Raw genomic sequence first — 133711 nt, 5'->3', positions numbered from 1 at the left:
GACCGAGAACGTTCTCGTCACATCTTGGAACTGGCTGTATCTTGCAGACTTCTCATCATCATACAAGCCAGCACATCTACCCGAAGACAACCCTGCCGACTTTTCCTTCTATTTCGACCTTTCCGGTCGTCGCACTTGCTACCTCGCACCAGAGAGATTCCTAGCTGCTGGACAGCAACCCGAAGGCGAGGGTGATGTCAACTGGGCCATGGATATCTTCAGTGTCGGCTGCGTCATCGCTGAACTATTTCTGGAAGCCCCCATTTTCTCTCTCAGTCAGCTGTTCAAATACCGACAAGGCGAATACAATCCTGAGCATTCTCATCTCAGCAAGATCCAGGATAGCAGCATACGCGAGTTGATACTACACATGATACAAGTGGATCCTAATTCTCGGATGACTGCCGAAGATTACTTGACACATTGGAAAGGCAAAGTTTTCCCAACTTACTTTTACGGCTTTCTGCAACAGTACATGTACTCCATTACCGACCCATCGTCAGGGCGCAAGCCAGTAACCACCGGATCTGAACACCTTGGCGAGCCCGATGAGCGCATCGACCAGATCTATAGCGACTACGACAAGATTTCTCACTTGCTGTCCAACGAGGAAGGAAAAGAACTCACCAAACCTGAATTCACCCCTCCAAAACCTCATGCCAAGCTCTTTCCGCTCTTCGTCAACATACCGAATTATCAACACCAAGCCTCTCCAGCGCGGAGCCTGGCTATCGACGATGGTAACTTAGTCTTCCTAACCATCGTTGTATCCTGTCTGCGAGGTACAGCTAGATCTTCCGCTCGCGTTCGAGGCCTGGAGTTACTCCTGGCATTCTCCGAACGTTTAACGGATGAAGCAAAGCTGGACCGTGTGATTCCCTACGTCGCTCAATTACTAGTCGATAAGTCTGAACAGGTCAAGATCGCTGCGTTGCGCACCTTGACACAGATACTCGCCATGGTTCAAGTTGTCTCTCCAATCAACGCCTACATCTTCCCGGAATATGTCCTACCCCGTCTAGAGGCATACCTCCCTGACTCTTCTACAAACGTTGGTCCCCTTGTTCGAATGCAGTATGCGTTTTGTATCGGTACTCTAGCAACTACTGCAGCTAGGTATCTGGACATGATCCAGGCTTTACGCGCAGAAGGATCGTTGCCGAATGCGGATCCTGAAACCGAAGATGACATGTCTTCATCCGCCCACCGGAACCAGTTCGATTCGGATCGTCGCATCCTCGTAGAGGCCTTCGAGAAACACACGAAAGCCCTCCTTACCGATAGTGACGCCTCTGTCCGTCGAGCCATGCTACGTTCTGTCTCTGACTTGTGTGTCTTTTTTGGAAGCCCGCGGGCCAACGACGTCGTTCTTAGTCATCTCAATACGTACCTGAACGACCCAGACTGGATGCTCAAGTGTGCCTTCTTTGAAGGCATTGTCGGCGTTGCCGTCTTCGTTGGCGGTGCTAGCTTGGAAGGTTACATTCTACCGCTCATGGTCCAGGCCCTAACAGATCCAGAAGAGTTTGTAGTGGAAAAGACCATTAGAGCGCTTTCATCCATGGCAGAGCTTGGTCTATTTCAGCGGTCCAAGACATGGGAACTGGTGGATATACTTGCACGCCTCACAATGCATCCTAATTTATGGATTCGAGAGGCAGCTGCACAGTTTATCTCAGCTGCTTCTCGATACCTTTCAGTCGCCGATACCCACAGCATTCTGGTCAACCTTATCCGACCTTACCTTAAAGTCATCCCCTCTGAGTTCTCTGAAGTACGGATTTTGGAATCGTTAAAGCCACCAATGTCACGGTTGCTCTTAGATATGACCTCAAACTGGGCGCTGCAGGCTCAGAAGGGTCAATTCTGGGTTGCAGCCAGGCAGCAGCAAACCTTCACCTTTGGGTCATCAGAAGATAGTCTACCCACAATCTCTGGGCGCGAACTAGACCAGAAGATACTACAGCGGCTACCAAAGAACGAAGAGGACGACCTGTGGCTACGAAAACTCCGCAACGCCGGTATGACGGCAGAAGACGAATTCAAGCTTGTTGCTCTGCGGGAGTTCATTTGGAGAGTGAGCAATCGCCGACGCTCGGATGGTCTCGCCGCTCCGACCACAAAGTTCAACAGCGTTGTCGTACTGAATGACCTTGGTATCAAGGCTCAGACGGTGCTCTTTGATGAAGACGTCCGTCAGGTCATGGAACAGACTAGGAAACCCAGCGCTCCAGAGGAGCACATTCAACCTCGAACGATCAAGGACGCTCTGCTGGATGCATCAACTACGGAGGCTAATGGGCTAGCCGAGCATTTTGAAAGTCAAGCTGGGCGACTGATACGCGAAGAGAGGGGTATCACGATCCCATTGCGATCGAAAATGTCTTCTTCCAACGAGGTACATTCCAATATTGGCTCACCACCTTCCGAGGCAGACATGCGGAGAAGGTCATTGCAGATCACGCGACCATCTCTTTCCCCATCAAACTCCGTCGGTTCAACAGATTTATCGAGCAGCCTTCGTCATCGTAGCAGCGCGTTGGGACTACTTGGCAAAGGAGAAAACAAAGCCTTGGCTGAGATCGGCACTACATCCGCCAACGCGTTCGGAAAGGTCGACGGTACTCATGTTCGAGATTCCTCTCGATCCCGCCCTCCCAATTCCCCTCTCGCGACAGAACGATACGACCGGAGTCCAATGAGAGTTCGGTTCAGGAACGCACATAACTATACAGGTAACGATCCGGCAATTCTCAAGCTTCTAGATTCCATGCTCCTGGAGCGTTTTCCTACGGATGAGATCGAGTTTGGCCCTCGCATACAATCGCCGATTAGGCGACAGCCCATCAGGTATAAAGACGCTCATCAGTCGCCAGCCGGCATACCGTGGAGACCGGAAGGCACCTTGGTGGCGAGCTTTGGCGAGCATACCGCTGCAGTAACGCGCATCCTAGTCTCGCCTGACCAAGCTTTCTTCATCAGTGGGTCAGATGACGGGACTGTGAAGATTTGGGATACGTCACGTCTCGAGCGGAACATTACCCGGAGATCACGACAGACTTACAGACTGGGTGAGGATGTCAAGGTCACGAGCTTAGTTTTTGTGGAACAGACTTACTCGTTTGTCGCAACGGGTGACGATGGTAGCGTACATGTGGTCCGCGTAGACTACATCCAGAGTCATGATGGGACTGCTAAGTTCGGGCGACCTCGACTTCTTCGCGAGTATCAACTCCCCAAGGGCGACTGTGCAGTATGGTCGGAGCACTACAATGGAGACAACAGATCGGTGCTCTTGTTAGCTACTGACACCTCAAAGGTCATTGCGCTGGATTTGAGGACCATGGAGCTGCTTTACACTCTCAACAATCCTTTGGATCACGGCACCCCTACGTGCTTCTGCGTTGATAAGAGAGCGCATTGGCTGCTGCTAGGAACTTCACATGGTGTCCTCGATCTCTGGGATCTTCGGTTCAAGCTTCGTCTCAAGGCTTGGGTATTCCACGGTGCTTCGCCGATACACCGCCTCCGTCAGATCTTCTTCCCCAAGTTGAAAAAGACCCGATTGTATATCAGCGGTGGCAGCGATCAGGGCGAGGTCACTGTGTGGGACTTTGAGAAGCACATCTGCAAAGAAGTCTATCGTACGGGACTGTGCAAAGATACTGGAACCAAGAGCACCACCCTCATCGACCTGGACGAGGAGAAAGCTGGTGGTATGCTTGGCCGCTTCTCAACCAGCGTCGAACCGACGGCTAGCTCGACGGCGGACCGCGGCGTTCGTGCATTAGCCATATGTACACAGGCAACGGACGAGAAAGGCGAATCGAAACACACATTCCTTCTCACAGCAGGCCCTGACTGGAAAGTTCGGTACTGGGACACCAATCGGCCAGAATCATCGACAGTGGTGAGCGGCCTAGAGCCCGACGAAGGTAAACCAGCATATACCGCATCGCAGCCGAGTCCGGATACCATCGTCATTACGGAGAGGTTACAGCAGCCGGCCGGTCAGGTGGGTAATGCAAGGGACAGTCGGGCAAGTACCTCAGCAAAGAAAGCACCAGCGAAATCATCAAGATCAGGGGCCATCGCGTTGCAGCAGCAGTACTTGCTGAAGGGTCATGTCGATCGTATAATGGACGTGGCCTTGATTGAGCAGCCATACGGCATGGTTATTTCAGCTGACCGATCGGGCGTCATCAACCTATTCATGTAGAGGCTTTCTTCCCTGAATGCAACAGTGCGAAATGGCACCGCCAACTTTACAGTGTCTGAGTGGTGTCTAAAAGTGATAGTAGACGTCGCAAGTTAGTTATGCAAAGTATCGCTTCCGAAGTTGGTTGTGGTGACGCGTTAGTGCACAAACCTCGGTTCCGCCTCCGCCCAGACAGCATCGCTGATCATCTCCCTTCCAGCACTGGGGAAGCCTTGCGAAGTATTTCCCCAACATTGCTTCGCCATGGCTATACGAAGCGTACTTCGCGATCGCCGTACTCCGATGCATCCTGGTATCTTATCCCGACACGTGCATACCTCCTTCCCAACGCGTCCTAGCCACCTGTGAGGCGTTCCGCGTATCTTTATCAACACCGAATCAGAGCGTGCGCCCAACTCAGGTGAGAATTCGACACGATATCGGAGATTCCGCGCTCATGGATTCGGTTCCTGTTCCTGCAGCGACTATCATCATGGTGCCCAGATGTAGGCCAGATTCGGTACAGTTTCTGGGTATGCGGCGTAACCGGATTTTGGTATCGGTTCAACCGGGTCAGTTCTGAAAGGGTGTATATAAGCTGTGGTTTCTCAATAGTTGAGGAGACGCTAGGAAGCTTGTTACGCTGCTTCTACGTCCTTCACAACCTGCACATCAATTCTATAGCCAATCGTCGACATGCGCTTTTCTCTGAATACCGCCCTTGCGGTAGCACTGGGCCTCGCCTCATCCTCGGATGCGCTCAAGATCCTCATGGGCAATGATGACGGATTTGGCAGTGGAAATCTGAGAGAACTATACAAGTTGCTTGTTGATGCCGGCCATGAGGGTAATTATTTCCATATTCTCTGACATGAAGTACTCAATGCTAATCCATCATCAAGTGCTCGTCGTCGCGCCGGCGCAGCAACAGTCCGGCAAGGGCAGCACCGTCATCTGGGCAGAGTCAGCAAACCTCACGATTGCGTCCCAGTACGACATTATCCCTGCAGGCGCACCAGCAGTCGGCAGAGATCCAAGTGACGAGAACATCTGGTATTATGATGGCACACCCGCGGCGTGTACCTTCGTGGCGCTCGACTACGTGCTTCCGCGTTACTACCCCGACTGGCATCAGACAGCCGATCTCTTCGTTGCCGGACCGAACTACGGCACAAACCTCGGTCCCTTCGTAATGGGTCTGAGTGGAACCGTAGGCGCAACTTTCGCTGCTGTATCGCGGTCGATACCCGGGATCGCTACCAGCGCAAGTAACAAGGCGGTGCCTTACTTTAATGTAACAAGCGCCTCGGACCCCGCCGTATTGGCTGCCAAGGTCTCCTTCGAGGTAGTGAACGAGTTCATCAAGAACACACCAGAAGGACAGAAAGTGCTGCCTCTAGGTTATGGCGTCAACGTCAACATTCCCGATCTCGTCAACAGCACCATGCCCCCAGTGGTTAAGACCAGGCTCACAGGCGAGGCCAACACAGACGTGGCAGTCTACAACGAGACAAGCGGTCTCTTCACGTGGGACAACGTGGACCCCTTGGCTGCTGGAATCAATGCCGCGTACAATGGCGATACAAGCCTTCCGGGCGAGACTTGGGTCGTGGCTGGCGGCGGTGTTAGTGTGAGTGTGTTCACCATGGACTTCTCAGCGCCGAGCATTGAGTACACGGAGGCGGTTTACGGCAAGGCTGAGAGCCTGTTCAGTGCTGGTTCAAGTGTAAACGAGACGGGATACAGCAAGAGAATGATCGAGGAGCGTATGCGCAAGAGGGGAGCCATGCTCAGCGGACGTGATGGCGGAGCATGAAGCTCGCGTTCCTTTGGCTGTTGTTAAGTAATCAATAAATCACTCCGAGGGCGGAAGCCATGGAGTTCGGAGCAATGCCCCACACCAACCGTTCCTGCCTCAAACACGGACCATGCTCAAACACCAACATAAGTAATCATCGCTTCTCTGCGCGCCGTTCTTTGCTGTCAAACCGCGGACGCCAAACTCCCTCTGGCAATGTGACAGGTACTGTACATGCTAAGCTTTCGCCAAGCTCATGCGCGGCGGTGCCTCAGTCGCAGGTTCTGACGTCCAGAGGGTTTCACAGCCTCGCCTTTCAGGAACGACATTTCGCTCAGGCCTTGCAGGGTTGCGCGATCCATTGTTTGGCGACGCGCAACGTTTGTAACTTCAGGCCGATTTCTCCTACTCGTGGGAAGATTCCACCAGGCGCTGAGTCGATGTGTTTTGGTCGTCGGCGCATAGAGCCCCACGCCCGAGATCGTGTACCAGATGGCGCCTGGAGAGGCGCTCAGGCGGAACAGCTCGGCATGAACGAAACCTCAGGATCGGACATGCTGCTTTGGGTGTGTCTGGAGTACAGCTGCGCTTCGTCGAGCACTTGTATAAGAACGCATTGCAAACCCGCCGTCTTAAGTTTCCTACTATCATCAAGCGTTTTCAATCATCTTCGAGTACTTTAAACATATCCAGCTTGACGCTGTAGATTCGATTCTCATACCCTCTTTTTTACTACCGTAACAGCTGCGCTGTACCTACCATCACTTTTACTCTCTCGAATAATCTATACATACATATTCACCATGTACTTCCAATCTTTCGCCATCCTTTCGCTCGCTGCGTTCTCTGTCGCCGCACCTACTGCCAACAAGCGCGCAGTGGTTGCCCGCCAGGCCGGCCCAGTGCTCGCCGATACGACTTACAACGACATCTCGATCTCTGGCGGACAGGCTGGAAACGCGCAGGCGGAAGCTATGGCAGCCTTCTCGGCACTCGACTTGCAGAACCCAGGAAACATTGACCCAGCGGACCTCACTTTCCTCAATGAAGTCAACCAAGTCGCCAACGATGCGGAGGACCAGGCCTTCAACCCAGCAGTCGAGGCTGCTACCGGTGATGAAGCCGATCAGATCCAGGTATGTGTTCTTTTACATAGACTGCGCTACAAAACTAACACTACTACAGAACGGAAAGATCAAGAACAAGGTTTTGAAGCTTATGGCTACTGTCATTAAGCTTCAGGCTCAGCAAGCTCAGGGAGATGACACGGTTGCCGACAAGCTCGCAGAGGAAATGACGAAGCTTCAAAACAACATCGATCAGGACACTGCGGCTGCTGGTCAGGTCTCTATTGCTGAGCCGTTCGATGCTACCATCTCTGGCGGAGGCAACTAAAGTGGAGGAGAGTGTTTGATTGCTGGACTGTCAATATCTAGAGCGTTTACCCTCACTCCTTGAAACATTCTTCTGCGCTGCGCCAATAAACCCCTGTAGTTATTTGTTTAACTATATGCAATTGCAATTGCAAAAATTACATACCTTCACAACACTTCTGTGCAGTCGCCACTCCTTTGAAGTATTCTCACCCGTCTCTCATCTCTTCTAATGTTTGATTTCATTATATGCAAATGACCCTAGGCACGGCGTTAGTTTGCTCGTTGGTGGCGTGAGTTCTGGAGCATGGCTTGGCGGGCAACACCTGATGGCCGGGACTTGAAGAAGTGCCGAACGTGGAGCCTCGGAACGGCGTCGGCTTCGCGTCATGGCATGTTCGTCGACGTTAAATACTCTGGCCTAGACAACGGCGCACTGCACCTTGATACCCATTGATGTTCGCGTAGCATTCATTCTTCGTCTCGTGATCTTTGCGCATTATCTTTTGTCCTTGTGCCATTGGCCATCTGCACACCATGTCGAAGCTGTCGCCGACGCTCAAGTCGCTCATCAACGCCGCGCACTCGCGCCCAGGCCCCGTACCCGCGCCGCCGAGGATCCAGGCTGTATACAAACGGATAGAGGAAGAGGCAACAGAGCGGAAACTCGGCCGACCGTCATGGCTGGGCATTTCCACGGCCGCGACCATGACGATGAACTCGCCCGAGTCCATGGTCGCCCTATACAACAGCTCGACTGCATCCAGACCCGAGAGTGAGGGCGTTGCGACAGCGGAATTCATGCGCGAAATTGGCCTCAAGTGCATAGGCTTCAATGGCGTGAGTAGCTAGTCTTACCAGGCAAACAGCTTCGTTTACTAAGACACCATATAGATCCCACGCACAATCAACATGCTCAACGCCTTCCGCGCCGAACTTCCTTCGTCGATCGCTTCCAAGCTAAACACCAAACCTACGCGGTTCCCAGACCCCTCCAACGTCGAGCACATCAACAACCGCGGCCGCGCTCTCTGGAATGCCATCTACCGCCCATTAGAAACCAAACTCGAACACAAACTCGGCGAGGCACACCCCGATCTGCCCGTCTTCATCATCAACAGCGAATACGGCGGTCTTTTCACCGACCCTCCCCGCAAGGAAGGAGCGACCGTGGGCCGCATAACAACCAGCCTGATTGCTATCACATGTTTAAGGGCGCAACAAGGAGTCGGACCACAGGTGCTCAGTCATGTCTTTGGGCTGAGGAAGGCTTGGGAAGACGGCACCTGGAAACAAGAGCCCGAAGCGGGAGAAGAGGAGGGAATTAAGTGGCTAGTCAGTGATGAAGGATGCACATGGGTGCTGGAGAAGGTCGATGAGCTTGTTGAAGCTCTCGGCGGAGGACAGGGAAGCACATTTGCGCCCGTCAAATCCAAGCTATAAGCTTGTGTCGGGTACATTGAGAGATGATGGGATATATTATGGACATGGCCCATGAGATTAAGCCGTCGCAATGCCCTCGTCTTGGTGGCGTATCAACCAACGAAAGGCCTCAATACATGCTACACGCTGCCACATTTAAATATCCGTCGCCCGTCCGCGCGACCCGGTCGTTCGATGATACCGAGTTCCTGGTAGAAGTCGACCGGCTAATATCTCCATGCTTTCATAGTTCAGCCGATCCGCGCTTATCTCCAAGTCTTTCCCCACTAACCATCCCGCAAAGCTTGAATTCAGCCCCACCTTCTCCGACATGTTGGTCTAGCGCATCGTCTTATTCGAAGGCTTACGTCCGAGACCCGGGGGATTCTCACGTCACTCCGCAATATTGACGGGCTGGAGACTACCATGTCCCTAGTGAGTTTACCCTAGCTCATACCGGCTGGGTAAATGAGAGGTGTGTTGCGATCATTGCGTCGTCATCAATAGGAATGCATTCACTGTTGTCTTGTTCTGTATTAGTAGCTTCAATTAGCAGATTGGGTACGATGTATAAAAGAAGCTGCCTGAGAGGCTTTGATCAGGCGTTTATTGGCTTAGCCATTCGAACATAGCGACGATGGCAACAACACTACTACTACCACTGCTTTATGCTGGTGGAGCTTGTGCTCAGTATGTCCCCGTGCCGTGGGCATACACACAAAATGAGCCTCCCGTTAAGGTCACCGTTGACGCTACGGTTCGACATCAAACGATGATCGGAGGTGGTTGCTCAGGAGCCTTTGGTGTCGCCTGCGATCAAACCGGATCTCGAGGCCTCTCGCCTTCAAACCAACAGCTCGTCAGCGACTATTTATTCAACGAGAACCTTGGAGGTCTCTCTGTCTTGCGCAACCGCGTTGGCTCGAGCCCTACGGACGGCATTCTTGGCAGCTGTCCTACATCCCCATCAGCACCGGCCAATTACTCAGGCTTGGGAGCGAACGATTCCACCGCCGACAGCTGCCAGCTCAAGCTCACACAACAAGCCTTGACAGCCAACCCGGATCTGTTCATTTATGCAGATGCTTGGTCTGCTCCAGGTTGCTTCAAGACCGATGCCACGGACATCAACGGCGGACTGATCTGCGGCGTGCGCGGAACCAACTGCACGCACGACTGGCGACAAGCATACGCTGACTATCTTGTGGAGTACGTAAGATTGTATGAAGAGAAGGGTATCAACGTCAACTTGATCGGTGCTTACAACGAGCCCGACTTCAATCCCGTCACCTACGCTAGCATGGACTCCGACGGATACCAGGCTGCCGACTTCCTCAAAGTTCTTTATCCTACCGTCAAGAAGTACCGCGAGGACTTGAAGGTGTCCTGCTGCGACGCTACTGGTGCTCGTCAGGAACGCAATCTGCTTTACGAACTGGATCACGCTGGTGGCGGCAAGATGTATGATGTCGCGACATGGCACAACTATCAGAGCATGCCTGAGCGACCTTTCAATACGCAAGGCCAGCCAAACATGGAGACCGAGTGGTCAGACGGTAGCGGTCCATTCAATACTACCTGGGACACAACTGGCCAGCTGGCGGAGGGTCTACAATGGGCGATCTACATGTAAGTCATACATACAAAGCACTTGCTGCTGACACAACTAACTGACTCCGCAAAAAGGCACCAAGCCTTCGTCTACAGCGACACATCCGGCTACCTCCACTGGTGGTGCGCACAAGACAACCCCGGAAACACCACCGGCAGCGACGCCATCCTCGTACGTCTTAGAGGTAACACCTTCGAAGTATCCCGCCGTCTCTGGGCCTTCGCCGGCTACTTCCGTTTCGCACGTCCAGGATCCGTTCGTATTGATGCTATCAGTCCTGCCGAGAATCTCAAGGTTACGGCGTTTGAGAACACGAATGGTACGCTGGCTATCCCGGTTATCAATGAGGCGCACTATGAAAGACGGGTCGAGGTTAGTATCAAGGGCTCTAATTTCACGATGGGTGTTGCGAATGCGTACTTGGCGGATAATGATCACAATAACACGATGGTTGGGACGTATGGGGTTAACGGGTCAGTGTTTGTAGCTAGTGTTCCGCCCAGGAGTATGACTACTTTCTTCTTGGAGTAGGGAATGATACTGCATACCTTGATCTTAGCCTAGTCCAATGATATTGTCCTCCTTCCAAACATGACTGGTCATGTCCTACAAAGTTATGAAAAGATCATTTGCCTGATGTAGCGCCGTGGCAACCGTCTGGAAGGCAGTGAGCATACCATGCGTTTGCCGTGCTCCGCAAACACTATAGCCGACTGTCAGCGCACTTTTCATCGCTCACTGCGGTACTTCACCGCCGCTAGGCCCTTTTGGTGTATTTGCGATAAATCGTTTGCTTGACCCATCGCTAGTTGCGCGCAAACGCAAAGCTCCGTAAAATTTTCGTTGCTCAGCTCGCCTGTCTTTTGTCTGATCCGTCTACTCTAACGTGCCGCGCAGCAGCAAGGAACTACTCCAGACACGAAAGCTACGATGGGCGACTGTCAGAATACCACTAGCGCGTGCACTGGGAACCCTCCTCCAACGATGACGACCCCAGATTTCCCTCCGCAACCTGCCCGGGAATCTGCGCAAACTCCAAGCCATGGGTGTGCTCAGATGATCGTGCCTTTGGGCTTTGCAGCGCAGCTCCGAGCCGTACAAGAAGCACAGCAGGAACAAGCAGAGCGCATCGTCAAGTTGGAGCAAGAGAACGCAGATCTCAAGGACTTCCAAGAGAGGATTATCAACATTGCCGACCGCGTTCAAGCACTGGAGCAGCGTGAAGCTTATCGTGCCGCAAGACGCAGGGAAGCAGTCGGTCTACTCAGTAACATGCGTACCTTGCATCAAGAAGCCGACAATGGATTCCAGCAACGCACGGTGGACATGCAACCGGATGACCTCGAAGGAATGTTGGGTGCGTATGGCATCATGTTGACTACTGCAATGAACAACCACCAGCGCATGCTTGGCCAGATGCGTGCGAACGGCCAGTTTCCAGCGTACACAACGCCAGTTCCGCAGGCTCGACAAGTACTTGCGCCAGTGCAGCGGCTCCACGTTTATCCGCCGGCGTACTCAGAGCCTGAATTGTGCTATGCGCACAGATTACCTTACTGCCGAGTGTGCGGTAAGTAGACGCCTGGCGCTCTCGTTGTATCGACGTTGAGGTCCATTCCTGAATTCATCAGGTACTCGACACACCAACCCCGGACCTCCGTGTGTCTACCAAAACCCGGGATCAAGGAGCCACTCTTCTTGAGAACAGATCGCGATGCAAAGTCTAGCTGATGAGGAAAATGGGGAGCTTGGCGTTGGCGGAGTTTGCTTCAGTCCATTTGACTTGTGTTGAGGCCCAACGATCGTTGGATTCTCAGACTTGATTTTGAATGACCGAGGATACCGACTGGGCCGTTCATATATCCTCGCGTTTCCGAACGTTTAATGTTTTGGGCATTGAATGCTGCGATGAAGGAAACAGCGAGGTACTTGCTATGAGGGAAGGTACACTGTTTCTGCACACCTGTTTAGCTATAACTACGTTTAACATGATTGAAGGGAATCACGCAGTCAATTGAATCGCCAGACATCGTATTGTGATATAGCTAGATTTGCGTGCATGAATCAGGCACGAAAGACTGCGGCTGGATGATGAGGGTGAAACAATGATGAGGTTTGGAAGCCTCTAGGGCTCATGACGACACGCGACGCGTTCCGCTATTCCTGATTGGGGTAGGCCTCGGCTTCCCAGCCTCCAGGGCTCTCAGCACCGCGTCACCGAGCACGTTTCTCAGCGGTACTTCGTCGCCATCATCTCTGCAGCTCTCTCTGCGATGCCATAAATGGCTGTCTGGATATGCGCTGAAATGATCATCGGGATGACGCTCGCGTCCACCACCCTGAGATTTTCTACGCCGTAAACCCTCAGTTGGGGGTCGACCACGCCACCGTCCTTCTTCGGCAACATCGCACAAGTTCCTAGTGGATGGTAGAAAGTGAAGACGTTGTTCCTGATGTACGTTTCCCACTCTGCGTCTGTCTCGGTGCTCATGCCAGGATCGAACTCGGATACCCACACGTCCCTGAAGGGCGCGGTCATGGCCATCTTTCGTGTGTACCTTGCGGCCTGAATTAAAGCCTCGAGATCGTACGGCGTACCAAGATACCTCGGATCAATGAGGGGCTTGTTGGTTGGATCGGATCCGTTGATGTGGACTGATCCCCTAGAAAGCGGGTGTTGTACACCAGCCAGCAGCGTTGCATACTGCTTGCCGTAGCCAGCTGTGCCATTCTTCGGGTATCCGGTTGTTCCTATATAACCATCACTGAAGACGACCTCCAGATCTGGGGCTTCGGAGTCCGGTCCAGTGAGCAGTTCAAGCTTCTTTCGGTCGACAGGATTCGACTTGTTCGCGGATTGCGTTGCCAGCTGGATGAGCTTGCTGTCGTCACCAAGAGCCTGCTTCCACTTCACGAAGCCGTAGCAGCTTCCGGCATACTGGTAGAGCGAAGTACGGCCGCGCTTCCAAAGGTCCAATTCACTGGCCGCCAACGTCGTGTTATACTTTAGGATGTCTACTCCGAGAATGTCGGGCTTGAGCTCATACGTCGTCTGGATGCGGAGATGGTCCTGTAGGTTCTCTCCGACGCCGGGAAGATCAACGATGTGCTCGACACCAGCGTTTTCTAACACGGACTTCTGGCCTATCCCAGAAAGCTCCAGAATCTTTGGAGAAAGCAGGCTCCCGGCGGAAACAACTACCTCGCTCCTGGCTTGGATCAATGTGCCGTCCATGAGAATGACGCCAGTCGCCTTCGACCCATCCTCGTCGAGCTGTATTTTTTGGACAGTAGTGTTGAACATGAACACTAGATTGTCGCCAGCTTCTGGAAGATAGTCCACGGAATAGGAGCGCGTGTGATTGGATATGCGATAGGTAGCCGGCTGATACATGACGCCAAGATTCGTTCCATTCAATGATTCGAGATTCTCTTGTACACCAAGATTGGTCAGCGTTGGAATACAAGCCTGGAGCTGGGGCGGCGGATTCTCAGTGAGAGCGACTTGGATCGGCCCTCCATATCCAACACCATCGACGCCGTACTGTGGAGAGCCATTCTGGCGTTGGAAGTTTTCTGCTTTCAGCATGCTTGGATACATGTTTTGCCAGTTCCAACCTGGGTTCCCGAGCTCTTCCCAAGCATCGTATTCCTTGACAGTAGCACGATTCCAAACAAGCAGGTTCAGGGCTGAAGTACCACCGAGGACCTTACCACGGTTATGGCCTATAGTCCGGTTGTTTGCTTCAGCTTGTGGCACAGTTGGAAGACTCCAATCATACGAGGAACCAAAAGTCGAACCTCTCAGTCCAGGGGTATATATTCGTTGCTCGTCGCGTCCATCTGGTCCAGCTTCGATGACTAGAATACAATGGCTTGGAAGAGCATCGCTGAGTCTCGTGGCAAGTGCAAGGCCGGCTGTTCCGCCTCCAATAATGACCTAGACAAAAGGTCAGCTCCGTCATGTATTCAATATTGCAGCCTGGAAAATACATACAAAGTCGAAGCTGCCATCGGGTACCTGACATGTTTTCGCACTCGCTGCAGGTACGACACCCAGCACGGCCGCGGAGAACAGAGCTGAGATGAGCCACATCGGTGCTCAGCGTCTTGTACACAACAGAAGACGACACGATGGTACTCCTGCGTAGTGGACGCCTTAGACGGGAAACCTGGAGGAATAGAGAAAGCGGGAGGCCTGCTGCATAAGATTCGGAAATACCGCACGACTGTCTAGAGCAGGCCCGCATTGCCAACGGTTCAGTCAGGCCCATTTTTATCCATCATTGGCCAACAAGGAAGGCTCAAAATGTGCCTTCCAGCTACGGCAATTGAGCTCAGATTGATCCTTCGGAGAACCGCTGCCGTGTCACGGAGATAGTCCACACAACATGTCGAGATTGTAAGGCGTCTTATCCAGTCAGGGAAGGATTGTCTGACGAGATCTGTTTGGCCCTTCAATTGGTCAACGCCTCGCATGAATACAGCCGGTATGCATGCGCCTGCATATCGCTCGCATGGATACGAATCCTTCCCTGCGCCAAGGCGGGAAAACCGTTTGGTTCGATCCCCGGTAACGCTCTCCATACCAGATACCTTGCATGCCCAAATCAGCAGCGTTACCGGGCTCGCCTCGCGAGCGCGATTGCTACACTCTCCGTGTTTGTAGCCATGTCTTCCCATTGGCTATGCCACCTGCTGATTGACCTCAAAACACCATAACACCGCCATTGCCATGTGTCGAAATGGTCATGCTGAGCCGTCGTGCAATAGTACATCGAGATCCGTGAGCTCTCAAGCACAGGTAAACCGCCGGCGTCGCGGCTATGAACGGTACGAAGCGAGCCAACAAGAACGATTATTCCCAGTCGACCCCTGCAGCTGAGCGATTCTTCGGCCGCGCGGTGCGTTCCCAGCGTTGACCCAATCCTTTGAAAGCGAAGCTATTCGCCATACGAGGTTTCGCAATAGATCGGGGCGTAACTTTGGTGCAAAGTCTAAGCTCGTGCTTTGTTGGTAGTTTTTGCGGAAAGCACTGTGGATCATGCGTCTAAAGTTGCTGTCCAGAAGGATTCTATGCTGGTCTGGTCGTGCCACAAATAGGTTGCAAGTATCCCCATGACAGTGACTATCTTGGATCCATTTCGTTACTTGAGCCTCAAGGGCTATTCCCGATGATCGCAGACAGAGGTCCGGCGTTGATCACCGTCTCGGTGCTATTTACAACAATTGCCTTCTTCACCACCGTTCTACGGCTCTGGGTTCGCAGGAAACGCAGAGCCCTCGGCTGGGATGACCACACCATCGCAGTCGCGATGATGCTCACGGTCATTGAGGCCGCAGTTACTATCAAGGCAGTGACGAGAGGCAAGGGAAGACCCAGTGCGTCACTTTCCAAGGGCGACAAGGAATTCATCAACATGTACAGCTGGTACGCCCAGCTTGTTCTCTTTGCCGCTATGGCTTCGGTCAAGATCTCGGTCTGCCTGCTCATGACTCGAATCAAACACTCCAGCCAGATGAAATGGCTTGCTGGCTTCGTCATCACCGTTCTGGTCATTGCTGCCCTTGAGGTCATCATCGTCCTGTTGGCCCAATGTCAGCCTATTAGCCTTTACTGGCGCCCGGGACCAGGCACGTGCTGGCCTACAGAAGTACGAATCTACTCAATTTATGCACAAGCTGGTAAGGCATAAGAAAGCCATTTCCTGATCGAAAAGCTTACTTCGCACCTAGGCATATCGATCATCACCGATCTCATATGCTCCTTGCTTCCTATCATCATTACGCGGGACATCCAGTTGCCCACAAGAAGGAAGGTATCGATTTGGGTGCTGATGGCTCTCGGACTGATCTGCACAGCATGTTCTGCTGTCAGGGCGAAAACACTTAATTCGAAAGCAAAGGATATTGCCTGTACGTGAAGATTCTCGCGCTGCAATAAAGCCGTACTGATTAAGATTGAATAGACGAGTACTCTGCTGTAGCCATTTGGGCCATGACTGAGTTATGCCTTGGTATCATAGCCACTAATCTCGCGCTCTCTCGATCTGTTTATCGTTATTATATTGGAAACAAACCTCTATCTCCTAACGACAGCGGACCCAGCCATTTATACTGGCGGCCTGCGGAAGGAGAAAGCAGGAGCTCAAGGATGACCAACAACGGGGCGAGTGACATACCACTCAAACCAGCCGCTGGTGTTGAAGAAACATATGAGGTCGAGATGCATGCGTCTTGAACAGATACCTAATATGATTTGTTCAGATTTGGTCCACTCCCGCAACATACACGAGATACACGATGACTAAATCTGCCCATTAAATAATGGAAGGGATGAGAAAGAAGTCAAATTTGGTTCGTTTTTTTCTAGTTCGCCAGCGAGTCCGACTCGGATACAGAAGCCTCAACGTCTCACGTACTACTACCAGCAGCTTGAGCAATAACCCTAGCCTCTTCTTTCGACAACCCAACAGTTTCCCCCGTTGGCCTTCTCAACCAAAGGCTCACCCTCGCATCCGTCTCACGCCGTAAATCCTCCTCCGTCCATTCCCTCAAGCGCTCAGCATATTCACCGGCCTCCTCATCATCCCGTGGTACAGGACGTGGGCCGTGCGGATCACTCCCAGCACCGTCTTTTCGCTGTCGTTTCCGGTATGCGTCGATTAATTCAGCCGTGATTTCGCGCTTTAATCTCATCTTACTTCTCGCGAGCCCCGTCCTGATGTACTTTTGCAAGAGGTCGTTGCGAATGCCCTCATCAAAGTATGCCATGACTGTACCTCCGATGTGCTTAGCATATGTGCCTTCTTTGAGCTCCATGAGCTCAGCTGTTAGATCCGCGTCTTCGCAGACTAGGCCGATTATGAAAAGGAAGAGGAGGATGAAGAGGACGAGGAAACCGGTGTCGGTCCAACGCCATGCGTTTCCGTGTACGAAGGTGTGCTTTTCGGTGACCCAGAGGTCGCTGAGGGTTGGTGGAGCGGGTTCTGACGGTACTGATGGTGGTATGTATGACATGGCTGCTTTAAACTGGGAACGAGATGTGTATGTAGGTTTGCTGATGTGATTGCTATGTTTGGCTGCATAATTCGAAGATCAGGCCCCGATAGCGCACACGGAGTAGGCGTCTTATGTGAAGGTAAGTAGACAAAGGTATGATGCATGCGCGAACAGTCTTTGATAAGGAGAACAAAAGGACAAAGGTCTACCGAGAAAGCGTTGTACACACCGATTATCCCTTCCAACGTTAGTGCAAAACATGCTTCAAATGCGCGATAGTACATGAGAACGGCAACGTCAGAATGAGAAGGCGGTTGACTATCGCATATAACCCAGATCACTAGCCTAATAAACATACCAACGCAGAACAAGTCGACCTTTTGCATTTCATACATACAACGCGATCCTCTAACTCCTACCCACCCCCATAGAGAACCGTACATCTCCACCCTCGCCCGATCCTCCACTAATAAGTTGCCGACAAATCCCTCCCCGCCGATGTGACCATGCTGTTGCCGGATCCAACCTCCCCTGTCTCATCCCCGTCACGGGTATCGTCTACCTTCAGGTCCGTCGGCGAGAGGGAGCCCAGGACAGCCTCACCAAGTCTAGCATCCTTCTGAATTGCGCTGGTGCTTATGGCCGGCAGTTTCATTTTGCGACGGCCTTGGGAATACCCTGCTGTCGGTGATGGAAGTCCGCGCTCTCCCTCAGATGAAGGCGACACGCCACTTCCGACGAGCGATGGCGTGGGGTCGCCGTTTTCGTAGCTGGCGGTGTCGAGTGCGTTGCGTAGGTCATGAGAGGGTTCGAGTGAAGAGACACTTCTGGAATGGATTGACGCGACAGATGGTGGAAGCTTGGAAGGTTCGCTGTGTTGGCGGCCTCGATCACTAGCCCTGTTGTGTTCAGTGTGATTCGTACGCTTCTTGGTGGGCTTGTGACCACGAAGGACGTAGAACCATTCATCGGCGTTTAATGTGTTTCGGATCCCTTGTTTGTCATCCTTCAGACTCAGCCTTTCCTCAGCAGCTGCCACATCCTTCTCGTTGAAGGAAACACCTGCGTGTTCACTCGATCGAAGGTGGCTAAGCTGTCTATCGGAAGACCCTTCTGTACTACACTGTTGCTCTGCCAGATAGTCCAAGTGTTCTTGATGTGGCCTCCAACGCGGTCCCTTCAGTGCCTCTTTTCGGATAACCTCGGTAGGACTGGGGCTTGCTTCTTGATCATCGACGGTTTTGTGCGCTCCTCCGTTTAGAATCCATTCGTTGTAACGTTGTGTTACGCTCTGGAGTAGGAAGTCGACATCCTCCCTCTCACTCTTCAGTAGACCTCTTTGCTGACGTGGCATACCCTTGAAATAGACGTCTGACAAATCCATGTTCGCAGCAGACCTGAAGTGGCTCACAGCAGCATCCCATTCGCGCAAACCACCGCAGCCACGGCCACACCAGTATTCGGAACGTGCGAGTAGGCTGCGGCTAGATCTAGCTTCGGCAAGTTGGTATGCTTCGACAGCAAACCTATGAATTCTCTTGTAGTAGGACCGTACGATTGCCTCGGCCTCAGCCTCAGACTGTTGTGCCCGGGGTGTGCGCTCCATCGAGTTGATGATTGACTGCAAAACTACGCAACGATTGAGGTATGTTTGGCATTGGATCAGACCCATGGCTATCCTAAATTCGTTGCTGGTTTTTTCTTCAATGGGGATGCCATTTGCGATAGACTCAGGCGTGATATTCGAAGGGGTTTCATTGCTGATGTGTTGATCTCTTTCTCGCAAGAGTTGACTTAATGGTGATGCGCAGTCGGAAGATTTGTCGTGTGTGGGGGGAGTTGGGAGATTGTTGATGTATGCAGATACATCGTTAGTACGATTCGCGACGCCGTTGAGGGACTCATGGCCGAGGGCAGCGACCTCTAAGGGCTGCTGAACGTTTGCGAACATCGCGATGAAATAATTAGAAGAGCAAAGCTCCTAGTAAGCTCAGGTAAATGGTTCTTGCGATGGCATAGAACTATCAACTTTCCGACTAAAGATGTTCGTGCTTTGGGATGTCTCAAGCCGCGCCGCATTTGACGTAACGCTCTCTACAGTAACTCTTTGTTCAATTCCTGCAGCCTTGCGAGAAAGCGGAAAACTTCAACACAAAGAATGACACGGCCCCTCAAATGGTGGCTGAACCGCCATGTCTGTGCGAACAAAGAAGCGGGGTACCAAAAGTTCATCCCCTGAACGGCGGAGTGCTGCCATGGCTTCCCATGATTACAGACCAGTGTGACATGGTAGTATTACTCTCGGTGATGTTCGTCGCTCTTTGATTTGACCCAGCGGTAGGGCAACGACATTCGTCTCGCTTTCGCGGCGGCGCGCTGCCTAAGTTGCGCACTGGTTCGACGGCGCTTGTTCTAAGAGGGGTCAGTATGTTGTAGGGTGTTGGAGTCGACGCCGAATTACCTCTGTGCCCTTATCCTCCAGTTGGGCGAGCAAGCCTTCCATAGTGCGGTTCTCATCAAAGCCCGACCGACGCTTGGTACAGCGCAGCAGATCCAGCTCATCATCGTAAGACTTGCGAAACTCCCTGGCTTTAGCGGAGAGGTCGTCGTCGCAAACTGTGCTGAAGGCTTCTCGGGCTTGGTGGAGTTGACGCAGCTCATAGTACAACAGGCCACGCTGGTATTGTATGCGTGGCAAGAAGTTCTGAAGCTCAGAAAGACGGTCGCAGAGCTCTACGGCTTCGCTGCACGTAGCTAGCGCGTCAAGGAGCTCATCGGGGCCAGAGGCTCTAAGAATATTGCTCTTCAAGAGTAAGCCTTCGGCGCGAGCCTTATGGCTGAGCGGACCTTTCAGGAGTCGCTCAACCTCGACCAGGGCAGTGCCGTAGTTACGCTGAGCGGTACACTCTTGTGCGCGCTTGAACAAGGGGTGGGTGCAATCTTCGGAGGGCCGTCGCAAGTGAGTTGGCTCGATCTCTTTCGGTAAGCATAAAGTAGCGGTACCAAAAGTGAAATTGACGTGAAGGTCCTCAGTACCGTCGAAGGTAGCAGGACGGTGGTTCTCGCGCTCGCCAGAGACTGTCTGGAGACGTTGTTGTTGAGCTCGCTCGTTTTCCAGCTCGGCTTGCGTAGCAAAGCACACGTTTTGCAGCTCGTGTAGGCGGGATGTCTGAGCTTCGAAGGCCGCTTTGTATTGGAGCGCCACAGCCTGCCAGGTATCTCGGTCGACCTTGAGGTCATGGACGATGCGTTCGATCTCGGAGATTTGTTCCATGCTGATCGGCGGCATCGTAGTAATGCACGAATCAATATGTTTGTGGTGGTGTCCAAGATGACGGGGTGGATGTGACTGTTGGCTCGGCTACAGACGAGTTGGTGCCTAGGTGATGTTTAGAGCAAGCGCAACCTACGAAGAGCAGGCGCGGTGGATGTGTCCTGGTCACGCCTTCTCCGGAACCCGCATATTGTAAGTTGCACCAGGCGTCGTCAGATGTTAAAGCCGCCATGTCTTGATGCTTCGACGAACCTCCACAAGCCAGCTTCTTGGGCTGCTTTTTTGACTGATGCGACTTCATCCAGGTCTACCGCGCGATTAATCTCACTATATCGCACGTCTTTCTTAGTCGAAGGTGAGGCTTCAACACCGCCTGGCTCAACAACGCCCTGGCTTGCACGGCCGCGCCGCTCCTTGCCTACATGAGCTCTTGGAAAATACTGCTCCATAATGTGCACCATGATGTCTTTGCTCACGTTCTCGGCAAGCCACTTCACAATTTCTCGTCCCTCGTCCTCCATGCCGGGCATCACCAGGTGTCGCACCAGCACTCCCTTCTTGGCGATGCCGTCAGGAGTGAAGCAGAGGTCGCCCACCTGCTCGTGCATGGCCTTGATACTCTCCATAGCCACCTTTGTGTATCCGTCTGCCTTCAGTAACCGACGGCTCGTCGCGTCACGCCACACCTTGAAGTCCGGCAGGTAAATGTCCACCAAGCCATCCATCAAGTGTATGCTCTCGAGCGAATCGAACGACGACGTGTTGTAAATGATGGGTATGTGGAGACCGAGATCGCGCGCGTGCAGAATCGATAGGCAGACCTGGGGTACGACATGTTCGGGTGTAACGAGGTTGATGTTGTGGACGCGGCCCACGTCCTGCAGCTTCATGAACCACTCTGCGAGTTGCTCTGGTGTCAGGTCGAACCCGTTGCGCTGGTGGGCTATATCGTGGTTCTGAACACGGCGTTAGTGTGTATGCTACGACGAAGGACAGGGCAGCATACCTGGCAAAACACGCATCTCAGGTTGCACCCAGAGAAGAAGACTGATCCGCTACCATTGTGTCCCTGAAAACAGGGCTCCTCTGATCGGCGTCAGCACGAGCACGCCTACGGTTTGTCTATTTCAACCCACCACCAAAGTGAGGAGCGATAGTGTTGACTTTGACAGTCTCGGCTCCTATTAGACACGTGCCTGTCGTCTCGTAACGATTGACACCGCACAGTCGGGGGCAGAGATTGCATTCACGCAGGTGCGCATAGGCCAGGGATCGCTTCTTGGCGGCTTCCACTGAGGAGAGCAGCTGATAGCGCGGTATATAGTCGTCCAGTAGGTATGGCGGCGCGAGGTAGAGGTTTCGTCTGGAGGGTATGCCTCGGGCGCGGAACGAAGGGCGTCCAGCAGCACCAAGTCTCAAGGCGGGTCGCGTTCGCCAGCTGAAAGCCATTCTAGCAGGCCCGAAGAGGACATCGAGTTGGTAAGACCACGACGCGTAGGGTACACGTGTGATGCGAGGCCGAGGTTTAGGTGCTGCAGCCATAGCGATGACGACAACCCGACTCGCCGAGGCTCTAAAGCCGCGCTATTCCCGAATTGTCACCTCCCCAATTACTGTGAAGAGCATCAGGAGGCTTTCCAGGAGCAACTACCTGCCTCCGTGTACTGTCGCCTTCATCCCCGCCTTCGTCCCACGTTACCGCACTACCACATCTCACGCGTTTAGAGTACTTCATCTTTCCGATAGCTCCGCGCCGAAAGCTTAGTCTGCGAATGGCTGTGGGTTCCTACACCACCAATGCTAGGCCGGTGGTTTGCTTTGGCACTATATCCAGGAACGATCGAATGGGTTTCAGACGAACCTACCAGCTGGAACCATCATGGTCTCGTGATACCTTCCCCGCCCGGAGCCTGGGAACACCGGCAATAATTGACCACATGAATGCAATACTCTAGTATGATCTATTCAAACCACAAGCCAATACACTTCAAAGAGCATCGTGCGCCGTGACAGAGCGGTGTGAACAGACTAAAGAGCTGCATTACCACCACTCACACCCACATCACACGCTTCTGCGTCATCTTTATCCTCTATTACTATTAGAATGCGGATCCAGGTAGGACAGCTTAATATGATATTCAGAGGAAGTGGTGTGAGAATACAGATCTGCAAAGCCACCTCAACATGGAGCTTGTCGGGCCTAGTCGCTGACAACCCTCAAGAGCTAATGGACGTCTTCACCGTTAGCAGAAACAAGCTTGCGCATCTGGAGAAGCAGAGAAATCCGCCCAAGACAGTATCTTTAGCAACCCACCAAATGCGATCGATCAATTGCTGTAGCTACCCGTCTGGTGCCCCGACAATACCTACATCTCGGTCGCCAATACCAGCGTGCCTTGCCGACACGCGAATGACAGCTTCGTCGTACTTTGTACTGTTTCCGAAAGTGGACTCATCGCTGCCTTGTTGAGCAAAACGACCACGTAATCGTGCTACTTGGTCTTGGAGTCGCTCTTGCCTTCTTGGGTGGATCTTGTCTTGGTATTGCTCGGTGTGTTGCAAACCGCGACTGCCCCAGGCACAGCCAATGCGACTTCCCAACTGATGTTAGGCAGTCACTTGCCTCGCACAAGAAAGTCTGCAAGGACGGCACAGCCATCATGTTAGCTTGTTCTCAAACATCACCCAAGCGTCCCAACACTACCGCTGCACTTCTTCCCCAAGTATAAGAGCATCACTGCGAAGCATCACTACTTCAGCATCGACAGCTTCAGCTTCCACACATCAACATCTTCCACCCAATCATCGACCCCTCAAACATCAAAATGCGCATTTTCGCTCTCCTTCCCGTTCTCTTCGGCCTTCCAGCCTTTGCTGACCTGGTCGAAACCAAGTTTCCGACATTGCTCCTGCCCATGAAAAGCTCCCAGCCGGACACCGCTTTCTATACCCAGGATGACGCGACCGTCAGCCGCAATGTAAGTGTCTACAAGACCCACAACATGACCGTGCCAGCTACTAACCCGTCGGTCAGAACAAGACAGACACCGAACAATGGACAGCAATCAACTTCGACGTCCCCCAGATCGACAACGTCAAGATCTGCCGCCTGCGGTTCCTCATCAATGTCGACCCCTTCAAGAACGCCCCACTTACCCTCAAGGGCGAAGCTCCTATGGCTATCAGCATCTCTCGCATCGAAGCCAAGCTCGTCAACGGTCGCAGTACCTGGAACAACAAGCCCGCCATCACCGAACATTACGACGCCTACACTCTGACGGCGAACGGCGCATCCGAGGTAGTCAGCAAATGGTTCGAGTGTCCCATGAAGAAGGCCGCGCAATTTGTCATTCATCCCGCTAGCAAGAGAGACTTGGAGCTCTACTGGTTTGAGCTGAACTACGGTGCCAACGACGGAGGTCCACACGGAGTTGTGCTGGAGATGCACGATTAGGTGCGTAGGCTTCGGATCACATCAGGGTGAATGGACACAGACGGTGGGCAGGAGAATGAGCGGACGAGTTCTCATTGGTGGAATTGTCTCTAGAGACCCTACTATTATCCTAAAAGCAGCACAATAAACGCGTTTTCGATATCATGCTTCACCTATCCACCACATCATCAATTATCCCTCGCCAGTGCATCGGCTATCCTCTCCCAGGCCCTCTCCATTAACCCCACTCTTTTAGTGCTTTGCACTACACCAGTTTGATCGACCACTACAGTTACTGTAGATTTCAGATTGGTGAACGGTGTAATCTGATGCGTCAGATCCGTCAACTCGACTACTTCGTTGCCTTGTTCGTCAAGTCTTTTGATGACCACGATGCCGGGTGGGTAGCGACTCGAATGCGTGGGCATGAAGGTGTGTAGTTCGATGATGTTGTCGCTTCGTTTGCACGACTTCAATGAATTCACTCGGCTGTATGGCGCAGTCGAGTCTGACTTTTTGGTTTTATAAGGCGTGCCGTGTTCGACATGGGTGGTGTTTAAGGAGGTTGCGACAGTGGATGGCGATGTTGAGTAAGTTGACGGCGTGAATGTTGAACAGATGTGTGATGACTTCGAATAAGACAGAGGCGTTTGTGTCGCTCGATCAGCGTAAACGTGTTTTCGCGCCGCCCTTCTTCTTTGTTGTGATGACTTGTGTGCGATGCGGAAATGGCTGGGCACTTCACTGCGAGCGGACATCTCGTCGCTGCGCGACGATACAACAGCACCGTCGCTACCAAACTCTTCTTCTCCGCCGAAACCATGGTAGATAGATCCATGACTGCCGTAAAGGTGCTCATATGGCGAGCCCATACCCAAGCAATTGGGCCCTGGAACGCGAAAATAGCAACACACGAAAGTCGAGCGCGAATCCAAAATGCAAACAGGAACCAGAGGGGCTCTCCGGTTCATGATCAATATATCCCTCAAAGACGGCATCCATCAATTCCTTTCCAGTTGCGTTATGGCTGTAGAGAAATACCGCACGCTAAGCCCGAATGGTTGTGTCTCCAGGAACGAACAACGCGTGGTAGCGTGTGGCGTTCGGTAACGAACGATGCTGCAAGCGTAGGACGTGATCGGAATTGGAGTCTAACAGAAAATGTATGGCATGGAGTATTCGCCGTATGCCGGGGCACTCTGCTTTGGCTTCTTTGCTGGTTTCGCGCTGGTTGCCTCCTTTTGGAGACTGTGCAATGTCTTCTTTGCTACTTTCTTGAGGCGTTTCCAGATCGCTTGTTCAAGGCAGTCGCGCTTGTGGTTTGTTTCGGTGGGGAGATGTTGCGCAAAGTACTTCATGATTGTTGTTCTAGCGGCGGTAGTTGGTATGGCGGTGGTGGTTCCTGGGGTTGAATATCTTTGGTCTGGTAAATTGGGTTGGGAAGTATGAAAGAACTGTAGTAGAGGAGATGTTCCGGTTTATATACTTGGACTCAATGAAGTGCTGCCCACGCAGATGGATTCCATGTTGCGGAAGCGAGGTCTATACCATGGTTGCTGAACATACCCAACAACGCCGCGTACCAATGAACTGGAACTATGGACCAGAACAAGTGACATGATCAATTTCCATCCACCAGAACTTCAGATTACAGCATCACTTGTTCCTATTGTGATTCGCATCTTCCTCCTTTATCGTGATTGGTGCGATCTCGCCGAACAATGGGAACTAACCCCAATTTGGAAATATTTGCTAGCGTCTGTAGATGCGACAAGCATTTGTAATACTCAAGATGCGCAGGAGAACTTCGAGAGAGTATAAGTAGGGGTAGAGACTGCAGAATTGCATTGAGCAGAACAGTCGTTCCTATCCTCTGATCTTCCCTAACAACCTTCTACGTTCAGTTAAAAGCCAAGTCTTGTTATCAGCTCACCATGTCTACACACTCCGCCGTTGCAACAGTGGCCAAGAAGGCGCCTCTTGAGATCATCCAAGTTCCCACTACAACTCCGGAAGCGCAGCAGGTCCGCCTTCGTGTTGAGTGGACTGCTTCTACGCCCTTGGATCTGCACCAAAACGACGGGGCTTTACTCGTAAAGCACCCTCAGGTCCTTGGTGACAGTGTCGCCGGTACCGTAGTTGAAGTAGGAGCGGGAACCAAGCGACTGGGGGTTGGAGACAAAGTGTTCGGCTTTACCTGGAAGACCCAAGCTCAAAAGGCCTATCAGGAATTCTGTACTACAGACGAATGGCTTCTGGCCAAGGTAAGCTACACCCCATCTTGTCGATTTGTTAGGCGAATGCTGAAGTGCTGTAGTTACCTGAAGGCTTCACTCCGATGGAGGCTGTAACGCTTCCTAACAACTTCGTAACTGTGTTCCACTCTCTTACGACAGATCTGGGCCTCGAAACACCCTGGCCGAAACCCGAGAATTGTGTACCTGACGATGCCGATTCTGCGATATTGGTCTGGGGTGGCTCCTCGTCAGTGGGTCAATTCGCCATCCAGATTCTGCGCTACTACGGATACAAGAACATTCTGGCGACAGCGTCTCAGAGACACCACGAGAAGCTACGCATCCTTGGCGCGCATAAGGTGTTCGACTACAACAATCCAGATGTCGTCGAGTCTATCCTGAAGTCTGGTGGTGACCGCGGAGTTCCACTGGTCTATGACTGCATCGGCAGCCTGAAGGGTAGCATCACACCGATCGCCAAACTTGCGAAGCAGGGTTCCAAAGTCGCCATACTACTACCCGTGGTTGTGCGCGACTCAACCGACACCGAGGATCCAGAGTATGAGATGGATGTGGGCAAGGTGGCTGAGTGGAATGACGGGGTCGATGTAAGAGGCGTGCGAACACATTTCTACCAAGAGGTGAGTTTTACCGGTTTGTTGTCAAAGAAGCGCAGCTAACACTCCATAGAATGAATTCTTCAAATACCATCTTCAGCCCGACATCATGCCCACCTTGTTGAAGGATAGAGTCGTGACGCCGCAAAAGCAAAGGATTGTTGAGGGCGCGATGTTGCTGGAGAGGGCGCAGAAGGCGATGGACATGCTGAGACGCAAAGAAGCGAGTATGGAGCGTCTTGTCTGGCGGGTCAGCGACGCATAGTTAACACAGTAATGAACAGTCTGCCATCATCTCCTGTGTATCTGCAAGTCGGGTGGAGGGCGTGAAGAGACAGCTGAGCAGTCGGCCTGGCCGAATGGCTGCCCAAGTGGGCATGACGCGCTTACCGAAACGAGCCGCTAGCGCGCTCTGAACATTCGACTGTGGGCATCTCTGACCCCAACACCAGTCAAGAACACATGAACGAGTGAAAATTTCAAACAATGCGCTTTGCGACCAGGTGCCACAGGCTTTCTCTTTCACGCTGCCTGTCTCTCTCTCCGCGTTGATCGTATGCCTCGGCATCGCTACGATCACCAGTCGTTGTCCAGGTCTGTACAAGTGCACGCGGAAGCTAATCGAACCCGCATGATGATCGCTACACTACTCACATTTAGATGGAAGTTGAGGGTATATTCGAATGTCCAAGGCTATAATGAGATATGGCTAAGCTTTCTCGGCAACGGTATCCCCCATGTCTTTGAAAAATCTACGAGCAGACGAGCTATTCGAGGATCGCAGAGCTTGTGTGGCCTTCATGAAGAGGGGTAGCTTGTGGCCGACTGCGTACGAGACCTTCGCATTAGGAGCCACTCTGTATCAAACACTAGATCAAGCGACCTTCTTTACGGCATCCGGTCCACCCGTAGCAGTACTCCTACACAGCCATACTGTCCGATAACGCCATTTCCAAAGTAATATGGCGCCTTTAATCACCGCAGAGTAATTCGGTCTCCGGCGCCGCAAAGGTGCAAGAAGGATGCATGGGAAGGACTCAGGTCCGCTGTGCAAGACATGCGAGCACTTCGCATCGACCAGACACACACAGCACTGACACCTGGACCGGACACCGATCTCCACTCACTGAGCTTTTCATAACCTCGGAGATAAGACTCGTGGTGTTGAAGAAGGATCGAGGCGACTCAGCATCGTCGCACGCGAGATTGAGCGGCTCCACCAATTTCCGAAGGCTAGCGCACACCGAAGCCGCCTTCCGATCAAGCCACTGCCACCGGTTCAGTCTGATTTCATCCAACGCAACGCAGGACAAAAGCTCTTCGAACTCTTCATATGGCGTTCAATGCATCGCAGAAAAGGTAGCGCGCGGTATCGATACACATGACGCAGTTGAAGATCCTGCAATATGGCCGACCAGGTCGGTGGGGAGCGCCACAATCGCATGCATTAAGCCTCGGAGCACCTGAAACCCACCGTACGCTCGCGACCGTTTCAACCCAGGATCATGGGCGCTTCTACCAGGTAGGACGGTTCGTCTATACTGCCTTCTAGGGTTAGACACTTACGAGAACCGGTTGGTCTCCTGTCAACAGGCATGGTGGCCGCTGTCGCGGGAACATGTTTGCTTGGCCTGCAGTATCGAACGGCACCCTGCGATCTTAGTCACAACATCGCTCCCTGTGACTGGTGGATGAACCGGTTCAAGCATGACAAGAGGACCCACGCCACGTCTGACATCTCAGGAACAGGCAGGGCGTGGGAGTCGTTTGAATCGGGGGCACAGTAAGCGCTGTTCGAGGCTGCAATCCAGCGGTCACTTGTTTCGCATGTTTAATGACACGGCCCACAGATTGAGTGGTGAACAGGAATAGTGCCATGCCGCCGTATCGTATATAGGTATCTTGGTACTCTTGGGTTTCCTCCATCAAACAACAGTTTCTTCACTTCCAACCACAGCTTCTTTGTGCATCTAAGGTCCGAGACCTCACGTTCTTTTCAACACCACATTCATTCATCACACTCGTTCACGAAGCTAGTCTTCCGTCGATCTCTACAGCAACTCTCGCTCTTCTCAAACAACCCAACAACAATCACAATGAAGTCCTACACTGTCGCCGCCGCCATTGCCGGCTTTGCCTCTTCCGTCGCCGCCCACGGCTTCATCAGCGAGCCCGCTCCTCGTATGCCCGGTGATGGCCTCAAGGCTGCCTGTGGTGACCAGTTCTACAACACCCAGTCGTCCGACCACTATGGAAATGTCCAGGGTGCTCTCCAGAACCTCGGACAGGGTGACCATCCCGACTGCCGCCCGTGGCAGTGCAAGGGTGTGCCATTCACCGATGCTGGCGAGATCTTCGAGTACACCGCCGGACAAGTCATTCCCATGAAGGTTGAGATCCGCGCTCCTCACGACGGTGTTGCCAACGTTTCCATCGTCAACATCGCTACCGACAAGGTCATCGGCGAGCCTCTCATCAGCTGGGACGAGTACGCTCTCACCTCCTCTCCCATGTCTGCTCACCCTGACTGGACCTCGTTCGATATCACTATGCCCGATGTCAGCAAGGAGTGTGCCAACAAGGGTGACTGTGTGATTCAGTGGTTCTGGGACGCCCCCAAGATCGACCAGACCTACGAGTCCTGCATTGACTTCACCATGGGTGGTGGCTCCGGCTCCGGCAACGGCTCTGCCCCCGCGCCTTCAGCTTCTCCCAAGCCCAGCGCTCCTGCCGCTTCCGCCCCGGCTGCCAGCTCTGCTGCTCCCTCCAGCACCGTCCCTGAGGCCACTGCCACCCCCACTCCTACCGCCGCTGAGGAGGCTGCTACCCCTGTCGCCACCGGTGGCTCCGACTCCAGCCTCCCCGAGTCCTTCACCATGGACACCTTCATCACCTGGCTCCGCGCCAACGCTGGCACCGGTGTCGCTGACAAGGTCCGCCGCATGGTAGCTGCCCAGCGCGCTCACCCCCGTGCTTTCCGCGTCTAAATTGCTTAGACGGATGCTTGTACGATAGGTACGACATACAAAACTTCTTGTGTAGAAAGGGGGAGATGGCTAGAGTTACTGTTCGATTCTGTTGTAAATATACAATTCAATGATGCACATATTTGCTCGCCTTGCGCGGCGCTATAAACCTTGTCGAAACGTGTTGCTTGTGATGTATTTGCCCTCTACTTCATCTCTTGCTCGACTTTTAAGATTTGTTAGTATCGGTGAAAAGTTGGAGCTTTGCAGCTTCGCGAATGGTGATCAGACCTGGCTGCTTTGTCCTTGGGTAGGATGGGGAGGCAGGGCAAGAGAGCTATCGGCTTCGCGGTTCCGTTGATGACGTCACCATCGCGAAACCCACGCGACGCGTCTCCGGCGTGTCGGCCACCTAGGTACTTGTCAAATCCACCACCCTTCTCGCATGCGCATCCACTATCCGAATGTATCATTGTATGGCTGCGGAATGAATGATATGGTGTTTACGATTGATTAAACTACGAGCTAATAATAGATTACAACATAAGAATAGAGCTTCCACAGCTCCGCGAATGACGTCTCCAAGACCGAAGTCCATACTCTAACCACAACGTCGCCAAAGCTCTCCATCTTCATTACCCAACGACTCTCCATACAAAAGACAATGTATAAAACAACAATTACAAACAGTACCACAAATTCGTACAGCGCCAACGTATACTGGGAAACAAATAATGGGGTCCAGTTGCCACACTACCCAGGTGGTCAACAAGTGGAGGAAAGAAGATCGAGAAGAACCACTGCAAGTTCAAAGTACGACTCCTAGCGCTTGCGAATGTAAAGGTACGTCGCCCCGCCATCTGAGATAGTACATACCCACCTTAGACAAGAAAAAGCTGAACAAGTCTGCAGCCTACATTAACATGGAAACATGCAGAGTAGGTAACCTAATGTCGATGTAGGCTCCAGATCGGTCAGGCCTTTCCTAGGTTGAAGTGTGTCCATGGTATCGTCGCTGGTTCTGACGGCTGCTGGGGGTACCTGACATTCAGTGCCCGCTGCCCTGGTGCTGCCAGGGGTCGAAGACGTTCCCACCTACAACATCGTTCACGGTGAACGAGGGCAAGAGCTCCATATCTGCAAGGCAGACACCCATCTCGGGATGTTGCGCGAAGAGGTTGGCATTGCTCGACGCGTCGTCTGGCGGGAACGGTTCCACACCATGCTGCCAGTCCTCAACTCCTGGGAAATCTGAGCTGCCAGCTGGATCCAAGTGTGCGAACACGTTATGAGAGGATGCGTCTGACCGAATTGCATGTCCCCATGGACTGAAGAACGGGTCTGCGTTCCTGGTCGGTGGCTTAACGTCGTCGGGGCTAGCTGAAGCTGAGAACCTGCTCCGTGGCAGCGGCGGAGGTGGGAAAGGCGAATGCTGAGTAGGTGAGATTGGGGTGATCGGTGAGAGAGGCTGACCCTGTGGAGTCTGCGCTTGTGTGAATGATGACTGCATAGGAGGCGACGATGCGGAGACAAGACGTTGGTCGAACGAGGTGTGATACGATCGAGGTGGAGGACGCATGGCCGGGGCCTGAGGTGCTAGAAACCTAGATGGAGGGCTGAAGGCCGTCATTCGCTGGGCCACTGGCGTAGTGAAGTACGGTGAGCCTGTCGGTCCTGAAGACTCTTGCGGTGTGTTTCCACGCGACAATGGCATCTCAGAAGCTGGTGAAGAGTGACCACGCGCCTGTCCGGTCCGTGGAGCAGCGCTGGTACGAGCCCTCTTCGATGCGCGCGGATTATCATCAGGTACACTGTGACCTTTTGCATTCGGCCTCTTACTATTTCCCACCCGGTTCTGATCCTTACGCTTGGAGTACGCCTTGGGTGCGTTGACGAACATGCGGATCTGCCACGCCGAGCACATGACGTTCTCGCAAATGCACTTCTCCTGTGCGAGGGCGGTGACGATGTTATCTAGCCGGCCGGCACAGTCGGTATCCTTGTCCTCGTCCTCGCCCTTGCGCTCGTCGTTGACATAGTCGTTCTGCTGCCAGCCGCGGAACCCTTTCCTGACCTGCTCGAGCAAGCAGTCAAACACCTTGTGCGCGTATGCTTCCACCAAGTCGGACTGGTAATGTGGCTCTTCGATCCACCTCTTCCGCGCGGTTGATTTGGGATTGTCTCTAGCATGATCGCCGCTGACCATCGCGTTGTAGATGCGTTCTACGTTGCGGTCGCGATCACGTTCAACCATCTCGATAGTCGGATCAGTGACAGGATCCCTCCATGGCTCACGGTTGAAGCGCATCTTGTTCTGTCGGTACTCCTTCGCGTGTCCGGAGTCATTGAAAAGACCCCGGAACGGTTCGTAAAGCTGATGTGCCGCCTGCGGTGCCATGCTAGAACGTTCTGTCGACGGCATAGGCGCGAGCGAAGGGCCTTCCCTGGAGATAGACCGCTGATGTATCGAGTATGCATGCGCGGGACCTTTGCTCATGAGTTCGCTGTCCCGACAGCTCGGGCTGGTCAGATCAACGTAGCTATGGACGCCACGCAGATGGTTGTTGTCGCTGTGGGGAACGAATCGCGATGTCTGCATGGCAATACGTGGATCGCGCGATACGGTAGCGGCCGCTTCGAATCCGGTATCCGACATATAAGATTGGCTGAAGTCGTTTGCATGACCGTAGCGTTGGCCGGAAGGCCCGCGGGAACCATGCGAGGATCCCGGGTTCTGGGGACTGTGTGTGGCCTCTCTCAAGTAGCTGCGATTGCCTTCGACGTCAAGCGGGGTATAGACATGCCGTTCGGCAAAGGTATCGCCAGGTTCGTGTTCGCTCTGGCGGAGTGACTTCTCCGCCTGGCGCGGAGATTCCTTCATGTAAGTGCTGATGCTTCTCGCAGGTACAGAGTGTTAAGTGTGATGTAGGGTTTGAAGAGAGAGAAATCAGAGGGGGTATTGGTGCTGATATGTAGGAATATGTGATCGGGGATAATGTGAAGAAGGACTGGGAATGTAAAGCTCCAGTATCAATGTGCCTTCATATATCGTGAAGAGCCGGGCTTTATACAATGAACGAACGCTCACCGCAACCGCTGTGTCGGTCCGTCGCCCAGAATACCCGTTGATACTCATGGCCTTTCGCGATGCCTTGTGATCAGGCAGTGCGTTGGAAGCTCGTGGGGTTGCTGAGGCTGTGGAATGCGTTCGTGACGGGGGCTTCAAACCCCCACACGTTTGTTGCATGTGCCATGTGCAGCTCAGGTACGTGTTTGAACTTCAGCTCGTTCCGGTGCCGCGCTGCTCACGTGGAGCGGGCCGCGCATCTGAGCGGTGATGCCATTGTCCAGACTTAGCAACGAGGCTCTTGTGATTCGCTGCGATCATCTCCGGTCGTCTTCTCCGTCTCTTTGACTCTTCGTCAGTTGCGTGGGACTATTCAGCTATAGCATTCACCTTTGCATAGCCTTGATGTGACATGGACTTCTCTCTGGGGCTGTACAAGCCTGGAATCGACTTAGTGTGACTTCTCATCCTTAGGTTCCATGTCGCCATAGTCGCTGCGCTGGCAAGCACATGATGCACCCCCGCAGAAGACGACGCGGAAGGGCACATATCATTTGAACTCTTCATGTATCCAGCCACGACCTGGACAATGAATGGGAGTAAATGTTCAAGATGGTGTTTAATGGGTGATGGAGCAGATCATAAGGTTGCGCAAAGAGCAACTATCGTGTGCGCTCTTGTATGTACTGCAATGTATTGAAACCCTACACGGTTTATGATTGAGCTGAGTTCAAGCCTATGCAAAGGAGCTACTTACTTTATGAGAGCAGCGTCAACATTCCTTTTGCAAGGTTGTTTTCCACTACAAGAATGTGATGAAGTTGACAAAAGATGGCTGCATTTTCGATATTCTCCTACATCAATGAAGATTTGAGTTTAAAGAGAGTGTGTTTTTCAATGGGTAGACAAATGCTCGTATCCGAGATAGCATCCAATGACTGGAGCTTCCTAGATGGGCTCTCCAATTCGCCATGCTTCCTTCTTCTCAACAACCTGGTTGTGTTTGTCCCTGACTATCATGTCGTCGACCCACTCGTTACTTTCGATTTCGTGCATTACTGCTTCCGAGTTAGCACATTGTCCTATCGATACATACGCAACTTACCATTCTCGCTTCGGACTACCCATGAATGAGCAGCGAGTGGATATTCAGGCGCGTGATAGCAATGACCTACCCCAAAAGGGGTCGTGAATCTATCCATTGCGATCACAAAGACCTTGAGTTCTTGATCGTTCTTCAATCTCAGCCCATTGACCTCAAAGTCTCTTCCCATAGATTCAGCGATCTTCAGGACGAGACCTCTGTCATTCGTATATCCCCAGCCCGAAATCTCATGATACCCGTATCTGGTTGGTGCTCTTCTGCATTTGAAGATCCAGGTGTTGCTTTGGGGAGGTAAAGTCTCCCCTGCCACAGGCTCCACGAGGTATGGTTTGACATTATCTCCATGTATTACGTGGGAAATGTGTAGATTATGCTCGAATATTGTATTCAGAGCCCTGTAACGTGCAAGAATCACTGTGGTTTGATCAGTCGCCGCTATCATATCGGGAATGCGCCCTGAAAAGGTCCACCACCCCAAACTTTCGGCAACATACAGTTTTTGCTCATTCCCCACCAATGTAGGTTGTGACCTAATTGATCGGGTTTGTTTTGGATGAATTCCCCGAATTTCAATACGTCTGCATTTGCAACGCATCTGTTGACGACCCCATGGTGATCCTCATTTGGGATGTAGTAACTTTGGACTGGCCAACCTTGGCCGTCGCACCAAGTCGATATATCCTTTTGAGAAGTTGCTCCACACCGATGGGTATTGTCAACGATCTGGTCCCGCTCCCACGGACCGAGCAGAATTATATGAAAAGATGCGCTGGAGTCGAAACCTGCGGCGGGAGTCATGTCCTTGATTTGAAGGATAGCCATATAGCTGTTAGGCTCTTCGACCCTCGTCAGCCTTCGGAATGATCCGTATGGAGCCGTAAGCGCGTCAGGATTGGTAATTTCAGGCATGATTGTTGCAGTAACTGATTTTTGTTGATTGCTTGGAAGTGCCGTGGTGTACATCTACGGCCAGCACTTCTTATATACTCTGCACTCCATCTCTGACTCAAAATAATGAGCCATAGATGAGTAGATGGTGAATCAACACGGTGTGAGGACTCATTGCGATACCCACATGTCCACGGGTATCACCCGTTTGTGAGTCGCATTGTGGGCACCAGAGCTGAGGTTCCCGCGGTGTTTCTATCCATGTATTTACAAATTTTCGAGTCAGAAGTTTTGGTTATGTTGGATCAGCATGTTGGTGCGTCCGTGAAGCCCTTGCGAGAACCATATCGAGTAATAGATAGCAGGGGCACTGTCGCGCACTGACCTTGAGGCGTGTGTGCCGTCAAAGCGACCCGGCCAGGTCAAACAATGAGTCGAGTAATTCATGACGGCGGCTTGCTTTGAAACAGGTGCTCGAGCATGACTATGAGGATCTCATGAGTGTGATGCACCCGCGAGAGGCGGAGATGTGGGAAGTGGTACTTGGGCGAAGAGTGAGTGGAAACGGCGGTGACGTAGACCAACACGAGCTTGTAGGATGGTCGAAAACATGACCTCCGTTCTGAATTGCGAAAGCGACAACTTCATCCTGTCCTCGAAAATGTTGAGAGCAACCGACAATGGCGTAGTGCTCTCTGCGCGCACTAGTTCCGCACTCCCCATCGCCTAATTCCGCGGCCCCAACAGCGGACCTTCTTCCCCGCAATAGCCGGCCTCACCCACATCAAGCCCGGGGAATCCGCCATGGTCGAGAAACGGTAGATATATAGAATGTCCGGCTCTTGCTAGTAAAAGGGCACTATCGCGTCGTGGTCCATCATCAACCTTTGTTCACCTTGTTGTTTTCGGCAAGCGCTCCAAGGAGCCACTAGCGAACACCATGATCTCCACTATCCTCCCGCTGCTATCATCGCAGTTTGCAGATCATCCAGTTCGCACGCTGTTCGTCTTGTTGATACTTGTTCCTATCTCTTACCTTGTCGGAAACGAATATGTGCGATATTCGCGGCGGATCAAGGGTTTTACGGGGCCGACGAACTGGCCTTTGGTTGGGAATATCCCGGATATCAAGTACAATGCGGCGGAGAAATACCAGGAATGGAGTAAGACGTTTGGCGCTGTGTACCAAATACAGCTTGGGAACGAGCCGGTGATTGTAGTGAACAGCGCCGAGGCTGCGAGGAAGATCTTCGGTGGGAATAGCCAGGCGCTGAGTTCGAGACCAGTTTTCTGGACGTTTCATAAGGCAAGCGGAGAGAGATGGGTGTGTTAACATGTCTGACTGATGGCAGGTACTTTCAAACACTGCGGGGACGACCATCGGAACTTCACCCTTCAACGATTCGCTCAAGCGGAGAAGAAAGGGCGCTGCTGCCGCACTGAACAAGCCTTCGATTGCGACATACATCGACCATCTAGATCTTGAAACGAAGGAGTTTGTAAAGGACGGATTCGAGTCAGGACAAGCCGGTACCGTTGGGGTAAACCCAATGCCCATGATCGAGCGCCTCTCTCTTTCTCTTGCGCTGACTCTCAACTGGGGAACGCGGATGAGCAGTCGTCACGACCCCATGTTCCATGAGATATGCGAGGTCGAAGCAGCCATCTCGAAGTTCCGTAGTACGACTGGAAACCTGCAAGATTACATTCCGCTGCTGAGACTCAACCCGTTCAGCTCTGGCACAAAGTCTGCGAAAGAGCACCGGCGCCGAAGGGATGTGTATTTGACCAAGTTGAACCGCGAACTGGACGAACGGATGGAGAAAGGCACCCACAAGACATGTATCCAGGCGAATATCATCCAGGACAAGGAAGCCGCGTTGAACAAGGAGGAGTTGACGTCCATCAGTCTGACAATGTTGTCTGGCGGTCTAGACACAATTACGACCCTTGTGCAGTGGAGTGTCGCGTTGCTGGCTCAGAGACCTGACATTCAAGAAAAGGCCATCAGGGAGATCCGGAAGTTCTACTCGGCGGACGAGCCGCTGGCGGATGCGTATGACGACCAGAAGTGCGGATATATTGTCGCACTGGTCAGAGAGTGTCTGCGCTACTATACCGTACTACGTCTTGCGCTGCCCCGTGCGACAATCAAGGATGTAATGTACGAGGGCAAGCTCATCCCAGCTGGTAGTACGATATATCTGAACGCATGGGCGTGCAACATGGGTAAGCCATTCTCAGTCTTTATCATTCACACCAGCAACAGCGATACTGACCACACACAGATCCCGAAGTCTGGAGCGACCCAGACGAGTTCCGCCCAGAGCGCTGGCTCGAGCAGCCGGATGCACCTTTGCACACATACGGGCTGGGTTACAGGATGTGCGCAGGCTCATTGTTGGCCAATCGCGAGCTGTATCTCGTTTTCCTGCGCATGCTGAACAGCTTTGAGCTTGTATCGGAGTCGGAGGTGGACGTGCACCCTGTCCGGGGCAGCTCAGACCCTACCAGTCTGGTGACTATGTGCCGGCCTTATCAGATTCTTTTCAAGCCGCGGAATGAGCAGGTACTGCGTGAGGCTCTGAAGGCGGCAGATGAGCGATTGGCTGAGCATGAGAAGATTTGAATAGTAGATGGATAGATTGGTCCGGCGTGGGCGTATTGATTAATTGAAATGGCTTTTGGCGTCCGCAAAGCTCCACAGCTGTGTTGCGAACCGGCGTGACGATCGTATGCAGCACGTGAATACGGACAGTCGAAGAAGCGATGATGTGGCAGCTCACGCGTGACTTTGGGACGAGATGGCAGTTGCGAGGGAAGCAGGAGAGGGTTCGCAGTAGCGTAGACGGCACGTGGCGGCAGCTGCAAGCGAGCGGGATGATGCGTTGCAGGGATGTGCTTTCCGAGAGGACAATGAATCGAGGTTATCGCAACTCCAGCATGTCCTCTTCCATTGCCTCCGACACGCCTTTGAAGGGGCCTTACTCAACCCGTTATGTTGTTTTCATGATTTCAGGATTCGCGCATCCGTTTCTCTCGACTTTGGACCCTCCGTATTGCCCCCATAGCTGAGGTCAGCAACCCGTCGCATGCTCCCACAGCTTCCGCCGCCCGCACGTATAATCGCACGCGACATTTACTCCGACATCGCCATGGATGAATGCTAGCGGAGAGACAAGCTTTGTGAAACGCGTGATTACAGCGAAGCTCCATTGGCGGCGCCATGTATCGAAAGACGACGCTCCCAGGCGATGAAGAGCTGGGCAAGAAAGACGATGACCACCGATACAAACCCGCGCGACAGTCTAGCTGGTCAATGTGGAATCACACATTCCGCTGGCGACGGAGAAGAATACTACTCGCGATAGTAGCCTTATGCCTCTTGTACTACACCTTCCACGGCAGCTCGGACGACCTCGAAGAACCGGTCGAACAGCGATATCGCGGACGGCCCATCTCATCGACGTATCAGAAGCCGGGCGCGAGCGGCAACGACGACGAACCCACGGGTGCGCCCCCGGGCATACAAAAACCTCGACGCGGGGATCCAATCCCGCATACATACGATGGGCAGATACGCTTCTTCCGTCTCGCTAGCTCGCTGCGCTCGTCTGCTTCGGCAACGGGTGGCTACGAAAAGAAGAATAGGAATATACTGTTTGCCATGTCGAATCTGAAGAGCGTTTCGACGCTTTTGCCGATGGTGTGCGACATGTCGCAATGGAACAGGAACCACGTACACGCGACTTTCATGGGGAGGGAGGATATACCAATAGAGGATTTGCTAGAGATAAATGGGATAGACAAGGTTAAGTGTCCTGCCGTGTGGCATGATGCGCGGCCGGATTATACAGAGTATGTACACTCGCCCAAGCACCAAAGGAATGTCGTAGTGGCAAGCACATGTCTAGACCAAGTATATTATTTGAAAATAGCCAGGGCTAATCAAATTCTGGGTATAGGTACAGCACCGATGTACGCGCTGAGACGGCGGTGACAGGAGCCATGTCGCACATCAACAGCTTCTTGCATCCACAAGCAGTCGTTATCGACGACTCCATATCTGAAGATGCATTCTTCGTGCGAGGCATGCGAAGTAAAACTGGTGCGCTAAAAATGCCTCTTGTCGAAGTACCAAAGGATAGATTAGAGGACTTTGCCTGGGTCTCGCGACTTGACGCCGGCTCGCTCAAGCACTGGCACGATCCCACTGTAGACATTCTGATACAGGTCCCGTCGGGCTCATCCAGTGTTCTTCGGCTGCTAGAGTCGATCAAAGATGCTGATTACAGCGGTCTGACACTGCCCCGCATCACGATCGAGCTACCAGCCGAGCTCGATGTATCCGTTAAGGAGCACATTGAAAGCTTCAAATGGCCTCCAAAGAGTGACAACCCAACGACAGGAAGCGGTCTCAGCATCAGACGCCGCATCTCAACTCACCGCCATGATCAAGAGGAATCGGCGACACGTTTCTTGGAATTGTTCTACCCTGCAAGCATAGCCAATTCGCACGTGCTACTGCTCTCACCGCAGGCTCAGCTCTCGCCACAGTACTTCCACTTCGTCAAGTATGCGTTGTTGGAATACAAGTACTCTACTTACGGCGCAGAGGATAACGAAAAGCTCATGGGCATGAGCCTGGAGTTACCACCAATGCTCTTAGATGGCAAGACAAAGCTGGAGGCTCCTTCGACTAGCGACATGCACACGGATCGGTACAAGAAGTTATATCCTGATGCTAAAAGCGTGCCTTACATGTGGCAGGCTCCGAACAGCCATGCGGTGTTGTTGTTGGGGGACAAATGGGCAGAATTGCATTCATTCCTCAGCAACCGTGTTGTGAAACACCAGCAGTCGGCCAAGTCAGCATCTCGGGGAAAGTTGGTGTCCGAGACTCTTCCGGCATGGACAGAGTACATGCTCGAGTTCATGCGCGCGCGGGGTTATTCGCTGCTGTATCCCGCAACAATGGAAAATGCACTGGTCACCATCCATAACGAGTTGTATCACATCCCCGAGGAATTCTCCGCGACGCCATCCGAGGACGGGAAAGAAAGTCCAGCCGTACCAAAGGAGACAGATGCACCGTTTCTGCGCGCCGATGCACCACCCAAGCCACCTCAAAACCCCGAACCGCCAGTCATCCCAGGCTCAGTGCCCCTCCACCAAGCGCTGCCTTTCAAAGGCGACCTGCCCGAGATACCTCACCTACCCCACCTTCTCTATGACGGGAAACAGATTGCTCCTGCAAACATATCTAGCGTGGCGAAAAAATATGCCGACTTGTTCCGCACGGAAGTTGGAGGCTGTAAGATACCCAAAGGCAAGCATAAGAAGGTTGTTGCGGGTGAAGCTAGCGATTTGTTCTGCTTTGGAGACGAGGACGGTAGTGACTGGGTGGATGATGAGACTAGAGAAGTGGAGATGTTTGATGCGCCCATTGATGATGAGTTGGAGAAGTTGATTGAGGATGCGCTACCTATTGCGACGTCGACGAGGGAGAGGACGATCACGAGACCTACAGGGCAAAGTGTAGAAGGATGATATGTTCATCCCAAATGTATCAATGTATTGTGTATAATGTCACTTTCATTCGACAGACTCAGAGGTGTTATGTAATCATCTCGTGCTAGAGGCGCAGGGCCGTGGCTAGTGGCTCGGGTGGCGAGGAAGGCGCCAAGGTGGGGCGATGCCGTTTCGGTGATGACGCGGGCATGGATCTGATGGTCGGCCAAAATTTCCATGAGAGAGAAACTTCAACTGCGAGGCAACTCGACGGCCAGTTGATACCCCCGATTCACTGCATCGTCCCTTCCACTTGTCTTCTGGCGTTGAGCAGTCTGGTCTTTCTTTCTTTTTTATCTGTTTAATACCCCGTAGACTTGCACGCGCCACGCTCCTTCCCACGACATGCTCTCACGAGCGTTAGGGCGGAACATCCGCAGAAATGCCTACACGACGCCCTCGACGCTGTCGCAGCAATTGACGCTGCCATGGCTCTGCCCAGCGCTCTCCCGCAAGACCTCACACACACCACATGATGCGAGCCAACGGCAACGGCAGCGGCAACGGCCGACTTCACTGTCGTCACGGCACGAGACACGCTCCCTCGCCACGTCTGCGCAGATGCAACCCCCACCGCCCTCGGCCCTCCCCTTCGACCCGTTTGCGCTGTCGCTGGGTCGCCAGTTCCAATCGCCTGAGCTGTCGCGGCTCCAGCCATGGGACGCTACGAACCCTCTTGTCGTGCGTGACACGTTAGCGGCATCCCCACCGATGCGTTCTGTCTACGGCCTCGGTGCCGACCCCATCGAGCTACACCAGAACCTCTACGCCTGTCTGCGGGTTGGCCGTCTGGACCGGGCTGCCAGCATCATCGCCCGCCTCGCCTCCGTCTTCAATCCCGAAGCTGCAGAGCTCTTGGATGCCAACAATGTCTATCTGCAGACGCTGCTCGAGAGCAACCAGATGGACCCAAGTGCCGAGGGCATGCAGAAAGTCCAAGACTGGTACAAGAACAACATGGTCGCAAAGGGCATCCAGCCCAATGCGCAGACTTTTGTTACCCTAATCCGGGCGGCTATGAGCTTCCTAGAAGAGGGCGCGCAGGAAAACGCAGTACGGGAATACATTGCAACCGCACGCAGACACGGCGACCATGTTCTCGACCAGATCAACGCCTCCCCCGAATTCTCAGACGAGGAGTGGGACTTATTGATCCGCCTGCAACCGGAGTCCTTCAATGAACCCCCCTCGGTCGAAGAGGTCCAGGATCTCCACGTCGCCACTCCCTCCGGTCGCAAGAACCTCATAGACCACGGCCTGGTGTCCAATCCAGCACAGCCCATCAAGCCCGTGAGGCAGAAGGGCATGGGTCTCGACTCGCTGAAGCAAGCCCTCACCATGTTCGACGACGGGTCAAGCGTTCCCTACCCCCATGATATGCCTGGGACCCAAGAAGACAAGGACAGGGCCTACGCATACGCACGACAACTGAAGATAGAACAGGATGGAGTAGAAGCTGCTGTTGAGAGATGGAAACAAGAAGATGAGAAGATGCAAGAAATTGGTATCTATGGCGTTATGAACTCCAAGCCCATACAGGCCATCATGTACGGCTGGTACTTGGCCCTCGTACCGCTGTTCAAGCAGCGCATTGCAAACGTCAAGGACACCTTGTCCGATCCCGAAAAGGTCAAGACGCGTGATGAAGCCCTTTCCTACGGTGTTTGGCTGGAGAGATGCAGGCCTGAAAAGTTGGCCGCAATCACGGTTGCTCGCGCTACTCAGGCTGCAGTAAAGGGCAAAGACGAAGACAACTCCGCCTACAAAGTCGCCGCTCTGTCTGTTTCCATCGGTACTGACGTCCAAGACTACCTCAACGCCGAGTCACAAACGAGACGTGATGCTTTCCTCCGCAAGCAGCGCAAGCAGACCAGGATGAATTTGGTTGAGAAACTTTCCAAAGAGACTAAAGATACCGAAGGGGCTTCTTCTACACCAGCACCTCCGAAAATGAGCTATCAAATCGAAAAGGCCGACATACCACTATCCGTACGAACCCGGATTGGGGCTCTCTGTCTAGAGCTTTTGCTTCAAAGCGCAACCCTCACTGTGACCGCAAACGACCCCAGAACTGGCAAGACGCTGTCCCGTAATATGGCCGCCTTCCATCATGCAGTCGGATATCATCAAGGCAAAAAGCTCGGCTTACTCGTGCCTCACCATGAGCTTGTTACCAAGTTACGAACCGATTCTGTGCATGCCATCCATTCAGTCAGGCTACCAATGGTAGTAGAACCCAAACCATGGTCCAGTTTTGAAGATGGGGGGTACTACACCATCCCGCAGAAGGTCGTGCGCCAAAAGGCGGGTGATAGCGCACAGCGTGCTTATGCCAAGTCAGCCATCGAAAACGGTGACATGAACAAAGTCATGGCTGGTCTGGACGTGCTCGGTCGTGTACCTTGGCAGATCAATACTCCTGTCTTCGAGGTCATGGCTCAGGCGTGGAACTCTGGCGAGAGTATTGGGTCTCTTGTAGGAGAAGACTCTGTTACTAACCTCAAACGTCCCAAAGAACCTTCTGGAGATGCCACATTACAGGAACGGGCAAAGTGGGGCAGGGCTCTGAAGGAATATGAGAACAGCGTGGGTGGTCTGCATTCCCAGCGGTGTTTCCAAAACTTCCAGCTAGAGACGGCACGAGCATACGTGAACGAAAAGCAGATATTCTTCCCGCACAGCGTCGACTTCCGAGGTCGTGCCTATCCAATCCCGCCTATCCTCAATCACATCGGATCCGATATCTCGAGAGGACTCCTGAAGTTTGCGAATGGCAAAGAGCTCGGTACTGTCGGCTTACAGTGGCTCAAGATCCATCTTGCCAACCTTTACGGTTACGATAAGGCTAGTCTGCGAGAACGTGAACAGTTCACCATGGATAACCTGGAAGAGATCTACGACTCTGCGACAAATCCTCTGGGCGGCAGACGGTGGTGGACTCAGGCGGAAGACCCATGGCAATGCTTGTCTTGCTGCATGGAGCTGAAGAACGCTCATGATCTGCCTGATCCGACTCGTTTTGTTTCACAGTTACCTGTTCATCAAGATGGAACATGTAACGGACTCCAACATTACGCAGCGCTCGGTGGTGACTACGCCGGTGCTCGTCAGGTCAATCTTGAGCCTTCCGACAGACCACAGGATATTTACACTGGTGTTGCTGAACTTGTCAAAGAGATGGTCGCAAAAGACGCCGAGAAAGGTCTAGCACAAGCTTGTTTCATCAACGGTCACATCACACGCAAAGTTGTGAAGCGAACAGTCATGACCAATGTTTATGGAGTTACCTTCATGGGTGCGAAGCAGCAGGTGCAAGACGAGCTACGCAACTTGTTCCCTAACTTCGAGCCTACAAAACAGGTTTCTTCGCTCGGAAGCGTCGCGTTGTACATTGCCTACAAGATCTTTGACGCCTTGGGCAAAATCTTCAACGGTGCTCAAGAAATTCAATACTGGCTTGGCGAATGTGGCGAGCGCATAACGACATCAATCACTGCTGAGCAGATCAAACGGATCAAAGACCGCTTCGATGGCGCAGACCCTTCTGGAGCACTATACGATCCGAAATTTAAGGCGCCACAAAAGGTCTCTGCAGGTCAACTAAAGCAACTCAACAAGGCTATGGAGAGTTTTACGACTAGCATCATATGGACTACCCCGCTGAAGATGCCCATTGTGCAGCCCTACAGGAAAGATGGATTTCAAAAGATCAAGACCAAGATCCAAGACATCACAGTCGCCAAGAAGTCTCAGCAGGATGAAGTCGACAAACGCAAACAGCTTCAAGCGTTTCCGCCCAACTTCATCCACTCTCTCGATGCGAGCCACATGCTGCTCTCGGCATTGAAGGCCAGCGAGATGGGTCTTGACTTCGCCGCCGTACACGACAGTTTCTGGACACACGCTTCCGACATCCCCAATCTCAATGTTATCCTCCGCGATGCCTTTGTGCGAATGCACACCGAAGACATCGTCGACCGTCTCGCTGCAGAGTTTACTGCGCGTTATGCAGGTGCTATGTACCGTGCTACCCTTCATATCGGCGCGGACGTTAGTCGGAAGATTACCTTGTGGAGACATGAGCGCCGTCAAGCCAAGGGCATTCTTTCGAAAGCTAATGGCTCACGGCACGGAGATGCTTCATTCGAGGAAGTTGCGCTCGAGGCTAAGCGGCAAGAGCTTCTAAATAGCCAAGATCCCGAGAAGAGGAAGCAAGGTGAAGAGATGGTCACGCCCACCAGCATCTGGCTTGAGAACCAGGATCCTAAGGCGCTTCACTCGTACAGGCTCAGTCTTCTTGGGGAGACCAAAGATAAGAAGTCAGCCGACAGGGAAACACAGGTCAAGGACGAGGCCTTGGGCGAAGAAGAGGACGCCGTCACCACCACCGAATCCACTATGGACATTGTGGAAGAAGACGCCGAAGATCTTGCAAAAGACCCCCAAGGCGGTCGCTACGCGACAAAGAAGAAGTCCGCATCCCGTGTCGCATACGATCAGGGCACCATTCAAGTCTGGATCCCACTCAGCTTCCCACCTGTTCCGCAAAAGGGCGGCTGGGACGTATCTCGTCTCCGCGAATCGAAGTACTTCTTCTCATGACTAAGTCCAGCGCTTCGGGGCGACGCCGAACGTGACTTCTTCGCACCAGGACATTACATGCCCCTCGCTGCAACGGAACAGATCCGCAACATTGTTTCCAAACAGAGGATCGAATCGGTGGAGGAATGCGGTTGGCATGTCAAGATCAAACCCCTGACGTGGTGGAGGGCGAGCCAGCCTGGTAGCGGGACCAGGTTGGGCCGCATGAGGAAGGAGGGTGAGAAGAGAGGGAGGAAGAAGGCGCATGTCTGAACTGATGTTTCCGATCTCGCCTTGGATCTTTTTGTATGGAATATTTGCATCGCATGGTGTTTTTGGCATTTTTGGACATGGGGAAAATCTTTGTTGTATATACCTGCTGTACCAAGGGAAACGATACCCTATTTATGTATTATGAGCATGATGAGCACCACGCTTACGAAGCCCATCTTATCAAATACCTACGTCATTGATATACACTTCTACATCTGCGCGGTGCCAACGTGTCTCAGAAGTTAGAAGCAGCTGAAGCCATCCGTTTCTTAGGACCTAGGAAGGCTCATAATCGGCACGTGATGTGTGGTGGTGTGCAGGCGCGCTCTGCCGAGCGCGGTTGCCGCCGCGAAATGACGAACGCGTTGTTGCGAGGGTAAACCGCCCCCACACCCGATAACTTCATCTTGTATCCGTCTCAGCCTTATCTCTTCTGCCTGTATGCCTTTTTTGCGCCAACCCCAGTACGTATGGCCACTCGCCTGAAGTAGCTACCACGTCACGTCTTTCATGCGTGGCTGACACGGGTTGCCCGAAGTCAAGCCACTTGATGGGTAGGTGGGGTGGTACAAGAGCTGACTTCTGTACTCATACGCTCACCGGTTTACAATGAGGCTCGTTATCCGTACCATCCTACTGGATATCTTGTTATTGACAGGCAATCACTTTCAGAGTTATAGGGTGGCGTTGCCGCCTAGCAACCGTACTGGGTAATCAATGCGATACGCTCCCGCCATGTCGTCTCTACGGTGAGTCTCGTCACCAGGAACAAACCGCAGTCTGGGTCAAAGGCGCACTGTGTCGTTTCGATAAAGACGACATGCACCCGCCATGTGAACCTCACATCGATCCCGGCCTTGCGTGCCTTCCAGTCGATATGACCAACTTCACGGAATGTGAAGCGCGCTTCACAGCCGACAACGACGCCGGAAAGTTACTACGCAGCTTATGGGGATGGAACGGCACCATCGTTGGAATTGTATACAATAACATGACCCAGATATCAAGAGAAGGATGTATACAAGTGTGCGGCTCAGAACCGGATATATACGCGTGGAGAGATATCTCCGGAGTAATAACCACCTGGGTACTGCCAACGATTGGTATACTTCTGCAAGCGCCCTTCGAGAGCAACGCAGCTCGTCGAACATTGCTGGCCATTACGCGATGGGTGGGCTCGCCTATCGCATCGCTGTCCTACGTACTTTGGAACATCAAGGTGTCCGCCAAAGCTGCGTTGATGGTCGACATGGCTGTTAAGTACGACGACAAGACGCCCGAATACAAGGAGCTCGATTGTACGCCCGATTGTAAGATCAACTGTACAAGAGACTGCACGGCCAATTGTACGGCTCATTGTGCGAACCATCGCACGACCGACTTTGCCAGCATGCGAGACTCAATGTACCTCTTGCTGGTCCTGAACCAGTACACACTGAACTCAACAACCATGTCGAAGGATAATCATAAAGAGGCGGAGTGTTTGTTGCGCATTACGCTCTTCAGCAAAGATTTGATTTTAACAGAGACCAACAAGACGCTCCATCAAATGAGACGTGAACTGGCCCAAGAGGTGCGTGAAACGAGACGAAGAGGCACTGTACCAGGTAATCGCTCTTATCCGATAGAGTTACACGCGCTTACTAGTGTCATAGTCTTCATTTCCATCTTGTGGTTCTTGTTTGCATTCGCACTTTCCATACAAGATGCTTTTAGCGAACTAGGAGCCAACACCACTGCTCACGACCTGGCGTTGGGCTGTCTGCTGGCCTGGTTTCCGGTTCTCATCTTGGGCTCTATCGTAGACCGCAACCCAATTGCAGCAGAAGCAATTCGCAAGAAACTGAATACCTTGGTCGACCACGTTCGCCATTCTTTAGACAATGAGCCAAATCGCAGCGAGTACCTTAAACTCTTTCAAGGCGAGCCAAACTACCATGACTTGGAAGTCAAGATCGGGAGTGTAGCAAAGAAAGCACAGGTCATGGACGACTTTTTCGAAAACTTTGCAGGTCAAGCGCGCGTGAGGTGGCATTACGGTGCCGCGCATGCCATTTTGTGTGACATCGAGGATTGCTATATTCAAAAGAAGGGCCGTGACTGGCTGGCAAACGAACACGAAGCAAGAGCCTATCTGGTATTGGGTACCGTCAACGACGAGGGTTTGGTTTGGTTCGATTTCCGAGAGTTCTGGCAAATCTTCAGTGCTGTCATCATCGTCGGTGGAAGTTGCGGAGGCGCATTTATCTTGAGCTACTTCACGCCCACTATCGGCCTCGGTTGTCGTAGCGGAGGGTACACCATATTCTTCACCGTCGCAACGGGCCTGCTTATCGTCGAAATGGCCGTCTGGATGTACTTTTCGCCGTATGAGATTACTCCGCGTTGGCTAAAGCGCCTTAAAAGACACCTGCATAGACATGGCATTTTCAATCATTGGGCGAAGTACGGACAGCCGATATGGGAGAGACTAGGACGAGGCTTCTCCAATGTGTGTGAAACCATGGGAGACTTGCTAGTTCGTTGTATAGTCTTTATTTGTCTCAAATGGCCATGGGGACGCAGGGAAGGTAGGAGAGCGAGAGTCGAAAAATCCCTAGAGAAGACGCAGGCAAAGTGGGACCTCGTCTTCTTCCGGCCCATAGAGTTATTCAACACCATATGGCTAGTAAGTTACCCCTGCATTCTCTGAGGACGAACCACATTACTGACTACTTGCTCACAGATGTATATCGTTATGGCGCAAGTTACTGGGCTGTACAGAACCTGTGACTGCATAACCAGTAATTGGGCGGGCGGTGGCGGCTACCTTGATTTCAGTCAACAATTCACGTCGAACAGCTATGGGATCGCCTTGACCTGGAAATCGGGTACCTCATTAACCGCATTAGTCATGGGTCTGTCTATGTTCTACATCACGGTAGAATGGTGTCAGCAGTCTCATCTCTCAACCGAAGACTACCAAGACGCCATGCAAGGTTTACGAATGACCCGCGAATATCGATTGTGGACAATGCACGCTCGCCGCATATCCCGTGCCACATTGACTCAGCTAGGGAAACTCGCTTTCGCTATCGGTAAAATGATCAACATGATCGGTCCAGATGAAAAGCCACGAAAAACGCTTATGTGGACAGGTAATTCCACAAGCGATCCAGTCCTCAATCGCGCAGATTCTGCGCGTGTAAGAAACGATAGCCACTCTACGCCTACGTTCGAGATGAGGGACTACAACGCTGGAACGCATAATGCTGTTCTCGGTACGACGGCCATTCCAAACTCCTCATCCCCGCCGGCAATCACAATCCGTGGAACACGCAGTGAAGGCGACGCCTCGGTCGATCCACTCGGCGCGCATAGTGGTCCGCGCATAAGTGACGACTCTTCGACACCTCTTGTCCCGAGAGCATCGCAAGAGCATCAGCAACATGATGTCGAAGACCAAATGAGCAGCGAGGAGCATAGCAACGAGGAGACTCCCTTCTTCGTGCAAGGAAGGATGCGCACCAGTACACAGACATGGCCAAATGCGCCAAATCCGGTGCAGAACCGACAAGGGTACCATCGCGCAAACTCAGATCCGGGGCTTTTGCACGAATGAAGAGATGTTGGAGACATTCGATTGGGAATCTAACCAGAGTCACCAAATCAGGAATATATGTAGACGAGACTGTCTTTACCCGAAGCCCTGGTGTCATACTGCAGGAAACATGTAGCGCGCCCGATGATGTATCTTTATCGCAAACAGGCATGAATTCGACCTACCGAATCAACGCACATCCTCTTGCTCTTCACCCCGCAGCGGGTATTTCTCAATCAATTCCTTCATAATCCCATAAGATCTGTAAGCCATCAAGTCAGCAACAAGCCCCTTAATCACACGTTCGGCACCAACTTACTTCTCCCTGAATCTGCCTCCCCCATGACAAGCACTCGCATGCAAGTTCATATAAGCACAGTAAAGCCTGCCTCTATCCTCAAAGTCCTTCACCGGCTCACTCTTCCCCATGAGCTGTACATAGGTATTTGTGTATTCTTCCCGACCCAAAACGTTACTGGGATCTCCGCGCCATATGGCAATCTCCATCTCGTGGTGCGCGTAATATGCGCAGGCGTCAAAGGCGTAGATTTCTCCCGTCGCGGTGTCAGTACCGATATTGCCATCCCAGAGGTCGCCGTGTATCAACGAAGGCTTGATAACGCGGCCGTCCTCTGTGAGGGGATCTAGGAGGGCTGGTACGACGTGCGAGATCAGGCGATCAGTACATTCCTGTAGATCTTTCCACGGCCCATTGATATCGCGGTTGAGTTCCATAGCGCCGTTAAGCAGCTGGATGAAGAAGTCTTTCCAACTGTCTTTCCAACTGTCTTTCCAGGCTGTTTGCTGGGGCAGGTTGCCTTGACAGGTGTTCATGTGGAACCCGAATTGGCCAGTCGGTGACTCGCTGGTGAGGTGGAGTGTTATGAGTTTTCTGCATAGTTGTTCTGGGTCGGGGGGTTGGCTGGTACCTACCTTCATGTCTAGGAAGGAGCAGAGGAAGAAGTAGGAGGCGGGGTTTGATACGTTGAGTTGGCCGTATGCGTGGGGCTCAGGGACGAAGGTGGGTGCGGCTTTGTAGAGGGCACACATTGAGTTGTATTCGCCTTTGAGCATGGCTTTGCCTTGGTCGCCATCTGCGCACTTTATGAGCGTTAGCTGGATTGCTACCAGAGTACCTTGTTGTCGACAGGAGGCTGTAAGTACCTTCAGGAAATACGACTCTGGTTCACCGTCTACGCGTATGGTGTCTATCTTTGCGGTGACTGTCCATTCTGATGCGCCGTGTCGGTTGCAGCTGTGGACTTGAGTACCAAGAGGCAGTTCTGCTCTACAATTAATAGCTACCTGAGTATATTACGCAGTGAGATGTATGATACATACTGTCTATGACGACCTGATCGAGTGGGAAATCGCTTTGGATGGGTCTACTACAGCTTGTTTCCGGAGTCACCAAAGGAACTTTGCCTAGTGACTCCGTGGGCGGCTGCCACTGCTCTACTACTTCTGGTGTGGTAGACATGATCAATCCAAGTAGTTTTGCCTGCTAATCCTTTGAGAATACCGAGTTGTGCTTGGGAATTCCTACATGTTTCTATGCTACAACGGTCCGTGAAGGCTGACACTGAGTGTTCGCGCCTATGACCCATGACTACGTCGTCGTGATTGGAATTCATTCACAACAACAGGGGCGCCCTTGAAGGTTTCAGGTATGTATCTTGTGGTTGAATGAGTCATGTGCATAGACTTGTTGTCGGCTCGCGCTTTGTTCAGCATGGGCTGTACTACATTGAATACTGCAGTCACCGAGCTAGCGATAGTTTACATAGTCAAATAACGACCTGGGTATCTCCCATACGAATAGAAACAACGCGTATACCCTGTCCCAGAAAATGCTTTTGGAGATGCAAACCGTCCATCACGCCCAAATACGCCATGCTATGCCATCTGCTACGAAGCGAAAACACTTCACTAGAAAGTGTAGTTGTTATTACCACCATACTCCATCCCAGCATCATCGCCCAGATGATCAACATGCATAAATTCGTCGATGGAAAAAGGGTCTGCCATATTACCGCCACCCATATTAATATCCATCCCATCGTGCGCCTGCTGTTGTTGACCCATAGGCTGGCTCGGAGGTTCCAGACCCTCGACAACGCGTGTCCCCTTGGGTACGGAGGCTCCAAAGGCACCGATACGGTCAGGTTGCGCCACACTGGCTCCTTTGCCCTTGCCTGTTGCATCGCCACGCGAGTTCATCCAGATACCGTTTCCGCCCTCGCCGTTCTTGACTGCTTTGGCAAAGGGCTCTTGGAAGACGAGACTGGTCTCGTACCAACGGCCTTTGATGTCGTCGATGTCGATCTTGTAGGCTGGCTGGATGAGCTTCCACCAGGCTGCGGTGCGTGTGAGGGGGACAAGCATGCGGTTTCGCCATACCATGTCGTGAACCATGCGCGAGGGAATGTTGTTGTTCTGTTGAGGTGGCTTGGGGGGAAGGTTTGCGTCTGGAGCATCCAACGTGGCGTAGCTATAGACATCGCCTATAGCAATGACTTTGGTGGTGGGCGGGTTGACAAGGACTTGCTCGATGATGTCGGTTACGACCATGAGATCGGTCCCCGTGGCGCCTATGCGCAGACGGACAGCCTCGCCTCTCCAGATCTTCTCGGCGCCCAGATACATGCCGTTATACTGTCGCACTTCGTTTCCCTTGTCGTCCTTGTTCGTCTTGAGGCACTGGAAGAGTGTATACGTGGTATCGATGGCTTTTGCAGCTAATATAGACGCGTCGACAGACGCTATGCCCTCACCTCCCTGTCCGCTAATGAGTGCTCTCCAATCCGTGTTGTGATATTCGAATTGAGGGTTCTGCTGTAGGAAGGGAAACGTGCAGCTGGGTGCAGACCAGGCGAGCCAAGGCTTGACGTGGTCATCGGTCTGCACGAGTTCTTGTGGAGGCGATTCAAAAGGATGCGATAGAGGCTGAATCAGGTATGCCCTGCTCATAGGCACCTCTTTGGTAGCCCATCTTCGCACCACCAGCCCGAGACCCCAGGCTGATGTCTTGGGGCGGAAGAACCACACCACCTCGCCGCTCCGGCAGAGGAATTTGTTGTATGACAAGTCGGCTTGTTGTTCGATGGATCGTGGCTGGGGGAGAGGTGTTGACTGCAATGTCGGGGGAGCTCTGATCTGTGCAGCGGCGGGTGTGGGGGCAGGCCTGGGACCGGCAACGGGCGTCGAGGGCTTGACGATGGGACTCGGGATAGGCGCACCGGTCGATGATCTTCGGGCAGGGATTTGCACTATGGGGTTGCGCCCTGTGACGTTTGTGTTTGGTATAGCGCCACTGGAGCTGTTTTCGCGCTTGATGGGTGCAGGCTGTTCTTGCTTGACTTCGACCTTGGCCTGGGGCTTCTCGACGTCTCCGGCGGGCGAACACATCTTGCACGTGCAGTTGGCCATGTCGCTGTTTTCGTCGGTGCACAGCCACAGGAGATGGGGGAAGAACTCGACGGGGCTCCTGAAGCGCTTCTTGGGGCCTTTGGGGTATCCATAGAGATAGGCGTCTTGTCTGTCGTGGCCGCCGCCCGAGTGGTTCTTGACTGTCTTCAGCTGGCCGTCTGCCTTGGTCTTGATGTGCTCGTATAGGACGTAGTTCTCGGGCAGCTCCCACAGAATGCATTGCTGCCACCGATCTGTCACATGTCAGTGCGCTGCAGCGCATGCGCCTCGCATAGCCATACCTTCGAACTGCTTCCCTCCGATCTCGCGCAGGAGCATGCCGCCCAGTTTCTTGCGCCAGTCCTGGTGCTTGGGGTCTTCCTTCTCGATGAGGCGGTAGAAGTCGCGCTGGCCCTGGTCGTTGGGCGACGTGTTGAGCTGTTCCTCGGTCGGCCCATTTCTGAGCGGCCGGCCTTTGAGGTTGACGATGTGCTGCCCATCCGACTTGGAGGCGAAGATGGGGAAGAAGGGCGTCATGGGCTGTTGCGCCATGGTGGTCGAGGGTGTTGCGCCAGATGCGCGGGCGTGGGGACTTGATTCGCGAAATGTCGACGTGTGGAGGTCGCGGCGTTGGATAGACTTGATAGCTCGGAACGGTTCCGGAAGGAACGCCTGCAAGTCGCGCTAGGACGCGTCGGCCGCAATCGACGTATCGCCGCCGCGCCTGGCGATGCGGCGACGCTTCACTTCACTTCACCGTGAAGACGCCCAGTCGTCTTATCACGCTCCTTTGGGCACGCTGCGTCGTTTCATTTCATCCTCACCGTCACCGGCCTTGTCTAAGACTTTTCTTGCTGTGCTTTGTCTTTCTTTGCCCTGCGACAACAACCCTCTGTCAATTCCGTTGTACTATACACCCCTTGCCAATTTACAATCACTGCGCAAGACCTGCCTACAAGATACCCCACAGTTCTCGTCATGGCGGGACATTCGATCATCACCCTGGGTTCGCCCCAGCCGATCACCCCCAAGAAACGAGGTGGCATCTACGAAGACCTCCTGGCGCAGTTCGGATCCGAGAGCTCAGCCCAGTCGGCCACCAAGAGACGACGCATCTCTTCGCAGCAGGCGACCAAGCAAGACGAGACTAGCGACAACAAACGCAGCCTGCGCGCGCAACCAACGCCAAACTACGTCGCCTCCGACTCATCCGCAAACGAAGCCTCGCCATCCACGCCTGACCACAAGCCCAGGACCGTCGCCGACAAGTACCCTCGCGCCTCCACAAGACGAGCTGGCGCCAACGCGGGAACCAGCGAAGACGAGCTTGCCCCCTCAGCCCGCCCGAACCGCAAGACAAGCGCCAGAATCTCAGCTTACACTGAGGAACTGAAGATGGAGAAACGCAAGAAGGAGCGCCAACAATCTGGCGGGCTTCGTCGGAGCACCCGCGATAGGAAGAGCACTATCCTGGAGTCCGACACCATGCCTACCCCGTCACCACCCCGTCGGAAGTCAGCCCGGCCGCCGCCCAACCTCGACACCGCTCGTGCCCGTCTCCGCGACGACATCGCTAAGAAGACCAAGGCGAGAGCGAACAGCTTCCTCGTCGCCAACAAAGACCTCTTCCTCCCACTTCTGCCCAAGAACAACCAGGTCGCGAAGCTTGTCGCCCAGGGCGATGCTCAGCCCATCATCGAGTACGAAGAGCTCTCGGAGCAACCCAAAGGCGTCACCGCTGTCATGAAGCCATACCAACTGTCTGGTCTGTCGTACTTGGTTCATCTCTACAACAACGGGTTCTCCGGTATACTTGGCGACGAGATGGGTCTCGGAAAGACGCTACAGACATTATCGCTGTTCCAGTATCTTGAAGAGCTGGACGAGAAGAATGGTGTCACATCAGAAGAGCTTCGACCTTATCTCGTCATATGCCCCCTCAGTGTACTCAACTCGTGGGTCACCGAGGCCCAGAGATGGGTACCACAACTCAAGGTCATGCGCTTCCACGGCGCCGTCACCGAGCGAACCCGCTTGAAGCGCGTCATAGCTGGCATGGAGGACATGAAGGGCAACGAAACCTCGCGCGCCAAAGATCGGAAAGCCTCGCGCAAGGCTGGCCGAAAGGCGGCCAAGCTCACCTCCAACGACCGACAATCTGACACCTTCAAGATTGTTGTTACGACATACGAGACTTTCCAGGCTGAGCAATCATGGTTCAAGCACAGTTTCGCCTGGCGCTACGTCGTCTTGGATGAAGGGCACAAGATCAAGAGCAGTGTCACCCAGATCTCCACAGCCCTCAAGAGCATCAGTGCCGAGTATCGTCTCATCTTGACTGGAACACCACTTCAGAACAACTTGGTCGAGATGTGGTCGCTTCTGACATGGCTGTACCCCAACGTCTTCGACGACAAGACCGAGACACTTTTTAAGGAGTCTTTCGATCTGAGTAAGGGCAAAGCGAACAAGCAAACCATGACAGACGCCCGCCGCTTGCTCGAACTCATCATGTTGCGACGTATGAAGGACTCTCCCTCTGTCAACCTCGGCCTACCGCCCAAGGAGGAAATCCTGCTCTATGTACCCTTGACTCCTATGCAGAAGTTCTGGTACACCCGTCTTTTGACACGTATGGACGATGGAATGCTCGACGAGCTCTTTGCTGATGGCAAATCCAAGGAGAAGGCCGCCATCGAGCAGGACATCGAAGAGAACAAACTACTGGCGAAGATGGAGAAAGTAGACAAGGTGGTCAACTCCGGCGGTGCCGAGGCTGATTGGGAAGAAACCACCAAAATTCTGCAAGAAGCCGTTGCAAAGGAGCAGACCGACACCGACACCAACAAGGGAGCCTGGAAGAAGCTTATGAACCTCGTCATGCAGCTACGAAAGTGCTGCTCGCATCCGTACTTACTCCCCGGTGTCTCGCCCGATCCCTATTACCTCAGCGACCACATCATTCGCGCATCCGGAAAGTTCATCCTCTTGGAGAAGCTTCTCAAGCACACGGTATTCAACGAAGGCAAGAAGGTCCTTATCTTCTCTGGCTTCACTCGCACGCTCGACTATTGTGAAGATCTCCTGTCTCTCATTAGCAACCATGGAGAGCGCTTCAAGTCCCTTCGTCTGGACGGTAGCACAGCTCGGGCTCGCCGTAATCTGGATATCCGCCTCTTCAACCAGAAGGATTCCGACTACAAGGTCATGCTTCTCTCGACACGCGCCGGTGGCTTGGGTATCAACCTCACGAGCGCCCAGGATGTCATCTTCCTCGACGAAGACTGGAATCCGCAGATCACACTCCAGGCTGAGGCCCGAGCTCATCGCATTGGGCAGACCAAGAAGGTGACTATCTACAAGCTCTGTACTCAGGGTACTGTCGAAGAGCAAATGATGGGTCGTATTCGCAAGAAGCTTTACCTCTCGGCAAAGATCACCGAGTCGATGCAGAGCGTGCATGGCAAGCAGATGGCCGACACCAAGAAGGCAGGACGTCCGTCTCTGAGTGAAGACTTGCCACAGATGGATGCCACGCAGCTCAAGACGCTTGTACGGCGAGGCGCCCAGGCATTGTCGCATCCAGAAATTGATGTCAAAGAGATGGTGTCTTGGGATCTAGAGACTATGATGGCCAAGTGCCGCGATGCCCCTGCCGATTTGACCGATTCAGCGACGCACTCTGAGGTTGATGAGGACAAATGGCTCTCTACCATGGAGCGAGTGGAATGCGCCGTGTTCGAAGGCAAGCGTCATCAACGCCAGCTTGACACCAGCTGGAAGGCCAATACCTCGGCGGCGAACATTCTTCCAGACACCATCACTCGCGAAGATCGCCGCAAGGGAAAGAACACTACCGTCATGGTAGATGGCTTTGCTATTAATAAAGAATCCATGAATTGTGGTGATTGGGAAGCGGTGCCGACATTCGCAGGCAAAGATCCTCGCCTCGCTGAACCAGTCCGCGAGAAGCGCCGCGAAATCACCCATGAAGACCACTGTCTCGGCTGCTTCGAAGACGCAGATGCCGGACACCTGGTTGAATGCAAGAGTTGCCCCCGTGCTTATCATTACGACTGTCTCGATTCCCAGTACAAGGCAAAAGTGAAGGGCTTCGCCGGCTTCTACTGTTCCCAGCATAACTGCACTGATTGCGGCAAAACCACCAACGATGCCGGCGGTCTCATCTTCCGTTGCCGCTGGTGTCCCCAAGGCTTCTGCGAGGACTGTCTCGACTGGGACGAGACCGAGTTAATCGGCGACACCCTTCCGGAATTCGAGCTGATGGGCGAGCAGCACACAACCGGTGGCTTCTACATCAAATGTCCCACGTGCGTTGAGTCGGGCGAGGAGAGCGCGGAGCAGAAAAAGTGGGTCGCGAACATGGAGAAGCAGTACAAAGATCAGCATGACATCTGGTCGCAGGAGCGCGAAGAGGCGCAGCGTCAGCTGAACGAGATGGACGCTGATGATGAGGTTACGTCTCCGCCTGCTCTTACTGATACTTCGCTGCCTACGCCTGCGGTTGGCGGCTCTCGCGTCGGCACTCCCATGTCCATGGAGCCTGTTCAGAGTACCAAGAAGGGTGGCAAGAGAGCTGAGGCATTCGGTGAGTCGCGCGAAGAGAAGCGGGCGAGACTTGATGCTCAGACTTGGACTGTTGATGAGGACCCGCTGATGCAGGGTGTTAAGATGGCAAAGGGACGGAAGGTTTAGGCGACGCAGACTTTGGCTTGTTCAAAAGAGCGAATCCCTGAAAAAGACGGATCCCTTGAATTCGAAGATGGGAGCGATGGTTCTGGTTGTATCCCAGAGATGTGTTCTGGGCGTTTAGGAGCTTGTCCTGGCATGCATGGATATACCCCCCTTGATGTTCAACGCTTTCATGGTAGTCGTTGAGAACCAGTTGATACGTTTAGTCGTACTAGCGATGGTTGAAACGATTGAGCGAAGAGCGAATGAGCATAGTAGCGCACTAGCGCGGCATACAGCGATAATAATGAAGTCTTTGATCAATAGTCTTCTTGAGGTGGTGAATCAGTGCTCGACTCTCGGTATCGATATTGCTGAGAAAGACGTCCCGAAGGCTGAGATACGGGCAAAACTTTGCAGAAACACAAGAGTTATGAGCAAAAATTGTGATCAAGGAGTGCTACTACTCACACTCCAGCATACTCTTTGCCATATGGATATATTGATACATCAGTTGAAAAGAAAAGAACTATGAGGCGTACACCCGCCTCACCCAAAACGCCTTTGCTGCATCATAGAAGGCCGATGAAGCTTGAGTAAACCCTCTGACCCTTCAATCTGATCAAGCTTTTCCCCGCTTCCTGTACCACATAGCTGCGCCATGTCGAAACGTCGCCTAACGGTCTCGTATCCAGTCCTTCAAGCTAGCAATACTCGATCTCCGCCTCCTCCTCGACCCACCTCCCTCCATCCCAATATCCATACTCCTCCTCCCGCTATCTATACTCCTCCGTCCCTTGCTCTCTGTATCCAGTACAACAACGAGGACGGTGCAGTTGTCCGCGCCCTTCATCTGGCCTTCTCTTGACGTCAACTCCTCCGCAATCTCCTTGGCTTCTTTTCCAGATTGCCACGCATCCACCGCCAGCCTTGTACATTCCTCCGCCTCCTTCGCCGAACCGACGCCGTCCGACGCGAGGAGAATGAGCGACTGGCCGTGCAGAGTGCGGGTGGTGAAATGCGCTTTATTGGAGACGAGGTCGTGGACTGCGGTTTTTCCTGGTGCGAGACCGGTTTCTACGCCGATGAGGTCGGAGAGGTCGTGGCCTGCTAGACGGTTCACGCGCGGTTTCTTGTAGTCCAAATCGCCCAGTGCGCGCGACATGCTCACGCCGCCGATGCGTGCGATGCCGGAGCGGTAGTTGATCTCGCCGCCGGCATTTTCTACTCGCCGTTTCTCCAGTGGGCTGTCGGGTGCGTGCTCCTCGCTGAGCGCTTCGACGTTCCAGCCGCTGGAGCTGACGCCGGAGTCTACCCGCGTGGGCGACTGTGGCGATAGCGATTGCGGGGATTGGGGCTCGTGGTCTGCGAAGAAGACGTGGCTGTCTCCCAAGTTCGCTTGTATAAGCAAGCTCTGCTTTGCGTCGATGAGAACGAGAGAAACAGTTGAGCCTCCATCAAGGTTGGCGTGGTCTAGATCGCGGTCTACAGCCAGCAGAGCTCCTTGTATCGCGTGCTTATACTCGGCTACATTGGACGGCTTCTGTATGGCGATATGCTGTTCCAGGTGTGTATGCAGATGCTCTGCAACATGGTTTACTGTTTCTGTACCCCCACTGCAACCCATTCGTTAGCTTACAAGCCACAACATTTGGGATTTTGTGTGACGCTGCTTACTGGCCATCATACACGGCGAAGACAGCGAGTTCTTTCCGAGCCTTGATTGAACCCGGTGTCAAGGTAACATAACGGTCTTCCTGATCTTCTCTCGCACCCAGAATCTGTGGGGAACAACGTTAGTAGGTGTAAAGAGGGATCTCGGTCTCAGCTCGGAAGAACCGGCATCTAGAAGAGCGGGAAGAGCATGCAAGGAACACACGACGCACCCTGCTGACACCAACGTCAATAATGTTAACGCTCATACTTGGTTTTTGCGTAATGAATGGAGTTTTTCGCGTGGGATGTAGTGGCAGCAGCGACAGACGGGGCTCCCTATGTTTGTTTTTCACACGCATTATACATCGTCATAGGCCAAGCCTTGCCCAGCAACAGCTGCTGCGTTGATAAGCGGCGGCACACGCGACCCTCACAAACAAGACGTCATCTACCCTTTCTACCTGCATACGCTGGGGCCAATCAGAATGCCGCCCGCGCCACAGTTTATTGGCTTATGTACTCAGCCTCAATAGCCTAGACCCTGGAGATGCGCAAGTGTGTAGCTGCTTCTGGGTCTAGAGCACGGAGAACGTGGAGAAATCAAGGGTCATTATGTGGGGCACGTGACGTCGTGATCTGTACTGCGCGAACGGCGGGCCCCAGAATTATATATGAACAAACGGACCTCGCGCTGAGGATGCTTGTTGCCGGTGTATGCACATGCACGCCCTTACTTGGTGTTGAACGAGGCTACATTTGACAGACGGGGGCTGTGTGCGCGATATACTTCATCGGCGGGGCAGTTTACCCCTCGTGATGCGTGGTTTTTAACATTTGGTATGTCGATCTATCGTTGCTTGGCTGTTGAGCGAGCTTCCTCGTGAAGCTTGATGTACTACGGAGTATACTCGAGAGAGACTGAAACGGTTGAAAGAAAATGCCTCATCAGCTTGCACTGCCTCGTGAGCCAAGAGCTCCTAGATACGAGCTGCTCGTTCGGCCCTTTCCGATATCCACGAGATCCGCATGCCTTCGTCCGAGCCCACAGTATTATGTTCTTGTTGAGCATGAGTCCGAGAGACTGGACAGTACCAGAGGACTCCCGGCGACATCCAGAGACCTGGCTGTCGTCCTCCTCAAGCCTTCCGGGTAACACCGCTGTTCATCCATTCCTCTCGCAGCCTCTTCCAGATTCCATTTCCTCTAAACCCCCAAGCCCGTTTCTCCTTCTCCAGATTCGCAAGTTTGTCCTTCAGTATCTGGTCGTCTTGCTCTCCACCATTCCGTACAAGCTCAGCCACCATCTCCTCGCAGGCGATCTCTTCGCTCATACACGCGCTGATTGCACTCAGACACTCTTCGAGGTCCATGTCGTACCCGTACAGCAACTCTCTTACTGTCTCCATGGCTCGTCGATCGGTCTTCAAATGATCGAGTAGCCCGCGAGGTTTTGAGGGCGACTTCACACCTTCGATCTTGACGCGGCAGCACGGACATGTGCGATGTGGGTATTTTGCCTCATCGATCTTTGGCGTCCTCATCCACTGCTCTAGACACGACTTCCCAATGATATGACCGCACTGCTTGATTCGCACTGGATAGTCACCCAACAGTTGTAGGACAGAGGAGTCTTGGAATGAGGTGTATGAGAGTTGGCAGATCGGGCAGCAGCCGGCATTGTCATCGACCACAGAAGTGTTGTCTGCTGTGACGGTGAGTAGTGAAAGTGGAATGGCGCACGCGAAATGGTCGACGTTGGTAAATTCAGTCCTGGCGAGTATAACCTCGCGTGTCTCATCTATCCCGGCGTCCATGTCGGATGCACGTTTCAGCCGCTCGTCCAGTTTTTGGGCGACCTCACTAACATCTCGCCGGCGTTGCGGGTAGTCAAAGTGAAGGACTGTCACGAAAGCTGCCTGCAATCGCTCTTGCGGCGATGCGAGATTGCTGTTTGCGAGTGCCATGTATAGTCGTTCCAGATCTGTCCAGTCCTTCTCTTGTTCTTCTATCTGCTTCTCCACAGCGAATCTAAACATCCTTATCTCGTGTTCCCGGGTCATTGTTCTGTCGTGGCAGTCGAGCATACCCAGTAGCCACCGCCGCGCGGCATCGGCTTGTTGTTCAGTCTCTTCATCGCTCATGCCGGTGAGACGACAGATATTTGCTGGACTTGGAAAGTGATGTTGCTCTAGCTTCCGAAGTTCTGCGGGTGTCATGGAAAGTACGTCTTTGGGGTTCTTGTGCCTATAGCCGAACTTGCGCAGGTCTCGTAGGCCACGTAAGTGCGTACGCACACGACGGTATACTGCCATCGTTAGCAGATAATCTCAAGGTGGAGAGGCTCGTTGTAAATGATTCCAGAATCGATGCAGGGCATGCAGGTGAGTTATGTACCTGCAGCGCTCGCCGGCGCAATGTTTATTGGCGGAACCAAATCTTGGGGTTCGGCGGACATGATTGCGCAAGCTTGCAGAGATTGTTCTTGGATTTTCACGGTCGTGGTGACTCGAGAGTGGGATGGAGTGGAGAGATTCGGAAGTGGAAGGTACCAGCTTCACGTGTTTGCTCTACCACGAGGATGGAGCGAGTGGGGCAGCCCGTTCACACCCCGCACGTGATTGGTGCCTGTTGCGCGTTGAAAGAATATACAGGCTTCACCCGCAGATCTGTGAGTACGAAAATTGCCATGCATCATGTTGCCTAGGTAGCCATCATGGTATGCTGAAGTGATCGGTGGCAGCTAGTCACCTGGACAGTCTTGCCGAGCGTGCCTCTCATCCTTCACGTCGCAAAGTCCAAGTACATCCTTTATTTGACAAGGAATAGATTTTATAGTCAAAATACTAATGCTAAACCCGGATACCTAGTTATGCGCCAAGAGTATTACGGGTGAAGCTATCCTTTCCCCAAACTACCCGAAGCAATGAGTGCGCCTATCTTTCGAAGCCACTCTAAGTCCAACTTCTTCGTCTCTGACCTCTCATACCCCCTCTGCATAGTCAGTTCACCCTCAAACCACTCCGCCGACTTCTGTATCCAAGAGTGCCAGTACATTTGGTCCTCAATGTCGTCACGCTCTTCCTCGTAGTTGCGAAAAAGTTCCCGATACTCCGGTTCGGGAAATAACTCTGTGCGACAGTAGGGGCAAAGATGGCTAGCCCCTTGCCCAGCATGAATCCAGAGCTCCAGACACTCCTTGTGATAAGCATGTTGGCAAGGAACAGTCAGTACTCCGGGGAAAGGGCAGATGTCAGACCGACAAACTACGCAGTCCACGCCTTCTGGGTCCTCTATCTCTGTGGACACATCGGTGACAGGAATCATTGGGCCTACCCGTTCCATTTCTGACGCTTCCGACAACCTTTCTTCGATTTCGTAGTGTTGCTGGTCATAGGCCATCTTAATCCGTTGCAGTTCTTCGTTGAGATCGAATTCCACTGGTATACCGAATTTCTCCCGTATTTGACGCATGCTAGCTTCGTAATCGTCTAGCGACTTTCCGTAAAGACGACACTCGTTGAATATAAGTCGCTGGATGAAGGCGTAGTCGTTGCATCGACCGAGGCGGCCATCAAGAGCGTCATCGTATGGGTAATCAGTCCAGACAATTCCCTTGACATTGTGGAAGGCTTCAAGAAGTGCAGTGAAGGCTTCTACTGTGGTTCTAATATCCTCAGACCAATATGACGGAGGAGTGATTGCAGCTGCGTCCAGAAGAGTCAGGGTGTGAGCCTTCCCGATTGAACGCTTAACATGGTCATTCCAGTTGGCGTACACTGGGCTGTCTCTTCCATAAAGCTGGGTAAAAAGCTCCTCCATGCTGTCACGTAGGAAAATCGCGTTCCAATCATCGTCATCTGTCCAGGTAGCGTCTTCCACGTCATCGATTTCCCGAATGGACCATGTGTCAAATACTCCGGTTTGAGATGGTATGGGCTGAGACGGAAAGCCCAGACGTTCCAATGGGGCACGGAACACGGCGGTCAGAAACTCTTGCGCCTCCGTTGGGCCTCGTGGAAAAGCATATAGTTTGGTTGTGAGAATGTGGTTGAAAATACTTGTAATCGGATTGTCGCTCATCTTGTTTCGGTATTTTCGTGTCGCTCGAATGAAGTGGGCTGGAATTTGTTTGCTGTGGGGTTGAACTCGTGAAGATTTTTGTCGCTATTTCATTGCCTGCTCTGACACCCTGTCAGATTACAACGTGCGCCGTAGTGTCGGAGGCCCATTGTGAGAAAGGTCTGCTAGCATGCGCAACGTAAGAAAACATTGACAAACAGGCAACGCAGAGTGAATGACAGTATAGGGGATGTCCATGGGATTTTCCGGTTGGTATCCTCAATGACCCTCCTGGAGTAGTCGGAACTTTGAAGAAGATCGCGCAGCAGCCAGATCGACGAAGCGGTGAAAGCTTTCGCTCATACAATGGTCAAAGTCTCCACACTCTCCGCCTCTTCATCCCAACTGTACAGTGTCCCTTTACCAACCCTTCTAAACACACCGTTCCCGGTCTCGACTGCCGCCAAGACTAAAACCTCAACGTAAGTCATTACTGAGTCTTCCCAAGTACACCCCTTGATGATAGTGAGTTCCTCCGGAACATATGTAAATCTCTCCGGTACCGGGGGTTGTCTAAGACTATTATATATGGAAGCGTGGGATGTGGTAATCTCCATCGGAAATCGGCACGTCAATCTAGAGTCCAACTCTTCATCCAAAGGGGAACGACCAAGAGGCGGGCCAGGTAGAACACCATGCTTTCGGTCGTCGTAGCGCCAGTACCCAGTCGAAGTACCGTCAAGACTATCCAAACAGGAGAAATGTAATTTGGCTTCACCTAGTACATGTCCTGGTGGGGTAGGTTCAAAGCATCCCACCAAACGGAATTTCGCACGTTCAGCATCCCAGAAAGCTTTCACGCAGTGAGCCCTGATAATGAGTTTCGCGTCGCTAACGGATCCAAAGGGATTATCGCCATCGATCCGAGTGCTCACATCGACTATCTGGATAGGTGGAGGAATGGCTCCACCACGAGCTAAGTCATGTGAAGGCGAGTGTATGAGCCCATCAATACTTGCCCAGCTCCAGGAAGGCGCTCGATAATTGGCCGCTCTAGCGGGAGGATCGCAGAGATCATTTGTGAAAGCTTCCCAGAACAGCGAGCGCTCCATTTCTCTGCGCCAATGACCTGCGAGATAGTAATCATGTGTGATTTCCTGTACGCGTGATGCTATGCCTGCGATGGCTGGTAACTTGTCTGACGGGAACGTAAGCTGACGAAAGCTGTACGTATCTACCACGGAGTACCATAGTTCGTGTATGGAAGACTGTATGATGCGTATGAGGAACAAGTAGAAAGCACGGTCGTCGCTTGCTCGGATTAGGGTCGGTGGAGTAGAATTGCGATACACAGGCGCGCGAAGATCGAGGACATGGTGTGTTTTTCCGCCCTGAGTAACATGGGACAGAATATGCAATGGCTCTGATGTTACGAGACGAGTATGCTCTTTCAAAGCATCCGCTTGGCTAACATCACATACGAAGCTGTCTTTCGAACATATTGTTGTCTCCCGATCCTTCTCGTCTCCTGGGTCCTCAAGAAACCAAGGCCTCTGAAAGGCCCTGGCGAGGAACTCCAGGTTGTTCCGTACACTTAGGGTATATTCCGCGCTCCTGACTTGCCCATTCTGATCTTGTGATGTTTCGCAGCAGCACCAAACCGCCTCGCGTTCAAGGAAGCGTATCATCCTTTGAGACAAGTACATCTCTTGCATCGTCCATGCTCTAGAATCCAAGACGTTGAAGCCGGATTTATCGGCCGATAAGCGTACCTGAATGCAGTCATCGACGAGAGTGGGGGCGGCGATGAAAGCCTGTCCTTTGTAGTTTCCAAATGATGGCGGAAGTGCGACGACATCGTTCCTGAAATTTTCAGGTGGACGGAACGGGACAAAGATCCCGGTTGAAGAGTCGTTGGATACTGATGCTGCCAGTGTCACGGTGCTATCATGATAGATTGAGCCCATGAACGCCGAATGCTCTTCCCAGTCGCTTTGCGAATCCTGCACGATACACAGCCTGTCGATAAATATGTACTTGATACCAAGCCGACGGCAAGTGATTATGGCGTCTTTGAACGTCTTCGGAAGCGCGGCCCAATCTATGGCATGCGTATGTGCTTCCAGATTCTTGGTCGTGGTCATACCTTCTCTTGAATGGCCCCAACAATGACTCAGAGCCACATAGCGAGCGTATATACCCTCACCTCGTACAAGATATGGGCTTTCACCCTCTTCGGCCACATGTATCACTCGCTTTGGAAATATCGGAGTATCGTTGCGACACCTTGTGTGATTGGTCTCACAGTCGGCCAACCAGCGCTTGAGGACATCGAAATAAGCCTGGGAAGGCAAGTCGTTTAGTTGAACACGACCGGAAACGAAGGAGTATTTTATGCCGGGCAGAATGGGCTCTGAGCCCAACTTGTCACCTAGAGAAGGTGATTAGACAATGCAGAACAGAACAGCACGCTTCAGTACCTTCCTCGACCGACAAAATCATACAGGCTACCGCCCATTTCCACTTCGTCCAGATACCTACATATGAAGCGCCTCTCATCTTTGGGTGCCGCGGGTACAACCTGCCCGGGATGATTTGTAATTTAAGAGAAGCCTTGAAGCCATTGCGACCTTCAAGAGAAGTAGTGCCTTCAAGATATAGTTGTGATTGCATTGAGTGTTCATTGATGCAACCGCGCAGCATCCTGCAGAGACGACAGCCTGCGGCCGACGCTTCCAATGCAGCCAGATCATCGGCATGGCGATAGAAGTTCGGGGGGTAGAGATTCGAGAAAGTCAGGCCGCTGCAAAGATAGCAAAGTGACATTGTGAAAGCATGGAGCTGTAATCCGATGACGAAGCAGACGTTGAGCCTGAGGGACGGCCATAGTGCTGCCTGGAGTTCGCTAATGCGGGGTGTAGCTTCCAAGGTTGTTTTAGCTAAGGCGGTTCGCTATAGTGTGGCCATGTATGAACGCTCTGTGATCGCAACTTGTTGGCGTATGAGGACAAAGGTGTGGATTAAGATTCGACGTGCGGTGGAAAAGATCAAAGGACCCAGGCATAGGTACCAGAATTGCGACTGTATGGGCCTAGTGCGTTGAGGAGGAGTCTTGGCGCGCGGGAAGAGCCGCAATTACTCTGGCATCACCGAGACGCGACCAGGACATAGCACGTATACCCCTCGATCGCCCTTTCCTTGCGCACCATGACCTGATAGCTGATTCTTCTCCTTCTCTTCTTCAAATCACTCACATTCCCTCACCATGGCGTCGGCGGTGTTTTTTCTCGACCTGAAGGGCAAGGTATGGCGGTCAGGCCTCTGGGAGGGCTACCTATTGACCATCGCATAGACCCTTCTGGCGCGCAACTACCGCGGTGACATCCCCATGTCAGCCGTCGAGAAATTTCCCATCTTACTGAGCGAAGCCGAAGACGAGAGCTCGGCAGTCCCACCATGCTTCTCCAGCGAAGGCATCAACTACCTCTACATCCGCCACAACAACCTCTACCTCCTCGCCCTTACCAAGCGGAACACCAATGCGGCCGAGATTCTCCTGTTCCTCCACAAGATCGTCGAGGTCTTTACAGAATACTTCAAAGAGCTCGAAGAAGAGAGCATAAGAGACAACTTTGTCGTTATCTACGAACTGCTGGATGAGATGATGGACTTTGGCTACCCACAAACCACCGAGACCAAGATATTGCAAGAGTATGCATTCCATACAGCTATAACATGGCTCCATAATAACAACAAGTCTGCAGATACATCACACAAGAGTCGCACAAGCTCGAAATCGCACGCCCACCCATCGCAGTCACAAACGCCGTCAGCTGGCGAAGCGAAGGTATTCGATACCGCAAGAACGAAGTCTTCCTCGATGTCATCGAATCGCTCAACCTCCTCGTTTCCGCGACCGGCAGCGTGCTACGATCGGAGATCCTGGGCGCTGTCAAGATGAAGTGCTACCTGTCGGGTATGCCTGAGTTGCGACTGGGTCTGAACGACAAAGCCATGTTCGAGACCACTGGAAGGGCTACACGAGGTAAGGCCGTTGAGATGGAGGATGTCAAATTTCACCAGTGCGTGCGATTATCGAGATTCGAGAACGACAGGACCATCAGCTTCATCCCACCAGACGGCGAGTTCGAGCTGATGAGCTACCGTCTGAACACACAAGTCAAGCCTCTCATTTGGGTAGAGTGCATAGTCGAGAGTCATTCAGGCAGCAGGATCGAGTACATGCTGAAGGTAGGCAGGTCGCTGGAATACTGGGTGTGACAGGCTGACACTTCGCAGGCACGAGCACAGTTTAAGCGACGAAGCACCGCCAATAACGTCCAGATCTCGATTCCAGTCCCCGAAGACGCTGACACCCCTCGCTTCCGCACAAACATTGGCACCGTACACTACGCGCCTGAGACATCCTCCATAGTGTGGAAGATCAAGCAGTTTGGTGGTGGCAAGGAGTTCCTCATGCGCGCCGAACTTGGTCTACCATCGGTGCGCGGTGATGACGAGAAAGGTGGCGGTATGATGGGAGGCTTCGGTGGAAGCATGGGTGGTGTTGGCGGCGGAAAGGCCAAGAGGCCCATCAACGTTAAGTTTGAGATCCCGTACTTTACCACATCAGGTATTCAAGTGCGGTATCTGAAGATCATCGAGCCAAAGGTAAGGACAAACTATAACATGATTGAAGAGGTAGTGGCTAACATGCGCACAGTTGCAATACCCATCGCTACCTTGGGTACGATACATTACACAGTCAGGCGACATCGCTGTGCGATTACCGGATGTGAACTAGTTGGTGCTAAGAACGCTGGCGATGGATATACCAATACGAATATGGAACATGCTCTTCATGTGCACTGCATTGTTGAATCCGTCTTATGAAGAAGACAGGGTGGTATGTGACTACGAGTGAGGACTCGCAGGGTCTGAGGAGGTACTAATGCACTTGGCACATTTGTCAACGTGTTGTGCCTGACATGCGCGCACACGACATGCTAGTACCAAAATCCATATGCGACATTGGACAACATGCCTCTATGCAGTGTAGCCTTGCATGCGCAGTCCGCCTTTTCTTACTTTCGATCTCTTGAACTGCTGAAATTCCTAATTTTGACCTCTGTCAGTCTTGAGACTTCTCTCGTTGTGAATTGCAAGCGACTTCACCATTACAAAGCAGAGGTTCAAAGGCAACAAGCACGACAGTTCACCTACTAAAGGTTAGTCAGCGTCACGAGACAGTGTATTACTCAATTTGAATATCAACATGACGCGTAAACCGTCGCACACAAGTCATACTCGAGCGTAATCGAGTACTGATGGTGGTGTCAGAGTGAGCGTCTCGTCGGTGCTTGCGCCTCCGTCTCCGCCGATGATCGACAGTGGGGTCTCTGCATCATGCGTTTGGATGTAGTTCTCTCGGCTCAACCTCAACTTGCGATATTTCACTGCCAAACTGAATGCGCAACGAACACAATGGCTGCAGCTCCCTGATAGCTTTGAGCAATTCTACTCTCAGCTCGTCCCTTTGGCAACGCGAAAGACGCACGCAATTCCAACAACCGACATATGCATGCGCGGTAATACCACAGCACGTTTCTCCGCGTTTTCTCCCCACCTCCATTCTCCGAAAAAGCACGCTGCAGCACATCTCACGCCGCCCTTTCTGTTTATAGTCACAAGCCCATCTTTCGATATCTCACTTGCCCAATCACATATTGCCCTGTCCATGTTCGACCAATGCAAGTTCATCGTCAAGCTTTGATCGCCTGTTTGCCAACTCCACTACGCTCCGCTTCGGCATGCCACAAGGCTGAAAGCCTGACCCTGCATCACTACCATGCCAATGACGCTTTCTCGGGAAACTCGTTGGACTGCCGAGACAGTACGTGTATAGGCTTGCGGACGCGTAAGCTTGTAAGCGTTGTTGCTTGTCATCTCTGATCCTACGCTTCTCTGCCATCCAGCGTAAGGTGGACTAACGCTCAGCTGAGCCTCGCGGGCCCCCTCCGGACGCGTTTCTATGACGGAGTAGGAGGTAAGCTATGATGGCGTCCAATGAACGGGTGGGCCGCGTATGTCGTGTCTAAGGGTATTTGTATGCTGCGGTGTTCGCGTGTTGGAAATGTTGTTTTGCAGTTTCGGATACACAGGCACGACCGACACTGACAGGGCTGGGTATCGTTGCACGGAGTCAGTTACTGCATACTGTTGTTACAGCATTCCCACGACATAACAACAACGTTTCTCCAAACACAGAAACCAACACCACGACGCCAATACTACCTACCAACATGAAGTTCACCCTCGCAACCATCACAGCGCTCATCGCGCCTATCCTCGGCCAAAGCATCACACCCGCACCTACATCAACTGATCCCTGGTATGGTTCCGGTCCACCATGGGCATCCTCCGACCCAGGAAAATGGTCTTCAATCTACGAATCCCTCCTCTCAGCCGGGAAGATCCCATCGACTCTAACCGCTGCACCCTGGCCAACCGGTAGTTACGGACCGGGACAAGGACCCTGGGGTCCAGGTGGACCACATGGCCCAGGAGGGCCGGGAAGACACTGGGGAGGTAAATACACCCCATCTCAACCCCAATCCCTTCCCCTCCCCAAACAACCCAAACCCCTACTAACACCCCATCTTAGGCCCAGACGGTCCCGGCCCCTGGGGCGCCTCCAACTTCGGTCCCTACAGCGACTGGTCGACACGCTCAGACTGGCGGTCAGGCCCCTGGACCGCATGGTGGGACGGCAGCGCGTGTCCGCCGTCTGACTGGCCTGGCTGGACAGCAGGGCCCTGGAGTAGTTCTGCGCCCTGGACCAGCTGGAGTGGGTGCGAGGCTAGTACGACGGCGACGAGCGTTGTTACTACGACGTTGAGTGGGAGCCTGGTTACGACGACGGCGTATGGGTTGCAGGTTAATGCTGCGAGTGGGAGTGCGGGTGTGAGTGATACTGGGGATGCGAGGAATGCGGCTGGGGGGAGGGTTACGGTGGGGATGGGTAGTTTGGTTGCGCTTGTGGGGTTGGGGGTGGGTGTTGTTTTGGGGTTGTGAGATGATGGGGAAGGTGGATTTGAGATGTCTGTTTCCTGAATGTCTTGGCTGGAGACTCTTCTCATATCACGACTTATATGGTCATATCAGTGTAATGTTGTAGGCGAAGTAACGCTCTTTCCCTTTATATGTCCTCATTGTAATCCATCGAATACATCTACACGTCGAATTAAGCTCACTTTGCATCTGCTTAAAGAAGGGACGTATTGAAGATCGATAGAAGGTATCTCACAACGCTTAGATACATCTGCGCAAAACCAGACGTAATCTTCCCATGTCTGGATCTTCAAGAACTCATGCTACCATCTACAGCATCCTAGTCATCTTCGCCTTCCACCCCGTCTTCTCCGCGCTTCCTTGCTCTCCACTCCCCACACTAATCCCCTCATCCACCACACCCGCCTCATCATATATCTCATCCGGATACACCGCCCTGTCGATAAACGTCTCCGTCGGCGGCGCAACAACCATCTCCAACAGCCCATACACCAGTGCCGTCGCCGTAAACCCTAGTAGCCAACCAAAGCTGTACGGCCTAGCACCAACACCAGCATCAATAGCCGGATTGATAGATTGGATGAACCCCGGCATATTCGGTGCAACGCCAACGAGAAAAGCGACAATAGCGCGCCAGTTGCAACCGGCGGTGTACTTGTAGATACCATGATACTGGTACAGCGCCAACGTATCATACTTCCCACGATGCACAACCCAAAAGTCGACAACCATAATCGCCGCGATCGGACCCAGGAAAATCGCATAAGCAGCCATGAAGTTGAGGAAACTACCCGCCGACGCGAGAATCTTCCAGGGAACAAGCGCCCAGCAGAGTACCGCACAGAGGAGCTGGCCGCGCCGGATGTTGACGTAGCGGGGGAACAGGGCGGTTAGGTCGTTGGCAGCGGAGAGCGAGTTGGCGGAGATGTTGACACCGAGGGCTGCGAGGGCGAAGGAGAAGGCGGCGAAGAAACGACAGGCGCGGTTGTCCCAGTGGGCGATGAGGGCCATGGGGTCCCAGTCCAGAGTGCCGTATTTGACGGCGCCGGCGGACGTGGCGGCTACGCCGATGAAGGCGATGAAGGTGAAGACTATGGGCAGGAAGGGCACGTAGATGCATTGCCATTTTACCGAGACGCGGGAGTAGCGTGAGAAGTCGGACTGAAGTTGCCGTTAGTATGTTGACAGATTTCCAGGTGGGAGTTCGCAACGGGATCCATGGAGGGCCAAGAGAACTTACCTGGTTCACAGACAACGTAGCATAATTCCCAATAACACTCGTAAGACTCGACAAGAAACCCCACGAATACGCACTCCCCGTCAACGTAGCCTTCTGATTCCACATCTCGCCCCCACCATCCGTACTCACAAACGCCCAGATCAGAATCGCAATCCACGCAATCGGCACAATGATACTCTTAGCCATGAACAGCCACCTCAACTCATTAGGATGCATAATCAAAAACGGCACGCTGCCGAGCCAGAAGGTGAAGAAACTGATCATGGTCGCTGTGTCGATGCCTTGGCTCTCGGGAATGCCGTTTTCCAGTGTGAGGAAAGAGGGCCAGATGGCGCCGATCATGACGCGCACGGAATTCGCGCCGTTCATGTTTTGGATGGCGAACCAGAAGATGGCGAGGATGGCGCGCGAGACGATGGCGATGTAGGAGCCCCAGAAACCCCAGGAGGCGCGTGCGATGACGGGGAAGGGGACGTGGTGGAGGACGCCGATTGCGCCGTTTAGGGCGATGACGAAGGAGATTATGAAGAAGGCCAGGGCGACTATGCCGAGGGATTCGCGCCATGTGAGGCCTTGTGGTGGTGTTAGTTGAGGGCTCAACTTGGGTGAGGTGGAATGTGGAGAGATGTACCGATTGCGATGATACTGGATGCGAATTGCCATGTTGCGGCGCTGAGTTAATGTTAGCATTTCTTACTTCATTGATGTCAAAAGATTGGTAAAGGCGTACTTGAACGCATCCGACACCCAATACGAGATGAAGCTCGTCACACCCCACTTCCTACCATGCCTCGGAACAGGGTCAAGATCTTTGTTCGTCCTGTATACCATCAGTCAGTACAAAAAATCCATTATCGCGCATCTCCGTTTCCAATTCGGACCTACCATCGCGCATTGCCTTCCGCAAACGTGCTCTTGGGTTGCTCAACCCTGAGCGTCCAATGCGGCTTCTCGATCAACGGCATCCTGAAGCCTACCGTGCCAACCACCAAGAACGTGGAAGAGCTGTAAAGAGGGGAGGATCTTTTATCCTTGAGGGTCTTTCCGCGCGACGGACACAAGCGCCTTCTTATCCTCTAGCAGCACGCACAGTCTCAGTGCAGATCTCCGAACAGCGGGCGCCCAGGATTGACGTTACGTCTATATCTCTGGCAAGGCGACGATAAGATAAGCGCCACGAGCCGACCATGTCAACACTTCGTCTAGAGACATGGATCGAGACTCAGCTGGACTAGACGAACGCCTTGAGCCTTTCCTCGCAGCCTTTTGCTCGAAAAACAACCACTCACACAGCTTGTCATGATGGTTAGCGGCTGTACCCAAGGTCTCGGTCCTTGGGAAATGTGACCGTTGCTAGATGGGGCCGGCTGTCATTCGACGGTGGTGCAGGTGCAGATAAGCACCCCAGTCGGTTCGGTCTTAGCGAAGGCGCCGCTCGGTCGCGCTTCGGCTGAAATTACCCCAGAGAGATGATCCCCACGCGACGCGATAGGTACGATGTCCCCTCCACAGATACACATATATGTGACGGTTCTAATCAATACGAAGAGAGTGCTATAGTGTATCGTAGTACCTACTAAGAGTGCAAGCGTTTGGAGAGCTTTGTGCAGGAGGGGGAAATCAGCGTGTCTCGGTACTTGGGGCGCATGCACGTCGTTGCCGACTACTGCACAAGCTGGCCTGGATTCCTGGGTCAGTCGCGTAATCTCGTGCATACGAGAGGTGTGGTTGAGCTGAACGCATGTTAAGTTAAGTCTTGAGCGGCAGATTCAATGGGGTCATTGGGAAGAAGCTTCGTGAAGGCAAGCACGTTCAAGTTCATCGCGTTTTGCTCAATGCGCTAGCTATACATACGCCAGGGTATGGTCATCTCGGATGGTCGCATTCACGCCTAGGTGAACCTCACCACCCACAACCGATGAGCCAGTGACGACCAGCTCGCCTGCGGTCTGCTCGTCTGTTGTCTTGAGGTGTGGTGTATCTTTCAACTTGATCTCCACGCAGCTGAGGGGTACACCAAAGTGGTTGTGCTTGTTCGATGCTGTCTCTCTCCGGTAGTCGTAGATGTTGGTTTGCGCAACGGCTCCCGCTACCTTGGCTGTGGTTAAAGCGTATACGACACGCGCTTTGGTGAAGATACGTAAATCGGAGAGGTCCTCTGAGCTAAGTGGAGGCGTGTTCAGGCCTTGTCGCTCAGACACAAAGACCAAGCGCAGCTTTCCAGGTGTCGTGCCGACAGCCGCCCTCTTGGGCGCATTGAGCTTTGTGAGGAGATTGTCGGTAGGCAGGCGGCCAGCAGTCAACATGCGCGTCTCGAGGTAATGAGCCAACTTCTGGGGGCCACCCGCTACGGATGTCTTGGTAGTGTTGTGAAGCTTCGCAGCTGTTTCGGCCGAGACGACGGTGACGGTAGGGGCGATGGAGCGTGTAGCCAGTTCCAGATCGACACCCGGACCGGCAACGGACTGGATGACGACTGTCGCGTGGGAGAACAGAGCAACCAGCGTCAGGCACAGACAGTAGGAATGTGTAAAGGCGTCTGCGGGAAGGAACGTATCCGAGGCATTAAGACGGTGGGCGGCAGGGAGGGACGTGACAAGTGCACCAACGGCGGCAGTCAGATTCTGTTCCCATCAGTACGTGCATATGTCAACATGGTAGGTTTACGTACCTGTTGCGTGAATTCGACAACCTCTGCCGGCTTTCCAACGGCTTCTTGCCAGAGGAAGACAACGTTCCGAGGCTTGCCGGGGTTCGACGGCAGTGGTATAGTGGCGTTCTTCTGTTCCTGTACAAGCTCGTGCCAAACAGCAACATCGATCTTTCCACCGATGCCTTCGGGTACCTCGCTCCAGTCCATGTGCCTGCTTGTCTTCTCCACAGTCCAGACAATGGAGCGCAGGCCGGACACGCCCTGACTGAGTTCGGCAAGAGGCACAGAGCCTGCCTCGGCGATGAGAGCATCGGCTTTCGTTTGAAGAAGGAGTTCGGCAAGGGTCTCGTGTGGCTGGTTGTATGGGATCAAGATAGGCGTGAAGTCGAAGAAGGCACCGGCAAAGAGTGCAGAGAGGAACTCGAGACTGTTGGGGAGGTAGATGGCCACTCTCTTAGCACCGCGATCCTGTAGATGCTTTCCGAGAATAGCAATCTCCTTAGTAACGTCTTCAACTTTGTGCTCGGTGACGCCTTCCTTTCCAAAGACCGTCATGATGTTTGCAGTGCCGCTAGACTTTGCGCCCTTCTCGAGAGGGATCTCGCCCGTGACACGTCGCCAGATATCGCGAAGATCTCCATCTTTGCCGGCCGAGTACATGGGAGCACCCGGAGGTCTTACGGCAAGACCGGTACGGAGAGGATCTGCTGCATGTTAGCTAGATCGTCTGCAAACATATGGTGGGGTGCTCGTACAGCCATGAGGAGTTTCGGGGGAGCGGAAGACAGCAGACTCTCCCGGCTGCCTGACATACGAAGCTACCGCCTGTCTGGCGAGCAGCAGCGGGTGTGTGTCGGCATCGGCGCTGTCATAGATGATCCAGGCCAGGAAGCCGACGATGGTGAAGGCGATGAGGGTGCTGACGAAGTTCCAGCCGGCGAGTACCTCCCCGATGGTCTGATCAAGCTGCTCTAGAGTTCCCGCCATAGCTGAAGTCGCATGAGTGAAGTGGAGTTGGAGGTTTGGTTGGCAGCTGCGGGATGACGGCGGGGGTGAATTGGTCCGCTAGTGAAGGGACCCCTGTCGGCTTGCATGTCCGTCCTCCGATCGCCCTTGCCAAAACATGGTTGCTGTACAACCACTCTGACCTTCACCATCGCGGCACCCGTTGGCAGACAGAATGTGCCTGTAGCCGTGCGACGCTATCCGAGACTAACTACTAACCCAGCAGCATCAGTGAAAGTGTAGTCCGACACGCGAGCCAGTCTATCTCTTGCGACTCCCTTTCGGCCAAACAAACAATCAACGCGAGTAGCTAAAAGCTTCACACAACATGTCGGTAGCCCGATACGCGCAGCCTGCGACTCCGCAAAAGGCCGCGACACCATCTGCCCAGACAGAACAGCCATACACGCCCAATGGATCCTGGCGACATCCCAAGTTTGACGAGATTGCGCGCCGGCAGTACGCTACCACGTTTGACGAGCGCAACGTCAGGGCCATCGTCCTGAATGCAGGCTTCCTGTTTCTCTCAGTATATGGTACTAGAGTCACTGAGAAGGTGAAGCTATTGGAATACGCTGCGTATGTCTGTTCAGAACTCACCATCGCAAACAATGCTAACATCCAGCAGAACGCCGATCAACGCTGTCGTCAAAGCGGTTCCCTACAGCGCATGGGCCGTCCTCCTCGTCCGCATCGTATTCGCCGCAAACATCATCATCGCGTTCCTCCCTCTCATCCGCCGCTACTACCCCGATGAGATCGCCGACATACCTCTCACCCCCTCACAGCGCGCCTCCATGGGCCTGAAGGCTGGCGTTCAGGCGCCGCAATCCCCAGGCTCTGCCTTCGCATCGCCGAACTATGTCACGCCTCCCCGATACCAGCGATCAACGCCGCGCAGTAACAGCTTCAGCAATCAAGAATACGGCTCTGGGTCGCCAAACTTCAGAAGGTCTGGTTCAGGCTCACCTTTCTCACCAAACAATGGAGGAAACTTCCAGAGATCAATGAGCGGGTCTTCTGCGACGAAGCGGTTGAGCTATGGTGGCAGTTCGATGAGCAGTAGCTTGTTCGGTGACAGCTCAAGCAGCATGACGGCACCGGGCACCCCTACGCCCTCCACTGGCAAAGCGAGTGTCGGACTGAACAGCAAATGGCTGTACGAGAAGCGGAGAGACAGCCGGAGCGGAATGTTTGCGCAGTAAATCCTCATGGTATGATGTACAGAGACGTGGGACGGCAACATATCGCTTTATACCCTGATATATCGCGTGGGCGTTTTGAATGATTTATTTAGTTTAGCATAGCTTGGAGCTGGGGCATTGGAGTCGCCAACCTGCTGGTGTACGATAATACAAAGAGTGGAATCTTCCATGCCATAACGCCGTTGATGCCTCATTCATACATGAACCCACTTCGATAGGTGCTTCGTCCTTCCGCTGTACCGTCAATGCTCACAACATGCTCTTCCGTCGTAACTCATGAGAAGCGATCTCCCTTCCGACTCCGATACACCTCAGGCGCCTCATACTTGCTCTTCTCGCCCACCCTCTGCCCCTCACTCTCAGGCGCATGTCTCGTCGGCGCCGGATCCTGACTCGCCTGCATACTCGGGTTACTCTCGCCCCCCATACCCCCATTCCCTCCTCCCTCTGCTCTCAGCCTGCCGACCTCGCTCGTCACGCTCTGCGGCGCCGCCTGTGTGGATCCTGGTTTCGCGGTTGGGTTCAGCGGTGTGGTGGTCGGAGCGGAGTTTTGTAAACCGTGCTCGAGTTCATAGAGGCGGATGCGTTTTTGGCGGTCGGCTTCGGCTTTCGCGGCGCGGTCTGCGTTTATGCTGCGTTTGGCGAAGAAGTAGGCGCCGCCGCCGGCTACTATTAGAGTGGCCCAGCCGTAGCTGTGGGTGGTGTCAGGGTGGGTTCATTGGAGATCTTGATGGGATGGTGTTGGGTTTGGCACGTATGGGGTGGGTGGACTTGTGGGTGTCTGCGGGAGGTGTGACGTACTATACTGATTTGACCTATCCGTGTTAGTGCTGATGACCGGGTGAGAAATACGCGTGGAGCTTACTGTATTCATTATGGGTTGTGTATTATCGGTCTGAGAAGGGAATTGGTGTGGTGGAAAGCTTGTGGCGGCTTTGCGACAGCTCGCGAGTTTTCTGAGCGATGGATGATGAAAGTGGTCTGATTGTTCTAAGGCTGCCGGCGATTGTTCGGCGATTAGACAAGGACTCGCCGCCGCGGGGAAGAACAATCGACTGGTATAAGTCAACCTTCTCTATCACACGACATTTTCACTGCTTGTCGCAATGGCACCAGGCTTCGCCCAGGATCTCTCCGAAATATTTCTGTGGTTTACGCTATCTTCAACTGGGACATGACGAGACAAGCGCCATTTGATTTCCACTGACAGCATGTCTCAATAATAGTATTACTGTTCATGATACTTAGAGCACCTTGTCATTCCAAGAAATACTGGGCAGGCCCGCAATGTAATCTGTCAATGATTGTTGCTATCTAACACGCAGGAACCTGTTATACGCGGCGACAGGCTATGCCTTCTAGTCTCTCTCCGTCGAGTCTGTCACTTGGTAAGACGAAAGGGCTTCCGAAGCCACAAGACTTAACACGAAGGATGCTCTCACTCCAAAGCTACTGACCACAGACAATGCGCCATCTCGAGACGGATGAGGATTACAGCAGTATCTTTAAGCCATCTCGGAAGAGTGGACTTGCTGCATGGTGAAAGTTTGAGCCCTGCAGGAGTGTCATCGCTGCAGCCAACCTGGCTTTGGGGAGAAGGTGCAACACTTCGGGAGGATGGCAGCGATACCAACGAAGAAGAAGCAATGCTCACAACCATCGCCTCCACAATACGATCGCTTACTACACTGCTCGCTGCATCGCTGAGTCCGGAAGTCCGGCATGATGCGCGACAGAGATGCCTCAGGAGTGCCGAGATGACAGGTGCAATTCCTGCGCCTGCGCTATCGCGACATCGAGCCCCTTTGCTTAGGCATTGTCGACAGCGACCAACAGGCGACTCTACGCGAGAGACTGTGAGCCTATCTGCCGACAGCGCGGCGTTCCTGCTCCAACGGGTGGCCCCACAGCCATGTAACGGGAAGGTCCACTTTAACGGGCGCCTGATCTCGAAACACCAACATCCCGAGGCTCTTCGCATTCCATGGGACCGCCACTCACCATCTGCTGTTCCTTCGCACGAGCATAGTTTCCGGAATTGAGCCGGACATACGGCATGGCACTGTGCCAAGCCGTCGTGTTTGCATGTGGCGTGCGACGTTCTGATTCGAAACTTGACTTTACGGTCGTCGAAACCTCCCACGCCTCATCGCTAGCGTACTACGGCAAAACGGAGGCTGAATTGCTGGTTCAATGGGCGCTAAGTGACGGAGGGCATGATCTGGTCCAGGTTCTCGAAGTTTTAAGCCTGTGGAGCAGCCTCACCACAACGCCTCTACGTCCATGACAGGCTAGGTGTTCCCGTCGAGGAGGTACCACAAGCTCCTGCGAAGTCTATCCAGGGTGCTTATTCCTCACTTGGCGGTATTCCGTACTCCACTCTTTCATTGCCAAGTCTCTACTCAGGCGCCTAGGCCAGCACGACCATACACCAAACCCTTGACCTATACCGAAGCACGTCTCATGCAAGTGGACACCACCATGGATGTCGAGTAAGGGATTTCACGATGTGGTGGTTCGACTGGTCATGGAGGATGGTATATAGATTACCATCCGTTCCACTGCTGGTAATCTATCTCCATCAACGGTCTTCACTTCTTCACAGCTCGACGCTAGTCCTTCTTTACTCCACATTCTATTCTATTCTCAGCGCTGAGCGCCAACTCTATTTCAACTCCAATCACTATGTACTTCGCTGCCTCTTCCGTTGCGCTTGCCGCTCTCTTCACCACCGTGCACTCGCACGCAGCTATCTTGGCCGCCGTTGGAGACTCTGGTGAGAGTCAAGGTTTCCTCGTTGACCCTGCTATTGCTCGCAACTGCACGACCATCTCTCCTTGCCAGCAGGATGCTACCATCATCCGCGACTCAGAGATCAAGCAGAACATCGTCAACGCCTGCGGAAGGACTGAGATCGCCGGTAACATCGACATCGGCGAGCAGACCGAGAACGAGCTCGCTGCTGGTCGTATGGCCCAGGTTTCTGGCGGCTCTATGCTGGCTGTCACCATCCACCAAGTCAACGCTGATGGTGCCGGTCCCTTCGAGTGCGACATGGACGAGACTAGCAACGCCGTCACCACCTTCACCCCCCTGAAGGTGTCCAACAACATCCCTGGTTCTTTCGGTCTTTCCCAGGCCAAGGAGAAGGACTTTGTCATCAACGTCCAGATGCCCGACAACTTCAACTGCCTCGGTGCTTCCACTGGAAACATCTGCACCATCCGATGCCGCAACAACGCTATCGCCGGTCCCTTTGGTGGATGCTTCGCCGTCCAGCAAACCGACGGACAAGGTCGCACTGACGAGGCTGCTTCTGGTAAGTTCCACTTTTTCTTTTATCATTACGAAGCGTCTGCCCTATCCTGTATCCATACTCACTGCCGCTAGCTGTCGACACTGCTCAGACACTTGAGGGTATCTCTGCACAAATTCTGCAAAACAAGAAGGACCTTCCTGCTGCTATCGCGGCGAACCAGGCTGCTGGTGCTGCGGGTGGCAACGAGGGTGCCAGTGCCATTTCCGGTGCGTTGCTTTTTCATCCGTCACGTCTTTGCCTTGATTGGATTCATGCTAACGTCACTCTTAGCTCTTATTCCTGACGCCACCCAAGCTCCTAACGCTGGCAACGGCAACAACGGTGACAACCAGGGCGGCAACCAGAACAACGGCAACCAAGGCCAGGGCCAGGGCCAGCAGGGTCAGGGTCAGAACCAGGGCCAGGGCCAGCAGAACCAAGGCCAAGGTCAGAACGGTCAAGGCCAAGGCCAGGGTCAGGGCAACGGTCGCCAAAACCAAGGCCAGGGCCAGGGCGGCTTCGGCGGCCAGGGCAACCGCGGCGGCAACAGGTTCAGGCGCGCCCTCAAGTTCTTCAGCTAAGCGCCTCATCACGACGCAACATGAAGAACAATAAACACACACAGTGAACAGTACATAGCCGATTGAGGTTGGTTGCAAAAAGCGCGAGAATTATAAAGGCTGGTCCGTTTTTTACATTACTTACCACACTAACAATGTATATACCCTTTTTTAGTTACATATGGAGATATAGTAAAGGAGGATGGAGAGTGAAATAAAAGACTTCTTCACCAATATTTTGTCTTTGATGTGCCTTCTTCCGGTCGTCATTGAACTTACGGATAGGTACATGCTAATTTGATGTGGTCATATGCTCTAGGATCTTCGTAGATCAATAGTCTTACCCTTCACCTATACTAGCCAAGCTTTCACCCTACGCATTCTCGTTCCTGCCAAAACTCGACCTTTCCACCACCAACGACATGCGCTCACACTGCAAAGATCAGCATGTTCACTCTCTATGTCAAACTTTATGACAAGACACTTTCACCCAGGGCCCGCTGACTATATCATGTGCATTCCATCTTCTCCTAAACCCTCCTCATCCACGCACCTTACTCACCCACTAAACTCACAACCAACAACTACACTCCTGCAATAACTAACGACATGAATCCTTTCGGTAACTCAGGCGGTGACGACTTCTTCGGCGGTATGGGCGGTCCATTCGGCGGTCCAATGGGCGGTATGGGTGGTTGCCCCATGGGCGGTATGGGAGGAATGATGGGAGGTGGCCCCCCTCCCATGATGGGTCGCGGCGGTGGTGGTCCTATGGGCGGAGGAAACCCGCGTCAAGGCGGATATTCCTTCTCGTCTACCTTTGATTCCTCGCGCCCTGAAGGCCAACAGTATCAAGAGCACCACGAGCCCTTCGGTGACTACGCTGGCAGCCGTGGTGGTGGTGGCGGCGGACCTATGGGCGGAATGGGCGGCAGCAGCCATGAATCAGCCCCGCGTGGTGGTAGTGGTCGCGGCCTCATGTTCTCCGGTCTCTCACGCGCAGACAACCCCTTCCGCCAGTCACGCATGCCTGGTGCGAGCCGCGCCCAAGAACAGCCTAGCTACGGCCAACAGCGCTACATGGACGATTACACCCGCGGTGGTGCTCAAGATCCCCGGTATGGAGCTGGATACGAAGATCCGCGTGCTGGTGGACAGTATGGTCATGGTGGAGGTCCAGGCCGTATGTTTGACTATGGTCGTCAACAGCCATCTGGTCAGCAGGGCTACTACGGAGATGACTCGGATTCAGAGGATGAAGGGTATAGGCCACAGCAGCGTTATGCTCCTCAGCAGGCTTACGGTGGCGGTGGTGGTAGTTCGCGTCGTGCTGGCGGTGGAGGAGGTGGTGGTGGACGCCAGTTTTTTAACTTTGATCGTAATGGGAGGAGGAATAACTAGAGCCATGTTGTAGCTGAGGACGTATGAGCCCGCGCTATGGTCGCTCTTATCGTTTTTCTTTTGAACCGGATGAGCTGAAGTGGCTTGCTTGGCGTTCGGTATGACAAGATCCCTCCATGACACGACATCGGAGAGCTTTTCTCGAAGACAATACGAATTTGTAGTATGAAGTCCAACATTTTGGTAACGAAAACAATGATGACTTAAATGAGATGGGACTATACATCATCTTACCGTTATGATGCCTGGGTACTTTGGAAAGATGACCATGTTCATCGACGCCATCATGTTCGCTGTGGACCAAGCCCAAAGCACCGCGTTTCTATTTGAGAACTGGAGACGGGTCACTATTGAACCCTGAATACATATGTAGCTGAGACCTTCGTCAGGGTGAGGAAGATGCGAGTGTTGCTAACTCAGTAGTGATGTCGCGTAGTCACAACATGAGAAGTTGCAGCGAGGTTGCGCATTCCCCTGCTACACCCATCCACCAATCACCATCGGTCCGTTCCTGCTGACACTTCCAGCCACCCCTTGCTCCGCGAAAACCGCCGATTCGTGACTGCGAGCAAAGATGTCGTGACCAACTGCTCACCAATGCGCTGTTTGTTGCCAAGAAGGACTCTTTCTGCATCCCGGTAAAAGCCTCTACCGTGCAAAAGGCGGCGGCTCGCGCGTACTCGCGCGAGGGTGGTGTGACCTGGATCGGATCGCCCAGACCCTGAGGCATCCTCGCGAATGCACGCCTGAAGAAGTGCCGCAGAAAGATGGATAAAAGTTTTACGCAAACACATTCAACGGTTACTCCAGAGTCGCCTTACCAATACTCTCAGTATGTACACTTTGCGCTTTGGTAAGCGAATCCGCAAGAGACGCTTTCAAAGCAAGATATAAGCAACGGAAACAATCCCTAGCGTCAAGACAGCCCTAACCGCAGCCCACAAAAATGGTGACATTCGACTCCGGCTGCATACGGCGCTCATCTCACGTGCAGGTCAGCCGCGGCCGTAGTGCGAAGGACCGTTCGTTCACCCCCTTGCTCAAAGCCTCAGGGCAGACGTCCTAGGCAGCCATCTTGAGACATATTAATAGCCCCCGACGCCCCCATGCTATCATTTCTTTACCTGTCTTGACTTGTTTTGAAGAGGTTTATAAAGCAGAGCGAAGGATTACCGACACAACCCAGACCCCACACACGCCGACATCACCGAACCTTCCTGGCCCCACATTCCGAGATCATCTTCCGTAAGGCTGGTCACACGCGAGCATCTATAATCACGACTGCGACAACGATACAAAGCAACAACCAACCGGCCAGTCCGAACATCCAAAGACTGTCCCTCGAAAACCTTGTTTCACATACCGGCACACAAAATGGCAATCTCAACACACGCCCTCTCCCACCTCCGCACATACTCAACCCGCCATCTCCCACGCGACCCACACTACCGCCTTAAAGCCACTCTAGCAACAAGCTATGTAGTCTCGGCTCTTGCACTACCGTTTGTGCCACCGCTTTTGGAAACGAGGAGGGCGAAGGCGGATGGGAGTTATTTGACGAGGTATGTTTAGTTCTTGAATTAGATTTGGGGGAGGAAGGCGGTATACCTGCCGGATTAGGAAGGAATACGATGGGAGGGGTGATTGATGTCAGACAATAGAGGAATCAAGTGCTGACATGTGAAAAGGGAGAACGCGTACTGTTCGTCACAGACTCTTGGGTGTGCGCGGTGAGGTGGTTGGTTCGTGTGAGTTGATTACAGATGGGGAGTGCGAGATAATGACTGACGTGTATCGCAGACTCCTTCTTTAGCGGTGTTGTAGCTGCAATTCTTTTCGCGATGCTTTCTTACATACCCGGTGTTCGTTCATTCTTGGGAGGATTCACATAGAAACCGTGATCCAATTTTGCGTGTGTAGCATGAGCACATAGCAGCTACTGTTGGTGATTAGGACGAGATTTTTGATAGTACATGCATCATTAAAACTATTTTCTAAAGCCAATATTACACAAGAATACACTATTGTAGTTGCTTACAGACTACCGAAGTCGAACTTGAACAGCTGTCACTCTCTCGAGACTGCTTAGTCAACGTCGTCGTTGGTGTTGGTGTTGGCGGGATGTTGCTGGGTTTCCAACGCGTCGTGCATTTCGTCATCGTCGTCATCCTCCTCGTTCGTGTCCTCATCCATATCGCTATCATACTCGTCCTCAGTAGCCACCTCCCACACAGTTGTAAAAAGCTCTCCGTCGTCCTCGAACACAGGGTTGCCGTCCTCGTCAAATACAGGATTGCCATCTTCGTCGATATACTGTTGAACGACATCATCGTCTAGCTCAAGATCGAGCGCCATATCGTCGTCCTCGTCAAGATCATCAACCTCGAAATCCTCATCGCTGTCGGCCGACTCTTCACTTCCATCATCCGAGCCGAATATCTCCCTGAACGAAGGGAGTCGGCCGCCGCGATTCACGAGGCTGTGTTTCATGGAAAGCGTAAGACGTCGCGTCTTTGACTTTAAGAGGCTGATATCCACCTCGCTTAGTTGGTCCGTTTCAGCTTCTTCTCTCGCAAGCGATTCAGTCGTGTCTCCGTTCTCATCTGTCACTTCTTTCCTGATGAAACTCTTGAATCCCTCCATGCTCGCATCGTACAAGCATTCGATGATAGGAACGCGCTCTTTGTGCAGGTACGGTGGTATCAAGCCTTCGCTTTTGTGTAGTTCCAACGACATCTTCAGGTTGATGCCAGCCTTGTGCAGCTTGAACGCCTTTGCGTGGCGATTACGAAGACGTTCCTCATCGCAGATGTACTCATACTTTGCTGTATCGAGCCTATGAGCCACACGGGGCATAGTCAGCGCATGATTTACATAACAACGTTTTCTTTGTCATCAGAACTTACCACATGTATGATGATTGCAATAATTCGAGTGTGTCCAGAGATGGCAGAGCGGCGTAGTGATCAAAGTCAGGCGGCTGATCCCAGAAGTCGATCGGAACATCCCAATGCCGACGGATTCGAAGTGTTTCCAGGCTAGGGGGCGCCAGATCACGATTCATGATGATAGCCTGATGTAGGAAGGAGTTCGTGTCGCATTCAAGGTACTTCAGAAGGTGGAAATCGCGCATACCATCACCAGGTGGGCGTATGCTGCGGAGCACCTGAGGGCTTTTGTCAAGACGCCAGCCAGGGTTTAGATGTGTAAGGCTTTCCAGCGAGTGCGCGACTGCGGAGAGAGCCTCCAGTGATACGCCTGCGTCTTTGTTCAATAATGGCTTAGCCCGCCTTGACCGGTTAATGTTGAAGACATTCTCGCCCAAAGTCAACGACTTCAGACGCGCCGGAGTGCGAAGGATGCTGAGCAGGCTTTTGGACCGCAGTTCGCACTCGTCAAAAACAAGCGAGGTCAGAGGAGTCCTCTTCGTATGTGTCGCGAGCTCTGGGATTTCAGAGTCTGGGAAGGCCACACAGGAGACGTGAAGGTGTTTGAGTGCGGGGTGTCGGAAGAGGCAATGGAACCCGTCAAGGTTCCAGAAGTCGGTAGCAGTACCGTGCGAATGGATGGTCAGATTCTCAAGAAGACCTAACCCAACTGTACGCTCGAGATTCTTCCCCAAGCGCCGTTCAGCCGCGATCTTGTCCGTCTCTATCGGGCCATCCACGCAAGCTGTGTCGAGCGCACGGCGGAAGCGTTGCATATCGCCGTTGACCCAAGCCTCTCCACCATCGTTCTCCCAATGAAAGTTATCGTACGGGCTCTCAATATGCCACTCCCTCAGGTTGACCATACGAGCTACGCACTCGTTGAAAGTCGTCCTTATCTCGGCGCTGTCTTTTAAACTGTCATCTTTGTATGAATACAAGATCTTGAGTGTTTGTACGGCGCGGACGCGTTCGGGACGCGATGTGAAGGCTTCGATGATGGCGTGGAGGTTCTTTACGGATAGAAGCTCGATTCGCTTGTAGAGTCGCTCTTCTGCGAGGTTTTGCATATCGCGACATGTCCGAGCGAGAGCACATAGTGCCTTGTTGTTGCCTTGAAGATGATCGATTACGACGAGAGCGAGTTCGTTGGGAAGCGCCGACGTCGCCGTGGCCAGAAGATTGGATGTCATGATGCGCGTGGTACGCGATCGCGGAGGGTGTCGTGTCTCAAAAAGAAATGGCTCTATGGCAACGGTAGATGGTTTCGCTACTCAAGCCGATTGAATTATTAGACTATTGATGCCTAAGTTGTCTCGGACACAATTAGTCAATAATCGCGTGGCGAAAGGCGTTGATTCCGGGCCGAGAGCAAACACGTACTGCAGGCGATGGAAGGTAGCCGTGTTTGGCGACTGTGATACGAAGTCGTTAATCGGAGAATCTGTTGTGATGTGTGAGGAACGCGATTTTCCCACGGCGAACTAAATTATCAGATTATGCAGGGACGACGACGAGGGGCCGAGGCGGGGGTTGCAGCGCACGGGCCAATGACGTTGACGCGTCGTCCACTCACTCATCCACGCCTTCACATACACCTTCAACACCCCCAGATGGCCATCACCGACCCTGCCGAAGCGATTTCGCGCGTTCGGTTAGAAGGCGAACGTGTGAACACGCCGCAACTTATATGAGAAGCGCGTCTGAGAGGAAGAGCCTGGAGCATCGCGTGCCGGCAGCAATGTCGAGTGCATATGTCGAAATTTCACTGCTACGGTATAGTATACAGCTCTGCCCCTTTCTATTTCGTTTACTCCATGTTCATTCAGTAGGAATGATATTCATGCGGATGCTGGAGCCGGGGCGAGCTGTCATCTTCGTTCACGCAAATCTTCCTTTTTGATCCACGCACGCGTCTGCGACGAGTATCGCAATTTTTAATGTACACTCGCCGAATATCCCGGACAGTCGCCTAGTCCCACTCTCATCTCAGGTGCTCGAATTTGCTGTGTAGTTGGTTGCCTGGGCGTCCCGTTGTTTTGTTGGCACGACGACCTGACAGCTTTATTGTTTGCCTCTCCACCGTATTGACAGCAACTATCGTGTGCGAAAAGCCTGAACTGCATACGCGGTCACCCTGAGCTGGGTGAGAGTACATCTTTCGAACTGATTTCGCATATTTACTTGAGCGCACCTTGGTCTCACCTGGGTGATACTAGGCCACGAGGTCAGGCTTTACGACAACCATGGAGCCTCCACCAAGCCCGCTCTATCTCAACGCTAACGCGAAAGGAAAAAACAAACGAGCAGTCGAAGATGGTTCTCCAACTACTGTCAAGCTTCAGGATTCACCCAAGACCGAGAGTAATGCACCTACCGTCGTCCGCCGCCGCCAACACCGCCGCCACAATATTGCCGCTGAGATCTGGGGCCCAGACATACCCTCCACGCCCATACCCCAAACTTCCACCAGTGGATCTGCCCCGAAGCAGCTTTTCAGTGTCTACAAGGCCATCATCCGACACCCGAACCTCTTCTTCCAGTTCGCGCTCCGCCTACCTTACCCCTCCATCGTCGACCTCTACGCCATCGATAAGGAGTTCCACTACCGCCTGAATCTATACAGCGTCTCTCTAATCCACGACTACGCCCGCTACCATGCGCCTCTCGCAGGCCACATCTTCAGCTGGGTGCTCTACCCCCGTACATGTATCTCCGACCCCATGCTCAGGCCCATGGACGGCCGCGAGTGGCTAGCGCGCGACGTACCGGGCTTCCGCTGGGTCGGCATGATAGTCTATCGCCAGAAGGTCGTACGCAGCATCCTTACATACATGGCTCTGGAAGGCCATCGGGTACCGGAGGCCTGCGAGGGCGCGCTGATGAAGTACTGGTGCGTCATGGAGCTCAAAGAGTCGAGGACGCGTCGCTCTTTCCTCGAAGATGTCGATATCTGGACCGATGCCGATCTGATCAACATTCAGCTCTTCTTCATGAAGCTCGACATGCGCTTCTCCGACCCCATCTTGGGCAACGGCGTCTGTCAACTAGGCCCCATGTTGCTCGCCCAGAAGAGCTTGACTCCGCTGTGGGAGGCGCTCAGCGGCAAGATGAAGTTCAACTACGACACAACCAGTGCGATGGTCGTCGCGACATACCTCATGGACGATCTGGACTTCGAAGCCCATCCCTGGCTCGAAGACGTAGAAGACCATAGCGTATTGGAAGACCAGTGGGGTCTGCTGAGCCTGGAGGGCTGGAATGAAGATGGCAAGAGGATGCCGCATGCTTTGGATCTGGTCATTGCTGAGAGTATTAGGAGGGGTCTGGATGTGCAGCAGTACTATTTGGACTTCGTCATGTATGGGTATGGGGATAGCAAGACTGGAGAGAACATCCCTGTGCCGGTGCAGTTGAGGGGAGACAAGAAGGTTAGGGTGCCGAGTGAGGGCTGGCCTTCCAAAGAGATGAGGCAGAGCACGATCAGGAAGCTGGATGCTCGCTTTGGGTCCAAGAAGGCTGCTGCTGGGGATGCGATGGACTTGGGCGCCTGAAAGCTGCACAGCACGACACGCTGGTCCCGCTTATGAGCTACGTAATTGCTTAGCATAACCGCAAGCTCACGAATCCTTCTGAGTAGAAAAGTACTCGACATGAAGGTTTTGTATTCTTGTGTGACTACTTTGCAAATGCGAACATGTTCAATCCACGCAGTTCCCTCGTCTAGCTACTAAGTTTCCTTTTCGCGTCGAGATTATGTGGTTCCGTGGGCCTCCTCACCATGCCAGCTCTCATCATCTGTCTGACAAGCGAGCGGGCGCAGATGAAGCTAACTTACTTGCGCCGCCTTTCGCACTACTCATTTCTTCGCCATCTTCACCGCCATGTCCATGATGTCCTGCAACTTGACCTTGCCTTCATAGCCCTTGGAGACCATCTCGGTGCACATGTCCTGCGCGCTGCTCATAACCCTGCGCTTCTTCTCATTGACGTCAGAGATGTCGAGGCTGAAGATGGCTTCGTCGGTGGCAGTCTTGATAACGGCGATGTAGTTGAGCATGGGTGCCAGAGGAGTTCCAAGTTCGGAGGACTCGCCGTTGGTGGTGTCGACTGGGCGCTCAGTCAGGGCTGGAGAGTTAGGGCGAGTGGTCGATGGGGTTTGGATGCCGATAGTGGAAGCGTCGTCTAGCAATGGTCAGTTGGGGGTTCTCAAGTGCAGCTAGATACTCATACCGGTGATGTCCAAGCCCTCGAGCTGCTGTGAGATATCCTTGTCGCAGGTTTGGACGGAATGTTCTTGCCATAGACCCTTGAATCCCAGCGCGAACATCCTCCTCGCCGGGTCTTCTCGCGCCCAGAGCAGTTCGGTCAAGAACCTGCGATATTGGAGCATGTAGACGTCGCTGAGACAATACTCGCAGTCTTGCGAGTACAACTTCTCAGTGATTAAATACTGCTTGAGAAGGATCGAGTCTCGACCCAGGAGGAGACCGTCGTTGTTGACCTTGAAGCCGCTGGCGAAGAAACCGGGCTGCTTCACCAGATACTGCTCAAGAATTACGACCTTCTTGGCATCGAATAACGGGGACCGCTTCAGCCAAAATGATGCAAGCTCAATTTTTGCGCTGATACACTCGTGGCACCTCGAGTGCTCCTTCTGTATGACTGGCCATGTCTGCACTTGTTCAAACAAACTCTTGCCCAATGCGAGTTCATCGCCAACTTCTGCTGTGTCTCCTCGGCCGACACCCTCAAGAATGGCGTGGTTGACGGTGTGGAGGATGTAGTTGCAAGCTACTATGGTTTGTACGGGAAAGAGGACGAAGGAAGTCATGTGCGCAGTATTGTCGTCCATACTTGCGGGGTGCGTGCGATCTCGTCGTCGGCGATTTCCAAGGGGAGGTCAAGATGCGGAGACGGAAGTCGCAGGCTGCAGTGATTTCGGAGTGGAGCACTACTCAAAAGAGCAGTCGCGATTTCTAGGGTCCTGCGAGGTTTCACCTAGCGGTGAACACTAATTGGGAAGTCACTTCCGGATCGAGCGATCGAGCAGGAGGTGGGAGGTACCATACCGGTACTCATCATATTGCGCTATCGACGCGCTGGCCTAGATCGCTTTGCCTGGCAGTAAACACTAATGAGGAAAGCAGCAGCCGGGAAAACATCACGTATCGCTTAAGAACAATACAAAGGCAGTTGATCGAGATGTAAGCATCCTGGATCTGGCAGCGCCCTCCCATGTTATGTTTCACTACAACTATCAAGTATGGAATGATCTATGACTACTTCTTGTTCCACCAGTAAGCTTATGGACGCTCGGTGAGAGCTGGCGAAGTGGTGCGAGTGGTCGACGGAGTGAACATGTCAACAACGGACTCAGTGTCTAGCACGGTATCAGATATAAGCTTGAAGACCGGAAAGAACGTCTACGTACCGGCGAGACTGACATGGTCTGAGACCGGGTCGTTCTGGACTTGTGGAACGTGTTCCAAGTAGGTTCCGCTGAACGCCTTGCTGAACATACGCCCGAGAGGTTGCTCCCTCGCCCAGGTCAGTACCATCAAGAAATTCTCGAAATTCTGCATATCTTGATCTTGAGGGCCATAGAACTCCAGTTGGTCGAAGTTTTTCTTGTAGATTAGCACCATTGCGCGCTGCTCCAGAATGATGAGCTCCCTCCTCAAGACGGTACCATCTCCACGCACAGCCAATCCGCTGGCTGAAAAGCCTCGCTGGGGTTTCAAGTACTTCTTGAGGTTCTTGCCATGCTCTGCGAACATTGCAGAGAAAGCGGAGCGCTCAAGCCACTCGGTCGCGTTCTCGACGAGCCTGGTGATGATGTCGTAGATGCGCGATTGCTGTTTAACAATGAGTGGCCAGACAGTGTGGCCAGAGTCGAACACCTCTCTTGCTTGGCGGTAATGCAAACTTAATGCGTCGATATCTTGAGAGCACAGAACCCTCCTAGAGGATATGTTACGGGTGATAATGGAGAACACTTCATTGAGAATGCATCTGCAGGCGATAAGAGTCTCGATGGGGATGATGGCGAAGTCCATCATCTTCTCTGCGGACGCGTCCATGGCGGGGGTGACAGTGTGTTGTGCGCGGGAGTGAGGGAGTAGAAAGGAAAGATCGAACAACATAATTTATAAGCCCTGATATGTGTGCCGCTAAATCAAACGACCGTCCAAACCCGCACGGTCCTGCACCGGCAGTCAGTGAACACTAGCTAGGTGACAAGGAAAGCAAGGGTCTTACTGACCGGCTGGCAGATTAGAGAGGGTAAGTCGCACACCGCCAGAGACATCTCACTGTCTGTTCGTTTTCGAGATAAAAGAAAAGTTGAAGTCCACAAGTGAAAATTGACTTCAGTATTATGACATTGACTTCATCCGCAACTGGGCTAGAACCCGATCTCCTTTTGCGATTAATCAAGACTACCTAGGTAACCTGACTTGCTAGCTCTACCATCTGTATCCCGGTGGATTATACTCGAAGGGATCAGGTGGAGAAGGGACGTCCAAATGCGGTGCACTGATATACATGCGCTCTCGTGGCGCCTTCTCAAGCCAAGCCAGCATAGTCAAATACTCTCGATACGCTTTCCCATGTTCTTCAGAACACAAGTCCTCGACCGAAAGTGTGCAGTCCAAGTAAACCTGAGGTACCTGCTGTCGAAGCCCAATCCTCTCTTCCCTCATTTGTAAAAGACCACCATTATCCACGATATAGCGTCTCGGTTTGAAGGTGATCGGAGCTTTGAGGTAAAGTTCCAGATCGCTGCGATGCTGGATGAAGAGCGGGGAGTTGTCTAGCCACATGCGCGCCTCCGCCTCTATCTTGTGTATGTTCGTGGCCAGGGGTGCATCTCGATCAACGACCAGAGGCCAAGTGTACTCATTTTGGAGGATCTGTTCAGCTACGGAGTAAGAATCATACAGCGTACATTCGCTTGGGTTCTTTTCGAAGTGGTCTTTAGTCGTGTTGTTCAGAATGGCTTCTTTCGCGGCTCTAAGAATGGTATCACAAGCCACCACGAACTGTATCGGGACGACTGCGAGTATGACATGGTTTGGGACTTTCGGTGATACATAGGGCGGGCGTTCGTTGAATCGAGCCGCTGAACTCATTGTCGTGTTGATGATTGGTGTTTTGTTTCGAAGATGAGAGGTCAGGATCCGAGAGCAGCTCTTATACATAGCTGAGGCGGTAAATCAACAAGCAGTTTGCGGTGATATGATGGAAAGGTTACACCTCCATGAGCGCGAAAAGCAAATAGCAAGCAAGAATAGGCATCTCCCAACGTATACCCAACTCCACAGCTTCTCCACATCCCCCTCATACCCCAAGCCTACCGCCCCCCAAACCCCCTTACCTCCTCCCTCACCGCCAAAGCATCCAACCCCATCCGTTCCATATCCTCCGTAATCTCCCTAAGCACCACCTGCCACGGCACCGCCCTAGGATCGTCTCTAGGAAACCTCCATATCATCTGCATAGCATGTCTCGCCTCCTCAAACCGAGGGTGTTGTTGAGCATACTGAGGAAGTTGGGCGAGCCTGTTCGAAACATTTCCACTGTGGTGTGAGCCCTCGAAAGGGTTTACAGGTGCACTCCTGCTGCGGGAGTGGCCTTGGCCGTGTCGGCGGGTAGGTGCAGATGGAAAGGAAGGAGAGGGAGGGTCTCTTCGTGGGTCGGGGGCGAAGGAAACGTGTCGCTGTGGTGGAGAAGAGACTGGTTGGGGGAACGGAGGGATAGGATGGAAGGAACGCGGTCGCTGTGGTGGAGGGTATAGCATTCCGGGATGAGTCGGAATGGGTTCGTAGCGTGAGCCATCGATGGGTATTAAACCATCTGGCAGCATTGGTCGATTTGGGAATCGAAAGTCGTCAGTATCGTGCCTTGAGCCGCTTCCGTAGCTTATCTCTCGAGTTTTCCAATGTTCAGCTTCATACGTCGACCGTACCGAGGCGGGGGAGGTGTCGGCAGGGACGGTGACTGTATAGCGTTCGCCGGTACTCTTATGACGAACGTGGTAATGTTTTCCCATTGTGTTTTGCTATCTTTTGGTAAGAGCTTTGTCGAGTAGAGTCGAGGGTAGGAGTGGTTGACGTTGCGTGTCTAAACAGTGCTCGAGTTGAGGAAAGTCTCGGTTTAGTTCGAAGAGGCCTCGGTAGGAAGGATGAAATCGAGAGAGGGTGTGCCGATGGAATGTAAACTTCTACTCCCGTGGACTGAGGGGAGTGGCTGTTCGGCGATGGCGACTATTAGAACGGCGATGGCTAACTGCAGTGAGTGAAGTGCTCGAAGAAGAGGAAGTGAACTAGAATGTGAAACGGAATGAAGAGATGATGTGAAAGCAAGAACAAGCGAGACGATATCGTGCATCTATGCTCCTCTCAGTGATGGTAATAATATGAAGATTGGAAGTGTACTGAGGAACGCTCTTGCCACGAGATCCTGTGACCTACGCCAACAATGCTAAAACGACCCTGGATATCCAAGCACCCGAAAACGCCATGTGAAATGCAGGAAGCAGCAGTTACACAATCATCTAAACAACGATACATCATCTACGCAACATATAACTCAAGTCTGGTAGCCCAGCCAGAATACTCTTGATAACCTGTTCTTCATCGTTTTTCCTTCGTTGCGCAGAATTCGTAGCTCCAGTAAGCGGCTGAATAGGCGGAGGTGTTACATTCCGCGGAGGAGACCGCGTGAACGTCTTTGCCGAAGACGCAGCACTGCTCGGCCTCGGAGGCGTCTCGAAGACGGAAAAGGGATCTGACGGATCGCGCGTGGCTGGCGCAGACGCTTTCGTGGCAGGAGCAGATTCAAAGAAAGAGAAATCGGCGTCCGCCCAAGCATCTATAGTGGGTTCATCTTGTACTATGGGTGCTGAAGGCGGAGTGCTAGGCCTCGCAGGTTCCGGCTCATGTGTATTGGACGTGAACGCAGAAAAGTCGTCATCTTCCGTGCTGTTTGTGACAGGCTCTTCGACCTTGATCTCGTTGATAGCGATTTCGGTTGTATCATGCGCTTCGTGCGCCGACAACACATCAGCTTTCACTTCCTCCTGTGGAATGACTTCTGAAATCGGTTTTGGTGGAACTTCGACTTTGCTCTTCTCCGATGTGGCAGAAACAGAGCGCTTGGTGGGTTTCAAGAGTCCAGGCCCAATAGGTCCTTGTTCAGCGTGGAATGGAACGAAACTTTTCGGACCAAAGATCGCTGATGTTGGCGATATGGTACTCCGCAGGCGCACGATATGCATCGCTTCGGCTGAGCGGTCCTGGGTCGGGGGAGTCTTTGGTGGTGATGCTGAATTTGACACGGCGCTGTCGAGCGTCGCTGGTATGGAGCTTGAAAAGGCCGAGGGAAAAGTAGATACTGTAGGGCTTGATATCATCTCACCCCAATCATCGTCATCTTCTGCAGGCACATCCGTACGTTGTTCCTGATTGGAAGTGTTGATGTCAAGAGCTGCGATGTCTCCCCAAGGACTTGAAGAGGTTGCGGTTGGCTCAGGAGGTGGGATTGCTTTCGTTGCGACAACCGGCGTTTCACTCGGCGTTTGCCCTTGTGTTTCCCCAACATCGCGTGCCAGATCAATTGAAACTGCACGAAGCTCATTCGCCTGTGTAAATTCGACAGTATTATGCTTAGGCGCGACAGGCGGGATTATGGGCGGTAAACCGGGACTGTCCTGCTTCCAAGGGTCCACTGTAGTAGTGGGAGAACTCCAGTTGAACGCAGCCGGGGTATCGGTGGACACAGGAGGCATGCTTTGTCGAGCTGGTGCAACTTCAACTGCTCGTGGCGTAGGAATGGTAGTCTTCGTGCGCATATGCCCTCTTGTTGTCTTGGGCTCCAGAGGCGCAGGAGTGTCCCAGTAGAACGAAGCTCTGGCTCCTGGACCTGTGCCAGAAAGGCGGTCTTCGCGTGCCCATCTTGCTACGGTCTTGTTTACTTCCAACCTGACTTGAGAGCCTGCCCATGTGACCCGAATGTAGTTGTCGTCTGCATTCCCGCTGTTGAACTCCCTCATGGTCTGCTTGCGTGTGAGCCTGTACCAAGCTTTGCGCCCAGATGTTGAGTATATAGGATCATCTGGTGCCTCCTCTAGTTCCCTTGTATCGCCGCTGGAAGGAAAAAGCTCGTTGAAGAGGTCTGTATCGAGTTGGTAGGCATCGGCGTCGTGTGAGGCAGTAGCGGCACTCGAACTGGCTACTGGCGATCCAGAGCGGGAAGCAGCTAATTCTTCTAAGGTCTCCTTCGAGTCCGCTTCAGCGCTCTGTATAGTTTCTGGCAGACCAGAAGGAGCTTCCGTCAATAGAGTGTCTTGCGTGAAAGTCCCAAACTCATCGTCTGTGCTGTCGCTACTCGAGCTTGAAGCATCTACGTCACAGTCCTCATGGCTTGCTGCCGCGTGTACTTCCTCAGGACTCGGCTCCTCCACTGCAGTATGCAGCCTGCCCCCAGCCTCTTCTTCAAATGATGTTCTTGGCGATTCGACCGGCGCTTCGGTGCGGCTCGTCTCGGATGGGGACGTGGAAGGTCGTGCGGAAGAGTCATCGTCGGGCTGTAATCGATTGGCAGGAGCGACCGCGTCTTGACTGGGAGACCTGTCCGGTTGTATCGTAGTCGACGTGTCGGAGGTATCCGAGGTTACATTGTCCACATCGGAATTATCTTCTTGTCCAGCCCACGCGGCTTCTGGTGTCGGCGATGCATGCTCGCTTTCGTCTTTCAAATCCCATCGCGGCCCATCGTCAATCGCCCTCTCATTCTTCAGTGGGCTGGGTTCAGCTGTGCGCGTCTCCGTGAGAGTAGTTACAGCGGCATCATGTCCAGATGACGTAGTCCAGTCACCAAAGCTCTCGTCCTCATTGCCCCATCCAGCATCGTCCAGAAAGCCATTCAAGAGCACCGGTGCAGGCGCAAGGGTAGGCGGCGGTGGTGAGGTCACCTCGTGCTTCGTCGGCGACTTTTGTTCGTCGGCATTGTTGTCTGCCCACGGGTCGCCCCAATGATCCATGGTCGGGCTGCCGCGTCAAGCGTCATAGTGAGTCGCTTCTGCTAGAGAAGCATCACCAAAAGTGCAAGCAATCGAGAAGTAGTGGGCGAGGTAGGGCAGCTGCGAACAGGCGAAGGCCAGCTTACCTCGGGGACATGCAGGCTCTTGCCAAGCCGGGAGTCGGACGTCGCGCAGCCGGCGAACTTCATTCGCGATCAGGCGGCCATAGCTTTCACCCATACCCGCGACAGTGACGATGCGCAATCACGAAATTTCACAACGGCATATCGTGACTTGCAAACGATGGAGGTAAACTTTCTTGGGGCTGCGGTAATGGCTCACGGCATGGCCTGTTTACTGGGGAAATATCCTGCACATCGCGAACTCACAATGCGATGATTACTCACCAAGCATCTTCTTACTCTATACTTCTGCTGAGTAATATTTTCACGAACCATGAGGGGTTACTGGAGGCATGTCAACTTCCACCAAGATTCGAGGGTGTCAACCTCCACAAACTTACGTTCACTTGGTCCGCCAACTCCGCAATCCAGCAACCGCTACTACTTACGCAACATGGAATTCAGGTCAAAACTACGTGAAGAGGGCAGTAGTAGGTTCCCGACCCAAGGTCCCAAAACGCAGAACGAAGTTACCCAGATATACCCAGCCACTATTGCCTGTCAAGGAAGCTAGTATAGTTGAGATGTTCCTCCAGCGCAATTTAAGATACCTCCAAACTATCTGTGGGGTTTCGCTGCTTATGTCGTGGTTCTTGTTGGGATTTTTTATCGCCAGAATACTGAACCCCTATTGAGAGTCGTACACCATGCCAGCATCCCATCGCACTCCGGCTGGCCAGCGGATAGACCACGATCACCACACCGGATGCCCGCCCTTCCGTGTGCTACACCAACCGAGTGGTAGGACCCACAGCGGGCCTAGATCGACGTGCAGTAGGCAGCTGTCTGTGCGTACTCAAGGTAAGTTGCACGGACTACCCAAGCGGGCCGATACCCAAGTATATATCGACTGTCAAGCATCACATACAAGGATACCAAGGTTGAGATTTGTCCAAGACGCAACATGAGTGGCATTGAGCTCTATCAACGCGCTATGCAAGAAAGAAAAAATGCTGTGATGCTAGCATCAATGAAGAACATAGAAGACCAGGCACTCAAGACATGAACATGTCGAGGGATAACCAATAAAACGCCGAAAGACATGCAGCGTCGGAAATCAAGACGCTCTAGATATTACTCCAAGATCCACCGCTTTTCAAACTTGTTGCTGTCGTAATCGTTTTGAGCTCTGTTATCGTACAGACTCGATGATGGAAATGTCGTCTACCGCATCCTCGTCCATGTCGTGATGTATAACCTTCTTGAGGGCGTTGTCGATTTGAACAGCGCCGACGTCTTCCTTGGGGACCCAGAAGAGCTGGATCATGCCGAAGATGGCCGCGGCAGCAAGAGCAAACCAGGCTGCCGCAGATCCGCCGAGCGAGTAAATCAATCCGATCAGAGGAGAAGAGATGGTTCTCGCTAAGCAGCACGCTGACATGGCGATACCGTTGACGCGACCAAGTACCAGTGGTGAAGGAACGGCGTTCTTCATCAGGATCAGGGCGCATGGGAAGACAATGATACCGAAGAACGCCTGCAGGAAAAGCGAAACGTAAATGCCCGGGGTTATGAGTCCGTGGGGAAGAGCGCTGATGAAGGGTACGATGAGGTATGTAATCGGGTAAAGGATGATCATCCAGAGGAAGGAGTTCCAAACACCAACCCACTCTACGAACGGCGGGAAAATGAACCCCTGGACGAAGAGAGTGATGAAGCCGTTCACCGTGAGGAACTTTCCAACATCGGGCAAGTCCAGTCCCAGTCCACCCTGGAAATCAAGGCCCTTGTTTGCGGGTGTGTCCAGGATGTAAACGGGGAGAATCGAGATGAAGGCCATCTGATGGAAAGCGAAAATGGCCATGGCGAGAACGATCATGACTACAGTTCGGTTGAACGTCTTTCGGGGTTTCGGGGTCGGTCCACCTCGGATCGGGAGCACATCCTGCTGGACCTTGATCGAGTGCATGGTTCCAAAAGACGAGCGGCGAATATCGAAGTTTTGAGCAAAAGGCATGGGCATACCCTCTTCTAGGAAAGAAGCTCGTTTGCGGATCTGTCGAATGCTGCCGGAAACCGACATGGAGGCCAATCGGTCGCGCGTAACGCTCAACATGGACCCACGATGTCTCATCGAGCCAGCGGTTGAGCCTCGGGCGTCGCGGTTCACATGCTGATGATTTGAGGGCGGGGGAAGGAGACGGCTGCGCTCGTTTGCGGGGGTCTCGTTGATGGTGTCCAGGTGGTCGTGGTAATCGTGGTGGTCCTCAATGCCGTTCTCGCCCTCTGGCTTCTCTTCCCGGACCAGGGTTTCCTCCAAGAAGATCATACCCTGGAGGATGGCCAGCAGAATTCCAATGGCGGCGATCAGGTTAGGCAGAAGATACGGGTAGCGTCCGAAAATGCCATCCTGGTCGAAAACGTTGGGGTAAAGTCGTGCTGGTTGAGCGAGGAAACCACCCATGGCCGAACCGATGATACCGCCCACCGTCCAGACGAAGGGCTGTGTGGCATATGCGCGCGCTATCTCGTGTTAGCTTGACCTGCCGGATGCGGACTGCGCGATTTACTTACGCTCGTGGGCTGGGTTCTTGACCGACTCAGCGACCATAGTTTGCATGATTGCGACATTTCCATTCAGTGCACCGCCGATGAAGCGCGCAAGCAGGGCGACCCAGTACGTTTCCGCAACACCGAACATGAGACTCGATGCGGCGACACCGAGCAGGCCAATGAGCGCGACAGGTTTCCGGCCGTACACATCAGACACCATTCCCCATAATGGGGCCGTCATGGCCTCGGCGATGGCGTACGCTGACACCAAGAGTCCCGCGTAGAACGAAGCATCGTGTTTGCTGATGCCCAGGTCCCGCACCATAAAAGGTGAGTAGGCGAGGATAGAGTTGAAGGCGAGAGGCTCGGAGAATCGGCATATCCCTAAGCGGTGGTCAGCGACGGTCCAATCAACATGACATCACCTGCAGCCGCCATACATACCGAGAATAAGGAGCTGCTTGGTGGGGAACGGCGCGTCCTTTGGATCAGGAGGCATGATGGCGGTATTACGATTAGTAGAGAATGGAGGAGGACGAGTTTCGCATAATAACAGAGGATGGGAATCAAGGTTTTACGGGCAACAGCTTATCATAGCGCCACTAGGTGAGAGCAAGCGCGGGCCGACAGATTCCCCTCACAGCTCAGTACAGGACCATGCACCGTGCCCCAACTAGTGTTTCCCGCATTCACGATAAACGTGCTGCAGCCTCGCCGTTCCCTGTTCGATGCACACACAGGCTCGCTTGTGCCGCCTCGATTCCGATTGCTTGAAATCCCCCGGCCGTTGCGCTCGCGGTTGGGCAACACCCTTTCGAGGAGGGCACGCTGCGGAACTTGGGACCGACCGCGCGCAGCTCGCCGACTCGAGCAAATTTGGGTGGCAGATTGGCTGTTTGCAGGTGTCAATCCGCCGATTGACTTTTACTAGGCTAGATCTCGGGCGCGCTGGGGGTGGGTTACCCTTGTCGTTCGATTCATACGTCATGGTGAGAGAGGCTGCCAAGGGGTGCTGCAGTTGAGGCAGGCAAAGCAACCCTGTCTCAACTATTGGCTTGCTCACCGTACTTTCCACCGTCGCAGCTTGCACGGCTGGCGCGGGCCATGGAATCTGGCATTTGCTTTGTTCGACAAAGACAGACATCGACAACGGGAGCACCGATCACTCTGCTAGCAATGCCTCTGCTCCGCGGTGCGAGCATCTGACGGGCTGCGGGCATTTCCCACAAGGTCGTGGTTCGTTTTAGATTTGTTGAGTAACATGTCAAGTCAAGCCCACGCGTTGCTGGGTGGCGCTACAAGCGTCACGAGGCGTCTTTGCTTCGACACACCTTCCTGTGTGCCATCAACAATTTCACTCTACTCTGCAGCCGATGCGAACCCTCACATCTCTGCGTAACCTTGCGCGCCAATGGCAGCCCCAGGAGATGACATGCATGCTCTTGCGTTATCTGCTGAGGCTCACGAGACCCAATCGCGACCAGCGCCTTTGTTTACCCCGCGAGCGCTGTCGCACCTCTCTTTGTGAGCGGTGTGACGGAGCGCTACTCGTACCCGGATCCGATGATCGCTGGGCCGCATACTAGGTAGTCGTGATGATGGTTTGGTCATGTGATATCGCGTCAAGTCCATGCTTAGCGCCCGCATCTACGTCAACGATCTTTACTTTTCTCAAACACGATCGTATGCCGCGGACCACGACCTGTACCTGGCCACCTCACCACAACTACCGAGATGACACCAAGCAGCGTTGCCGCGGCTTCGTCAATCGATCCGATCATCTGTGTGTGCGGGTCGCTTCCGTGCGCGAAATGAGCAGCGATCCGTCTCATCTCCCAGTCCGGTGCCTGACGCTAGCAGTCATGTCAATAGAAGTAGGGGCTCTTCCGTTGTTCTAGATGTCTTTGTGAGTTTCGGACATGAATTATCGCGGTTTCATCTTTTCGCGACTCTTCCATTATACTCCCAGATGGTTGCGGATCCCAATTGGAGCTCGGCATGTTTCAACAGCTCGTTGACTTCATCGACATTACCTCGATGATGATGACAGTGTTGCACAGCCTTAAGCCACCCCCACCTCTTTCGTCGACGCGCTTGGACTTGGACCCAAAGTCGTGACGAAGATGACTGCCAGGTCCATGCATGTATCCCGAGGTCCCATCTAAAGCGGCCTAGTCGGCTCGCTTCGTCCCGACGCGGCTTCCCAGCTTCCAGGACATACCTTGAGAGAGTGTCTCGCTGTTACCTCCTAAATGACAGCGTTATGCGACGCCACCATGGGCGATGTTCTGCCATTTGACAAGTACAGCCGCTCACCCCCACACTATGTGCTGTCAACGAGTGCACTATTTACTACCTCGGTCTCCGCACTTGTCTAGATTGTCCGTCGCCTTTATTCCCTTCAACAGCTCCTCTCAATCCTGTTTCTTACGTCGAATTCCCTGGCTTTGATCTCGTATTTCGAACAATGAGTAGCGCATGCGTGGCATAAAGACCTGTGATTAAGCCGATCTTGTCACGCCGTCAATGCGACAATCACGAGCTTGATTGAGGAAAGCCAGCTCTAGACAGCAACTTGTAGAGATGCGGTGCGCCTAGGTTACAAGGTCTCCCCGTCAGCTTTTGGGCATCAGATGATTCAGAAGAGATAGGATATTGAGGAAGCTGGCGCTTAGTCAGAGGCCATAAGAGCTATCTTCCAAGTAGACACGTAACAGCATCACAGACGATACACGAGCATAGTGGCTATAAAAATGCTAATCTCGATGACTAAGTCTGCTGACTGCACGAGACGCGGCTACTGCAGACTTACGTTGAGTACGCATGTTAAGTGAACTACTCTCGCAGACCCATCGCTCTTATATCTTCAACCACGGCGTCCTTCAGCAGCTCATCAACCATGACGTCTCAATACGCGTATTCTCTTCAGTGGGTGGCTGCCACCTCGAATTAAAGTCATAAAACGGTCTATCCAGCAGCATTCTTTTCTATTGTCTGCGATTGACCGTCGTGCTCCTTCACTTCCAACCTGCGTTTGCTCATCGCTCCTATTGTTCTCCCTCACCAGATACACAGTCACCACGTTTTGAACACAGCTTGGCAGCATGATAACTCAACCCTAGATCTCATGATATCTCAAAAGTTTGCTTCACAAACTCACCCACCTTATTTGAAAAGAAGCCGCATTACTAAATCCTCTCTTCTCTTCATATCCCCACCAAACATTTTACCATGTCAACCGCAACCCCCCACCCCTATGCCCAAATCGCCTCCCTCAACGACCGTCTCACCGCGCTAAAAATGCTCATTCTAGACTACCGCAAGCTGATCGAGCGAACCCTCCTTCCCATAGCCCACGACACCATCTCTGACGCCAACAAAGCCCAAGCCGACACCGAAGCCCATCTCGACGAAGCCACAAACCGGAAAGAAACGCTCGAAGAAACCGCTGTATGGATGGACGGTCGCACGCACGCCAAAGCCCTTCTCACCCGCTTCGAGGAGCAGATGGAGGCGTTGGAGGCATATCAAAAAGCGCAGTTGGATGACTTTTACGCTACTGATCAAGGGTTTGATATGTTAAAAGCTGACATTGCGCCTTATATGATTACCCAGGAGGAGACGGCGGTTGTGTTGAAGGTGCGCCAGGCTGGGAGGCAGCTGTATGAGCTGGCGAAGAAGGCGGATGAGGTGCTTGCCAAGGAGATGACGGAGGAGAATGAGGTTTGGAAGGAGATCTTTAGTAAAGAGGAGAAGGAGGGGTTTGCGAGAGAGTTTATTGAGGTGGTGGCGAGGTGGAGTGGGCTGAATCCTTGAGGGGTTTTGAGAAAGGGCGGTTGTGGCATGCTCCCATGAGACTTCCAAAGACTGACGGTCTACAGGGCATACTTTTCGCTTCACTTTTCTTCTTTTGATGCAGCCTTTTGCCATCAATTCAGCGGCGAAGTAGGTCGGAAAATCAACATCTACGCACGTTGACATACCTAAGTAACTTTAGAGGTGGATAGTGGGAACAAAGTCGCTAAACCTTGCTACTTCAACTAGCGTTGGAGTCATCAGAGAAGTCAAAAGAAACCCCATCTTGTATTGAGCATTCTATTTACCCAACCATACAAACATACAGTATACCCAAAGCCGATCTAACCCACTAAACAAGTGCCCTAATCAAATAAACCCCTCTAAGTAAACCTCTCCGACTGAGTCCCTCTTATCAAACCTCTCAATCCCGCTAACCCCCAATCTACCTAACCTTGCAGACCTAGGTCTCATACTCCGTACCACGTCTTCTCTCCTAGGAACTCTAACTCCTAATAGGCGGTTGATACGGCGGGTTCGCGTCTCGGGAGACTCTGCAAACAGGGCAAACATACACATAATTGACAGGCCCACATGAATTGATTGCGCGGCAGTCTGGGTTAGAGCAGATCCAGTCTTCCTTCATCTTCGGACAAACGAAGTAAGCGTTCTGGCATTTTTTGGTGTTGCTCTTGTCGTTAAGGTAGTCGCACAGGCCGCATCGGTAGTGTTCGCTGTGAGGCATGGTGTATGTTGGTTGTTCGTGCGGTTGAGATGGGGTTTGATGGTTGACATTGGATGTTGGTAGCTTTGGGTGCGGATGTGTTGTCCTGTGAATCCATGTCTCAGCCGGCGGAATGCTCTATTGTTACTGGGGAATCACTTACGAGATCCAAGTAGACTATTAATAGGGGTTGTTGTTGTTATTGTTGTTGTAGACCTGCTGACAACCGAGAAAGATAGGTGATAGATGTTCGTCGTTGATAATAGACTCTAAGTGTTGTATTCTATTGTTGTGTTGTACCTAAGTTGAGGGCGCCAGCGTGGCGCCTTTAATAATGTCGTAGATTCACGTATCGTACTGAGATGCGATTGCCGCAGTACAAACGACGCGAAGCATATCTGAAGCCTCCCATCAATTAGCAGCGAAGGGAAGCACACCTCGATGTCACATGTGATTGCACCTGATTCATCAAATCCTTCAGTGAAGGCAGACATTGACTGAATCTAGAATCTTAGCATAGTCGCAACCCGTGGGGCATGCTGTTGGCATCACTTTCGTTGGTATAATGCAAAACCTTTTCACGATGAGAAGTGGATTCTTTATCCTTCACTTCTTGTTCAATTCGTACCAAAACCAGGTTAAAGACCGTCATGTATCATACATATTACCTTCTACGTTGACCAACATATACAAATCGCCCAGAGTCCATCTAATTCAACACCGAGATACCCAACCTAAATCAAAAACCTTAGCGGATATCTCCGGCTCCGCTGCACCCCAATATGCCTGCCTCTAGCTGCTCTGATGTGGCCCTGAGACACTGTTCCCACCCAAGGCGGAGGCCTGGAAAAATGCCTGTTGCTGGCGCTGGATTGCTCTCGAATCATCGACATACGGCGGTCTGTACGGGTCGTTTGGATTGTGGGTTTCGTTGCAATGAGGGCAAATTCGAGCACTTTCTGCAGAGAGGTTTTTGTCGTGCTTTACAATCCTTGCGCATTCCTTGCAAACCCAATCCAATTTCCATTTTTCACAGCCCTTTCCGACAGGGTTCTGGCATTTCTCCTCGTTGTCGCCCGGGTTCGGCCAACCGCACATAGTGCAATTATATTTATCTGGTACACCCATGACCAGCTTTTGGTATTGATACTGCTGGGACGAGAGTTCACGATTGGGGTAGGTTGGTGGTGGCCTTGGGTCCGTATATAGCGACCTTTGACCTCGTAGATTGAACGTTCGCTCGAGATCTGTTGGTTTTGAAGACTAACCAACAGATACGATGAGATCCGGTATTTGTGACCGCTGTTTCGCTTTCGCTTGACGGGAATACGATAGTAGATGAATGTTTGCAGTGGTCAAGAAGCTTCAATTGATGGGTAGTACCTACATGCAAAGCTCACCACAAACGCAATTTATACTAGCAAAGAGTCACAGAATCTACACACTCACATTCACATCTGGCTCACTGCGTTGCTCAGTGCAGTCAAAGGTTTGACTGTATCAAGTGCTTCGATGGAGTCGTTGCATTGAAGTCACCGACTGATGATAACGTCTGACTGAACATGGCGGGGCTGTACTACCTACAACACAACCTAAGTAACGAGCTGAGAACACTCATAGAAATAACACGTGTTGTATATAGATAACGCCTCGTTTCTATCCCGCTAGTTGGCCCGTGATGCCGCACTGACCTAAAAGTCATTTTGTCGCTGTCGATGCGATCTATCCTGCCTTTCTAATTGCCGCTCTATGAACTCCGTAAAATAGAATCTAAACGTGTACTCCGCAGCTTTGTCGTGTACGTGTTCGGTATTCGCATCTTGGGGGCTGGACAGTCTTTCCCAGCGCACTTAAGCGAGCTGTCTTCTGGACCCTGACTTCGTCATATTACGAAATGTTCCTTTCCATCCTTCGAATCCTTCGCATCCTTCGCACGGTTACACCATCAATACTCATATCTCTTGTCATATCCTTCACCATGTCTCCTCCTCCTATTCTCCATATAGTTAAACTCAGACTCATCCCCGCGCCTTCACCTCCCCTCATACTCCGTCCCCTTCTTCCTCTCCGCCGAGCTCCAACTCCTCACCGGCGGCGTATACTTGTACTTCGCATCGAACGCCGCACCACACTGATCACACCTGTACACGCCGTCCTCATCGCAGCCCAGTGTGATACGCACAATGTTTGGGCATTTGGCGCAGAACCAGTCACCTTTTGATTTGGGGCAGTAGGCGATGTTGTTGAGGCAGGCGCCGTTGTGAGAGGCGGGGTTGGGGAAGTCGCAGCCGGTGCAGCGGTAGGGTGTTGCTGACGGCATTATTGAGTTGGCGATTAAGACTTGGAAGAGTAAAGTATGTAGGTAAAGGGATGCTGGTGGGTCGAGGTTGTGGGTTGGAGTTTAACGGTGGTTTGATCTTTCGAGGTTGGTTGTTGTGTACGTGATGGATGCAATCGGTGTGTAGACTTGAAAGTGTGGACTGAGTGAGTGAGTGAGTGTGGATGTGCTCGAAAGTATCTCCTCCAACACCAGCGTCGGAACATCCAGTATTTACACTCAAGGACCTTCGAATTCGGATAACCCAATGGTTCTTTTGACCAAAGTTCTTTCTTTCGGGCTGTGTTCCGTCGTATTTCCATACGTATAGCGAGCGAGAAGAAGGTTTGTGCGCCGTGGGGTGTTCGGCGAGGACGAACAACTGCTAACCTACCTAACCAAGACGCCGTCTCATCATAAACTACCCATCTAGCCAGCCATCCATCCGATCCCATATTACCTACCACGCTCATTTCCCCCAGTGCCCTGTTCCTCCTCATACAGTACTCGTTCTGCCATCTCACAACTCATCCTCCGTACTTTTCATGACTCGCGAGATTACACTCCCAGCCAAACTCACGAATCACTCCCCTCTACCCCATTCGCCACATGTTTTTTCCATTCCCATCCACGGCCTCAGCCTCGCGCAGCTCGCGCAGAGCAGAGCCCGAAGACTCGGTCGCTGAAACACCTTTTTCTACCGCGCTGTTCCTTGATATTGACCTAGCGCCCCATGTCATTGGCTCTTGGCGTCGAAAAGCAACTTCAGCGCTGACGTGCACGCCGCTAGTGCGCTAGTACTAACCGCAACAAAGCCTACAAGAGGAATATCATTACATCTTGGCTTGTTTCCGCGAATCTGGTTTTGCTCCGTTCCACGTTGTTTATGTTCCGTTCCACGTGGATTGTGGATTGTGGCAACCATGCGCATGCAGATCTCAACGTAGAATGACAAATAGAATAGGTGTGGAAGGGGAGGAAGGTTCGAGAAATGAGGCGGTGGAGGTGTTGTTTTTGTGTCATGTTGATGGGTGAGGATGGGGGTTGAGTAATCTTAATAATGTGGCCCAAGGTATTTTGGAGGCTGCGGTGGTGCGGTGGTTGGAATTTGGAGGACGTTGTTTGTACTTGTATCCATGAAACGCTCATGGGGTGCTCACAGGTGTGATCTCATCAGACCCTTGTAGAGTTTCCTACGTGAACCACTCTACCAACGACGAGAACTGCGTTGTTAGATGATACCCCAAGACGCTAGAACGTTGAAAAGAATAGTTTTAGACTAGGGCGAAGGAAACTAAACCATTGCGAAGACCGTCATCTCCAGACCCATGCATCAACAATCAAGCCATCTACACGTTGTTATCGCAGACTACTTCTGATGCGTATGATCGCTCCGCGCCCCAGTAACTCCAATGTTGAAGTCCTCGCGTATCCTCGACAGCGCACTCTGTTCCTCTTCATCCGCGACTTCATCATCAACTTCAACTTCAGCGATGCTGTGTCTGCTATCCGAGCCATCACTACCATCCGCGTTGACCAACGCCTCCTGCTCCTGCTCCTCCTCATTATCCGAATCATCATCCGTGTCGTCGTCATCGGCTTTATTCGATTCGCGAGGATCGCGGCCAAGCTCTGGTTTCGTCTTGCGTTCAAAGTCCTCAGCGTGGGCGTCGCGGAAGATTTCGCCGACATGAGTGAACGCGCGCTGGAGAGGAGAAGGACGGAAGTCGTCTTGGGGGCCGCGGCGCTTGCGCGTATTCGACTGGGAGTGTTCGAGATCTGCTCCTGAAGCTGTAGCTGGGCGGCGGACTTGGTTATTGTTCTCGGTTGGAGTGTAGGGACGAGCCTCGTCGGGCTGTTCTTCGTCGATGAGGGTAGGTGCTCGAGGGATACCAGAGGTGTGATCCTCTTCCTCTTCTGCGTCCAGGGGTAGGTAGTACGGCAGTGGTACATCTCTGCTTGCGCGGAAGCGACCGACGTTCGTGCAGTGCTCGTTTTCAACACGGAATACGGACCACATGCCTCTTCTGAAGATCTCACTGAGGGAGACACAGAAAGAAGTAGTCGCCGAGTGCTGAAGCTGCAAGGGTGTGACGAGGTACATAACCCAGTTGTTTCGCAAGATCGGATCAATGCACATGGCAGTATAGTACCACCATACCTTCTTGTACCCCAACTCCTTGCGCAGGAAGGGATGCTTGGCGTGTGGGTCACCGAGACTCCAGTCGTAGTAGATGTCCCAGAAGCTCGTGTAGATGCCGTTGATGGTTGCGAACAGTATGAACACTGCCTTGGTAGACGGTTTCTGGTCCATGCGGTAGATGCTGGTGGAGACATAGAACAAGATGGTTGCGATGTACTTTCCGCCGTTCAGCAGATGAGGGAACTTGTTTCCGGTGTCTTTGTAACGTCGTAAACATTGCATCAATCGCCATATACCCGGCAACGTCGTCATAACGCCGGTCACGCGTAGGTGGGACGAGTTGCATTGGTTGGGATTATCCCAACCGTGCGCGTAGAGACAGAAAAACAGTGCGATGCCCTAAGGGGGGTCAGTGATCTGAAGCAGGGATGGGTTCGGCGGCCTTACACTCATGCTGTAGGTCAGGGAACAGAACATATCGCCCAAGTAGAAGTCTCGCCATTCGACAGGGTATATACCAGCGAGCAATAGGCGCCACTGGCGAGGCATTAGCAGTAGTTTCTCACGAGTTGATCATCAGACTTACCAGGGAGTACAGCAGCCACATGCGAGTACGGAAGTACATTATCCTCAGAGGATTGAACAGAAGCGCGACCGATACACCAATAAGAATGACTGGGTAGTAGAGATAGAGTCGATCTCCCCCAACCTGATGAAAGTTGATTTGCATAAACAGTCCAAGCATAAACAAAGTCCAACAAGGAAGCTAGAATACGTCAGTGTCGGCGTACCAGAAATGGAACCAGTACTAACCTCCGCAAGTTGCCTCCAGTCCAAGTGGTGGCGGGTATCGTATTCGAAGATGAAAACATAGTTGATCTTGTGCTCGTGCCACGTCCGACACGCGAGAGTGAACAAGAGAAGAAGGAAGTTGATGAGGAAGTACCCAGCATATATCTGAAGATGTTAGCTTTGCCCTATCCATCGCTTGGATGAACTCACCTGCAGCAGATAGCTCGTGTTCACTGCGAGCTCGTTCCCGTCAGTATTGTGCAGATCTGCAATAGTGTTTGCTTTGATGAGACCCTGGATGCCAAGTATAACACCCGCCGACAGTAGCAGACCGTTGCGGAATGTGTTGTCTGTGTAATCGCCTGCTCGTGCAATTTTGATGCGTAGCTTCCCGATGGCGACTTTGTGGTTGCCCTTCTCGAAGTATCTCGCGTATAGGTCCTCCGTTGCTCGAATGTGCCCTTCGATTACGTCGCTGTTCACGAACCAGGCTTGGTTGACCTTCTCATTCATGTACCGCGACGACGGTCGCGCGTTGACGGTCTTGTCATACTTCTTGTTGATTTTCCGGAAGGCAGTCCGGTTCAACAACGCGTAGGACTTGAGAAGCTCAAGCCCTCTGTAGTACTCCTGCAGTGCCACCTTGAGCTTGCGCTTCGCTGTCTGGTATGGCACGTCGGGCAGATCTGGCCGTCTAGCAAAGTCGCGACGGCTATCGGGATGGTCCTTGGGCTGAAGAGCCGCTGGGGTCGCAAGCTGTGTTATGTTCTTGGTGCTCTTCCCGTACTTGCCAGCGTTGATAGCGTCCAACGCGGCGTCTATGGGGTTTAGGAAAGTGTCCTTGAGAGTGTTTCCAATATTGCCGTTCCCGTTGGCCTGCTGGTTTTCGTCGCCCGAGCTGCTGTTCTGACCGTTGCTCAGCACATGATGCCCGTCGTGTTTCTTGTGGGCCTTCGCATTAATCTTGTCCGTCTGACGCTTGATGACCTCGTCGATACGTCGGTCTCGCATGATGTGAAGTTGGTCGCGGAGCACATTGAGGCGCTTGGTAGCCTCGTCTTCCTTGTGCTTGTAGAACGACTCGATCTTATCCAGCTCGCCATCGAGGAAGTTGAAGAACTCGGCTTGTCGGAAGTCAAGATCGCGATAGGCTTCGAGGGGAACGTCGCCTGGACTGTCTGGGGGAGTCTTGCTGCTCAGCGAGAACAGGCGGCGTACCGATGGGCGCGACTTGTGCTCGGTGATGGGCCCAGGCAGCGAGTTCATGCGCTTGGGGGTGAAGACGCTCTTGTATCGGTTGGGCAGCGAATTATGATGCTTATGCGGCGACACCGTCTTTCCGACCTCGAAAGCATTGTCGTTGTCGTTCTCTGCTGGCGGAGGAAGCGTGACTGTCTTCTGCTTTCGCAGCGATGCGCCAGACGCCGCTCCTCCTTGCGGGGAAGGGTTCTCAGGGTCGAGCGCAGCCCCAGGCAGCTTCAACGACGGCGGTGCCTTGGCCTTGTCTGCAGAGGTCCCAGTCTTGGTGGCGCCATCAGATGTGCTTCCCTCAAAACTGCCGTAGTTGTGTGCCCAGTCGCGGCGGTTCGTCTCGCTCTGTGCCAATGGCTCTTCTTCGGGCGTGCGGCCACTCTGGTTGCTGTTCGCCCTCTGACGCAGGCTGTGCTGGCTGCGGCTGTTGGTGATAGCAAGCGCCCTCAGGTCTTCGGGGTCTCTGGCGCTGCCCGTCTGGTCACGGTTGAGGTACGTGTACTTGGGCGCGGCGTCGAAGGGCGAGGGCAGGATCTGGGTGCCGCGTCGGCGGAGGCGTGGGGTCGATTCGACATTGCGGAGGGCGCGACTGATGGCCTTGAGCTTCTTCTTGCCCACCTGAGGTATCGTCAGTCGTCTGTGGCATTAAGCGTCGGCTAGCGGAAGTCGGCATCACCTTGTAGTCTAAGTACTTGAGCCGCCACTCCGGTACCAGATCGCGCTCTAGCTCTCTACTGCCGTCAGTCCCGTGGATGGAGTTATTTAGGTGCGTCGTCTCACTTTGCGAACTTCATGACCGTCTCGTCGGCGCGTCAGTACCCAAACACGATCAATGGGGGGCACAAAAGCGCGTTCGCGTTTCTCGTCGATGCATGAGGTTCCGCGCAGGCACACTGTAAAATGTTTCACGGATGCGATAAGGGTTAGTAAATGCGAAGATGGTCGCGTGCTACCTCCAGCAGTTAAACCGTGGTTGCGAGGGCTGTCACGATGAGATTGAGTATACCGCGGAGGAGATTTGCACGAATCATGTTCCCCTTGGCAGCTATTGGCGCATTGGCGACAACGTCATAGCTAGGGATCCTGTATTTTGCAGGTGTGGAAGCCCCTCAGAAGCATCCAGCACAAGACCGGATAAACACATACGTCGATAGAGACATGCAGCTGCCACTGTTCACGAAACACGTTGACGATACCGAGGGGCTGGCCAGAGCACTGGTCTCAAAAGGATTGAGCTAGTCCTTCATTGGATTCTTGGTTGCTTCTACGGGTCTGACCAATCATAGCCGTGTCTCCTCCGCTACCATCCGCGCCTCTCAAACTTCTCTGGGCGACCGTACTGCTGAGGGTCGTACTGGTCCGCGCCGTGGTTGTCGATGTAGTGCTCGTCGTACATGCGCTCTGCATGGTGCTCTGCGTCGCGCTTGGCCTTCTCGCGGTCGAACCAGTCCTCGCCCTTGGTCTCAGCGAGCTTGTCAACCTACAGACATCCAATTAGCCGCTATTTAATATACCGTCTCACGGTGATGCTTACCTCAGCGCCTGCGAAGCCGGCAAGAAGCTCTTTGGCGAACTGATGGGATACCGGCTTGCCTGAGACGACGTCAGTGTGCGATAAGATCAAGCATGAGGAAATACATACCCTCTTTACGCTGGTGGTCTTCAAATGCCTTGAAGCCTGCGAAAGCAGCTCCTCCAGCGATCATCTCGTGTCCCAGACTTGACTTGTTCTCTTCGAAGTTGTCATTCTCGTATACCTGCTGGTAGTTGTCTTCGTTCTTGTCTGTAATGGAGTCAGTGAGAGATATCTTCGAGAAGTGAGACACACGGACCCCAGAAACCCATTTTGATAGTTGATAATGTGAAGACGAAAAGATGAGGATTGATATTGGACTTGTCTGTAGTTCAGGAATGGTAGTTGAGTGTAGTGTCCATTTTAGAGGCGTACTTTGTCAGCCTTTAAGTATCTCTCCTCGGACAACCGATGCCACGCGGCGTCATAGTCGGCCAGCATTCATGCATCTGTTGGCAGTAACAAATCACTCATCGAGGCCGATCGTACCCCTCTCTTCTCGCCCTCAGCCATCCAGGGACCACTTGTGGCTCAGCTGTGAAGCACATGCAGGGTCCTTGAGCTCATTCTTGCGCCACTTTACGCACCAGACCGCTGACATCTTGATCTGAGTGGCTCATACTTCGTGTCGGCACGTTTGAAAGTATATTGACGAACCTGTTGTGGTATAGACGCGTGCGTAATGGGCCAGGATGTGGACGTCAGATCAACGGGACGCTCGGCACAGTCAAACAAGCTTCCTTGGTAAAGCTTAGCCTCGCATGACGGAGCGTCTAGGCTCGCGAGCTGAGGGGCTGCGCCTGCAAGAGGTTCCAAATACTCATTGGACAGTACCACAGAATGCGAAACGAAAGTTGAGTTCTCTTGCCAATACTGTAGCCTGGCCTCAGGTAGGATACCTAGGTAGTTGGGGTTGTTGCTTGTTCCGTGGTAGAAAGCTTGGCTAGTTAGCGCGCGATCATCTCCCGAGTCTCAGGTGCTCCAACTCCACCATGTACTCAGCCACAACCCCATCTTCGCGACAACATGCCGGGCCGACTCCCCACGAAAGCTGACTTTCCATCGTCGGTGACCTTGAGCATCACGCCACGTATGTCGCAATCTCCAGAGTCGCTCTTACCCTCGCTAACTCGTGCAGCGCCGGCTTCGCAACCACCCACGAACATCTTGATCCTCCTACACGGCCTCGGCGACACGAATGCGTCCTTCACGAAGCTCGGCGAGCAGCTGAACCTCCCAGAAACAGCATGCATTGCGATACAGGCGCCGAACCCTCTGCCGTTCGATCTCGGTGGAATGCACTGGGGTGAAGACATGATCTTTGACTCCACCACGGGCGAAATGGATATGGATACCGGCGTCCAGAAGTCGACACTTCTGGTCCTAGATCAAGTCATTCGCGAAGGTCTCATCGGCAAATGCGGCTACAAAGCGCGCGAGATCATGATCTTTGGGTTCGCGCAAGGCGGCATGGTCGCACTGCAGGCTGCTGCCCAGCTTGAGGAAGAACTAGGCGGGGTCATCAGTATCGGAGGACCTCTATCACAATCAGTGCCACTGAAGGCTTTGGAGAAGAAGAGTAAGACACCAGTGCTGATCTGCAAAGCAGACAAGAAGTCTGCGGTCACCGACAGTGCAACTACAAAGCTGAAGGATGCTTTCAGCTATATCGAGTTCAAAGAGTGGAAGAAGAACGGTGACGGCATGCCGAGCAGCCGTGACGAGATGCTGCCCATCATGCAGTTTTTTGCTCGTCGGCTCCGTAGTACCAGGGGAGTTCCGGCAGGTAGCGTCGAGATCGGATAGACACGTCAGGGAAGATATCGCGGGATGTTTTGTCGAGGTCAGTCAAAGCCTCCATGCGCCACCACGCGCATGCGGCGCCTTTCCAAGTGCTGGGTAGGTAGCAAAGCAAGGACACCAAAGAATACAATCGGCTCCCCAATCATCACGCGATCTGGACATGAAAAATCCCACACCAACAATTAATCAACGTCGCTTGCCCACCACATTCCCGTCATCGCGCCTTCGTGCCTTCGTGCCCTCGTGATGCATGTGTCGTGGTCCGAGCGCCTTCTACGTCACTTCCATTCTTGAACACCATTCGCTCGTCGTCTTCCACCCTCCCGAAACCTACACACGTCTCACCGCTAAACACAGTCATGGCGGTGCCGAGGAATTCTTTGCGAGCCTTTCTTACACACGCGAGAGGCGCTCTCCGGAGCGCCATTGAAACTAGCCAGAAGATTACATTCGTCATTGGCAATGAGTCTGCGGGTGAGCATGACTCCTGCTCCACAATGGCGCTGCATACTCATGAAATGCAGACCTTGATTCGATGTCATGTTCCATTTTGTACGCATACCTCCGGTCCATGTCGCCGCCCAAAAATGCCTTTAGCCCACTTTACGTACCAATCACAAATATTCCAGCGTCCGATATCCAGCTACGACCGGAATACTTGGCCGTATTCAAGCACGCCAATATTGAGTCAAAGCACTTGATCACGTTGGATGACCTTCCCGCCCTGTCAGACATACAGTCGAAGCTCGCGCCTGAGAATACCAAATGGATCTTGGTAGACCACAATGCGCTGCAAGGCCAATTGGGCAATATCTATGCAGAGCGTGTCGCTGGTGTTATTGATCATCATGACGACGAGAAAAAAGTACCGGAAGACACAGGCGACGAGCCGAGGATAATCGAGAAGTGTGGCAGCTGCACTAGCTTGATTGCAAACTACTGCCAGCCATCATGGGACATGGCTTCCGCGTCTGCCTTGTCTTCGGGGGCAGCCCACGCCCAGGGTGACAGCATGTCCAACGACGCTGCCTTTGTCAAGCGCTGGGATGCAGACGTCGCCCAGTTGGGACTGGCCAGCATTCTCATCGATACGGCCGATCTCCACGACGAGAACAAAACGACCGAGCATGACCGTAAGGCTGTCGAGTACCTGGAAGCTAAGATCATGCTCTGTCCCCCGCTGGCTGCAAGCTTCGACCGCGCCAGCTTCTACAAGGAGATCAACGCAGCAAAGAAAGACATTGGAAGTCTAAAGCTGCACGACATACTTCGGAAGGATTATAAGCAATGGGACCAGGGTGGCCGAAAGCTCGGTGTTAGTTCTGTTGTCAAGCCTATAGAGTTTCTCCAGGAGAAAGCTGGCGACGAAGCAAGTGCCCAGGCATCCGACGCCTTCCTCAAAGCGTTGGAGGATTTTGCAAGGGAGCGTGAGCTGGACATGTATTCCCTGATGACCACATCGTCGGGTGCAGATGGGCAATTCCAGAGAGAACTGTTACTATGGGCCTTCAACGACGGCGCCGTGTCGGCTGCCAAAACATTTGCCACGAATTCAAAAGATGAGTTGGGATTGGAGGACTGGCAGGGCTCCGACGACATTGACAGCAAGAGCGAGTGGAGAAAGACTTGGTGGCAGCGACAAGTGCAGCACAGTCGGAAACGTGTCGCCCCTCTACTCAGGGAAGCCATGCCTTGACTATGGGTTCTGGGCAAGCTGTGATGGAGTCGCGGAGGCAGCGATCGGGTACAATGGTGCCGGCAGAGCGCTACGCTGGCGCGTTGGTGTCGGATTAGCGGGGATCGCCACGATTTCGCATGTCTTGCATTGTAGATAGGCGCCTAGCAGCGATTGGGCAGGGCAGCCGTCAGCCCAAATGCCGTTGGGTAGAGTACGTGGAATGGCCATGGGTACCTGAAGAAGGAGCGGTCTGTATGCGGCAATCGTGTGGCGGGGTATTACACGCGACCGGCAGATGGTCGACGATCTCCGATAGCCAGCTGGAAACGAAACATGTTCAGTGTAACATTTCAACGCCCACGCAGGATATTCTTATCTCGTAATATTACGATCGCGATTGAGTTGCCATGCACCAGGATATAGCGGCAGACGCACTGCGACTGCAAACATGCAAAAGGAACGAAGCTCCGCAGCGACTGCAGCGATAGCCCCAAGCAGGAGATGCTGCAGAGAGTTTAGTATGTGGTGTGACGGTGCGGCTCATTGGATGGCGGCTGGATATGCATGGCGGAGTGATGAATGATGTCGAGGATTGCGAGGCACTAGGCATGCACTGGGAGATGAATGGGAAAACATGGGTTCACAGCGGTGCAGCGCGATGCTTTGGCGTGCAGCATGTTGCATGGCATGGTCCTTTTTGACAGCCATGCGCTGGCAGCGCAGGGAAAGAGGGCGACTCCACTCGCCGGCCGTCACGTCAGGAGGGCGAGCAGAGCTGCGCGCAGGCGATTAGCTGAGGGGCGTCGTCTGTATTGGCGCTGCAGCTGCAGCGCCGAAGCGTGTTTGAGAGTTTACGAGTTGCTCTGCTCGTGAGGGCAGTGTGCCGTGGTGAAGGGAGGAGGGGTAGCGTGGAGGGGCGGTCGCAGAGGCGGCCAGCGATACCGCCTAGTCTCTCTATGGCGACATCAACACGGCCAGCACCAGCGGCGGGAGAGCGTCGCCGAAGCTTCTACCAGAGCGACGACGGCGCCGATCCAAAGCATGCGTTGTCGACGAGTCTCTGTGCGAGGCGGGGATGGCTGGTGTGGGAAGGCGAGGGTCTGAGCTGAGGCATTCGGCGGGCTGGTCCTCATTCGTCCCACTGCGATGTGCTGTTCCTGCAAGTCATCGCCTGGACGGCTCCATGGCGACATGGAGGCCGTGGGCAAGTCTGGCGGTCTGGCACGGCCACCAATCTGAAGCAGCTCCCCCGCTGTATTTCGCACACGGTATGCTCTCTAGGCGGCTGGCGGCTTAGCAGTAGTATGGGATTAGTCGGGGGCCGTTGAGCTGCAGTCGTGACTTGTTACAGGGACTCGAGGACGAGGCCCAATCACGCTTCTTTTGCCTCGCTTCTGTATCATTACCACCTAAAGAGTCAAGACGCGCCAGCGCATACGTCGAGCGCGGTGGAGAGGGCGCGCCCAAAGCAGTTCTTCTTCTCCCAAGACTACCGCCCCATCTGGCAATGCCGTAGGGGATCTCTGCCACCTTCTTGAGGTCCGCACCTTCCGTAGGGCTTCCATGGGGCTCTCTCATGGCGACATGATGCGACGAACCCAACTCACAGCCTCGCCGGCGCAGGCTGGCAACACTCCGCGTAGGTGCCCATCTCCCTCCCCGTGCTCTGCTATCCCCCCCGTGCGCGAGCGCGTCTCCGGCCAATAGCTGGCGCGGGCATCAATGCGCTGCTCTGTGCATGTACGATGAGCTGGCAGGCGAGCCGACGCTGACTTTCTCGTAGCCGTGTCGCCCACCGTCACCCATGTGTCGTCCAGATGCCACACGCCCTCGCACACTACTTCTCAAGTCGACGACCCGCCCGCTGAGGCTCCGCCTAGGTCTCACAGCCCGCCCAGGTCGCCCTCACCTCGCGCTCCCAAACCACCACCGGCCACCATGGGCAGCCGACCTGGCGGAACTCCAGACGTCCACGCCGACCGCCATGGCCTCCAGCAACTCCAGCGCCCCCAGATACCCGCCTCCATGTCTGCCCCCGCCGGCCGCCTGCCGCGCCTGCTGCCCGCCGACCTCTCCTCCTACACCGACTCGTACCTGCCGACTGCAGCCATCCCACCGTCCGCGACTTCCCTCGCCGAGCTCGCCCACCTGATCCGCCTCCAGGGCTACCAGGAGCAGCGCAAGACGCATGCCCGCGTGCGCCTGCACCGCTGGCTGGTCTCGAGCGCCCTCTCCGCACGTCTGGTACACTGCGGCGAGCTGGCCTACCGCACGCTGGTCGACAACTTCCGCTCCGACGACAAGAAGTCGTTCGCCTCTCTCTACAACGCCCTCAACGATGTCCGCAACTCGTGCGATGCCACGCGGCAATATGCCCTCTTGGAGCCGGATCTGGAGTTTGGCAAGTCCAAGAACTTCCGGAGCGAGAAGCCTCTCTCTGCCTCCACTTTCCTCAATGAAGTCCCGTCCAAGATTCTGGACAACCTTCTCGATTTCATTTCCGAAATCCGTACGAACCCAGAATTTCTTGCTGCTCGTATTTCCAGTCTCTCGCAGCAAGAGCTCACTTCTCTCACGTCTTTCCGTCAGACCATGGACCCGATTGACTCGGTCATGTTTGCAAATGCCCGTAGCCGCAACGCTCCCTCGCAGAAGGCCCAACAGCAAGGAACAAGCCCGGTAGAGCGTCTGCTATCTTTCCAGCGCCACGATCCGCTGTCTGCCCTAGTCTACACCATCTTCGCTAATTCATCCGGACCCGACTCGGCAGAGGACCTTCGCCGCACAGATGTATGGGCCACTGTTTGTGCCAAGCTGATCAAGAACAACAACCCCAACTTCATCCGCACTGTGCTCGATGTCTGGGCCGGCATGCGAGAATGGCCCGGAAAGACCAATTTGGAGCTTTATCTTATGCAGACCCTCCAGGATGGCCAGTTTCTGCTCGAGAAGCCCGAGGAGCAGGCCGCACGACCCGGAATGCAAGCGACCCCGCGCTCCAGCAAGGACACCATCGCAGCAGACGAGTTCTTTGACAAGGCTGTCAAGCGTTTGTTCGAGGTCGTTGACGATGAGCCCAGTGCCGGCGGTATCCCAGAAGGAGTCTTGGAGATTGGAAATGCCATCCTTCGCAAGCTGGAGGACGAGAAGAGCCTGCGCAGGGCTTCGCAAAATTTCTTTGTTTCGCGTTGGCTCTTCTCTACCTTCCTCATGAACGCCATCATCCATCCCGAGGCATGTCTACCCTTTCTGACGCAAGAACTGCGAAACTAACACTAAACAGACCCATGGTATCATGATCGGCCACCACATCAGTGAGCATGCTCGCATCAAGATTCTGAAAGAGGTCGCCATACGAGCGCAGAAATATGTCGTGAACATGACCTACAACTGGTATGGCGCTATGCTGGAGTACCCTTGGGCCATCAGCTAACAAATTGTAGGAAGCAGAAAAACGAAATCCTCCCAGAGATCCGCACACACATCGAGAACATCCTTGCCCGGTTCAAGCACACCAAGACACCCTCAAAGCCAATTTTGCTACCCGCAAAGGCTATAACATCACCCAGAGAAACTGTGGAGGTTCAGCCATTCATTGTCTTGTCACCAGCCGACATTGTCACCCTGGTCAACGCTCTATTCCCGGAGCGACGTCCGTCATCCAGCCACATGGACAATGACAGCCAGCGCCGTACGGGTCTGGCTTCCTCTGCTTCTTCCATGTCCGGAATGTCGGTTCCATTCCGCAATGCCGCCGCTTCCGTGACTGACGCAAGCTCTATCCTGAGTGCCAGTGCTTCTTCAATGACCAGTGACCAGACCTCGCGCGAGCCACTTCTGGACAGCAACCCGGTATCCGGCGAATCACCGACAGAGATGAAGCCTGCACCAACAGAGCAATACGGAAGACAGCTGCGAATGGCATGTTCTGAGATGACTCGCCTCCTAGGTTTCGAAGCCACATCAGGCTCTTGCCATCCGTGCGCAGAGCGATGGGCTGTTCTTTACATCTCCGCCGATGGAAAGCAGCTGAAGCCGCGTATGCGCAAAGACTTTGATGATGAGGATGAGCACGACGAGGACTCACCAGACAGCGACAGCAGCGACGACGAAGAGGGCGGGAACAGGTTCGATCTTGGCAACGACTACCACCAGCTGAAAGAGGCAATCGCCAAGCTGGTGGAGGAGTACGAGATTCCCAAGGATCTTGCGCCCGACAGCGAATCGAAGAACTTCAGCAACAGAATGACGACCCGCAAAAGCACTCGTGGACGTGGCCCAGTACGCAACGTCAGCGAAAACCTCGGATCACGCAACCCATACAACTCCACTCAGAGCCAAAGCCAGCTTACCAACATGATTGCCAGCCAAAGAAACGTCTCGTCACGGCGCTCACCACAATTTCCGAGAAGTCACAGCAACCCTCAAGTCGGCGAGAAGCAAGAGAACAACTCAGTTCTGGTCACCATGCTTGAGACTGCCATGTACCAGTGTCAAGCACGATCCGATTTCGTCAATGCGCATATGTACTACAAGACATTGCAGAGTCTGAAAAGACTCAGCTCTCCGACATTGGTCAAGAACGGCTACGCAGCCCTTCTCAACTACTTCTCCCGCAGCCCGCGCGACCTCCTCAGCAAGGCAGCCAATGCCATTGAAGAGTTCGAGGCCTGGTTCGTGTGGCTCAAGCAGTCCCAGGAGCGGTCAGATGGTATGGTCGAAGAGATGATGCTCACGTTCAAGAATCTTCGAGACAAGATGTGGTACATCACAGATGTCCGCACTTCCAAGCCATACGAGGACGCCAGGAACGTTGCGCTTGCTCTCAAGATTATGGACCAACAGTCAAAGATGCTCAACGTCCGGGGCCCTTCAGGCTCCCAACCGCGAAACAGCAACAGCTTCTTGCGCCAGAACGAAGCTCAGCTGGTTGACCTCATGTCAGCCTCTCAAGATTTCGGTGGTCCGAACAAGCTGTCAGATGAGCAGTCGCAAATCACGCTGAAGTGGCTTATGCAATACAGCGTAGAGAACTTCTGCAAAGGCGAAGAGCGGATACATCGTTTCTGTCTCGAAGTCGACAAGTGCGTCACCAAGGTCATTGGTGAGGGCGTCCTTGATGGGCCCGTGCTCTGGGCCAGCGACCTCTACAAGCGCGACCAACAAATTCTGGAGAGTGGACGGCAGAAGGGCGACCTGTTTCTGACTGGTGTTGGCACTCTTTCCATCGCCGGTGATGAGGAGTACGAGACCCACGGCCGACCTGGTTCTCGTAGCCATGACTTCTCGCAACGACCAAGCCAAGGTAGTCTGCGTGCCGCAGCTAACCGTAATGGATCTTCCAGTTTCGACCAGAGCCCCTGGGGAAGAAACCCCATGGATGCCCCCGACTACTTCGGCGGGTCTTCACCCGTTCATGCAATCGACTCTATGGCTACTTTCTGGTCACCGTTCCAGACCCAAGCGCAGTCTCCTACCAACGCCACGAGCATCCGACCACGTACCGCATCATCATCGAAGGGTACGGTGATGCTGAAGCAATCTGCAATGGTCAACGAAGACAAGCGCCGCTTCATGCTCGATCTTAAGCAAACACTCACAGGCCTGCTTCTGAGTGACCTCGGAACAATGGTCTTCGCCAACGGCAGCGAGACAGACTCATGGTTCGGTGGTGATTTGCTAGACGACTGCTTCGAGCGTAGAGATGAAGAAGAACGGAAACGCAAGAAGCAGCTCGCCAAGAAGAGCATGAAGAACATCCGGAAGCAGACCCTGCCCGACTCACGCAACTTGCCGCTGGAGACGCTCGGCCGCAACGAGCGTGGAACAGCGGCCCCGCCTGTTGCAACTTTCCAACACGCCAGTGCATCCGACGCTCACCAATCTGCCGGCGAGCAATCTTCGACTTCCAGCGACGCGACTTCGCGTTCCGTTGGCAACGCCACAGCGAAGAAGGCTGGGCTACTCGAGTTCCCGTACAACGTTGCTTTCCGACGGCTGTTGGGCAGGTTCCAGACACATCCCAACCCATACTCTAAACTGCATGCACTGTATGAGCTAGAGCTGCTCATCATAGCATCACTCTCTTCTCGAACGGGCCGCTCGTACAACAACCGTCGGGAGACTCTTCCCCCAGTGCCTCAATCACCCACCCTTGGCACCATGCCAGAGCTCAGTTCTCGTGAGCCGGCTACTCAAACTTCTCGTGCACAAAACCTCGAGGAAGCCATCGCCAACTGCGAGGAGCGCCGCTCTCACAGCATGAGCGTGGAACGCGTGAGCAACGCTTCTCCCCTGCCTCGCAACGGTGCACGCTCTCCAGTTGGACCACCAAGCACAGACATGATCGTTGAAGTCATCCAAGGCCTCTTCCGCGACGCTAACATTCGACCCAAGACCCTGTTCCGAGACCTGCAGTACATCGCATCTTTCGTGCCTGCGCAGATGCTGGACAAGACTGCACGAGGCAAGGCATTCTGGGATGTCGGTCTCGCTGCTCTTGGCCTCAAGCAAGACGTGTGCCGAATCATGGTAGAGCTCGTCGATGAGGTCATCACCCAGAACTCGAAGCGCGATGCAGGCAAAGTCAGCAGTGGAGCTGCTGTCGAGAAGGCTGGTGCATCGTCTACTACACCAGCTCCGGTTGATGAACCGCTATCCAAGTACACCATGGAGGATGCCGGACGCATGCTTCTTATCACTGCCAAGGAGGGCGACGCAGTGGCCGAGCGTGAGCTTGCGATCTTTTACCTCACATCGCCCGAGCTTGTTCATCGCACAGTCCTGCCGCTCACCAGGCCCAGCGAGGTTTTCAAGACTGAGCTTCTCAACCGTGAGAGGAAAGCGTCGCAAGACCCCGCCCGCAGCGACCCAATGACTATGTGTGTCGCGCAACACTGGATGGAGCAGTCCATGAAGGGCGGCGACCAGCTTGCCGCCAAGTACTTGCGCCAGCGCAGCGAGCTGGAGAACATCAACCCGAGCAGGGCATAGTATGTCTTTTTCCGCATTTGGTGTTCGACTCTGCATTGATACCCCCGATCCGTCGACCTATTCTTCATTACCAGCGATACTGCGCCAACCTTTATTCATGCATTTTCGCCATGCGCACAACATCTTTACGGCCTATATACAACCATGACGGCCGGTCAAGCATAGCGAGGAGTTTCCCCATTTTATGTCTTTCACATTACCATCAAGGTTTTCGACTTTAAGCAAGCATGATTCCCCCTGTCGCCTTGATCTTCTTCTATTTGCGTTCTAGTTTATGTCTTCTTCGTCTTATAACTTTACTCTTTTTTTTTCAAACCCGGCGCAACATGAAGGCTTCGACGATATATGACGCTTGTAGATCCACAGGAAAGGGTACAACGGATGGGATACCAAATATACCAGGGGCTTCTCCAGGAACATATGGAGCTCGCGCAAGGCCAGTGCTCCATTACTTGTCTTCCTCGGATTGTTTTCCACCGATGGCTTTCTATATGCATGAGAATAGGCTTCTTCAAGGATACGACAACGAATCTCCTTGGACATGAACGATATCCTTTTTGGGCTGGTATCTGATGTTTACATACCATATAGCGTAGATTTCTCTAGCTCTGCTGGGTAGTAACGGCATTGGAATGGATAAATTGTGCAAAAGTAATGGACTGTGTGAGTTTGTTGATGTGATCATGATTGAGCGAATGTAATGGACTGTAAGATGGTGTTGCAGTAAGTTGGATGCCTGGTATAGTGCACGCCGAGGATGGAATACATTGACTGTCCTACTCAACACAGCAAAGCCACCATCAACAACCCCAACCCCACCATCAACATCTCAATATCCTCAACACAGGTACCTCACACGAAACACCATTTCTTAAACATCCCTCCACGAACTGCGAGCTGGACGAGGCGAATCCTCCGGGCTGTCCTCCGCATGCGCCTGATGCATACTCGTCCCACACATACGGTTCGCCGGGTCGTCGACACCAGCACCGTGGCTTGGAGTCATACCAGTCATCCTCGGGCGCATGGGTAGACGAGTAGGCTCTTGGAACGACAAACTGCGGTGAGCACTTGGTTCGGCGCCGAAGAGTTTACGACGTGCCTCTGCAGCGGCGGAGTGGGCGGTCTTGGGAGCGGGAGTGGACTTGTTGCTGGACTTTTTGGAAGGATCTACGTCGGGGAGCGGGAATAGAGGTCGAAATGATGGTGCGCCTTGCTCGCGCAGATCAATTGTTACTACCTTGTTATAGGCCTTCCGTGGATCTTTGGCATGCCAAGTAGGGGGTTGCGTGGAAGTCTGGACGTACTCATCGGCTAGGTCTTGGGACTGATCCCATAGGTTTTGGAGCTCTTTCAACAGCCTCTGGTCGTTGGCAGCTTGGTTTTGTACCCCGTGAGAGCTTTCGCGGCCGTAGAAGCGGAATGGGTCGAGCTCGGCGGCCACTGTCTGCTTGGGTGGTGATTCTACGCGCTTAAAGGTTAATTTCTGCTCTTGGACGGGCTTTTGGTCTTGTTTTGCAGGGTTCTGTTGGAGGAAAACAATGGGTTTCGGTGCTTGGTCTGCTTGGCGAATGATCACGTTGCGGCTTGGAGGATTAGCTGTGATAGTGTGGATTTGAGAAGGTTGTTGGTCTGCTTGGCGGACATGCGCATGACGAAGTTGGTGATCAGCTGGGGATGCTTGAATCTGAGCAGCTTCCTTCTTATCCTGCGTAGTCCGCTTAGGGAGGAATTTCGCATTCGGTCCAGGTACCATGCGCAACCCAGTGGAACTATCGCCTTCCAACTGTATAATATTCTTACTGAGCAACTTCGCTTCGATGTCGGTAAGGGTATCCAGGAATGCTAGACAATCGTCCATGTTTGCAAAGTCAGCTCCACCTACGGAGACGGGTCCGTCGGACTGGGTTGCCACACGGAACCGGCCGAGGCGGTGATGCTGAGGCTGCTCGTTCGGAGAGCTGAGGATGAGCGTGTCGGACGTGTGAGGAGCGTGGGATGACTGAAGGGAGTCACCATGGTCTTCGGCATGACCTTGTGCGTGTAGCTCAGCAGAATCGTTGATATATTCGACATAACGGGAGATCAACTCCTCGCCTCCCTCAAAAGCGATAACATCCCACACCCACTGAAAGTCAACTGGCATGCCGAATTCATCAAATATCGGAAAGCCATGACCAGACTCCCACGCGTACATCTCCAAGTCGTCGAGGTACTGGGAGCCTTCGAGCCAGTCGCTGATGATACTTCGCACTTCGAGGTTGTTCTGGTGAGTGGGACCGCTTGGTCCTTCTGAGGGGTGTGGTGGAGTCCGTTCTAGGTATGCAGCAAGCGCTTCGAGATCTTGGGGCGGCATGGGTTGTTGGGTGTCCAAGTGGATTGGTAGTGTGAAGTAGAGCTCGGAACCGCTTGGAAGACGCACACGGTGCGCATCGGGGTGCATGATGAACTCGGCGCAGCGCCTATCGCTAGCATGTAGGAAGGAAGGCATGTTCTGGAAAGTTGATGGTAAGATGTACTTGATAGATAGTGCTCTCGTTAATTTGCTGGTGTTTTGATGATGTGAGGGTTTAGTGGATATGGTAGAGTAGGGGAGGAAAAGAGGACTTATATATCTACCATATGTGACAGTTCACCTCTGTGAAGTTTGCACTCTTGAAGCCAGGTAGCGTGTATGTTGGACCATGGTGTTTGAACCCAGCGCACCAAACCGTGGAAGATGTACTTCGATCACTCGTAGGGCTCTGTGCTGGCATGCCAGATTTCATAGACATAACTAGTTATTGAAGCATAAGTATTATCAGCTGTGTATCCAGCGTAGGTGCGAGTGTTTTCGTTGAACACAGTAATTTTGCCTTGGGTTGGATATGATTGCGGACTATGTGAATGGCTCATTGGCTCTACGTTCAGTGTCTTCCTGCGCGATTTCGCTTTCCTACTCTGCCACATGCGCTCTTTCAGCGTCTTCGCTGTCTATGCCCTCGACTATACACCCTTTGATAGCAGGCAAGCGTGACAATTGCGTAGTGTCGGGCTAGAATTAGTGTCGATGTCGATTACCGTTAGAATCATGTGACTTGATGGCAATCATACCATATATCATAACGTCCCAGTGTTTGTCGCTGCACTGAGGAGATGGTCAGAAGCAAAACAACGACCACAGGATTCAATGATAGAATCCTCCATCCGAGCAATATGGACAACGCGGCGTATTGAGCAAGTGCTACTGATAGGCGCGGTCCTGGGTTGCCAAGCCGCCATCGCTACGATGTTTCCAAACTTGGCTGAGAATAAGTGCTGGCATACGTGAAGAGCTCAAGTAAGATGCACATTGAGGAAAATGTTGAGCGAAACAATAGCGATTGCGATTTAGGAAAGGATTGTTCCAAGGTCTGGGGCGATGATTGTTCAGAAGCGCACGAGCGATAAGATGCACTCATGGCTGAGTCCGGTACTGGATCGATGCGCAAAGACGTGCGGCAGATATGAGTCAGGTGATGATGTCACGGACGGTGCAATTCAAACGATGATGAGGAGATGGAACGAGGAGTGCCGAAGGGAGAAGCAGAGACCCATGATGATTACAAAGCGGCACCAGATCCGCTAGCCTCGGGCTTCGGAACCATCCAACAACACCAGTACCTGCCATGGAAAGAACTCCAACACGTAGCCACGAAAGCGAAGTCGACACCATACCGCGTCTCTCGATTAAGATACTAGCAATATACATGCATTTAGGTTCATCCGTCTTACAATGATTCAAAGCTCTTACACGAGCGTGAAGTTCAGGTTCTTTCACTACCCCCCAACAGCGCGTCCAACCAACGTGAGCGCAGTGACTTCGTCTCCTTCATGAACCCCAGCCGAGTCCCCAAAAGCTTGCGATCTGGGTCAATCTTCCCCTGCATCTCGGTATCCGACGCGCGACGTGCAGCTATGTGCATCTCGCGGTCTTTCCGGAAAGTCATTGCGGGCGTTGGCTCGGGGTGATGTGAATGCTGTGTTGACAATTTCGTCTGGAAAGACTCTTTGCGAGGGGATGAGAGCCAGATTTGGTGGGCCTCGACGTCGCGGTAGTGTTGCCATGCTGCTCGGGCGCTGGTGTCGGATGGTGTGGTGGGAGACTGTTTGCATTTAATTAGGTTGTGAGTGTCGTGATAACGGGTGCGACCTTCCTTCATCTCAGGAGCTGTAGCATTAGTGAATGCAGGCTTCAAGGCGGTCTTGTGAAAGCTTCGGGCTTGAAGCATCGCGATGCGGGCGGTGGAGGAAAACATGTTTGTAGGGTCTCTTGAGGCGACTTGTCAGAGCTTTCGCAATGTGGAAGTGTGAAAGGGGATTATATGATCAAATATGTGTTGTTGTATCTATGTGCAAAAGCCGAAATATGTTTGTGAAAACACAAGGAAGGGTGTGTCTTATCAACGTAACCATGGGTCGGCTGTGTGAGTCGACCGATGTGACCCAATGATATGACGCTGCATATGGCCAGAAGATGTAGGCAGAGGCTGCATAAACAGAACCCTTTCCCAATGCTGGACTGAGAAATGTATGGGGCTGAAGTAAGAGTGTCGGAAGGGAGGTAGTGCGTCTGGGAGTCCTGGAATGTAAGACCTACTCATAGTTGGACGTCGACATTTGCAGAAGTCACCGCGTAGTTTAGCCTGACGCCATGTTCGGTAGACAGTAGGAAATGGAGGAAACCTTCCAAATACCGTTTTCCAGCACATCTCGCATGCATATCGTGCTCGATCGATGGGGAGTTCTACGATTATGTATGAGCACCAGCACTGGAAACATACGGTGCGCATGCATTTCATGCAAGATTTGACGTCGCTCAAACCACCGAGAGCATCGCAGATGGCCGACTTCCAGTTATTGGATATCCTGGGAGTAGTATCTATAGTCTTCTTGCGAAGTGGTTTTTCGCAAGTGGTCAATCTTACCAAGCAGATTGCGCAGGGTCGGCAAGCCGTGCTTCGGGTAGTCTGCTAACGGACTCTTGTCACAACTACAGGGTCTGGAGACTAGTTGGAACGGATACAGGTCTTCCCGCTTAGGTAGAGCGGGCGCGTTTGGTCCTTTCATGATGAGTCGAAAGTCTGAGCTGCTGATTGCAAGTGCTTGAAAGTCAGCAGGGCGTAGATGGGGACATAGCGCCTCAAGGATAGGGTATTGGTGAACAGCGTCAAGGAGGTTGGCCATTCTGTCCGTCGTGGAGAAGGGGCTGGTGGAAGAGTTCAATACAAACTACATGCTGACGATCCGTTAAATAATGTTGAACAAGTCATTCAGTGGTTTCAGTGGCTCCCGCAATATGTGACCATGGTACGCGCTGTTGTGCTCGTTGCTGCCTATGCAAGTCCAAGGTTGCGACATGGCTACGTAGGTAGAGTGGCTCTGTGTACTCAGGTACTGAGGTCAAATCAGGGTGAGACGGGTGGCGCAGTAGTAGCAGGAAGATGTATCGAAAAATATGGTCTTCAGCGCTCAAACGAGAAGCAACAGAGAACCGTGGTATCTGCTAGCGTGATGGTGAAGGGGAAGGGAAGAGGGAAGAGCAGCGATGCGGAGGGTAGATTGCTCTGATTGGCTCGGCGCACGTGCCATCCGAAGCTCCACCGGAAAGCATCGCGAGCTTCATGTCCAGTTCAAACCAACCCACGTCACGCGCAAGCAACACGTTGCTTCCTCTCGCTCACCTAACCCGCAATCATCCACCTCGAGTCTCACCGGTCGAAGAGATCGGTCCGAGTCTCTACAACTTCGCGACATAAGCCCGCAGCAAGTCGCAACCTTTTCCATAAGACACGATACCGCGAAACATTACGCAAGCATCCTTCGGTCCCTCGCAGAAAACTTTGAAGAAAACGGCCTAGGCGCGCTCACGTACCGGCTGAGTAACGCACTTCCACCAAATATCCGAACCAGCGGTTTTTGAAACAGCATTCTCCCAATGGCACTAAACGCCTACCTAAACAGTAAGTCTCGCCTCTACAGCTCCTTGCCATGTCATTCTCCTAACAATTTCTAGAGCGGGTATCAGTACTCACCCTCGATGGCCGCACCATGGTCGGGCTCCTCCACTCGTGTGACGGCAGCATGAACCTCGTCCTCCAAGAAGCCGTCGAGCGCATCATCCGACCGATAGAAGACGAAGAACCCAGTGAAGAGGTGCCTCTTGGGCTATACATCATACGGGGTGATAGCGTGGCAGTGGTGGGTAGAGTGGATGAGGAGATTGACACGAAGATTGACTGGGGCAAGGTGCATGGCGAGGTGCTGGGCGGAACGAGACATACCTGAGCGGGCGGGAGGCAGCGATACGGGAACGGAAGATGTCACGCGAAAAATGCATACTCAAGGAACCAAGGGAGCTCAAGGATAGCGCCCAGAGCGACGAATCTCCGCGGTTTGGGACGACACCGGCATCAGAAGAAACTGAGCGCATAATGCATGACGGGCGCTATTTGGATTGGATAAAGACAATATGCATACAAGGAGGAAACGATACCCACGAAAGCGCAAATATAACGCTGAGTATGTCATCTCACATAAACATTTCATGCACCTGTACTGACCTTCCAGACTATGAAATGCATTTGCTTGTATATACGTCAATGTCGCAGAATCGACAGACCGTAGCATACCCATGCTACTTGATATTGACGCCTTGCCATGCGTCATGCCTATGTGAAGTTCCTTCAATGCGACTACTCGTAGCCCGATGCAACCACCCTGCTCACTGTATACTCCTTCCCACGCCCTGTCCAATCCCCACAATATTCTTATGATCGTTAGGGTTTGCAGCAGCTTCGTACAGCACAGAAACAGCCTCCTTGTTCAGCTTCATAAAGTCTCCCTTGAACGCCAGATAGCTTATTCGTGTCTCGTCCTCCTCGCCATTACTCCAGTTATCCTCAAAGAACAAGCTCAGACTACGTGTAGTGCCGAACTTTGCCCTCTTGACGGGTATCTCCTGCACCTCGCTCGTCTGGCTGATCTCGAGTATCTGTGTAGGTTCCTTCTCGGCGGCCGTCTCGAAATCGAGCGAGTCTTCGTTGACGAAGACTTTGAGGGTCTTGGGACAGTCGGGGCCGGGGCTTGTACGCAAGATGATGGAGTGTAGGCGGACTTGGCCCGTGAAGGGGACCGTCATGAGGATCTGTTCGTCGGCGCTGCTCTTCAGCTCGGGTTCCGGATCGAGACGCTGCGCCCAAGTCTTCTGGCAGATTGCGCGGCCGCTGTTGGATTCATCTTCGTTGAGGGTGACAAGCTTGGGGAAGTCGAGTTGTTCGTAAAGTATGTTCTGTAGCGCGGGCGTGATGTCATCGCTGTGGTCGTGGCCGTCGCCATGCGAGTGGTCGTGATGCTCGTCGTGACAGTGTGAGTGCGACATGTTTGCTGGGGTTGTCGGGTGTGTTTGCTCGGTAAGGCTGATGGTGGTGGGGTGATGGCGGGGTAGCTTTGAGCTTCGTGCAGGGAGCCTGGGGTAAGGCTTGTTGATGCAGCGTCGGAAGGTTCTGGTGGTTTGGAGAGGGATGGCAGGAGAGACGGCGTAGTTGTAGGGCAAGGGCTATGACGCAGCGCGCTCGGCGTGTGAAGAGAAGGCGAGGCTGGCGTAGACGGCAAACATGCAAGACGCCGCATCATTGCCCATGTTTCGCACACGTCGTCACCATCTGCAGAAACGCGTAGAACAACGTCGCTGATAGAATCCTGTGTATATGCGTACATGTAGCAAACATGCACCATGCCAAGTGTCACATGGTCCACGCGATGCCAGCAAAACACCCCAACGCCACGCTCTAATGCAATCTATGCGCCAATGCAATGTCTCCTCACGCCAGCATGGGCTGCGATGCCTGCTCGGCAGCCCTTTCCCTCGCCCTTCTCGCCGCCCTGTCCTTGGCCATCTGCGCCTTCTCTTCGGGTGTGAACTGTGGTTGTGCGACGGGCGCGTCAGGCAGTGCAGGCACGGTGCCGTTGACCTCGGCTTCGAGAGCATCGAGCTCGTCTTCGACTTCGTCTTCGTCTTGGTTGGACATTTTGTTCGCGAGGAGTTCGCTGATTTCCTGTTGCGCGTGTCAGCATCCATCTGGTGAGAAGCGTGGGGATGCGAGGCACCTCTTGATAAGCCCGAGCCTCTTCGTTCTCGCCCAGCAACTTCTCCACGTTTTCTATGCCGCCCATCTCCTTGTGTATCTCCTTGAGCACTGCCGTTCCCTGTTGCAGACCGAACAGGACATCCTTCTGGACTAGAGCGAATTCGACATCACTCGTCAGGATCTCGAGCTGCGCTAGCTGAGCATCGGTCTTGGATAAGAGACCCTCTTGGTACTTCTTTCTCCTCAGCGCCAGCTTCGCTTTATTCGTATCGCCTTTGGTTAAACACTCTTTGGCGATCTCCTTTTCGCGATCGGTCAGGACAGTAATGCGCTTCTGGTACTGTCGGAGCTTATCGCGCTGGTTCTTCATATCCAGGATCGCCCTGGCCCGTCAGCAGCGCTTAAACAGAGTGGAAATCGAAACTCACTTATCCTGGGCTGAGATCTTGTTCGCGCTGGTTGAGTTGCCCATATTGCTGCGAGATCCATGAGGGATGGGAGTTGCGCATGCGACATGACCCTGTGCCTTGATTGACGTATGCGGGCTAGAGCTAAGCTAAGCTCGGCGCTACGCTTATCGATAGCTGTCGCGAACTTTTTTGGTGATGCGACAATCACGCGCAACATTACCGTTGCATACCGATTCACCGTGCAAGTCTCGTGTCGTAGCCCAGTCACCACTGTGCCGTATCAAGCTTCACTAGCTGCACATAATCCAGGTTTTCTCGAGCCTTCTCGATTGTCGGGTGCTTAGAAAGATCCAGCATTCCGACTACGCCAAGCGAATACATCCAAGTCTGTACCTATCTTCTGACTCAAATCCTACTACCGTAGTCGTTATGGTCTCAAAAGGTCGACCATCCCTCCAGGCAGGCCTCGACAAGGAGGTGTACCAAGTAGTCCGTAAATACCTGGACGAAAAGGGTGAGTCGGCGCTGAAGCTCCGGTTATCCACGGTATACGACTACATACAGCGATCAAACTCCAGCTTGAAGAGGCGGCCCAAGAAGCAGATCGAGGACTCTATTGACCGCGTAATTGACGTTATCCGCGAAGACGAAGAATCCGACGACGAGGACGAAATGGCCGAACTTGAAGGAGACTTTACCATGGACGAGCCAAAGGAGAAGAAGGATCGATCAAGCGATTGGATGAACAAGCAAATTGTCAATCAATGGGCGATTCCGCCTGCCGCGAATGGGGAAAAGAGCGAGAAGAGCAAGAAGCGGGATAGCGGGAAGTCGAAAGAAGAGAGGGAGGCCAAGAGGCAGAAGAAGGCAGGGGCTCAGGAGAACAAGATCGATACTGCTGCTCCAACGGGTGTTACACTAGAAGACATAGGGGGTGTGGAGAAGGTTATGACGCAGCTCAAAGAGCACCTGGTACTTCCACTTCTCTGCCCACAAGAATACGCCAACCGCAAGATCCCAATACCACGCGGTATACTCCTCCATGGACCTCCTGGATGCGGTAAAACAGTCATAAGTCGAGCGTTCGCTGCAGAGATTGGTGTACCCTTTATTGAGATTCTGGGCCCATCCGTCGTTTCAGGCATGTCTGGAGAATCCGAGAAGCAGGTACGGGAACACTTCGAGAAGGCCAAGGAGGTTGCACCATGTCTGATCTTCATCGACGAGATCGACGTCATTGCGCCTAAGCGCGACAGTGCACAAAGTCAAATGGAGAAGAGAATAGTTGCCCAGCTTCTCATATCCATGGACAGCCTAGCTATGGAAGGCAATAATGGCAAGCCTGTTATTGTACTCGCCGCTACCAACCGCCCTGACAGTCTTGATCCAGCCCTACGTCGAGGAGGTCGATTCGATACCGAAATCAACATGGGTGTACCAAACGAGCTCATGCGACGGTCTATACTCCAAGCTTTGACACGCGAACCGAAACTCGCAGAGAATGTCGACTTCGGTGTACTAGCGAAACGGACAGCTGGATTCGTCGGTGCCGATTTGAAGGATCTTGTTAGCAAAGCAGGTACATGGTCTATGGATCAGTATCGAAGAGCACTTGAGAAGCAGGCAGCCGACGCAGAGACTACAATGGACATTGACGGCGGTCTTTCGCTCAACGCGGATAGTCGGGTGTACCAATCTATTCGGCGCCTGATCACCCGCGTAAAGGATACGGAAGCTCCACGGCCTGAGGGTTTCGAAGATACCGTAATTTCGATGGAAGCTTTCGAAGCTGTACTCCCCACTATCACCCCATCATCAAAGCGAGAAGGCTTTGCCACTGTGCCGGACACTACATGGCGAGACGTCGGAGCGCTGGCAGGTGTTCGCGAAGAGCTCGAGATGGCTATTTGCGAACCCATCAAAGATCCGGCAAAGTTTGCCAAATTCGGTATCTCAGCTCCTACGGGTGTGCTACTATGGGGACCGCCCGGTTGCGGTAAGACGCTTCTGGCCAAGGCGGTGGCGGCGGAATCCAAAGCAAACTTCATCAGCGTTAAGGGGCCAGAGCTTTTGAACAAGGTACGTTACAAAATGGCCTTCAAAAGACATTCCGCATACTAACAAGTTCCAGTACGTTGGAGAGTCCGAAAGGGCCCTACGCCAGGTGTTCATGCGCGCCCGCTCTTCCGTACCGTGTGTCATCTTCTTTGATGAGCTGGACGCCCTCGTTCCGAAACGCTCCACCGAGCTCCACGAAGCTTCCGCCCGCGTTGTGAACACACTGCTCACAGAGCTCGACGGCCTGTCCATGCGTGAAGGCATATATCTCATCGCTGCTACCAACCGGCCCGAGATGATAGACGAGGCAATGCTCCGACCCGGGCGCTTGGAGACCCTACTTTACGTCGAATTGCCCAAGCCAGAAGAGCGTGTGGATATCCTGAAGGCGCTCATTCGGCAACGCGGCGTTCTCAGCGACAAGCTCGCCGAAATCGGTCGCCAAGACGTATGCAACAACTTTTCGGGTGCTGATTTGGAGAGTTTGTTGCGCAAGGCCGGCCAACACGCACTGCGGAGACGCAGCGAGGTCGTCGAAGAGCATGATTTCGTCGAGGCGGCAAAGACGGTTAGGCCGAGTGTGGGCGATGTGAAGAAATACGAGGAATTGAGAGAGCGATTCGAAACAAAACTCTGGTAGGGCCTGGAGGTACTCACTGTATTTTTGTTCACTTTCGAAATACTATCCGCCAATGTATCCATCCAGGTACTTGATAATCTACACGTCATCCTCATAAGTCACTAACATATCTCGCCAGCTGATGCCAACTATGCGTCCATCATCTGGAATCCCAATGCCCCGTTGTACCCTTCTCTCGCCTTGAACTTCTTCTTGAACCAGCCTTTCAACCCACGCCCACTCGCTTCGTCATCATGGTGCTCTTCTTCTTGGCTCTCCTTACTATCGCCACTGGGCCGCCAGTCCTTCCTCGGCGCTCCTGGAGTCAACGGCGCATCGCTCGCAACGACGCTAACATCGCTTTCCTTACTCCTCCGATCCCCTTTGCCAGCCAGCATTCCCGTCGCACTACCAAACGTGAAGAAAGTCGGGGTTCCCATGAATGTCGGTGAAACTGGCGGCGACCAAATCGCCCTCGCGCTCCCTTCACCAGCGCTCAAGAAACTCGATACGGTGGGTGATCTCTCCGGAAAGCCTGACACTGTTGGCGACGTTGCCGCGCTCCATCCAGCGACTTCAGCCAAAGCGCAGTCGAAACAGCCGCTGTTATCGATGCTTTCTTTGTAGCGCAATTTATACTTTCGACAGGAGCGGCCGGTGGCGGGTTGACGTTCACGGGGTGTGAGGATAGCGCAGTAGTCCCAGCGGAGAAGGGTGGCGTGGGCGCAGTGGCGGTACCGAGTGTTGATTTCGATGCACATGTTGACTGGCGTGTTGTTTGCGCTATCCAGATTGGATTCTCGCACAATAGCAGAGCGATCTATTCTAGAATTCTCACAAGCTAAGACTAGGCTGTGACAAATTACGTGTTTGATACCGAGGAGAAGGGGTTATTATGATGGAGAGAAGTAGGAGATGACGCATCTTTAGATCGGCTCAATGAGAAGGTAGCACGCCAAAGGCTTGATTGATGCTTTCTCCACTTTAGCGTGATTGCGAGGTGGGATTGTGAAGAGAAGCGTGCTGCGCATGATTATCGTGAAAGCGCTTCCATGCTCCTTTGACCTCATGAGCACGAACTGCCGTGGTTCGTTCGCATGTATAATGAACTTCACAATCATGCGTCCGTGACTTCGCGTCTCAGCGTGAACGTTATATCCCCCCTCAAACATAATTGTTGAGCGACCAAATCGCAAGTAGTTTACTCATGTTATATACTATCCACCCGCCTTACTCGCCTCAGCATGTTTGACAATGATGCTTTCAATACCGCGGAGACGAACTGACTCTCTCTCTCTACTCTTTCCGGTAACTCTTGAAGATGTCGAAAACTGCGGTCATACCACCGAGCCAATGCGCTTTCGAGCCGTGAGTCCTGCTTCCACGGAGGGAGATGGCTCCACGATATTCCTTCTTCGAGCAACTTCAGAACACATCCGTTGAAGACTGCGGTCGTAGGACCGAGCCAATACAATTTTGCACCGCGGGGAGAAGTAGCAAGGCCTACGAAGATACGTGACAAAATATCTGTTTTGAGTAATCGAACAAGACAGCTATCGAAGACTGCGGACACAAGG

At 53.1% G+C, this 133711-nt stretch overlaps 50 protein-coding genes across 50 annotated transcripts in view; 26 read left to right on the top strand and 24 right to left on the bottom strand.

Moving 5' to 3' along the window:
* J4E83_008601 (uncharacterized protein) overlaps positions 1 to 4219 on the top strand; it is a gene marked incomplete at both ends in the record, with an annotated part of 4763 nt that extends 544 nt beyond the window's left edge. The window contains one exon of the mRNA XM_049335497.1: positions 1 to 4219. This exon is cut by the window's left edge and continues 105 nt beyond it. Coding sequence (XP_049185504.1) covers positions 1 to 4219 — 4219 coding nt within the window.
* Positions 4220 to 4894: 675 nt separating this feature from the next.
* Positions 4895 to 6014, top strand: J4E83_008600 (uncharacterized protein; the record flags this gene model as incomplete). The annotated part of the gene is made up of 2 exons (XM_049335496.1): positions 4895 to 5045; positions 5101 to 6014. 2 exons carry the CDS (start codon positions 4895 to 4897, stop codon positions 6012 to 6014), a joined length of 1065 nt encoding a protein of 354 aa, XP_049185503.1.
* Positions 6015 to 6799: 785 nt separating this feature from the next.
* Positions 6800 to 7391, top strand: J4E83_008599 (uncharacterized protein; the record flags this gene model as incomplete). Its single annotated transcript, XM_049335495.1, has 2 exons — positions 6800 to 7132; positions 7182 to 7391. The coding sequence occupies 2 exons, from the start codon at positions 6800 to 6802 to the stop codon at positions 7389 to 7391; spliced, it is 543 nt and encodes a 180-aa protein (XP_049185502.1).
* A 515-nt stretch (positions 7392 to 7906) lies between these two features.
* Positions 7907 to 8812, top strand: ALG3_2 (dolichyl-P-Man:Man(5)GlcNAc(2)-PP-dolichol alpha-1,3-mannosyltransferase; the record flags this gene model as incomplete). Its single annotated transcript, XM_049335494.1, has 2 exons — positions 7907 to 8209; positions 8264 to 8812. 2 exons carry the CDS (start codon positions 7907 to 7909, stop codon positions 8810 to 8812), a joined length of 852 nt encoding a protein of 283 aa, XP_049185501.1.
* A 616-nt stretch (positions 8813 to 9428) lies between these two features.
* J4E83_008597 (uncharacterized protein) lies at positions 9429 to 10934 on the top strand (the record flags this gene model as incomplete). Its single annotated transcript, XM_049335493.1, has 2 exons — positions 9429 to 10420; positions 10478 to 10934. The coding sequence occupies 2 exons, from the start codon at positions 9429 to 9431 to the stop codon at positions 10932 to 10934; spliced, it is 1449 nt and encodes a 482-aa protein (XP_049185500.1).
* Positions 10935 to 11387: 453 nt separating this feature from the next.
* J4E83_008596 (uncharacterized protein) lies at positions 11388 to 11981 on the top strand (the record flags this gene model as incomplete). Its single annotated transcript, XM_049335492.1, has 1 exon — positions 11388 to 11981. One exon carries the CDS (start codon positions 11388 to 11390, stop codon positions 11979 to 11981), a length of 594 nt encoding a protein of 197 aa, XP_049185499.1.
* Positions 11982 to 12633: 652 nt separating this feature from the next.
* On the bottom strand, positions 12634 to 14499 carry J4E83_008595 (uncharacterized protein; the record flags this gene model as incomplete). Its single annotated transcript, XM_049335491.1, has 2 exons — positions 12634 to 14343; positions 14401 to 14499. The coding sequence occupies 2 exons, from the start codon at positions 14497 to 14499 to the stop codon at positions 12634 to 12636; spliced, it is 1809 nt and encodes a 602-aa protein (XP_049185498.1).
* A 1291-nt stretch (positions 14500 to 15790) lies between these two features.
* J4E83_008594 (uncharacterized protein) lies at positions 15791 to 16143 on the bottom strand (the record flags this gene model as incomplete). The annotated part of the gene is made up of 2 exons (XM_049335490.1): positions 15791 to 16007; positions 16136 to 16143. The coding sequence occupies 2 exons, from the start codon at positions 16141 to 16143 to the stop codon at positions 15791 to 15793; spliced, it is 225 nt and encodes a 74-aa protein (XP_049185497.1).
* Positions 16144 to 16817: 674 nt separating this feature from the next.
* On the bottom strand, positions 16818 to 17834 carry J4E83_008593 (uncharacterized protein; the record flags this gene model as incomplete). The annotated part of the gene is made up of 2 exons (XM_049335489.1): positions 16818 to 17435; positions 17829 to 17834. The coding sequence occupies 2 exons, from the start codon at positions 17832 to 17834 to the stop codon at positions 16818 to 16820; spliced, it is 624 nt and encodes a 207-aa protein (XP_049185496.1).
* A 37-nt stretch (positions 17835 to 17871) lies between these two features.
* J4E83_008592 (uncharacterized protein) lies at positions 17872 to 19077 on the bottom strand (the record flags this gene model as incomplete). Its single annotated transcript, XM_049335488.1, has 2 exons — positions 17872 to 19034; positions 19074 to 19077. 2 exons carry the CDS (start codon positions 19075 to 19077, stop codon positions 17872 to 17874), a joined length of 1167 nt encoding a protein of 388 aa, XP_049185495.1.
* A 623-nt stretch (positions 19078 to 19700) lies between these two features.
* On the bottom strand, positions 19701 to 22128 carry J4E83_008591 (uncharacterized protein; the record flags this gene model as incomplete). The annotated part of the gene is made up of 5 exons (XM_049335487.1): positions 19701 to 19817; positions 19867 to 20661; positions 21018 to 21635; positions 21686 to 21765; positions 21816 to 22128. 5 exons carry the CDS (start codon positions 22126 to 22128, stop codon positions 19701 to 19703), a joined length of 1923 nt encoding a protein of 640 aa, XP_049185494.1.
* Positions 22129 to 23504: 1376 nt separating this feature from the next.
* Positions 23505 to 24133, top strand: J4E83_008590 (uncharacterized protein; the record flags this gene model as incomplete). Its single annotated transcript, XM_049335486.1, has 2 exons — positions 23505 to 23657; positions 23714 to 24133. 2 exons carry the CDS (start codon positions 23505 to 23507, stop codon positions 24131 to 24133), a joined length of 573 nt encoding a protein of 190 aa, XP_049185493.1.
* Positions 24134 to 26046: 1913 nt separating this feature from the next.
* On the top strand, positions 26047 to 27231 carry J4E83_008589 (uncharacterized protein; the record flags this gene model as incomplete). Its single annotated transcript, XM_049335485.1, has 3 exons — positions 26047 to 26376; positions 26430 to 26990; positions 27040 to 27231. 3 exons carry the CDS (start codon positions 26047 to 26049, stop codon positions 27229 to 27231), a joined length of 1083 nt encoding a protein of 360 aa, XP_049185492.1.
* A 1831-nt stretch (positions 27232 to 29062) lies between these two features.
* J4E83_008588 (uncharacterized protein) lies at positions 29063 to 29953 on the top strand (the record flags this gene model as incomplete). Its single annotated transcript, XM_049335484.1, has 1 exon — positions 29063 to 29953. One exon carries the CDS (start codon positions 29063 to 29065, stop codon positions 29951 to 29953), a length of 891 nt encoding a protein of 296 aa, XP_049185491.1.
* Positions 29954 to 30980: 1027 nt separating this feature from the next.
* On the bottom strand, positions 30981 to 32813 carry J4E83_008587 (uncharacterized protein; the record flags this gene model as incomplete). Its single annotated transcript, XM_049335483.1, has 1 exon — positions 30981 to 32813. One exon carries the CDS (start codon positions 32811 to 32813, stop codon positions 30981 to 30983), a length of 1833 nt encoding a protein of 610 aa, XP_049185490.1.
* A 3119-nt stretch (positions 32814 to 35932) lies between these two features.
* Positions 35933 to 37621, top strand: J4E83_008586 (uncharacterized protein; the record flags this gene model as incomplete). Its single annotated transcript, XM_049335482.1, has 3 exons — positions 35933 to 36298; positions 36345 to 37221; positions 37281 to 37621. The coding sequence occupies 3 exons, from the start codon at positions 35933 to 35935 to the stop codon at positions 37619 to 37621; spliced, it is 1584 nt and encodes a 527-aa protein (XP_049185489.1).
* Positions 37622 to 38218: 597 nt separating this feature from the next.
* On the top strand, positions 38219 to 40542 carry J4E83_008585 (uncharacterized protein; the record flags this gene model as incomplete). Its single annotated transcript, XM_049335481.1, has 2 exons — positions 38219 to 38850; positions 38958 to 40542. 2 exons carry the CDS (start codon positions 38219 to 38221, stop codon positions 40540 to 40542), a joined length of 2217 nt encoding a protein of 738 aa, XP_049185488.1.
* A 582-nt stretch (positions 40543 to 41124) lies between these two features.
* Positions 41125 to 45165, top strand: J4E83_008584 (uncharacterized protein; the record flags this gene model as incomplete). Its single annotated transcript, XM_049335480.1, has 1 exon — positions 41125 to 45165. The coding sequence occupies one exon, from the start codon at positions 41125 to 41127 to the stop codon at positions 45163 to 45165; it is 4041 nt and encodes a 1346-aa protein (XP_049185487.1).
* A 1129-nt stretch (positions 45166 to 46294) lies between these two features.
* On the top strand, positions 46295 to 49018 carry J4E83_008583 (uncharacterized protein; the record flags this gene model as incomplete). The annotated part of the gene is made up of 4 exons (XM_049335479.1): positions 46295 to 46715; positions 47073 to 47784; positions 47983 to 48085; positions 48143 to 49018. The coding sequence occupies 4 exons, from the start codon at positions 46295 to 46297 to the stop codon at positions 49016 to 49018; spliced, it is 2112 nt and encodes a 703-aa protein (XP_049185486.1).
* A 294-nt stretch (positions 49019 to 49312) lies between these two features.
* Positions 49313 to 50228, bottom strand: J4E83_008582 (uncharacterized protein; the record flags this gene model as incomplete). The annotated part of the gene is made up of 2 exons (XM_049335478.1): positions 49313 to 50091; positions 50222 to 50228. 2 exons carry the CDS (start codon positions 50226 to 50228, stop codon positions 49313 to 49315), a joined length of 786 nt encoding a protein of 261 aa, XP_049185485.1.
* A 698-nt stretch (positions 50229 to 50926) lies between these two features.
* On the bottom strand, positions 50927 to 52957 carry J4E83_008581 (uncharacterized protein; the record flags this gene model as incomplete). Its single annotated transcript, XM_049335477.1, has 2 exons — positions 50927 to 52659; positions 52708 to 52957. 2 exons carry the CDS (start codon positions 52955 to 52957, stop codon positions 50927 to 50929), a joined length of 1983 nt encoding a protein of 660 aa, XP_049185484.1.
* A 426-nt stretch (positions 52958 to 53383) lies between these two features.
* J4E83_008580 (uncharacterized protein) lies at positions 53384 to 57121 on the top strand (the record flags this gene model as incomplete). Its single annotated transcript, XM_049335476.1, has 1 exon — positions 53384 to 57121. One exon carries the CDS (start codon positions 53384 to 53386, stop codon positions 57119 to 57121), a length of 3738 nt encoding a protein of 1245 aa, XP_049185483.1.
* A 652-nt stretch (positions 57122 to 57773) lies between these two features.
* J4E83_008579 (uncharacterized protein) lies at positions 57774 to 59019 on the bottom strand (the record flags this gene model as incomplete). Its single annotated transcript, XM_049335475.1, has 3 exons — positions 57774 to 58713; positions 58775 to 58878; positions 58984 to 59019. The coding sequence occupies 3 exons, from the start codon at positions 59017 to 59019 to the stop codon at positions 57774 to 57776; spliced, it is 1080 nt and encodes a 359-aa protein (XP_049185482.1).
* Positions 59020 to 59889: 870 nt separating this feature from the next.
* J4E83_008578 (uncharacterized protein) lies at positions 59890 to 61065 on the bottom strand (the record flags this gene model as incomplete). The annotated part of the gene is made up of 1 exon (XM_049335474.1): positions 59890 to 61065. The coding sequence occupies one exon, from the start codon at positions 61063 to 61065 to the stop codon at positions 59890 to 59892; it is 1176 nt and encodes a 391-aa protein (XP_049185481.1).
* A 5012-nt stretch (positions 61066 to 66077) lies between these two features.
* APM1 (AP-1 complex subunit mu-1-like) lies at positions 66078 to 67616 on the top strand (the record flags this gene model as incomplete). The annotated part of the gene is made up of 5 exons (XM_049335473.1): positions 66078 to 66116; positions 66165 to 66523; positions 66577 to 67063; positions 67112 to 67483; positions 67536 to 67616. The coding sequence occupies 5 exons, from the start codon at positions 66078 to 66080 to the stop codon at positions 67614 to 67616; spliced, it is 1338 nt and encodes a 445-aa protein (XP_049185480.1).
* Positions 67617 to 70192: 2576 nt separating this feature from the next.
* Positions 70193 to 74763, bottom strand: J4E83_008576 (uncharacterized protein; the record flags this gene model as incomplete). Its single annotated transcript, XM_049335472.1, has 8 exons — positions 70193 to 71044; positions 71124 to 71695; positions 71755 to 71795; positions 71854 to 71943; positions 72009 to 72128; positions 72978 to 73747; positions 73795 to 74480; positions 74532 to 74763. The coding sequence occupies 8 exons, from the start codon at positions 74761 to 74763 to the stop codon at positions 70193 to 70195; spliced, it is 3363 nt and encodes a 1120-aa protein (XP_049185479.1).
* A 346-nt stretch (positions 74764 to 75109) lies between these two features.
* Positions 75110 to 75986, top strand: J4E83_008575 (uncharacterized protein; the record flags this gene model as incomplete). The annotated part of the gene is made up of 2 exons (XM_049335471.1): positions 75110 to 75360; positions 75410 to 75986. The coding sequence occupies 2 exons, from the start codon at positions 75110 to 75112 to the stop codon at positions 75984 to 75986; spliced, it is 828 nt and encodes a 275-aa protein (XP_049185478.1).
* A 274-nt stretch (positions 75987 to 76260) lies between these two features.
* J4E83_008574 (uncharacterized protein) lies at positions 76261 to 76860 on the bottom strand (the record flags this gene model as incomplete). Its single annotated transcript, XM_049335470.1, has 3 exons — positions 76261 to 76678; positions 76788 to 76801; positions 76852 to 76860. 3 exons carry the CDS (start codon positions 76858 to 76860, stop codon positions 76261 to 76263), a joined length of 441 nt encoding a protein of 146 aa, XP_049185477.1.
* A 1811-nt stretch (positions 76861 to 78671) lies between these two features.
* On the top strand, positions 78672 to 79865 carry J4E83_008573 (uncharacterized protein; the record flags this gene model as incomplete). The annotated part of the gene is made up of 3 exons (XM_049335469.1): positions 78672 to 79305; positions 79377 to 79511; positions 79576 to 79865. 3 exons carry the CDS (start codon positions 78672 to 78674, stop codon positions 79863 to 79865), a joined length of 1059 nt encoding a protein of 352 aa, XP_049185476.1.
* Positions 79866 to 80453: 588 nt separating this feature from the next.
* Positions 80454 to 81245, top strand: J4E83_008572 (uncharacterized protein; the record flags this gene model as incomplete). The annotated part of the gene is made up of 1 exon (XM_049335468.1): positions 80454 to 81245. One exon carries the CDS (start codon positions 80454 to 80456, stop codon positions 81243 to 81245), a length of 792 nt encoding a protein of 263 aa, XP_049185475.1.
* A 2085-nt stretch (positions 81246 to 83330) lies between these two features.
* Positions 83331 to 84101, bottom strand: J4E83_008571 (uncharacterized protein; the record flags this gene model as incomplete). The annotated part of the gene is made up of 1 exon (XM_049335467.1): positions 83331 to 84101. One exon carries the CDS (start codon positions 84099 to 84101, stop codon positions 83331 to 83333), a length of 771 nt encoding a protein of 256 aa, XP_049185474.1.
* A 46-nt stretch (positions 84102 to 84147) lies between these two features.
* J4E83_008570 (uncharacterized protein) lies at positions 84148 to 85365 on the bottom strand (the record flags this gene model as incomplete). Its single annotated transcript, XM_049335466.1, has 1 exon — positions 84148 to 85365. One exon carries the CDS (start codon positions 85363 to 85365, stop codon positions 84148 to 84150), a length of 1218 nt encoding a protein of 405 aa, XP_049185473.1.
* A 1053-nt stretch (positions 85366 to 86418) lies between these two features.
* Positions 86419 to 87726, top strand: J4E83_008569 (uncharacterized protein; the record flags this gene model as incomplete). The annotated part of the gene is made up of 1 exon (XM_049335465.1): positions 86419 to 87726. The coding sequence occupies one exon, from the start codon at positions 86419 to 86421 to the stop codon at positions 87724 to 87726; it is 1308 nt and encodes a 435-aa protein (XP_049185472.1).
* A 305-nt stretch (positions 87727 to 88031) lies between these two features.
* J4E83_008568 (uncharacterized protein) lies at positions 88032 to 89027 on the bottom strand (the record flags this gene model as incomplete). Its single annotated transcript, XM_049335464.1, has 2 exons — positions 88032 to 88357; positions 88406 to 89027. 2 exons carry the CDS (start codon positions 89025 to 89027, stop codon positions 88032 to 88034), a joined length of 948 nt encoding a protein of 315 aa, XP_049185471.1.
* A 571-nt stretch (positions 89028 to 89598) lies between these two features.
* On the bottom strand, positions 89599 to 90255 carry J4E83_008567 (uncharacterized protein; the record flags this gene model as incomplete). The annotated part of the gene is made up of 1 exon (XM_049335463.1): positions 89599 to 90255. One exon carries the CDS (start codon positions 90253 to 90255, stop codon positions 89599 to 89601), a length of 657 nt encoding a protein of 218 aa, XP_049185470.1.
* A 2489-nt stretch (positions 90256 to 92744) lies between these two features.
* On the bottom strand, positions 92745 to 95216 carry J4E83_008566 (uncharacterized protein; the record flags this gene model as incomplete). Its single annotated transcript, XM_049335462.1, has 1 exon — positions 92745 to 95216. The coding sequence occupies one exon, from the start codon at positions 95214 to 95216 to the stop codon at positions 92745 to 92747; it is 2472 nt and encodes an 823-aa protein (XP_049185469.1).
* Positions 95217 to 96509: 1293 nt separating this feature from the next.
* Positions 96510 to 98369, bottom strand: J4E83_008565 (uncharacterized protein; the record flags this gene model as incomplete). Its single annotated transcript, XM_049335461.1, has 3 exons — positions 96510 to 97840; positions 97892 to 98254; positions 98315 to 98369. The coding sequence occupies 3 exons, from the start codon at positions 98367 to 98369 to the stop codon at positions 96510 to 96512; spliced, it is 1749 nt and encodes a 582-aa protein (XP_049185468.1).
* Positions 98370 to 101101: 2732 nt separating this feature from the next.
* J4E83_008564 (uncharacterized protein) lies at positions 101102 to 101686 on the top strand (the record flags this gene model as incomplete). Its single annotated transcript, XM_049335460.1, has 1 exon — positions 101102 to 101686. The coding sequence occupies one exon, from the start codon at positions 101102 to 101104 to the stop codon at positions 101684 to 101686; it is 585 nt and encodes a 194-aa protein (XP_049185467.1).
* Positions 101687 to 106075: 4389 nt separating this feature from the next.
* J4E83_008563 (uncharacterized protein) lies at positions 106076 to 107302 on the bottom strand (the record flags this gene model as incomplete). The annotated part of the gene is made up of 2 exons (XM_049335459.1): positions 106076 to 107248; positions 107297 to 107302. 2 exons carry the CDS (start codon positions 107300 to 107302, stop codon positions 106076 to 106078), a joined length of 1179 nt encoding a protein of 392 aa, XP_049185466.1.
* Positions 107303 to 107815: 513 nt separating this feature from the next.
* On the bottom strand, positions 107816 to 109686 carry J4E83_008562 (uncharacterized protein; the record flags this gene model as incomplete). Its single annotated transcript, XM_049335458.1, has 2 exons — positions 107816 to 109529; positions 109682 to 109686. The coding sequence occupies 2 exons, from the start codon at positions 109684 to 109686 to the stop codon at positions 107816 to 107818; spliced, it is 1719 nt and encodes a 572-aa protein (XP_049185465.1).
* A 506-nt stretch (positions 109687 to 110192) lies between these two features.
* On the bottom strand, positions 110193 to 110737 carry J4E83_008561 (uncharacterized protein; the record flags this gene model as incomplete). The annotated part of the gene is made up of 4 exons (XM_049335457.1): positions 110193 to 110372; positions 110427 to 110485; positions 110535 to 110675; positions 110734 to 110737. The coding sequence occupies 4 exons, from the start codon at positions 110735 to 110737 to the stop codon at positions 110193 to 110195; spliced, it is 384 nt and encodes a 127-aa protein (XP_049185464.1).
* A 754-nt stretch (positions 110738 to 111491) lies between these two features.
* Positions 111492 to 112271, top strand: J4E83_008560 (uncharacterized protein; the record flags this gene model as incomplete). Its single annotated transcript, XM_049335456.1, has 2 exons — positions 111492 to 111555; positions 111604 to 112271. 2 exons carry the CDS (start codon positions 111492 to 111494, stop codon positions 112269 to 112271), a joined length of 732 nt encoding a protein of 243 aa, XP_049185463.1.
* Positions 112272 to 112627: 356 nt separating this feature from the next.
* J4E83_008559 (uncharacterized protein) lies at positions 112628 to 113964 on the top strand (the record flags this gene model as incomplete). The annotated part of the gene is made up of 2 exons (XM_049335455.1): positions 112628 to 112742; positions 112793 to 113964. The coding sequence occupies 2 exons, from the start codon at positions 112628 to 112630 to the stop codon at positions 113962 to 113964; spliced, it is 1287 nt and encodes a 428-aa protein (XP_049185462.1).
* Positions 113965 to 115884: 1920 nt separating this feature from the next.
* On the top strand, positions 115885 to 117219 carry J4E83_008558 (uncharacterized protein; the record flags this gene model as incomplete). Its single annotated transcript, XM_049335454.1, has 1 exon — positions 115885 to 117219. One exon carries the CDS (start codon positions 115885 to 115887, stop codon positions 117217 to 117219), a length of 1335 nt encoding a protein of 444 aa, XP_049185461.1.
* A 22-nt stretch (positions 117220 to 117241) lies between these two features.
* J4E83_008557 (uncharacterized protein) lies at positions 117242 to 120939 on the top strand (the record flags this gene model as incomplete). Its single annotated transcript, XM_049335453.1, has 2 exons — positions 117242 to 117339; positions 117390 to 120939. The coding sequence occupies 2 exons, from the start codon at positions 117242 to 117244 to the stop codon at positions 120937 to 120939; spliced, it is 3648 nt and encodes a 1215-aa protein (XP_049185460.1).
* Positions 120940 to 121810: 871 nt separating this feature from the next.
* J4E83_008556 (uncharacterized protein) lies at positions 121811 to 123382 on the bottom strand (the record flags this gene model as incomplete). The annotated part of the gene is made up of 1 exon (XM_049335452.1): positions 121811 to 123382. One exon carries the CDS (start codon positions 123380 to 123382, stop codon positions 121811 to 121813), a length of 1572 nt encoding a protein of 523 aa, XP_049185459.1.
* Positions 123383 to 126895: 3513 nt separating this feature from the next.
* On the top strand, positions 126896 to 127245 carry J4E83_008555 (uncharacterized protein; the record flags this gene model as incomplete). Its single annotated transcript, XM_049335451.1, has 2 exons — positions 126896 to 126920; positions 126974 to 127245. 2 exons carry the CDS (start codon positions 126896 to 126898, stop codon positions 127243 to 127245), a joined length of 297 nt encoding a protein of 98 aa, XP_049185458.1.
* A 436-nt stretch (positions 127246 to 127681) lies between these two features.
* Positions 127682 to 128338, bottom strand: J4E83_008554 (uncharacterized protein; the record flags this gene model as incomplete). Its single annotated transcript, XM_049335450.1, has 1 exon — positions 127682 to 128338. One exon carries the CDS (start codon positions 128336 to 128338, stop codon positions 127682 to 127684), a length of 657 nt encoding a protein of 218 aa, XP_049185457.1.
* A 442-nt stretch (positions 128339 to 128780) lies between these two features.
* J4E83_008553 (uncharacterized protein) lies at positions 128781 to 129519 on the bottom strand (the record flags this gene model as incomplete). Its single annotated transcript, XM_049335449.1, has 3 exons — positions 128781 to 129014; positions 129067 to 129430; positions 129476 to 129519. 3 exons carry the CDS (start codon positions 129517 to 129519, stop codon positions 128781 to 128783), a joined length of 642 nt encoding a protein of 213 aa, XP_049185456.1.
* A 367-nt stretch (positions 129520 to 129886) lies between these two features.
* On the top strand, positions 129887 to 132155 carry J4E83_008552 (uncharacterized protein; the record flags this gene model as incomplete). Its single annotated transcript, XM_049335448.1, has 2 exons — positions 129887 to 131536; positions 131589 to 132155. 2 exons carry the CDS (start codon positions 129887 to 129889, stop codon positions 132153 to 132155), a joined length of 2217 nt encoding a protein of 738 aa, XP_049185455.1.
* Positions 132156 to 133711: the final 1556 nt, after the last annotated feature.

Source organism: Alternaria metachromatica, assembly GCF_023757995.1.
Source record: "Alternaria metachromatica strain BMP 0045 chromosome Unknown scaffold_25, whole genome shotgun sequence".
Lineage (NCBI taxonomy): Eukaryota > Fungi > Ascomycota > Dothideomycetes > Pleosporales > Pleosporaceae > Alternaria > Alternaria metachromatica.
This window is presented reverse-complemented; position numbering and strand designations above follow the sequence as displayed.